Raw genomic sequence first — 144,179 nt, forward strand, 5'->3', positions numbered from 1 at the left:
TTCCTTCCTTTCTGCTCCCTATTATGACCTCGGTCCCCCTGCGGAGTCAGATTTTCCTGAGTTTATGTACCTTTTTCAGGTCTTTCTCAGATGTTTGGTTGATTGATATCTCTCACCCTTATACCGGTCTTAGATATTCATTCTTCCTGAGTTTGTTGCCCTTATACCGGTAACACCTCATTCTTTGGTGCTTCCTCAGTGGAATTTTCTTTTGCTTCTTCCCAGGAGTCAGCTTTTGTCTCTCCAATGGATTTATTCTCCTTTGGAATTTTCTTTTCCCCAGTGTGAGTCCTTCACTCCCCAGTGAGGCCTCCAGTATGATTTCTGTTTCCCTAATCAGAGTCGTGTCTTGTTCACGCTGTGTCAGTTTTGTTTTCCCCAACTTGAAGTCGTGTCTTGCTCACGCATTCTTTTTTCTTTTACTATCCCCAACAAGAGTCTTGTTAGAGTCTCTGTTCCTGGTGAGTGTATTACTCCGACGGATCGTCTTTTCTTCTGTGTGAACCATATTCCCCACAGAATTTGTGTCTTTGGCATGCATACATTCGCATCATGAGGTCTCTTAGGGACCAAAATTTGTCTCATTACTGTTATTTAAGCCCATTCTACCGCGTCGAGACGAAGATTTCTAAACTTCACTTCTCCGGCTAGAATGACCTTAAATAGGGGCATCTGTAAGACCCCAATTTTGGCCCTAAGATCCCTCATGGCCTATATCATATCATATCATTGCCTCAAGGATCATTGCATACCTTTCTTTCCCTCCTAGTGGGTGGGTTATCTTGTGAGTGTGGTTCTTGATCACCAAGCATGTATTGCATTTGTATATCATTGCTTTTTCATTTGTTTATCAACCAAAAGTACAAAAATATTGTCATCTAACCATGTTACTTGCAGATGAAGCCAATTAGGTCAAATCAGTCAAGGTCAGTCATTGAGATAGATGGTGGCCATTCTTGCAGAATTTGGGCACCATGATCATTCATCAAGAGTTCATATAAGTTGTGACATCATTTTGGATCAAGATATCAAGTGGTAGGGGCTTGGAATTCATCAGAACATGGTTCAGTCAAGCAAAACCCTAGCAAAGTCAACTGAAGTCAACCTTGGTCAACTGTGCATTTAATCAGTGATTTGATGGTGGGAATTGGTCTGGGAGGTCTCATTCATGTCCATATAAGCTTCATATAACATGTCAAGCATCCACAGTGAAGAAAATAAAGTCAGACAAGAAATTTCCAAAAATAGAAAGTTGACCTGTAATTGGATTTTGCCAAAAATGGAAACTTCTTCTCCTCAACATTACTTCATCATACAAGCTTCAAATGAATTTTTTCCCAACATGAAAGTTGAAGATCTTGTTCTCTCATTTCCAAAAAGTCCAAGAACACTCATTTCTCATGTATGGTTGGCAAGTTATGATCAAATCATTCTCAAGAATTTTTGAACTTCAAAGTGGCATATCTTCCAAACCATTTGGCCAAATTGAGTGAGGTTTTTGCTACAAGTCATATTTGATGTGCTCTATCCAAATCTTTCATCGCAATTCACCAAAACTCAACCAATCAAAATGGCATTTTTTAGTTGACTTGAATTAAAAAGGAAGGGTAAAAAAGTTGACTTTCAAAATAGCTATTTGCTACACATTCTACCACTTACCAAAGTTCAGAAATGATATTTAGAGGTTGTTCAAGGCCCATTTCGTGCGTTACCATGCACCCCCATGCAACTTGAATGGATTTTAGCAAATTGGTCAAAACACACTTCATTAAGCAAATTCTGATTACCATTCAATTAACCAAGCTAATGCAACACTAAACAGACTACATATACCACATTTCCATTCTGAAAAACCCTAGCCACTTTCACTAAACAGATCAAAAACTCTCTTGCTCTCAAAACATTCATTTTCTCCATCTTGAATTTTTGTTGAAAACTCCAAAAGAGCTCGAACTTGTGTTTGTTGCTTCATCATTCACCACCACTTTGGAAGCATTTGTGAGCATCAAACCACAACTGTAGCACCATTATACAGCACTGTTTCATCAACCTTCATCCATGGCAGATTTTGATTGGAGCTTCTTCCAAGGTTGTTGAGCTAAAACCCTTCATTCATTCATCATTTGGAACTTGAAGAAGCATCTATTTCAGCCTTTTGCAACCAGAAAACCACAAATCATCATTGTTCTTCAAATCTGGTAAGGTTTTCGACTCTCTCATTTTTTAAAATCATGCTATGCCTTATGAAGATCTTACCATGCTGATCACCATGAAACTTAAATCATGAAAAACCATTGATTATTGAGTGAGCAACATGGATTCAAAGTTTCACATGTGAATATGTTTGTGCTTGGTTCTGCTTTGTTAGCTCGAGTCATTGAAAATGAATGTTGGAATGATGATGTGCATTGTGTGCTGGTTCGAATGCTATGTTTGTTTGCCAATTCTGGAAAAAAAATTCATCACGATTGTTGGGGATGGTGAACAGTGCACCGAACCCTAATTTAAAACCCAGAAAAACGTGTTTTGGTCGTTGGTTCTTTTGCTTTGCATGCGAATCACTGTTTGATCGCCATGAGCCACTTGCTGCGTGCCACCTCACTAAGTGAAACGCAGCGTTTCACTTAGTGAGTCCAGATATTACCGTTTTGCCATTGTCCGCTTATTAATTATTTAAATCATTTCTTTTTTTCAAATATTTATTTCATTTGATCTCCAATCTTCCAAAAATCATAAGTGCTTTAATTTTAATCCAATTTTGGTGGGATTTTTTGCAAAATGCTCCTCATGACCTCTAGTTTTTTATCATGATTTTTCCAGATTTTTTGCATGTGTGGATTTTAAAATGTGCTAGGGTTTGTCATATGTGTCCATTTTATGTATGTCTTGCCAAATTGATTGTGAAATGATGATACATTATCCAATGCCTCTCAAATTTTTTGTGCTTACACTAGACATGTTCATGGTGATTTTGGTGTAGAGATTGTGAATTTATCGTTCCTGGTTATTGAGATATGATTTTTTGAATAGGGGTGTGACAATTTGTGTCACACCATTCATGTCTAATTTCATGATTTTAATTACCATGCTTCTTGAACTCAAATTGGTCTGGATTTTTGCATAAACATACTTGTGGGTGTCTAGTTTACATGTGTTATTTTCTGGAATTATTGATGACATTTCCTATTTGTTTGGGATTTTCTCCCCTGTTTGGTCATATGTTGACTTTTTGTGACACATGTTCTCATATGATTTGTGAAATTCTCATGCATTATTGGATGAACTTGAAATTTGACATGTGGATTGTAGACATCTTAAGCTTTGTCACGGTTTTAGTCCCATTCATTTATCATATGATGTCACTGTTTTATGAATTATTGAAGTTGGTGCATGTTTGGTTGACTTCTTTGAGCATGCTTGAACTTGCCTTGCCTTTCTGATTTTCATTGACCTACTTCCCTTGATCCAAATGAGATGAAATTTGATATGCTTATCATGTTATGGATGATGTTTGATCATGAATTATTTGATAATTTATTGAAATGTTTGAGATTGGTTTTGAGCTAAATCATTCTGTTGACTTCTTTGAACTTCTATATGCCATGCTTTGACCTAATTTGCTTATGAAATGATGATGATGAATGATATGAATGTGCAACCACTTGGGTTTTCTTCTTGGTTGTTTGAACTTGATTTTGGACACTTGTCACTTGCTGTTTTGATTTTCTTATCTCATTTTGACCCTAGGCTTGTCCTAGTGGTCATGTTGCTCATGTTTAAGTTTGTTGTTTCAGGTTAAGCAACAAATGTTTCAAAGAGATCATTACAAATTGAATGAGCTTGATTGATTATCATGAACTAACTTGTTTGTTTTGTAGGTTGCTTGACTCACATGCTTTGAGCTTTGTGCATTGCACATTTAACTGATTGTGTTGACTGTTGATCTCTATCTCATTTTGATTTAACTTTGAATTGTATACTAATGTTGTCTGACTGGTTTCAGGTACCTTTAGTTGCTTATAGTTCTTTAAGAACTTGCTTTGCTTTGCTTAATAGCAATTTGCATTGAGGTATAACTTCTTATCTTCATGTAGTCTGGAAGACCTGGCCTGTTACTTGGCCAGGCAACTGTCTGAAGTCCTCCTTAAGAGGCAATGCTTGTGTGTGTTTACATTTGTCCCAAGCAGGAAAAGTCCTTTAAATAAGGAAATTGGTAGAACCCAAGAGATATGCAACCTATCTCCTACTATTCTGTGAGTCACTCACCTTGCTCACACTACTTGTGTTGATGCATAGTGAGTAAAAACCCAAGATCTATCGAGTCTAATCTGTGGAGAGAGTTCCTACTTTCTGAACTCCCACACCTTCTGATATTCAGATGCTCTCCCTGGCCAGGGATAAGAGCAATGAGGCACACCCCTCATATCTTTTCATCTGCTTCACCTTAGCCCCTCAATGGCAAGGTTAAGAGCGCCATTAACCCTATTCCAGTTGGCTTCAATGCCTAACCCTTTGTGTGAGCCTGATTGTTTGGTTATAGTGTGTGCTGAATGACTTTAATTGATTGATTGCTTACCTCATATACACATGTCTGCTTGCATTGCTTTATGCATTTATCATCATCAATTACTCATTAGTGCATGATCATTTCATTTGTCTCTGTGACATATCTTTGTTGTTTGCCCATTGAGGACGATTGTAAGACCATCCATTGGCCATTGTTCCTATGATATGGAAGTGAGTATAAGACCATCTCATTGGCCACTCATCTTCTCTTTGCTTGATGCATTTGCATTTGTTGTATGTGAGGATGCAATTGTAAGTCCCTGCAAGTTGGCCTTTGCTTTCCTATGATCATATGTTGGATATTGGTATAAGCCCAGACAGATTGGCATCTGGTATCCAAGTTTCGTTTTGTTTTAGGAGATTGGAATAAGTCCATCTATTGGCTTCCGACATCCTTGTTACTTTGTTTTAGGAGATTGGAATAAGTCCATCTATTGGCTTCCGACATCCTTGTTTCTTTGTTTAGAAGATTGGTGTAAATCCATCTATTGGTATCCGGTATCCGCTTTTGTTTGTGAGATTGGAGTAAGGCCATTGAGTGGCATCCGGTATCATTTGTTTGCTTATTTTGCTATTGCTCATTGCCTATTCCAAAGGACACACTTGAATCATCTTCTATATGATTTCAAGAAGTGAACCTCCTAGGAAGTTTTACAATCCATCCTCATCCATTCATCCCTCTTTGTCCTAAACCTTTTCACACCTTACTTTCAAACTTGAGATAAATATTGTGCAAACATCCTCATATTTTCAAATTAAAAACCTGGACCCCAAGTCCTTGACCTTTTTTTCAAACTCCATTTCATAATACTTCTTTTGAATCAATCTTAATCATACTTTGACCCTACTTTCATAATCACAATCAATTAACTTCATCCATCCAATTGTTTTGGCTTTGTCCATTGTTAATCTTTTCACACATTAGCCATAGGTTTCAATTATCATTGTGGTTGATGTAAACCTCGCCTTATCCTTAGTGAGTCGACTATAAGACGTCCGTACTGAAAACAGGGTTAACCCCTCTAGTACGTCGAAGCTATCCTCGCATGGTGGATGTTGGTCTTGGTCGAGTTTTCTCCCATTGATAATGAAGAGCCTCAGTGCTATTGTTTAAAATTGAACTCACTAACTTTTGGAAATCTTTTAGCCGAACTACGGCGTTTTGATCCTTACCTTTGATGGAAGGTACGTAGGCAACGGGTTCATCCGTTCGAACACAAAAATAATTAACTTGTACATTCTTTTCTCATCATCCCAATCATGTTTGCACAATAAATATTTCATAAAAAATAACAATTTTATACAACAAGTGTGAAAAGGGCTCCCTAGGAGTACCTAGGACGTAGTGGGTGCCTAACACCTTCCCATTGCGAAATTTACCCCTTACCCAGACTCTCTGATCTTTTCATTAGTTTTCTACGTGTAAAACTTCTTAGGCTTTTGTTCGCTTTTTAGCCAGTCCTTTGGATAAATAAAAGTGCGGTGGCGACTCGAATTCATTGTATGCTTTGCTTATGGTTTAATCGATAAATCATATAGCGACGAATACACCGCTACAGCCTGCTTTTGTGAAGAACAAACAATGTCTACGGTGGTCTCAAAGACTTATGTCTCTTACTAATGATGATATAGTTTGGTATGACCCATCCTTAAGAAGCTTGGAGATTATTGATAGTTGTGGTGAATTGTCTAATGCACCTCTCATTGGTACACAAGGAGGAATTAGCTACAACCCTGCTTTGGCTCGTCGTCAACTTGGGTTCCCCTTGAGAGACAAACCTAATAACATGTTGTTAGAAGGTCTTTTCTATCAAGAGGGTAAAGATCCCCAACATTTGAAGCAGAAGATTGTGCATGCTTGGCATAATGTGCATATGAAAGGAAGATCAGAGCTTGGTCCGTGCAATTGTGTAGGTTTGGAAGCTTACACTCTTTGAGTGAAGAAGAGAGCTATAGAGTTGAAGATGCCTTATCCTTGTGAAAGACCTATGTCTATGGTTGTGGTTGAGCCATTAACTCTACCTAACAAAGATGTAGAGGAGTTGGAAGATGCGCTCATCAAGATGAAGCAAGAAAGGGATATGTGGGAAGAGCGTTTCCGTGCTTTGAGCAAGAAGCATGAAGAGTTGCAGTTGGAGTCTAAGGAAAAATATGCATTGAATGAGCTACTTGAAGACCGAGTGACAAAGAGACAAAGATAGCCAGAGGTTTCATCTTCTAGCATGCCTCAACCTTCCGTTGCTTGGAAGAAGATTATTGACCAGCTTGTCCTCGAGAAGACTCAGATGAAGGCTTTTTTTAGACTGAGATCCGTTGCATTCGGGGGAAGTATGCGCCTTCATCCAGATCTTCTGACATTGTTGTTAAGGATCCTTAGGATGACTAGTCTCCTTTTCTCTTGTATCTTTTATTTTGGTTTCTTAAATTGTACTCAGTGTAATCCTTCCAGTTAATATAAATAAAAATAAATTTTTGGTCATATCAAATTGTTGCAATTTCCATTTAATATATATATATATATATATATATATATATATATATATATATATATATATATATATATATATATATATATATATATATATATATATATATATATATATATATATATATATATATATTTGCAAATGATATAGTAAGTTCCTTGGAAATAAAAAATAATCAAGCATTGCATTTCATGCATCATTTGCATAAGCAGGTTTTTTCCAGGTGTCTGATTGATGTTCTTATGTGCTTTAGCCAAGCTGACTCACCGGTACAACACCAGAGCCAATCATCTGAAAATCATGGAACACCTTGAGCAAGAGAACAGAGAGCTGAAGGACGAGATCGCCCGACTGACTGCCATGATGGAGTCAGGTCTTGCTGCTCAAAGCCAAGCTTCTCCAACACCTGCAACTCCTCCCGCGAGGACTGTTACTACAGAAGTGGTTACCTCTACTGTGCCTGTTGTCACCGCCCACTTCGCACCGAACCTGCCTGCCGGATTCTCGTAGGGATTGCCGCCCAACTTTGTGCCAGAAGGCTTTGCGCGTACCTTTGTTTCCATGTCGGCATCTAGCTCGGTCATGTTCGTGCCACCTCCAGTTGTGCACACTTTGCCTCACGTAGAGGATACCATCTATCATTCTGAGCCGTCTGAGGGTCCGGATGTTTATGAGAAGATGGACGAAATGAAAGACCAATTTCTTGAGCTGCGCAAGGAATTGAAAATGCTGAGAGGTAAAGATCTGTTTGGGAAGAGTGCTGCTGAATTGTGCTTGGTACCCAATGTTAAAATCCTGGTGAAGTTCAAAGTGCCTGACTTTGAAAAATATAAGGGGAACTCTTGTCCGCTCATTCATCTTGTGATGTATGCCTGCAAGATATTAACTCAGACAGATAACGACCAATTGCTTATTCATTACTTCCAGGATAGCTTCACTGGTGCTGCACTCCGTTGGTATATGGGGTTGGATAGTGCAAGCATCCGCACTTTCAACGACTTAGGAGAGGCTTTTGTGAAGCAATACAAGTACAATGTGGATATGGTGCCGGATAGAGACCAACTAAGGTCTATGTCTCAGAAAGACAAAGAGACATTCAAAGAGTATGCGCACATATGGAGGGAGTTGGCTGCCCATATCACTCCTCCTTTGGAGGAGAAAGAGATGACAAAGATCTTCTTGAAAACCCTGAGTTCATTTTATTATGAGCGAATGATTTCCAGTGCCCCCAGCGATTTTACCGAAATGGTAAATATGGGGATGAGACTCGAAGAAGGGGTCCGTGAAGGACGTTTGTCAAAAGATGAGGCGTCAACGAGTAAGAAGTATGGCAGTAGTTTAAGCAAAAAGAAGGATAGTGAGACTAATGCAATTTCCAGTGGGAGGCAGAGGAGGCCTCAAATCAGAAGAAATCCACCACCCCGTCAACAACATCATCATCAAGTGTCATTAGTGATTCCAGTATTTTCTAATCAACAAGCAACACCAATTCATCAACAACAACAAAATCAACGTCAACAACAACAACTGCAACAAAGAACAAACACCTACAACAACAACAATACCAACAACAATCATCATCAGCAGAATTTCAAGAGGAAGAAGGTATCTTTTGACCCGATTCCTATGTCATATGCAGAGTTATATCCCTCGTTAGTTCTCAAGAACTTGATTCAACTGAGGAACCCATTGCAGATCCCAGAACCACTTCCTTGGTGATATAAACCTGAGCTTCGCTGTGCTTTTCATCAGGGTGCACCTGGGCATGATATTGAAAACTGTTATCCGTTGAAGTATGAAGTTCAAAAGCTTATGAAGAGTGGTATGGTGTCTTTTAAAGACCGCGTGCCAAATGTGAAAGCTAACCCTTTGCCCGCTCATGGGAACTCTTCAGTGAATATGGTGGACGGTTGTCCCGGTGAATTCAAGGTTTTTGATGTCCGGTTTATCCGAAGATCTTTGGTGCAGATGCATAAAGATATCTATTTGGTGAGTGACTGTGAACATGACCATGATGGTTGTGTTGTTTGTAGTGTGAACCCAAGAGGGTGTGATGTGGTGAAAAGGGACATCCAGCATCTGATGGATGAAGGCATGATTCAGATTGTTCAATCTCGTCATGTAGATGATGACGTCAATGTCATAGTGCCCATTTTCAAACAGCAAGAGAGGTTAGTAATTCAGTATGATAGCAACAACAACAAGAATGTCAGTCAAAGATCAGTATCGTCGTTGGTAATACAGTTAGCGGGCCCAATCCTGTATTCATCTGATAAGGTTGTACCGTACCAGTATAATGCTACAATGATAGAGAATAGTCAAGAGGTCCCGTTACCTACGACTAGTTCAGTAGTGAGCATTGTTGATGTTATGAAGGTGACCCGTAGTGGTCGAGTATTTGGACCGGTGTTCCCGGAAAATAAATAAGAAACAATTGTTGGTAAGAAGGCGGAGGTGCCTAATGTAGATCCGATTGGTTGTTCAAAGGAGTAAATTTAATGTGGTTGAGCAGCTGCTCCAGACTCCCTCAAAAATCTCGGTGTTGTCTCTGCTTTTGAATTCTGAAGCGCACAGAGAAGCACTGCAGAGAGTTCTTGAACAGGCATATGTGGAGCAGGATATTACTATGGATCAATTTGATCATATTGTGGCTAACATCACTTCATGCAATAATTTGAGCTTTTGTGACGAAGAACTCCCTGAGGAGGGAAGAAATCATAATCTATCTTTGCATATTTCAGTGAACTACAAGGAAGATGCTTTGTCAAATGTGCTTGTTGACACCGGTTCGTCACTCAATATGCTTCTGAAGTCAACTTTGTCAAAGTTATCTTACCAAGGAGGGCCCATGAGGTATAGTGGGGTAATTTTCAAAGCCTTTGATGGCTCGCGCAAGACGGTAATTGGTGAAGTGGACCTTCCAGTTAAGATAGGTCCGAGTGATTTTCAAATTACTTTCCAAGTAATGGATATCCACCCGGCCTACAGTTGCTTGTTGGAAAGGCCATGGATTCATGAGGCAGGGGTTGCTACCTCCACTCTACACCAGAAGCTCAAATTTGTCAAGAATGGCAAGCTTGTGATTGTTGGAGGAGAGAAGGCGTTGTTTGTTAGCCATCTGTCATCTTTCTCGTATGTGGAAGCTGAGGATGAGGTTGGGACTCCGTTCCAAGCCTTATCTATTGCTGCTGAGAAGAGAGTTGGGGCACCTATGTCCTCACTGAAAGATGCTCAGAAGATTGTTGAAGAAGGTGTTGTTGATCAATGGGGGCGCATGGTAGAGGTCTCAGACAACAAAGGAAGAACTGGTTTGGGGTTCCAGAAAGGCTCCTCAACTGTTAGATCTGAAGAGATGCAACTCAACTTCCATAGCGGAGGGTTCATTCAGGGCGATGAACAATACTTAGCTGTTGTGCTAGAGGATAGCGAAGAGGAAGACTGCACCAACTTTGTGACGCATGGAAAAACATGTAACAATTGGACTGTTGTTGATATTCCTGTTATTTTGCATTGATCTAAGTAATTACTTTTATATTTTAAAGTCCTTCTCCTATGCCTAAGGGAGAAGTCAACATTGTTTGGGAATTTTAAATTGATCATTAATAAAATTAATTCTATTCATCCACATCTTTGATGTTTATTTTTACTTTTTGCTTTATTCTGAAAATGGTAATCACAAAAAACATAAATAAACAATATAATTGTTCATTTGCATAATATTTGGTCACAAATTCACTTCTCTAAAATCAAAATATCAAATCATTGTGCAGGTTGGTTCCTAACCCCATTTAATACAATGATCCTTCTCCTTCTCCAATTTTTGAATTCCCTGTGTTTGAAGCCAAGGAGGAAAGTGATGTAGAAGTGAGTGATGAATTATCTCATCTTCTTGAGCAAGATGAAAAGATTATTCAGCCGTTTGAAGAGCAGATTGAGCTAGTCAACTTGGGTTCCGAAGATGATGTGAAGGAAGTCAAGATTGGGTCTCGACTGTGTTCAAATGCTAAGAAGGGGTTGGTTGATCTTCTTCGAGAGTATTCAGATGTCTTTGCTTGGTCCTATCAAGACATGCCTGGTTGGATTTTGAGATTGTGGAGCATAGATTGCCGTTGAAGCCAGAATGCCCGCCAGTTAAGCAGAAGTTGAGAAGAACGCATCCAAATATGGCTGTGAAGATCAAAGAGGAAGTGCAGAAGCAGATTGATGTTGGTTTCCTTGTGACCGCTGAGTATCCGCAATGGGTAGCCAATATTGTGCGTGTGCCAAAGTAAGATGGAAAAGTCCGCATGTGTGTTGACTATAGAGATTTGAATAAAGTCAATCCGAAAGATGATTTCCCTCTACCACATATTGACATGTTGATAGTGTAGCGGGGTATTCGTTACCTTTAGATTTATTGACTAAATCAAAAGTAAATCATACAACTCGAGTTGCCACCACACTTCTATTTATCTAAAGGAAAGGTTAGAAAGCGAACAAAAACCGAGAAGTTTTATCAAATCAAAAACTAATAAAAATGTCAGAGATCTGGGTAAGGGGGTTAGTTATGCAATGGGAAGATTTTAATCACCCAAAACATCCTTAGTATATACACAATTAAGTCCTTTTGTCCATTTGCATTTGGTTTACAACAATCAAAACAAAACACAAGCACAATAGTATATACACAATTATGTACTCAAATGAGCAAAAGACAAATTGCATTAACATAAACATGTGCTCAAGTGAGCAAAAGGGCAAAAGCAAATGAATAATGTACAAGAATATTAAATTGCATTAATGTAAAGTGCAAGAATTAAAAGTTAGTGGTCAATAGTTAGAATTAGTGTGCCATAAGGCAATTTCGCGCTATGTTAAGCAATCGTAAGTGGACTAATGTAGTACTCACACCTATCTGAGGCCGGTCAATAAAAATGTAGGCAACAAACGCAAGTTAGAGACCTTGACTAGTAAGCCAAGCTCCTACAACTTCCATGCCAAAAGAAAATGAGAATGATCTTGTATTGATTTAGGTTTTTTTGCTTGATCAAGAAGCAACCTATCCTTAATGAAAAGCCATTCACTTGATCTTTGATCAAGATGAATTAGATTTGAATCAAGGAAGGTTAAACCTCCCATACATCAAGGCTAACCAACAATATTTAACTCATTGATCAAAAAAAAGAAAAAGATGAAGAAGAAGATGAATAAGAATGTACATTAATGGAATTCAAATGAAATAAGCAAAACACATTGACCAAAGATAGATGGAATCAAGGTCAAACAATAGTAAACAGAAGCAAAATGAAAGTTAGAAGTCAAGAAACAAATAAAATATTTTTGGTATTTTTTCAAAATTAAAATAATACTTGAATTAAAATAAACAATTAAAGGTCAAACTTCAAATCCATTTCAAATCAACTTTGAAAAGTCCAAATGGATCATCCTAAGTTCAACAAGGTCAAACAAAGTTTGACAAAAAATTTCAGCATTTTTAGAAACCATAAACTATTTTTAATCAATTAAAAATGAATAAAAAATAACCTAATTGAACTAAAATCTCAAATAAATCTCAAATCAATTAATAAATTGATGAGAATATTTTTCATAGATCCATCATCATTCAAAAAGGTTAAGAAAATATTTTAGTATTTTTTGAATATCAGAAACTATTAAAAATGAATTAAAAATAACCAGAAAAGAGAAAATTCATAAAAAATATCAAATGAAAAAATAAAAAATATTAAAAATCATTTTCAGAAACTAGAATTAAAAAGGGAAATAATGCAATTGGTCCCATCTTTTTTGGAATTAAAATGAATGAGTTATGATTTTTTGAAATAAAATGGAATTAAGAAAATAAAATAAATTAATTCAGAAAATAGAAAAAAGCTGGTGCGTTGGATCCAGTCTCATTAATTGAGCTGGCACATCCAAAGGCTATGGTATGCGCGCGCACCAAAGGCACTGGTCAACTGAGCCACACAAAGATTTAATAAAAGTCATAATAAGGAAGGGTGAAGATTAGATCTGGAGAACGCCTCCAATGGCTCAGATTTGATCTGGCAAAGAGATGGTGGTGTACAACACCGTCTTCTCCGGCGAGCTTGCATTTTCCGGTGAGAGTTGCAGACATGGAAACTTAACCAAATGAAGCGATCCTCATATCATTGGAAAGCTGGGGTGATGTGCATCACCCATGTACCATTGGCTTTCCTTCTAGATCCCCATAGGAAGAGAAATCAGAAGAGGAAAATAATGGAGTTCAAACTGAACTTAATGATTTTGCAAAATTAAGAACACAATTGAAATGCCTTTGATGAGAGGACTTCAGCAAAGCCAATAAACACAAGAAACAAGCAATAATCAGTGAGTTTCGAAGAAGAAAAGTTTGTGCATCAACCTTGGAAATGTAGACCTGTGAAGCACGATTCCTCACAATTCTAGATTGTAGTTTACTCTTGAGGTGAGGATGAAGCAAGGCCGAGGAATTTTAAGTCCAATGATCAACCAATGAAGTTGAAAATTGGATTTGAAATTTTGAAATGAAAGAGAGAAATTCCTTTAAAGTGAGGTTTGGATGGAGTCTTGCAGCATATCAGGCGCCTTAAGGTTGGTTTATGATGATGGTATGCACCTCTATTTATAGCAAATGCAAGCAGCAAGCATGAGAATTTTGTGTGCATGAATGATAAGGGCCTCCATGCATGGGCCTGTACAGGCGCATGGAGGGCCCAAATCCAATGGGAATTGCAAGCTTAAGTCATTTTGATCTGAAATGGACGTGCAGATGTGAGGTAATTGGAGTGTGCATGAAGTTTGAACAAAGATTCCATAATTGCACCAAAATATTCTCCTCTTCGAAACTACCCCTTACCAAAATGAAACATGGCCTTGTGGGTAATGGTTGGAAAGATCCTGACATGAGGATAAATTGTTATGTTGAACAAAATTTCATTTGGAATTGGGAAATTAGTGAAAATTGGTCATAAAGTTCAAGGTGCAAAACATGTGCATTTGAAATTTTCCAAAATGGACCAACTTCAAGCCCTTATGTTTCAATGGTGCAAGCTCCAAATGACAAACGCTTCAACATCAGAGTTGTAGGTCGCTTCAAGAAAATCAATTTGGACTCAAATTTTGCATCATTTGGATTTTTGATGAGGAAGTTATGGGCAATTGAAGTTGGACTTTTTCACATTTCAATACTTTTGGTCCAAAGTGACCTATAATGTTTTGCATTATCACATGTATTTATTTTAGGATTATGAAACTGTGTTCAACATAACAAATTAAGTAGACATCTTAAACTTTCCAATGCATTCGATATCACCTCAAAATCATGAAAAATGAGTGAGTTATGTCGTTGGGAAGTTGACCGAAAATTAGGGTTTCAGTCAAAATGACCTATAATGTTTTGAAATGGATGATCACCTTCCAAGCTTCAAATCAATTTTTGATGAACATGAAAGTTGTTTATATGGTTCTTAATAACATTGTTTCTCTTGGGGTCATCTCAATTTGACAAACACATTAAAAGTTAGGTCTCAGTGGATTTCAAAATAGTCAAATGAATTGACTAATCAACTTCTCAAGTCCACACTTCAAATCTTGATGAATTGATGCTTGAGGACACTAAAATAAGCTCAAATATGCATGAAATGATGAGTGAAAGAACTTACCTTGATGGTATTTGATCATGGGTTGAGGTTGCTTCATGAGCAAGGCATAGTTGATGCACAAATGAATTAGGGTTTCCTTGGGAAACAATCCTCAAGCCCTTTGGTTTGATTTGACCAAATTGACAAATTGAGATACTTGGGAGGCATATATGATGATTGAGAGCTTTGGGAACCATTGTCATGCTTGCTTTCACCTTCACCTGGCCATATTAATGAGCATAGGGTCTCCTAGGAGCCTTGGATCTTATGATTGCTCAAGCTACAAAACAAAAGATGTTAGTGACATATTTTTGTGCTTTTGGTTAGTAAACAAAATAAGAAAAGAAATAATATACAATTCAAGCATGCTTGGTGGTCTCAAACCAACTCACAAGTCCCACCCAAAGGTTAAGGAGCCAAGATGCTATGATCCTTGAGGCAAGTGCAATGTGCAATGATATGATGCCATGAGGGATCTTAGGGTCAAAATTAGGGTCTTACAGATGCCCCTATTTAAGGTCATTCTAGCGGGAGAAGTGAAGGTTAAAATCTTCGTCTCGACGAGGTAGAATGGGCTTAAATAATAACAAAGAGACGACTTTTGGTCCCTAAGAGACCTCATGATGCAAATTTATGTATGCAAAAGGTAATACTCTGTGGGGATATATGTCCACAAAGAATAAAAGAAATCAGAAGACTGAAAAATCCATATGGGTAATACACTCATAAATGGAGCAGAGACTCTAGGGGACTTTACCGGGAGTAAAGGGGATAAAATGCGTGAGCAGGTCATGACTTAAAACTTGCTGAGAGACACGAAGGAATTCCATGAAAATAAATCAATGGAAAGACTCGAGTTGACGCAAAGATGCATGTATTGGGGAATATGCCAATACAGCGAACATCCACAAAGGATACCACGGATAAAAATCCGGACTCAGGTGGGGAAAAATCCACCAAAGGGACTCAGGCTGGGAACGTTCACAAAGGACTCAGCTGAGGAAACAACAAATGAGGTATTTCCGGTTACTGGGTAATAAGCTCAAAGAGACATGTAATCAAACACCGGTATAAGGGTGAGAGAATAACACGCTCGGGGAGAATGAATATCTAAGACCGGTATAAGGGTGAGAGATATCAATCAACCAAAACATCTGAGGAAAACCTAAAAAGGTGTATTTCAACTCAGGGAAATCTGACTCCACAGGGGACAAAAAGTCATAATAGGGAGCAGAAAGGAAGGAACGCCAGGGATACCGGTTACTGGGCATATAATAGGTGACCAACCAAGGCGTGAATTGGAGAATATTTCCAAGACACTCATCATCCGAAAGGAGGGCCAAAAAGCAAACTCGATTACAGGATGGACATTCGATTCCATAAGGAAAAACGAATCTTACTCGACTGTGGAGGAAAAATGACTTCGACTGAAGAGCGCATGAGATATATTATCTATTACCGTCAGAACGTAGAGAACATACTCGCATGGAAGATTATCCACAACCGGTTACTGGGTTAATAAAGGATAAATCGACCGTAAAGAAAGGACATTGGGATACCGACTACTCGGTATAAAATGATGACCAATCAAAGGGGAGAAACAATCATTACCGATCAAGGGTAAATGAAAGATGACTCGCTGGGAATAAATTGTTTTATCAGAGCAATTATCCAAGAGATATATCACCGGTTACTGGGAGATATACTCAAAAGGTGAAGGAATATCAATACCGAATATTGGATAAAGATAACCGTCAAAGAGGGGATTACATCTACTGGTTACTAGATAGAAAACCAAAGAAGAGAGTAACCGCCATCGGTTAGGATGAATAAAATCAAGGTTAACTCTGCAAGGGTATAAAATGGGGTTTACAACTACCGGTATGAGGGTAGAAAACCCCAAAGATAGGACTTACGACTACCGGTTACTGGGTAGAAGGCCACAGATTCCGCTGGGGAAAAGATGGACAATTACTGGTTATTGAGCAATCATTCATCTAAACTTACGGGGAAGTGCAAGGGAAATATCAAGAGGAGTCAATCTAGGAACGAACTAGAGAGACACAATGAAACAAGACTTAACCCTATGAGGATATAACTCAGGGGAGAAATTCCATCCCAATACATGTTTTAGGAGGAAACTGAAATAACAATCGTTCACGAGGATAAAACTCAGTGGGGAATATGGAAGAAAGGGTAGACACTTTCTGCCTATGGGGCTGACTCTATATGGAGAGATCAAACACCATCATCTGCTTGGGGAAACATATATCACCAAATAGCAGGAGACAACAAACAAAGATATATAGTAAGGAATGCAACATGAATATCTGGATGTTATAATTATGCATGTACATGCATGGTTTATATATGATTAATGCTGACTAACAGACATATCTAACATAACCAGGTCCAAGAATCAATGGAAAAACATCTGATACTACATATCAAAAGAGAAAGCCAGGCCCTCTGGGAAGACTCTCAATCTGATGGGGGCAACAGATACCAGGAAACACCAATCTCTGCAGGGGAACAAAGACTACTGCTACAGGATCACCGAGGATCAGAGAATGCTATTGGGAACAAGCAAGGGATCACAATCACCAACATTGGGGATCTTCCAACAGTACATAGAGATATGGATAAGATCAGTCAGAGAAGCAACTACTGGAGATCTTATCAGGGAATGATGTAGAATTATGTGGGGGGAACAACCATCAAATAGAAGCACATCCAACAATATTCACTTTTGGACACAGAAGGAAAATTTTTTGCTAAGGAGAAGGAGAACCAGTCACTCCGCTGGGGAAGGAACCAACACATCTTCCTCAGAAGTCCCAACGCCAAACTGAAATCAGGCAAAGTCTTGGCTGGGGAACTAAGCACGGATACGATCCTTCGTAGAAGTAACTCTACTGGGGAAATTATCCAGGGGAAGGATGAAACTCTATGGGGAATAACCACCGATCAAAAGTTCCAAGACCCATATATTTCCTCATATTGCTGGAGAAATCATCTCTACCGAGATGAAGAGAAACACTTCTCCGTTGGGGATAGAAAAATAAACATTTTCAATCACCCGCTCTGCTCAGGAGGAATCAACAAACATGCTCTGATTAGACAAATCCACTGGGGAAACACTGCTGACGACTGAACCGGGAATAACCTATAGGCAATCAGCTGGAGATAACCTGCTGGTGACCGTAATGGGGAGTAAAAATGGGGTCAACCCTGCTAAGGATCAATGTAGGAGAATCCACAGGGGATAAGCTACAAACAAACTTGTTGAGAAATCCACTTATGCTGGGGATTTCCTGCTCACTCTACGGGAGAATTTCAATCTGAATGAGGGAATATCAACTTCCTCGAAAAGGTAGCATGTCAATTTATCAATCTATAAGGGATTTTAGGTCAATCCACACAAGGGATGACAACCATATAATTGATAACACAAATGCTAGATCCAGCCTCAATTGGGGAGTTAGAAGATTAAGAACAAACTCCAAATTCTTTGGGGAACTTGGTGATGCTTAATCTTCTTCTGCACTCGCGAAGGAGACAACCTGAAAGATAATGAAGAGAATACAAGTATGCTAGGAATATGAACAAATATCTTACCCTTTTGGAGATCATACTATCCTTGGGAGAGCACTGAAGATGTCCCAATTATCCTTTTTCGTCATTGTGAATGTTCACTTTTGTTTAAAAACATTTTACGAAAATTTTATTTATTTAAAACAATGATACTTATCAATTAAAACATGCAAATATTTGTTGAACAGAAACAAATAAGAGTGCCAAGAATTGGATAAAGGCTTAAATTTATTTGGTGGAATGGTAGTCTGCAAATGGCAAGACTCCATGGATCTTTACAAATTTGAAATTGGTGATATATATTGGAAAGGGCTACATTGAACATAATGATTGTTTCTCCACCAACTCTGAATCCGATGTATTTGAAGCTTCAGTTGACGGTGACTGAGCGAAATTCTTTGACAGATGACGGTTGGAAAAACAAAGTCTTGTCAGGATGCAGTTACTTGCTAAATCCCTAATTTTTGCCTATATTGCCCCAAGGTGAGGTACTCAATCTAGCGGGATATATATTCATTTTTTATGTCTCTAACTTTTGCCTAGATCGCCCTTTCGGGTTTTCAATCCACAGAGACGCTCATTTTTGCCTGAGCCGCCCTTTCGGGTTTTCAACTTAGCGAGCTATTCTGTTTTTATTTTAGGCGAAGTATTTCTTGACTGCATCTGAATTCACAGGACGAGTGAAATACTCCACATGTACACTTGTTAGGATTCAGACGAAGCTTATACTTCCTCAACCGTTGAAAAAGCTTCAACAAGTGCTCAACATGTTCAACTTCCGTTCTCGACTTTGCAATCATATCATCAACATATACCTCAATCTCCTTGTGCATCATATCATGAAACAAGGTAGTCATGGCCCGTTGATACGTGGCTCCGGCGTTCTTCAAACTGAAGGGCATCACTCGATAACAAAATGTTCCCCAAGGTGTGATGAATGTTGTCTTCTCCATATCCTCGGATGCCATTTTAATCTGATTATATCCGGAAAATTCGTCCATAAATGAGAAGAATTTAGTCGTATTATCTACCAACATATCAATATGTGGTAGAGGAAAATCATCTTTCAGACTAACTTTATTCAAGTCTCGATAGTCCACACACATTCGTACTTTTCCATCTTTCTTAGGCACGGGCACAATATTGGCCACCCATTGAGGTTATGTAGAAGTCACCAGAAACCCCGCATCAATTTGCTTCTGAACTTCTTCCTTAATCTTCACTGCCATATCAGGATGAGTTCTTCTGAGCTTCTGTTTCACTGACACACACTCGGGCTTCAAAGGCAGGAAATGTTGCACGATATCAGTATCCAGACCAGGCATGTCTTCATATGACCAGGAAAAGACATCAACGTATTCTCGTAGCAACTCGATCAACCCCTTCTTCACAGACTCTTCCAGGAGTGGCCCAATCTTCACTTCTCGCGCACAATCTTCAGACCCCAAGTTGACTGTTTCCAGATTCTCAAGATGCGGCTGAATGATCTTTTCTTCGTGCTCAAGTAGACGGGTGACCTCATCAGGAATCTCTTCAAGATCATCTTCCTCGGCTTCAAATACAGGGAACTCAAAGTTGGGAGATGGTGTTGGATCATTATGTTTAATGGGTTTGATCAACCTGCATAATGATTTTGGATATAAAAGAGATTTTAGAATTCAAACAAGACAAATCATTATGCAAATGAAAAGATTGATTCTATATTTTTTTAAGGTTTTATATGATCACCAATTTCATGCAAAAAGCAAAAAGCGAAAATAAATTGGAAAAACAAACATTTAACATGAATTATTGAATGAAATATCATTGTATTTATGGGGCAACAATGTCATCACTTCTCCTTTTGGCATGGGAGAAGGGTTTTTAAACAAAAAGTGAACATTACGTTGACTTATGGACAACTGTTGGAACATCAACAGCGACCCAGTTATTGCAGACCCCTCCAGGGATGACAAAGTTGCCAAAATCTTCCTCTGCATCATCTTCCACAATAACAGCAGCTGCCTCGTCTTCGGCGGTGTGGATGAAACCACCACTCTGAAACAGCCTATGCTTGTTGAAAGTGCCTGAAGAGTACCCTATGCCAGCCCGAGATTTATTGTCTTCCAGCTTAATCATTTGTCCTAAACCAGTAGTTGTGCCATGCTCAATGGCCAACTTCGCATCATTGTAGGACGTAAATGAAGAAGTTCCTTTCTTAGAAGGCTCAGCAATAGACAAAGCTTGGAACGGCGTCCCAACTTCGTCCTCAACATCTATATAAGAAAAGGAAGACAGATGGCTAACCATGAGAGCCTTCTCTCCCCCTACCACCACCAACTTTTTGTTCTTAACAAACTTCAACTTTTGTGGTAGGGTGGATGTCACGGCGCCTGCCTCGTGAATCCATGGTGTGCCCAACAAACAACTATATGATGGGTGGATATCCATGACCTGAAAAGTGATCTGGAAATCACTTGGTCCAATCTTGACTGGGAGCTCAACCTCGCCAATCACAGTCTTGCGGGATCCATCAAAAGCTTTTACGACCACTCCACTCTGCCTCATGGGAGGCCCCTGATATGAAAGTCTGGCGAGAGTGGATTTTGGAAACACATTCAGTGATGATCCAGTGTCTACCAGCATATTAGAGATGGCATCATCTTTACAATTCATTGAAATGTGAAGTGCCAAATTGTGGTTTCTTCCCTCCTCGGGGAGATCAGTATCACAGAAACTCAGATTGTTACAAGCAGTAATGTTTGCAACAATACTATCGAATTATTCTATTGTGATGTCATGATCTACATATGCCACATCCAACACCTTTTGCAGAGCTTCACGATGTGGTTCTGAGTTCATTAACAAAGATAACACATATATCTTTGAAGGCGTTTGTAGAAGCTGATCTATAACGTTGTATTCACTCCTCTTGATAAGCCTCAACATCTCATCACAGTCCTCTTTCATCATGCCATTCTGGCCAGTAGGGACAAGAGTTTTTACAACAGCGGCAAGTCTATTAACAACAAGTGCCGGATTCGAAGAAACCGAAAAAATCCCAACCGGAAGAACGATACTATCAGCAGTATCAACCCTTCTGGTGTCAGCTTGGGGTTTCGGCGGCGCCGAGAAAACACAACCGCTACGGGTCAGACCGCTGACATCAACAATGTTAACAACAAAGGTAGAGGGTAGAGGCACCTCCTTCAGATCTTCCAATGCCACGACATTGTAACGATAGGGAATAGCTTTGTCAGAAGAATATGGCACAGGGCCGGCTGGCTTGATTATGAGAGTAGGAGAAGCCTTTTGCTTGCTATCATCGTATCGAATGACAACAGGCTCGGGTATCCTGAATACTGGTGATATCACATTAACTTCGTCATCCTCGTCGCGATTCTGAAGTATTTCAATTACACCTTCATCCAGCATTTCTTGGATGTCTTTTCTAACTTTACGACATCCCCTCTCATTGACAGTGCAAACACAACATCTGTCATGGTCATGCTCATAATGACTGTATTCACACAACAGTCTGTGCATCTCGACCAAAGATTGTCGGATATGGCTGACATATCGGACCTTATATTTTCCAGGGCAACCCTGGACCATGTTGACAGTAGACTTCCCATGCTCGGGCAATGGGTTCTTCTTGACATTAGGACCTACGTCCTCGAAAAATAGAATACTGCTCCTCACAAGGTCTTGAACCTTGGTCTTCAACGGGTAGCATTTCTCCACATCATGTCCGGGAGCACCGGAATGATAAACACAATGAAGCTCGGGCTTATACCACCACTGAGGGTTGGTAGGTATAGCAGGTGGGTCACGTGGAGTGATCGGTTTCCTTTCTATCAAAGAAGAATATAGCTCTGCATAGGTCATGGGAATAGGATCAAAAGTGACCCTCTTCCTATCATAGCTTGTACTGGTCTGATTGTTGTTTCGAGGCTGGTAGGCCTGTTGTTGAGGACGATGTTGTTGTTGTTGACACTGTTGATGTTGTTTGCTGGTTCTGGTGCTGATATTGCTGATTTTCTCTGAAAACATGTGCTATATGAGCCACCTGATGCTGATTGCCGGTGGGACGCACGGTTTTCCTCTTCACAAAGGGTCTTCTGGATTTGATATGGGAGGTCACAACATGCGCCTCACCATCTTTCTTCTTCCCAAACGCCCTATAACGTTTGGCAGAAGAGCCTTCTTCTCTAGTCAGGTGCCCTTCCCTGACTCCTTCTTCCAGACGCATCCCCATATTCACCATCTCGGTGAAGTCAGAAGGAGCACTGGAAATCATCCGCTCATAATAAAATGAGCTCAAGGTCTTCAGAAAGATCTTGGTCATTTCTTTCTCTTCCAGCGGAGGCACAATCTGTGCAGCTAACTCTCGCCACCTTTGGGCGTACTCCTTGAAAGTTTCCTTGTCCTTCTGAGACATGACCCTCAATTGATCTCTATCGGGAGCTATATCCACGTTATATTTGTATTGCTTGACGAAAGCTTCGCCAAGGTCATTGAAGGATCGGATGTTCGCGCTGTCCAAACCCATGTACCATCTCAAGGCAGCACCGGACAGGCTGTCCTGGAAATAATGAATGAGGAGCTGATCATTGTCGGTCTAAGTCGACATTTTGTGTGCATACATAACCAAATGGATGAGATAGCAAACGTTGGGGCAAGACCCTCAGGAACAAAGTTCGTGGGCATCCCCCATGGAAACCCGGCTGGCATAGCAGTAGGCGCGAAATTGGCACTGGCAGCAGGCACTGTTGGAGAGGTAATCTTAGAAATGACTATCCTTTGGGGAGGAGTTGAAGGTGTTGGAGACGATTGACTTTGGGCGGCCATGAAAGACTCCATCAGGGCAGTCAATCTGGCCACTTCCTCCTTCAGCTCTCTATTCTTTTGTTCTAGGTGATCCATCAGTCTTGAAGAGTTGGCTCTGGTGTAGTACCGGTGAGTCAGTTTGTCTTCAAAATAAATGAAGAACACAGAGTTAAACCATTGAACAAGAAGCCCTAGAACAAAAACCTGCTTATGCACATGATGCATGTAATGCTTGTGCATATGATTTATTTTTTAATCAGAGGAACTTTAGAGTCCTATTTGCAAATATTTGAAAATATTAATCATTTAGACACACATGGAAATATCATATCAATAATATCTGGAAAATATTTTTTACACCAAAGAAGTACAGTCTTGGTACCAAATACAATACAAGAGAGAAGGAAAATGAACATCCTATGGAACCCTAGAAACAATCGTCTAAAGCTCTCAAGACCGGAAGATAAGCTGGACGAAGCCTCTTCACCTCTCTCTCATAGGCTGTCTCCATATCTGCCTTCTCTTTGGCGAGTCGATCGTACTTCCTCTTCCAAAACTTGGAAGACTGAGGAAGAAGAGAAGTCACCACATCATCAGGCTCGTCGATAACCTGATGCTCAAGAAACTCTATCAATGCATCCTTATCTCTAAGCTGTTGAAGTAGCTCTTTTCGCTCACGGATCCAAGCACGTGAACGGTCTTCATCTCTCAACTCCTCGGCTCCTTGGTCAGGGAGGGTTGAAGGCCCAGCCACAACCAAAGGTGTAGGTATCAGATACTCATAAGGCATAAGGTACTCAGAAGCTCTCCTCCTAACCCACGAGGTATAAGGTTCCAAAGCAATACAGTTCTTTGGACCAAGCTTTTTCCTTCCCTTCCTATGGATCTTGCGCCAAGCGCGGACCATCCTGCCCTTCAAGCCTTGGGGATCTTTACCCTCTTGAAAGAACACACCTTCTAACAGAATGTTATTGGGTTTATCCTTTAAGGGGAACCCAAGATGACAACGTGCTAAAACAGGGTTATAGTTAATCCCACCACATGTACCAAGAAGAGGCACATTGGAGAATTCACCACAAGAGTCGATAATCTGCACACCATCATATACACGGTTGTACCAAAAGATATTATCATTAGTGAGAGACATAAGCCTCGTGGACCACCGTAGACATCCTTTGTTCTCCTTGAAGGCGATCGTCTGTGGCAAGTGCGAAATAAACCACTTGTACAACAGAGGCAAACAACACACAATGGTACCACCACCCTTTGCATTCCTCATATGAAAAGAGAAATAAGTGTCACCCAACAGAGTCGGAATGGGATTAAGAGTAGAGATAATCCTAATAGCGTTCACATCCACAAACTTGTCGATGTTGGGGAATAATATTAGCCCATAGATGAGAAGTATAAATATGGCCTCAAAGGCGTCCTCACTCATGGCCTTCCCATAAAAAGTAGCATGAGCAACGAGGAACTCGGAAGGGAGACCTTGAATTCCACCTTTGGCAGTCATATGAGCACCAACCAGAGATTCATCTATATGCAACAGATCAACAATCTCTTGAGAAGTAGGCACCCTCTCCAAGCCACTAAACGACAACTGATCTAGAACAGGTATACCCACAAGATATGCATACTCCTCAGGCGTAGGCAAAAGCTGGAAATTCGGAAATGTGAAGCAACGGTACGAGGGATCATAGAACTGCACCAATACACTCATCAGACCTTCATCCACTTGAGTAGCAAGAATAGATAGAAGCTTCCCATGACGAGCCTTGAACTCCAAGGGATCTAATACATAGGATGTCAAACTCCGTAACTCTTTCAAGTCGGGTTGTCTGTAAAGGAGAAGGGCGATCTAAAACGCAGCGGAATTTAAAATTTCTCCTTTAATGATCCTTACGAATGGGCATGATCAGTGATAGAATCGTTACCTCTTGTGGCGATTGTAACCTTTGATGCAGATCTATCGAGCGATCACGAACATTGAACAATGACAATGCCTCTACTCAATCCACATGAACGGATTCCTTCAATCTCAGTGCTAGCTGCTACAAATGAAGGCTTTGAGTGAGAGAGAGAGAGAGAGAGAGAGAGAGAGAGAGAGAGAGAAACGAAATTGCAACTGCAACAATGCTTCTACACAAGGGTTCTATTTATAGAACCACTTGTGTGAGCTGCAAGCTAAAAAGCCCACTCAAGTGTATATGGCCCATATCTTATAATATGTCCAAATCACTTAAGCGCGTGGTACCTTACCATATTTCGTATTCTACTTAAGTACACCGTACCTTACGATGTTCTATAATTCACTTAAGGGCACCGTACATTACGATATTCCTTAATTACTCTATCTCTCATCAATCCGTCCTTTGTTTGTGACCCTATAGGTTTTCGCGGCATTGGCAATTATATTAAATCACGTATTTAACATAATAAACAGTGAGCGGTATCTAGCAACACATCACTGCTACCCAAGACACGAAAATGTCACGTGATCTGACAAATCCTTCTGTGATAATAATTATGTGTATAATTACCCTTTTGCCCTTATATCTATATTGAACACAAGGCATAGACCGTGTCATCCTTGTCCAGTTCAATATTGGGCCTATAGACATTTATCCTGTTACGCAGGATGGGCAAATTCCATCTAGGTCACTCATGTCCCTTAGCATGCTTCGTGGAGTACCCATCAACTGTCTTTATGGTCATCCAGTTACGGACAACGTTTGATCAATAATAAGGCACTCGACTCTACATCTAGGGTCCACAGTGGTTTCAGGTCGAAGGGTGATATACACCATTATCACCATGAGGATAACTTATGACACTTTGCATAACATTCTATATAGTATTCTCATAGCGGGTCAATCCAGTATAAATATTACTCTTAATATTCATACCTATGTTTAAGACTTGATAACTCCTTATCCATGATCCATGAGATGTGATCATCAGTCTATAAACATAATAGTCTTCATGCTTTAATGTTATCCCACTTCACAATAAAGCTCGACTACGGATACTTTAAGAATAGTGTCCGTATGTTTAATGTGATCTCATGATTAAGTCATACTTGATACATTAAACGGACTATCTATTCTAGGGACTTTATTAAACAAACATAATAAAGAAAAAGCCGTTTATTATTAATAAATAATTCGATACAAGTACCAAAAGTATTGGCCTCTAGGGCTTACACCAACAGTCTGAAACTGTACTTCTTTGTATTTCTTCTTTGTCTATCCATGTCTGAAAATTTGCAAATAGACCTCTTAAGTTCCTTGAAAATTTTCTCATTGTTGATGATATGGATGTGTATGAATGCACGAATGCATGGATGCAACAATCACACTCAAGGATCAAGCAAAGCACACCGCACAAAGGTAATGGGATAGATCAAGTCATCCTTAATATCAATCATCCATTTTGGTGGATTATGGTTTACACCTTATCAACACCCAAGTTCCATTGATATTAAGGATACACAAGAACGGATCAACCATGAATCAAGGATTTGTTGCAAGTCACGAGCATGGAGTCTTGGTTAAGAACCACCCAAAGGTATTGTACTAGGGTTTAAACCTGCCAATCATGTTCTACAAGAGGTTCCCATAGTCATCATCCCATCTTTCGGATATTATCGGATAAACGACTACTCGTATTCCAAAAATATTCTCAAGAGAGACTCTTATGAGTGTAGTATCGCGTAACAATCGTATCAAATCTTACACTTGAACAACCTTCGCACTACATCCTAAAAATAGGCCAAGATGGGCTTGGTAAACTAAGGTCCTTGGCTTCTAGGGTCTATATTGGAAAGAGTAATGCCTAACCACGACTACTCGTGTGACATTATTGATCCCAACATGACCTCCACCAAGTGAATGAGCTTGTAAGTCAACTTGCTAAGGAATAACTCCACACAAGTTGACAAGACTATGCCATTCTCATCTCAGAAAGATCACCAAGCATACAAGCAATTAATATATCAAGCAATTATACATTACAATCAATAAAGTAATCCCAAATTACACAAAAATATGTCACGAAGTAATATACACAAAACAATACAACAAATGTGAAAAGTAGGCAAAACCCACTAGGCAAACAGTTCTCCCCAGCAGAGTCGCCACTTTTCTGTAGCGGGGTATTCGCTACCTTTAGATTTATTGACTAAATCAAAAGTAAATCATACAATTCGAGTCGCCACCGCACTTCTATTTATCCAAAGGAAAGGTTAGAAAGCGAACAAAAACCGAGAAGTTTTATCAAATCAAAAACTAATAAAAATGTCAGAGATCTGGGTAAGGGGGTTGGTTATGCAATGGGAAGGTTTTAAGCACCCAAAACATCCTTAGTACTCTAAGGGAGCCCTTTTCACAATTGTTGTAGGGTAGGTTGGTATTTGAAAAATTATTTGTGCAAACATGATTGGGGGTATGAGAGAAGAATATACAAATTTATTTACAATTTCGTGTTTGAATGGATAAACCCACTGCCTACGTACCATCTTAAAAAAGATTAGGATCAAAACCTCGTAGTTTTGGGTAAAAATCTCAAAACAAGTTGGTGAATTGATTGGTCCAAAAGCCTTAAGGTCTTTTGTTGTCCAAGGGAGAAAACTCAACCTAAAACCACAAATCCACCACGTGAGGATAACTTCAACATGCTAGTGAGGGGTTAACCCTATAATAAGCATGGAAGACTCATTGTCCATCACTAAGGATATAGGTGAGTATTATATCAACCTCAAGGATAACTCAAACCTAATAGCTAAGGTTTATGAAAAGCTTTGGCAAGAAGTGGCCATTGAAACCACAAAAACATTTGAATGAGTTATATTTACGAATGGAAAGTATTTACAAAATATGGTCAAAGTTGACTTAGGATTCAATTCAAAATAAGTGTTATGAAAAGAAAGTTTGAAAATCAAAAGCATAATGCTTAGGTTTCTAATGTTTGGAAACATATGTTAATGTTTTCACAAAAGTTTTGGCTTGGGTTAGAGTGGAGGGAAGAAGAAGAAAGGCTAAGTCCTAAACATACAAGAGGTGAAGGAAAAGAAATAAAACCACAAATGGAGTTCCCTTCTTGAGATCATAGTGATGATCCAAGTAGCTCCCATCATTTGGAATAAGCAAGCAAATAAGCAAATACTCAAGCAATCAAGCACACAATCAAACAAAGCTCCTAGGAATCTTCCAATGACTTTTGTATTTCTCACTTTGGATGCTCATGACAATGGTTCTTAATTAGGCTCAAGTTGGAATCCCTAGCACCAGAACACACACATCAAAAAGTTCCACAATGCAAACAAAGAATGGACAAGAGTGAGTTTAGAGATTAGGTCTTTTCAATTCATATTCAACATTAAGCATTCTAAAGGCATGAGGCCTAGTTTCTCTTTGACTCCATTTTGCATAGGAAATGTCCTAAAGTCTAAGTCCTTTTGTCCATTTGCATTTGGTTTACAACAATCAAAACAAAACACAAGCACAATAGTATATACACAATTATGTGCTCAAATGAGCAAAAGGCAAATTGCATTAACATAAACATGTGCTCAAGTGAGCAAAAGGGCAAAAGCAAATGAATAATGTACAAGAATATTAAATTGCATTAATGTAAAGTGCAAGAATTAAAAGTTAATGGTCAATAGTTAGAATTAGTGTGCCATAAGGCAATTTAGCGCTATGTTAAGCAATCGTAAGTGGACTAATGTAGTAGTCACACTTATCTAAGGCCGGTCAATAAAAATGTAGGCAACAAACACAAGTTAGAGACCTTGACTAGTAAGCCAAGCTCCTACAACTTGTCATGCCAAAAGAAAATGAGAATGATCTTGTATTGATTTAGGTTTTTTTGCTTGATCAAGAAGCAACCTATCCTTAATGCAAAGCCATTCACTTGATCTTTGATCAAGATGAATTAGATTTGAATTAAGGAAGGTTAAACCTCCCATACATCAAGGCTAACCACCAATCTTTAACTCATTGATAAAAAAAAGAAAACGACGAAGAAGAAGATGAATAAGAATGTACATTAATGGAATTCAAATGAAATAAGCAAAACACATTGACCAAAGATAGATGGAATCAGGGTCAAACAATAGTAAACAGAAGCAAAATGAAACTTAGAAGTCAAGAGACAAATAAAATATTTTTGGTATTTTTTCAAAATTAAAATAATACTTGAATTAAAATAAACAATTAAAGATCAAACTTCAAATCCATTTCAAATCAACTTTGGAAAGTCCAAATGGATCATCCTAAGTTCAACAAGGTCAAACAAAGTTTGACAAAAAATTTCAGCATTTTTAGAAACCAGAAACTATTTTTAATCAATTAAAAATGAATAAAAAATAACCTAATTGAAATAAAATCTCAAATAAATCTCAAATTAATTAATAAATTGATGAGAATATTTTTCATAGATCCATCATCATTCAAAGAGGTTATGAAAATATTTTTGTATTTTTTGAATATCAGAAACTATTAAAAATGAATGAAAAATAACCAGAAAAGAGAAAATTCATAAAAAATATCAAATGAAAAAATAAAAAATATTAAAAATCATTTTCAGAAACTATAATTAAAAAGGGAAATAATGCAATTGGTCCCATCTTTTTTGAAATTAAAATGAATGAGTTATGATTTTTTGAAAAAAAAATGGAATTAAGAAAATAAAATGAATTAATTCAGAAAATAGAAAAAAGCTGGTGCGTTGGATCCAATCTCATTAATTGAGCTGGAACATCCAAAGGCTATGGTATGCGTGCGCACCAAAGGCACTGGTCAACTGAGCCACACAAAGATTTAATAAAAGTCATAATAAGGAAGGGTGGAGATTAGATCTGGAGAACGCATCCAATGGGTCAGATTTGATCTGGCAAAGAGACGGTGGTGTACACCACCGTCTTCTCCGGCAAGCTTGCATTTTCCGGTGAGAGTTGCAGACATGGAAACTTAACCAAATGAAGTGATCCTCATATCATTGGAAAGCTGGGGTGATGTACATCACCCCTGTACCATTGGTTTTCCTTCTAGATCCCCATAGGAAGAGAAATCAGAAGAGGAAAATAATGGAGTTCAAACTGAACTTGATGATTTTGCAAAATTAAGAACACAATTCAAATGCCTCTGATGAGAGGACTTCAGCCAAGCCAATAAACACAAGAAACAAGCATTAATCAGTGAGTTTCGAAGAAGAAAAGTTTGTGCATCAACCTTGGAAATGTAGAGCTGTGAAGCACGATTCCTCACAATTCTTGATTGCAGTTTACTCTTGAGGTGAAGATGAAGCAAGGCCAAGGAATTTTAAGTCCAATGATCAACCAATGAAGTTGAAAATTGGATCTGAAATTTTGAAATGAAAGAGAGAAATTCCTTTAAAATTAGGTTTGGATGGATTTTTGCATCATATCAGGCGCCTTAAGATTGGTTTATGATAATGGTATGCACCTCTATTTATAGCAAATGCAAGCTGCAAGCATGATAATTTTGTGTGCATGAATGATAAGGGCCTCCATGCATGGGCCTGTACAGGCGCATGGAGGGCCCAAATCCAATTGGAATTGCAAGCTTAAGTCATTTTGATCTGAAATGGACGTGCAAATGTGAGGTAGTTGGAGTGTGCATGAAGTTTGAACAAAGTTTCCATAATTGCACCAAAATATTCTCCTCTTCGAAACTACCCCTTGCCAAAATGAAACATGGCCTTGTGGGTAATGGTTGGAAAGGTCTTGACATGAGGATCAATTGTTATGTTTAACAAAATTTCATTTGTAATTGGGAAATTAGTGAAAATTGGTCATAAAGTTCAAGGTGCAAAACATGTGCATGTGAAAATTTCCAAAATGGACCAACTTCAAGCCCTTCTATTGCAATGGTGTAAGCTCCAAATGACAAAACCTTAAACGTAAAAGTTGTATATCTTTTCAAGACAATCAAGTTGGACTCATATTTTGCATAATTTGGATTTTTGATGAGGAAGTTATGGACCCTTGAAGGTTGACTTTTTCACATTTCCATGCTTTTGGTCCAAAGTGACCTATAATGTTTTGCATTACCACATGTATTTATTTTAGGATTATAAAATTTTATTCAACATAAAAAATTAAGTATACATCTTAAACTTTCCAATCCATTTAATCACACCTCAAAATCATCAAAAATGAGTGAGTTATGTCCTTGGGAAGTTGACCCAAAATTAGGGTTTCAGTCAAAATGACCTATAATGTTTTGAAATGGATGATGAACTTCCAAGATTCAAATAAATTTTTGATGAACATGAAAGTTTTTTATATGGTTCTTAAGAACATTGTTTCTCTTGGGGTCATCTCCATTTTACAAACACATTAAAAGTTAGGTGCCAGTGGATTTCAAAATAGTCAGATGAATTGACTGATCAACTTCTCAAGTCCACACTTCAAATATTGATGAATTGATGATTGATGACACTAAAATAAGCTCAAGTATGCATTAAATGATGAATGAAAGAACTTCCCTTGATAGTATTTGATCATGGGTTGAGATTGCTTCATGAGCAAGGCACAGTTGATGCACAGAAGAATTAGGGTTTCCTTGGGAAACAATCCTCAAGCCCTTTGGTTTGCTTTGACCAAATTGACAAATTGAGATACTTGGGAGGCATATATGATGATTGAGAGCTTTGGAAACCATTGTCATGCTTGCTTTCACCTTCACCTGGCCATATCAATGAGCATAGGGTCTCCTAGGAGCCTTGGATCTTATGATTGCTCAAGCTACAAAACAAAAGATGTTAGTGACATATTTTTGTGCTTTTCGTTAGTAAACAAAATAAGAAAAGCAATAATATACAATTCAATCATGCTTGGTGGTCTCTAACCAACTCACAAGTCCCACCCAAAGGTTAAGGCGCCAAGATGATATGATCCTTGAGGCAAGTGCAATGTGCAATGATATGATGCCATGAGGGATCTTAGGGTCAAAATTAGGGTCTTACAGGTAGACAACACTACTAAATTCAAAGTCTTTTCGTTTATGGGTGGATTTTCTGGATATAATCAGATCAATATGGCACCCGAAGATATGGAGAAGACCACATTCATTACACCCTGGGGAACATTCTGTTATAGAGTGATGCCTTTCGGTCTAAAGAATGCTGGTGCAACTTACCAGAGAGCAATGACCATTCTTTTTCATGATATTATGCATAAAGAGATTGAAGTTTATGTCGATGACATGATTGCTAAATCAATTGATGAAGAGGAACATGTTGAGCATTTGTTGAAGTTATTCCAGCGTTTGAGGAAGTATAAACTCCGCTTGAATCCCAATAAGTGTACTTTTGGTGTTCGTTCTGGTAAGTTGTTGGGCTTTATTATCAATGAGAAGAGTATTGAAGTTGATCCTGCCAAGGTCAAAGCAATACAAGAGATGTTTACGCCCAAAACTGAGAAGCAAGTCAAAGGTTTTCTCGGCCGCTTGAATTATATTTCCAGATTCATTTCCCACATGACTGCCACATGTGCGCCTATATTCAAGCTTCTTCGGAAAGATCAATCTTGTGATTAGACTGAAGACTGCCAGAAAGCATTTTATAGTATCAAAGAATATTTGCTTGAGCCCCCGATTTTGTCTCTACCTGTCGAAGGAAGACCGTTGATCATGTATTTGAGTGTGCTCGAAGAAAGTATGGGTTGTGTTCTTGGTCAGCAAGATGAGACTGGAAAGTAAGAATTTGCAATATACTACCTCATTAAGAAGTTCACCGATTGTGAGACTCGGTATTCTATGCTTGAGAAGACTTTTTGCGCGTTGGCTTGGGCTGCTAAGCGTCTGCGTCAGTATATGTTGAATCATACCACTTGGTTGATATCCAAAATGGATCCAATCAAGTATATTTTCAAGAAGCCTGCTTTAACTGGGAGAATTTCCCGTTGGAAGATGTTGTTATCAGAGTATGATATTAAATACCGATCTCAGAAAGCGATCAAAGGTAGTATCTTGGCTGGCCATTTGGCTCACCAACCAATTGAAGATTATCAGTCAGTGCAGTATGATTTTCCAGATGAAGAGATTTTGTACTAGAAAATGAAAGATTGTGATGAACCATTGATTGAAGAAGGGCCAGAACCTGGTTCCCGTTGGGGCATGGTATTTGATGGAGTTGTTAATGAATATGGAAATGGAATTGGGGCAGTGATTATTACTCCTCAAAGCACGCATCTACCATTTACAGCTAGATTGACTTTCAAATGTACAAACAACATGGCAAAATATGAAGCTTGCATTATCGGTCTTGAAGTGGCCATGAATCTCAGAATCAAGTATTTGGATGTCTTCAGTGATTCGGCTTTGGTTCTGAATCAAATCGAAGAAGAACAGGAGATGAATCAACCCGGTTTAATACCATATAAATATTATGCGAGAAGGATTTCAACTTTCTTTACAAAGGTTGAATTTCATCATATTCCTCGAGATGAAAACCGGATGGCAGATGCTCTTGCAACGTTGGCATCAATGATTGTAGTAAAGTATTGGAATGAAGTTCCCAATTTATCTGTGATGCGTCTTGATAGGCCAACTCATGTGTTTGTTGTTGAAGAGATCAAAGATGAGAAGCCGTGGTATTACGACATCAAATGTTTCCTCCAAAGTCAGATTTACCCGTCTGGGGCATCTTTGAAAGATAAGAAGACTTTGAGAAGATTAGCCGGTAATTTCTACTTGAATGGTGATATACTGTACAAGAGAAACTCCGACATGGTTTTGCTCAGATGTGTGGATAGACACGAAGCAGACTTGTTGATGACCGAAGTGCATGAAGGTTCCTTTGTTACTCATTCCAATGGACATGCAATGGCGAAGAAAATGTTGCGAGCAGCTTACCATTGGCTGACAATGGAATCTGACTGTTGCAAATTTGTGAAGAAATGCCACAAGTGTCAAATTTATGCTGATAAGATTCATGTTCCCCGACACTATTGAATGTTATCTCTTCCTCATGCCTCTTCTCCATGTAGGGAATTGATATGATTGGGATGATTGAGCTCAAAGCTTCAAATGGACATCGTTTCATTTTGGTGGAGTTTGACTACTTCATAAAATGGGTTGAAGCGACATCGTATGCAAACGTGACCAAGCAAGTTATTGTAAGGTTTATCAAGAATCAAATCATATGCCGTTATGGTGTGCCAAGTAAGATCATTACTGATAATGGATCAAACTTGAATAACAATATGGTGGAAGCTCTTTGCAAAGACTTCAAGATTGTACATCATAATTCTTCTCCCTACAGACCCAAGATGAATGGGGTTGTTGAAGCTGCGAATAAGGACATCAAGAAGATTATTCAGAAGATGGTTGTGACGTATAAGGATTGGCATGAGATGCTCCCATTTTCTTTTCATGGGTATCGTACATTCGTCCACACTTCAACAGGGGCAACCCCTTTCTCTCTTGTTTATGGTATGGAAGCAGTACTCCCTATAGAGGTTGAGATTCCTTCGTTGTGTGTGCTCATGGAAGCCAAGTTGACTGAAGCTGAATGGTGTCAGACCAGGTTTGATCAGCTAAATTTAATTGAAGAGAAAAGATTGATTGCCATGTGTCATGGTCAATTATATCAGTAGAGGAAGAAAGCTTTTGATAAGAAGGTCAAACCTCGACTGTTCAGATAAGGTGACCTTGTGCTCAAGAAGATTTTATCATTCAAGCCAGATTTTGGAGGAAAATGTACTCCCAATTATGAAGGCCCATATGTTGTTAAGAGAGCCTTTTCAAGTGGTGCATTGATTCTTACAACTATGGATGGTGAAGAGTTCACTCGTCCTGTGAACGCAGATGCAGTCAAGAAATACTTTGCCTAAAAAAAGAAAAGAACAGCTCGCTAAGTTGAAAACCCAAAAGGGCAACTTAGGCAAAAATGAGCGTCTCGGTGGATTGAAAACCCGAAAGGGCGATCTAGGAAAAAATTAGAGACATAAAACAGAAAAAATTTCCCGATAAGTTAAGTACCCCACCTTAGGGAAACTTATGCAAAAATTAGGGATTATGGCAAGTAACTACATTCTGCTGATCTTCAGTGATTTTGAAGACCTGATTGAGCACAAGGGTTGACATTAGTTCATCTCCAGCAGCAGTTAAGAGCACAGTGGATATCAAGATTTGGTAGAGGGATTAATGATCATTTGTATTCAATGTAACCCTTTTCCATGTAAATTACCATTTTCAGCTTTGTAAAATCTATGGAGTCTTGTCATTTATAGACAACCATTCTATTAAATAAAATTGAGATTTTATCCAATTGTTTCTAATCTTATTTTACTTCAGCCAATAGTTTTAAATTTTATTATGATCATTTTAAAATTAACTTTTAAATCAAAATCAAGTTTTCTTTAAAATATAAAAGTAAGAATTTTTCCAAAGCAAGTAAAAGGAATATCAACAACATTTCAATAAAAGACAAGTTCTTAAGTGTGAAGCATCTATGGTCCCCCAAGCAGTTAACTCTTCAGGTATCCCTAGATGTTTGTGTTGATTCAGTTCCTCGGAGGAGTGTTTGATGCCTAGTGGAGCTTATTTCTTTATCCCCAACTGAGTTGGTTGCGGCGTGTCCTTGTCCCCAATAGATTTTCGGCCTCCCCCAGTGGAGTTTTTATTTCCTCAGCAGGTGGATCTTCATCAGAGATGTTTGATCTTTCCACAGTAGATCGCTTTGGTGTCCCCACCAATCGCCATCTATCTTCATTCCCAGTCAGAGTTTCCTCCTGGTTTCTGAGCAGCTTTTTGTGGATTTGTAGGGTTGTCTCCCATTTTTATGGTTTTGACCTAAAATTCCCCACATATTGGATGTTTTATCCTCAATAGATCTCCTTAATTCCTCAGCTGGGGTTGAGCCCTTGGGATGTTGATCTCCCTGTTCTCCGACTGTTGTCTCCATATTTTGTGGATTGACTGGTTCAATTTCTTTGCGACACCTCTGTATCCCTTGTGATCATTTTGTCAGCATAATCATCATATATACATATACATATACATTCATATAATTTCATGATTTTGCGTATCCTGCATATTTGATTTGTTTGAGATTCTCATTCTCTGTTATGGCGGTACTTTATCCTCATACCAAATCTGGGGTCTGTCCTCTTTCAATTGTAGAGTGTCAGCCCCTTAAGCAGAAAGACTTTAACCTTTCTCTGTTTCCCCACTGAGTTTGTATCCTCGTGGATGGTTGTTATTTCAGTGTCCTCATTGGGTTGAGTCTTAATTGATTGTTTCTTTCTAGCTCTTACCTAGATAGATGCTTTGGTCCCCTAAGAGTCTATTACCCAGTAACTGGTAATATTCTTCTTAGTTTGCAGTTTATTACTTCTTGCCCAATACCCGACAAAAGTACCCTTTTTCACCCCTCAGTAGAATCCCCAGTGGATCTATTCCCCGGAAAGTATATCCTTGATATGTTCATCTTAACCGGTGAGAAATATCTTTTCTTCCCCCGCAAGAGTCTATCCCTTGATATGTTCATTTTAACCAGTGACGGATATTCTCTTTGATTGGTATTCTACCCAGTAAAAAGGTAGTTGTAATCCCTATTTTTATTCCTCAAAGAGTTAATCCTTGATATGTTCATCTTAGCCGATGACGGGTTTTCTTCTCCTTGTGGGTTTTCTACCCAGTAACCATTAGTCGTAAATCCTACTTTTTCTCCTGTGCAGAGTCTATCCTTGATATGTTCACCTTAACCAGTGACGGATATTCTCTCCTTTGGTATTCTATCCAGTAACTGATAGATGTAATCCCTATTTTTGCTCCCCTTTTCATAGTCTATCCTTGATATCTTCACTTTAATCGGTGACGGATTGTCTCTTTGATTGGTCTTCTACCCAGTACCCGGTAGTCGTAAATCCTACTTTGTCCCCTCGCAGAGTCTATCTTTGATATGTTCATCCTAACCGGTGAAGGATTTTCTCTCTGACGGTTTTCTATCCAGTTTTCGATAGATGTAATTCCCCCTTTTGATTAGTTGGTATATCCTTGATATGTTCATCCTAACCGATGTCGGGTATCCTCCTTGACATTTCTAGGCAAGTCTATCCTTGATATGTTCATCCTAACCAATGACGGATTTTCTTCCCTGATGAGTTTATCCTTGATATGTTCATCTTAACTGATGACGGATACTCTCACCCTTGGTATTCTGCCCAGTAACTGGTAGTTGTAAATCCTATCTTCTGCAGTTTTCCCCAGCGAGGATATTCTTACCCAGTAACCGGTAATGAATACTCCCTCTTGGCTTGTCCTCAGCGAGTCATCCTTGATATGTTCATCTTAACCAATGACGGATGTTCTCTCTGTCAGATCTTTATTATCTCCTTACCTAGTAGCAGGTAGTAGATAATAGATTTATGCTCCTCCTGTGTTAAAGTTTATCTTCCCCAGTTGAGTTGAGTGCGCATTTCCTCAGTGAAATCGTTGTTCCCCTGCATGATTCGAGTGCCTCAGTTTTATCCTGACTTATTCGTATCCCCTGCAGATGCTTGTTTCCCCGGCTGAGTCTTTCCATTTTGTATGGATTTCCTCGAGTCCCCCAGTAGTTTTAAGTTGTAGCCTGGCCTACGTATAACTCCTTTTTATCCCTCAGAGTCTCGGTCTCCCCAGTGAGTTTTCCTTACGGAATGCATTATACTCCTGTGGACTTTCGGTCTCTCTGATTTCTTTTCCTTTGTGGAAATATTTCCGCACAAAGATTTGCTTTTGAATTCACATCATATGCATCATGAGGTCTCTTAGGGACCAAAATTTGTTTCTCTATGTTGTTATTTAAACCCATTCTACTGAGTCGAGCCGAAGATTTTAACCTTCACCTCCTCAGTTAGAATGTCCTTAAATAGGGGCATCTGTAAGACCCCAATTTTGACCCTAAGATCCCTCATGTAATTCCATCATAAGCATAAGCATTGGGATCATACCTTGGCATCCTCCTTACCCCTCTTTCATTAGGTTTGTTTTAGGAGATATCACCAAGCACTTTGTGATTATATCATACTTGTATTTTATCATTTCACTAACCAAAATACCAAAAATATGTCTTTGCATTTGCCTAACTCTTTTGTAGATAGGGCATGATCTCATTGATTCATCACGTTCACATCTAGGGTTTGAGACCCTCGTGAACAAAGAGCACAACCAAGAATTGATTCAAGAATGGTTATGAGCATCATATATGAGTCCCAACTATTACTACTTGTTATATTGATCAAGTTTTCTTCAAGAGTTTGAGGGTGATTTGCCTTGGAAACCCTAGTTTGACTGGGTATCTTGAGTAACTTCTCCAACAAGCTATCTCACCAATTGATCAAATTTCTCAAGGGAAACTTCAAAATTCATCATCTTATGCATATATGATCCTCCATGAGTCCTAAAAGTCAAGAAATTAGCAAGCTAGCAAGTTGGTTCATGGTGGTTGGCCAGATGAATTCATCCGATCAAAATTGGGTCTCCCTAGACCCTATCTCCTACCATTTTCACCATATGAAAATGATTCCAAGATAAAACATACTATAAATGACATTACAAGCAACTTTCATGTTGAGACCTAGAGCTATTTTTGCTAGGAAAATCATTTTCTATGTTGAAACATTATAGGTCGTTTTGTCTAAACCCAAATTTGAAAGTCAACTTCCCAAGGTGTAGCACCTCAAATTTGCACCTCCCATTTGTATATACATTTCATTGATTAGGTAATTAACATTGCATTCATATTGCATAGGCCATCACATCTCATCAGGCAAGACTGGTCAGGAGATTCAACTGTGCAAGGCAACAAAAGCATTTTCCATGAGATCAAAACCCTAGGGTGATTCCAATGAGTTCACATGACCCAAGGATCATTTTGAAATGGTTTGGCCAAGTGTTGAAGGCTCAGAACTCATCAGCCCATGTGCAAATCATTTGAGGCCCACAAAAGTCAACAGAAGTCAACTGCACTGTCAATTGTGAATTTGAAGGTGGGAAGTGGTTAGAGAGGCTTCATTCATGTTCAAACAAGTCTCATTTGACATTTCAAACATCAACATTGAAGAATTTGAGGTCAGATCAAGACTTTCCAAAAATAGCAGGTGACCTGTAATTTGAACTTTCCCAAAATGGAAAGATTTTGGACCAACTTCAGCTCAAGATTACGTCATCAATAAAGCTTCAAATGAAATTTTTTCCAACATGAAAGTTGAAGATCTTTCTCTCCCATTTCCGAAAAGTCCAAGATCATGGATTTCTCATGTGTGGTTAAGGAGATATGGTTCAATCATGGCAAAGTGTGTTCAAAAGTTCAAATGGGCATAACTTTCAAACCAAAACTCCAAAATGAGTGATTCTTTTTGAATTTTGATCCTTATAACATGTATTTTCCAAGCATATCATTACTTGACATGAAATCTCATTGCATGATCATTGGTTCATTCATGAAATTTTTGGAAGGAAATTGCATAAAATCATTTTTGTGGAACATATGCATACTAAACCAATTCTAATATGTGCATGGACTCATTTTAAGGCATTTTGGGCTTTGAACATGTACTGTTCATGTGAATGGGGGTGCATGAAGTGAGAAAATCATTTTTGCACAAACACCACAAAATGGATTAATCACAATTGCATTTGGCCTAAGCATGATTAAAACAGGATTAGTATGGAGTATATATACTTAATCATAACTGTTTTTAATCAGAAGTTACATTTCAGATCTAGAATCACAAAAATCTCAAAAAATTTCTCTCAAACTTTTTCCAAATTTCTTCAAGCATAAGCAATTTCTATTGATCCATTCATCATCCTGAGGCACTGTTGAGAGGATTTGGATGTGGAAGCAGAGGAAATCGTGGCATATTGAGCTATGTGCAAAGATTGAAGCATCCATGGCAGTTGAAGATTGAACTGAATTCGTGTGCATTTGAGCTTTTAATTCACCACCAATCACATCCACAAGCATGATAGAAGATTCCTGGACCTTCACAAGCATTGAAACGAGCCAATTCCAGTTCTGCTCATCAAGAAGGTGAGTTTTCAATCTCTTTTATTTTGCAAATGGTTGTGATATTCTTGTAGCTCATTGATTGGTGATAATGCTGATGAAAATTTGGAGTGATTTGGTGCTGTTTTGAGTTAGTTATGTGCAATTGAAATTTTGATGTCAAATCTTCTTCTCTTCGATTCGTGCTTGTGTTGTTGATTTTGCATGAATCATTGGTTGATCCTTGATGTACATAGCATGATGAGTTGAATGGCGTAGGTCTCATTAATTTCTGGGTGTTTTTGATTTTTCTAGAAATTTCCAGATGAAGATCTTCATGATCTTCATCGTGCTTGCATGAACACCATACATCTCCATATTTTCTAGGGTTTGGCTTCCATTTAGCTACGAAATTGGCATGTGCAAATTTGAAATTAGCTACGAAATGCAATAGCGCGCCAGGCTAGGGCTTTGTGTGTCAAAACGTCAGCGTTTTGATTTGCGTGCGCTAAGGGATTCAAAATCGTCCCTGGTTCGATACCGGGCGAAGTCACTTTCCAATTGCCTTGCATTTTTCTACCTTTCCTTCACATTTTCATGCCATGCTTCATGTTTTCATTTCAAATTTTTCTCAAACTTCAAAAAATCATATAAAATTGAAAATTAATCCAAATGATCTCCAATTTTTTGCATTATGATCCTTATCATGTCTACTTTTTTATGGTCATTAAATTGTAAATTGTGCTTGGCTGGAAAATTGATTTGTCCTAGGGAGATTGAACATGTATACATGATTGACTTTGCCTTGTTCCATGCATCATAAAATGCTCAAAAATGATCCAATGATTCTGAAATTTTGTGTGTGATTTCTAGACATGTTGAGTGATATTTTGGCTTTGGTTTGAGATTTTTCCCATGATCCATCTCTGTTTTATGATTATGCCAATTTGGTGTGACAATTTGTGTCACACATTTGGTTGTCTGTTTTATGCTATGTGATTGCCATGCCTAATAATGTCCAATGCGTCTAATTTTTTGTGTGATGATCATGTTATATGTCCTGTTTACTCATGAATTTTGTCAAGATTATTTGAGTCATTTTTGATTTGATGTGCATTTGTTTCTTCTGATGTCTCAATGTGATCACCATTTGCATGCCTTGCCATGTTTTATTCATGAAATGAATTTGGTTAATGATTTTGATATGGGACTTTTTGAGATGTATTCTTGATTGAATGAGGATGATTCATGTTAAATTTCATGTTCTGTTTTGGATTTTTGATTCATCTTTGACCCTAGGCTTTGACCTAGTGGTTTGAGGCTTATATGGGGGCTTTGATTTCAGGTTTAAACTTCCAAGTCCATAGTTGATGATGCTTCCACATTTGAGCATTGATCTTTGCTCTTGATTACTAACATTTGTGTGTTTTGTAGGTTGATGTTAGCTCATTTGAGTTTGCCTTGTGGCTTGCACATTGTGAACATTGTCTGTCTGTTTGTTGTTGCTTGTTGTCTGTTTGTCTGTACAGTTGAACTGATTAGTTTAGATTTTTCACAAGTACCTAAGTTGCTTTGAGTTCTTTTGAACTTGCTTTTGCTTTGCTTGGTTGCTTAACCACTGAGGTATAATTTCTCTGACTTCATGTAGTCTGGAAGACCTGTCCTGTTATGGGGGCAGGCACCTGTCTGAAGTCCTCCTTAAGAGGCAATGCTTGTGAATGTTTAATTTTGTGCCAAGCAGGTAAAGACCTCTTAGGAGGCAATTGGCAGATAAAAGGGATGTGCAATCCATCCCCTGCTATTCAGTTGTGTCATTCACCTTGCTCACACCATTGTGTTGATGCATTGTGGATAATAACCCAAGATCTTTGTTGTATCAGTCATGTGGAGAAGAGTTCCTACATTCTGAACTCCCACACTTTCTATTTGAGTCAAGCTCTCCCAGGCCAGGGATAAGAGTTGTGAGGTCTTACCCTCACTTCCTATTTCATCTGCTTCACCCTAACTCTTAATGTTAGGGTTAAGAGCTAACTACACCCGATTCCAGTAGGCTTGTGTCTCACAGCCTAACCTTGTGTGAGCCCAATTGTTTGCATACAGTGTGTGTGCTTGCTTTTTGTGCTTGTATGTGTTTGCCTGTGTTGTTTAGGATAGCTTGCTCCCTGTGCAAGTTAGATAGAAACCTTAACATAGGGATCGTATGCATGATAACTTCTAGGCTCGAGTCGTAGTCTCCCTAGTAGTTTGTGTCTCCCTTTGTTTCTGGTTAGGACAGAAGTTCTTTCCCTGCGTAGGGGAACTACGTCGCCCTGATCCTCATACCAGATGAGGTACGTAGGTAGGAGATGAGTTGATCTCTCCGGGCGCCCTTTTTCTTTTTCAACCCCTTTGTGTGTGTTTGGAGCCTGACGTAAGTCCAGCGATTGGCAGTTGGTTTCCTGTGTCTTGTTTGATTGTTGGAGTCTGACGTAAGTCCAGCGATTGACAGTTGGTTTCCTATGTGTGTTTGTTGGTTCGGAGTCTGATGTAAGTCCAGCGATTGACATTCGGTTTCCATGTTTGCCCGTTTGTGTAGGAGTCTGACATAAGTCCAGCGATTGGCAGTCGGTTTCCTGTTTGTGTTTTCTTTGGCGTGTGTTAGCCGAGCTACGAGTGCTCTGATTCTTCTCTGGTTAGAGAAGATACGTATGCATAGGATGCGACATCCTAGCGAGCACGTTTCCCCTGTCCCGAACTACGTCGACTCTTATGTCTGTGTCTGACAGACTACGTAGGCCCAGGATGCGATATCCTGCCGAGTCCCGTTTCTCTTGTCTTTCTTTTTTCCATCCAGCCTTGTGCAGTGTGTGAGCAGTTTCTAGCAACCTTTCTTCTTTTCTTTTGTGCGTGGATCCCGTCGAGTACGACGGATGCGTAGGGGTGCTAATACCTTCCCTTCGCATAACCGACTCCCGATCCCATCTTTCTCTGGTCGCGAGACCATGTTTTTCCCAGGTTTACTTCGAGCGTTTCCTTTCCCTCTTTTGGGGTAAATAACGCACGGTGGCGGCTCCGTTGTTTCGTTTTCCGCCGATATTTTCGCGTAATGCGACAGCTGGCGACTCTGCTGGGGATACAGAGAAGTCGACCTCTTGCTGGTCCATCTTCCCTAAGCGAGTCTCTCCTAGCGCTCTCTAGAATAGGGTTTGGTTGCTTTTGCTGTTTCATTTATTGAATTCATTCGTTTATTGTTTGCATTTATGTTTGCATTCATCATATTTTCATCGGTGCTGGCTGGTTGTCTGTTTCTCTGTTGGGGTGGGAGTTACATGAGGTAAAAGGCCCAATACCCAGGCTATGAGTGAACTCTAGGACACCTAGGAATAGAGTGATTCTTGGGAAGTGGGTGGTATTGCGCCACTTAGCGGAACTTGATATCACGAGCAGTTCAGATCCTGATGGGATATTGTCGGTGCATACTTCGGGTGTGTCCATGATGATATTCTATGAAAGGGTTGTTTATCCTGCGTTTCTCTCGACCTAACCCTGGCCTAGATTACACCCGTGAGTGGGGAGGGAATGATCATTATTACAGGTACCGTTGGTGACTTGTTGGTGACTTGTTGGTGACTTGGTTCTACAGATTGGGTCTCAGATGATTTTGGGTCTCAGATGATTTTGTGGTTCCGAATTCAAGCCGAAGCTTTGAACTTGTGCTCCGAGATACACAACCAGCCAGTCGTGTCTGCATCATTTGCATCATAGCATGTTTATTTTCAAAAAATTAATGCAATGAAAAAAAAAGAAAAAATGAAAAAGAAAAAGAAAAAGAAAAGAAAAAAGCTAATCTCTTCATGCATATCACTTCTCAGGTTCATTCAGGGGTCTGTTCATTATAAGAGATGGCATCCGTTCCCGAGTTGAAGCGGAAGACTTGCACCTACAGTTTTCGCCGTGAGCCTTTGACGTCTCTGATTGAGTTGAGCAACTGTGTGACCGGCGGTAATCAGAAGGTGTTTGTTGATCAGTATGGGGATTTGTTAACACTGTTGAGGATGGTGGTAGATCCAGTGCCGTTGCAGACTCTTCTACAATTCTATGACCCCGAGCTCCGATGCTTCACTTTCCAGGATTATCAGTTGGCGCCCACTCTTGAAGAGTACTCCATTATGCTGAATGTCCCAATCCGGTACCAGGTTCCTTTCTTGGATGTGCCGAAGGAGGTTGATTTCAGGGTTGTTGCCAAAGCTCTTCATCTGAGTATCAAAGAAGTGAGTGACAATTGGAAGTCGAGTGGTGATATGGTGGGGTTGCCTTTGAAGTACTTGTTGAGGATGGCTAGAGAAGAAGCAAAGAAGGGAAATTGGGAAGCTTTTCATGCTGAGTTGGCTATCATGATCTATGGGATTGTCTTGTTCCCGAGTATGCCCAATTTTGTGGACTTTACTGCAGTCATTATTTTCCTTGGAGGAAACCCGGTTCCTACTTTGTTAGCTGACACTTACTATGCTATTCACAGCAGGCATGGTAAAGGTGGAGCTATCAGATGTTGTCTCCCATTGTGGCTCAGATGGTTCTTGTCTCTTCTGCCAGTCAGTGGACCTTTTGTAGATGCTCAGAGCACTCATAAGTGGACTCAGAGGATTATGTCTCTTACCTCTTATGTTATCAGGTGGCCATCTTACCGGATGGATGTGCGTAATGTCATCATGAGTTGTGGAGAGTTTCATAATGTGCCACTTGTAGGGACTAAGTGTTGCATCAATTACAACCCGGTTCTTTCTCTTCGCCAGTTGGGGTTTGTGATGAATGGAAGACCACTTGATGCTGAGGTAGCTGAGAGTGTGTATTTTGAGAAGCGGAGTGACCCTGCTAGATTGGAGCAAGTAGGAAGAGCTTGGAAGACCATTGGTGTCAAGGATGGAGCTGTTTTGGGGAAAAGGTTTGCAGTAGCTATGCTTGATTACCTTAATTGGGTCAAGAAGAGAGTTGAGACTTTGTTGTTGCCCTATGATAGGATGGAGTCATTGCAAGAGCAACCACCTTTGATCCTTGCTGAGAGTGTACCTGCTGAGCAGTATAAGCAAGCCCTGATGGAGAATCGTCGGTTGAAAGAGAATGAACAAGATACCCAGATGGAGCTTTACAAAGCCAAAGCTGATAAGTTGAACTTGGCTCATCAACTCAAAGGCATGCAGGGTGAAGATGTTGCTAGATTGAAGAGCAAGAAGAGGTCCTATGAGGAGATGAAGATGCTGTTGAATGCAGAACACCGGGAGTGCTTGAGGTTACAGAGAGTTAAGGCTAGTTATCAGAAGAAGATAAGAGACCTGGAGAAGCAACTCAGAGACAAAGATGTCCAGCTGAAGAAGGAAGTTGACTTGCGACGTGCATCAGAGAGCGAGCTTGGAGGAGAAGTTGTGGAGCTCAGAAGACAACTGAAGGAGAAGATCACTCCTCTGCCAGAATGTTCAGAATGTGACCTGTTGATAGACCAGTGTCAATACCTGAAGACTCTCATTCCTGGAGGTCATTTGTCTTAGCTTGTATCTCTGTTGTTTATGTTGAGAATCACCTCCAGGCTTGTTGGATGGGATTCATTGTTGTACTCTGATCATTTGGATCTTTGCTTTGTTGTATGATACTTGTTGCTCATATCTATAGATGAGGTTGTTGATGTGTCACTTCGTGCTCATTTATCCTGTGTAGGTTTGCTTCTGTGTTGTTCATTGTTGCAGGTTGCCATTTCTTGAAAAATGAATTAGGCTCTTGAATGCCTGAGAAATGAACATATCATGTGCATCATACGCATCATTAGCATCATACACATATCATTTTACATTACAGGTGTTCTTGATCGAGACTTCTCACTCTGGTTCCTGTGTCAGGCAGGATAGCTGATCAACGTCCGCACCGCTACGCAACCAGACTGAATCAACAGAGGAACATGGACCAAGTGCAAGCTGAGTTGGCCGAGATGAGGGCTAACATGGCCCAATTCATGACAATGATGCAAGGGGTTGTTCAAGGGCAAGAGGAGCTGCGTGCCTTAGCCCAGAGACAGGAAGCCATTCTACCACCCAGTCGTGCTTCACCAGTGGGTGCACCTGTGACCGATAATGCTGCTGTTGTTGCTCCCGTCAATGATTATGCCGTGGGAGATGATTTGAGGGGTATTCGGATTAATGGACAGCCTCTTGCTGCAGAGACTGTTAATGCCAGAGCTACCCGGGCTCCCGTTCGACATCCTGCTCCGTTGGTCGACAGGCAGGAGGACATGTTCACACTACTTAGTGAAGATGATGATGTTGGGAGAGTTGAAGAGAGGGATCGAAAGGTTGATGCCCTTGCTGAGAAGATCAGAGCCATGGAGTGTCAGAACTCTTTGGGTTTCGATGTTACTAACATGGGTCTGGTGGAAGGGTTGAGGATTCCCTATAAGTTCAAAGCGCCTTCATTTGACAAATACAACGGTACTTCTTGTCCTCGCACCCATGTGCAGGCTTATTACAGGAAGATCTCTGCTTACACAGACGATGATAAAATGTGGGTGTACTTCTTCCAGGATAGCTTGTCTAGAGCTTCCTTGGATTGGTACATGGAGCTGAAGAGAGAATCCATTCGTAGTTGGAGAGATCTGGGTGAGGCCTTCTTGAGGCAATACAAACATAATATGGACATGGCACCGAGCCGGACTCAGTTGCAGAGTCTATGTCAGAAATCTGGTGAAAGTTTCAAAGAGTACGCCCAGAGATGGCGTGAGTTGGCCGCAAGAGTACAACCCCCTATGTTGGAAAGGGAATTGACCGATATGTTTATCGGAACATTGCAGGGTGTATTCATGGACCGGATGGGAAGCTGCCCATTCGGTAGTTATTCTGATGTGGTGATTTATGGGGAGAGGACAGAGAGTCTGATCAAAGCTGGGAAGATTCAGGATGCTGGTCCCTCATCTTCAAAGAAACCATTTGCTGGGGCACCTCATAGGAGAGAGGGTGAAACCAATGCTGTGCAACACCGAAGAAATGTAAACAGAGGTCAGTATCGCCAGGTTGCTGCTGTAACCATTCCAGCACCTCGGCCACCTCGACAACAGCAACAACAGAGGGTTCAACAACCACCACAACAACAATAACAATAACAACAACAGCAACGTCCGTTTCAGCAGAGACAGAGGATGTCGGATCGATGTTTCGACCCGTTGCCGATGACATACGCTGAATTGTTACCCGAATTGCTCAGATTGGGGTTCGTTGAGTTGAGAACTATGGCTCCGTTGACAAAGATACCACCTGGGTATGATGCCAATGTTCGTTGTGATTTCCACTCTGGTGCACTAGGGCACCATATTGAGAACTGCCGGGCTTTTCATCATAAGGTCCAGGACTTAATTGACGCCAAAACTATCAATTTTGCTCTTGTGCCGAATGTTGTGAACAATCCTATGCCTCAGCACGGTGCGCATAGGGTGAACAATGTGGAAGGCGGGGAAGCCGGAGATTGGGTGGTTAATGTTGATGAGATTCAGACTCCGTTGATGGTTGTGAAGGATCGTCTGTTGAATGGGGAAGTATTTCCGGGCTATGATCAGGGCTGTTCAGAATGTGAAGGTTCAGCGAATGGTTGTGTACTGTTGAGGGCTGGTATCCAGAGATTAATTGATGAGGGCTGTTTGCAGTTTAGTCGGGCCGTGAAAGATCGTGGGGTGGTGTCAACTGTCACCATTTATTTCAAACCGTCCGAGGGACGTGGCCAGAGAACTGTCAGTGCTCCTACAACAATTGGTACTCCTGTTACCATTTCTGCGCCAGTAACCGTCAGTGCTCCCACTACTAGCGGTGCTTCAGGAAGAAGGGATGTTGAGAATAATAGGGTTGTACTGTGGAAGTATGACAATGCTTATCCCAGCAACAGAAGGGATGAAAGTCAGATCAGGCTGGTTAGTCAGTCTCAAGTGATGATTGGGTTTCCGAGTAGAGCTCCTGTGATTGCGAGTCCAGTTGTGGATAATGTTGGGGGACCAGGAGGTTTTACAAGGAGTGGTCGTCTGTTTGCACCACAACCATTGAGGGATAACAATGCTGAGGCTCTCGCCAAGGCAAAGGGTAAGCAAGTTGTGGTTGATGAAGAACCTGTTCAGAAAGAAGCGCCTGAGGGGTCGTTTGAGAAGGACGTGGAGGAGTTCATGAAGATTATAAAGAAGAGTGACTACAAGATTGTAGATCAGCTGAATCAGACTCCATCCAAGATTTCTATACTCTCATTGCTTCTGTGCTCTGAGGCACACCGTAATGCCTTGTTGAAAATGCTGAATCTGGCTTACGTGCCTCAAGAGATCTCTGTCAACCAGTTAGAAGGCGTGATTGCTAATGTGAGCACCAGGCACGGTTTGGGGTTTACAGATTTGGATATAACGCCTGAAGGTCGCAATCATAACAAGGCCCTGCATATTACTATGGAGTGCAAAGGCGCAGTATTATCACATGTGTTGGTGGATACTGGCTCATCTTTGAACGTACTGCCCAAGAAGACTTTGCGCAAGATAGATGTTGAAGGGGTTGTCCTCACTCCAAGTGATCTTATCGTTCGTGCTTTTGATGGATCCAAACGGTCTGTTTTTGGTGAAGTCACATTGCCAGTGAAGATTGGCCCGGAGGTGTTCAGTATTATCTTCTATGTGATGGATATTCAGCCAGCATATAGTTGCTTATTGGGGCGTCCCTGGATACATGGGGCTGGGGCAGTTTCGTCAACTCTCCATCAGAAGCTGAAGTATGTCTGGAACGGTCAGATTGTGACTGTGTGTGGTGAAGAAGACATTCTGGTGAGTCACCTATCCTCTTTTAAGTATGTAGAGGTGGATGGCGAGATCCATGAAACTTTATGCCAGGCATTCGAGACTGTTGCTCTTGAGAGGGTGGCTTTTGCTGAGCAGAAGAAGCCAAGTAGGCTATGGAGGTTGTCAACTCTAGTAAGTCAGAAGGCTGGGGCAATCTGGTGGACCTGCCCGTCAAAGAAGACAAGTTCGGTATTGGTTATCAACCTCTGCAGGCAGAGCAGGGAGAGCAGAAAGGGCCGAGTACCTTCACCAGCGCTGGGCTGATGAATCATGGCGACGTCTTTGCAACCGGTAGTGAAGACTGCGACATTGATTGTGATCTAGACAACTGGGTTCGCCCGTGTGCACCAGGGGAGTCGATCAACAATTGGACAGCAGAAGAAGTGGTCCAAGTTACTCTTCAAACAGAGTAATTTTCTTTTGTTTTTCATTTTGCACAAAAACCTACGTTCTGCCCAAGGCGTAATGGTTCATTGTAGGGCCTCATCATGTTTTTTCAATGATATCATTAATAAAGGACGTTTTGCAAACAATTTTGTGATCCCTGTCTTTCTGTTTTTGTTTTTCATTTTCAAAAATAAAATGGCAATGTTTTTGTTTTTTGTGACTTTCTTGAACTCTTTTTCTAAAATAAAGCATTAAACATGCAGAAGTGATCTTACGGACTCCATTATGAACAGTTCTGTTATGGCTCAATATGATTTCAATAATCCCATCTACCAAGCTGAAGAGGAGAGTGAGGAAGAATGTGAACTCCCTAAAGAATTGGTCAGATTGTTGAAGCAGGAGGAAAGGGTCATCCAACCTCATCAGGAGGAGTTGGAAATCATTAACCTGGGCACTGAGGACGCCAAAAAAGAGATCAAGATTGGGGCTGCTTTGAAAGAAGATGTCAAGAGAAGGTTGATAGAGATGCTGAGAGAATATGTGGAGATATTCGCCTGGTCGTATCAAGATATGCCTGGGTTGGATACTGATATTGTGGTGCATAGGCTACCTCTCAGAGAAGATTGTCCTTCGGGCAAGCAGAAGCTTCGGAGAACGAGTCCCGATATGGCGGTTAAGATCAAGGAAGAAGTTCAGAAGCAGCTTGATGCGGGTTTCTTGTCAGTGACTACTTATCCCCCGTGGGTGGCCAACATCGTTCCCGTGCCTAAGAAGGATGGTAAAGTTAGAATGTGTGTCGATTACCGGGATTTGAACAGAGCGAGTCCGAAATATGATTTCCCATTACCTCACATTGATGTATTGGTTGATAATACGGCTCAATCCTCGGTTTTCTCTTTCATGGACGGTTTCTCTGGTTATAATCAGATTAAGATGGTGCCAGAGGACATGGAAAAGACGACATTCATTACACCTTGGGGCACGTTCTGCTATAAGGTGATGCCATTTGGGCTGAAGAATGCCGGTGCTACCTATCAGAGGGCTATGACGACTCTCTTTCAGGACATGATGCACAAAGAGATTGAAGTGTACATGGATCATATGATTGCGAAGTCGCAAACAGAAGAGGAGCACCTGGTGAACTTGCAGAAGTTGTTTAAAAGGCTGGAAAAGTTCAAACTGAGGCTGAATCCGAACAAGTGTACGTTTGGTGTGAGATCCGGGAAGCTGTTAGGCTTCATTGTCAGTGAGAAAGGGATTGAGGTTGATCCAGGGAAAGTAAAAACTATTCAAGAGATGCCTGAACTGAAAACAGAAAAGCAGGTTCGTGGGTTTTTAGGGAGATTGAACTACATTGCAAGGTTTGCATCTCACCTAACTGCCACGTGTGAACCGATATTCAAATTGCTAAGAAAGAATCAAGCAATCAGGTGGAATGATGACTGTCAGAAAGCTTTTGACAAGATAAAAGAGTATTTACATAAACCTCCAATCCTTATACCCCCAGTTCCTGGGAGGCCTCTGATAATGTACCTGTCAGTGACCGAGAATTCGATGGGGTGTGTATTGGGACAGCATGACGAGTCTGGTCGAAAAGAGCATGCCATGTACTACCTTAGCAAAAAGTTTACCGACTGTGAAATCAAATATTCGCAGCTTGAGAAAACTTGTTGTGCTTTGGCCTGGGCTGCTCGCCGACTGAGGCAGTATATGTTGAATCATACTACCTTATTGATTTCTAAGATGGATCCAGTGAAGTACATCTTTGAGAAGCCGGCTCTCACCGGACGTGTTGCCCGTTGCCAGATGATTCTAACAGAATATGATATCCAATATACATCGCAGAAGGCCATCAAAGGTAGTATTCTGTCAGACTACCTTGCCGAGCAACCGATTGATGATTATCAGCCGATGATGTTTGAATTCCTTGATGAAGACATCATGTATCTGAAGATGAAAGATTGTGAAGAGCCTCTTATCGAGGAAGGACCGGATCCTGATGACAAGTGGACCTTGATGTTTGATGGGGCTGTGAATGTGAATGGCAACGGTGTTGGGGCAGTGCTTATCAATCCAAAAGGCGCTCATATACCTTTTTCTGCCAGATTGACTTTTGATGTAACTAACAACGAAGCTGAGTATGAGGCTTGTATCATGGGGATAGAAGAAGCCATCGATCTGAGGATCAAAACTCTGGACATTTATGGAGATTCCGCTCTAGTGATTAATCAGGTCAATGGAGATTGGAATACCAATCAGCCGCATTTGATTCCTTACAGAGATTACACCAGAAGAATCCTGACGTTCTTCAAGAAGGTGAAGTTGTATCATGTCCCCCGGGATGAGAATCAAATGGCTGATGCCTTGGCTACCTTGTCTTCTATGATCAAAGTTCATTGGTGGAATCATGTGCCACATGTTGCGGTGAATCGACTCGAGAGGCCTGCGTACGTGTTTGCAGCCGAGTCTGTTGTTGATGAGAAGCCGTGGCATTATGATATAAAGAACTTCCTCAAGAGCCAGGAGTATCCTGAAGGTGCGTCGAAGAATGACAAGAAAACCCTGAGAAGGCTAGCTGGAAGCTTTTATTTGAATCAGGATGATGTGCTGTACAAGAGGAACTTCAACATGGTTCTGCTCAGATGCGTGGATAAACACGAAGCAGACATGTTGATGCAAGAAGTGCATGAAGGATCTTTTGGTACCCATGCTGGTGGTCATGCAATGTCCAAGAAGTTGTTGAGAGCCGGTTATTACTGGATGACTATGGAATCCGATTGTTTCAAATACGCTCGGAAGTTCCATAAATGCCAGATTTACGCCGATAAGGTGCATGTACCACCAAGCCCTCTGAATGTCATGAATTCGCCTTGGCCGTTTTCCATGTGGGGCATTGATATGATTGGGAAGATTGAGCCTACTGCTTCCAATGGGCATCGCTTCATCCTGGTTGCGATTAACTATTTCACCAAGTGGGTGGAAGCAGCTTCCTATGCTAATGTTACCAAACAAGTGGTTGCCCGGTTCATTAAAAAGGAAATCATTTGTCGTTATGGAGTTCCTGAGAGAATCATCACTGACAATGGTTCGAATCTCAATAACAAGATGATGAAAGAACTTTGTAAAGATTTCAAGATTGAACATCACAATTCTTCTCCTTACAGACCAAAGATGAATGGTGCTGTAGAGGCGGCGAACAAGAATATTAAGAAGATTGTGTAGAAGATGGTCGTGACGTACAAGGATTGGCATGAGATGCTTCCTTTCGCTTTGCATGGGTACCGTACATCAGTACGTATGTCGACTGGGGCAACCCCTTACTCCCTTGTGTATGGTATGGAAGCAGTCCTGCCTGTTGAAGTGGAGATTCCTTCTCTGAGGGTCTTGTTGGATGTCAAACTAGACGAAGCTGAATGGATTCGAACAAGGTTTAATGAGTTGAGCCTTATCGAAGAGAGGCGGTTAGCAGATGTGTGCCATGGGCAGTTGTATCAGAGAAGGATGAAGAGAGCCTTTGATCAGAAAGTGCGTCCTCGAAGCTATCAGATCGGTGATCTAGTTTTGAAGAGGATCCTTCCTCCCGGTACAGATAACAGGGGAAATGGACTCCTAATTATGAAGGTCCATATGTTGTTAAAAAGGTTTTCTCCGGTGGAGCCTTTATGCTTACAACTATGGATGGTGAAGATTTTCCGTCCCCTGTTAACTCAGATGTAGTCAAAAAATACTTCGCATAAATTGACCCGCTGGACAAAAAGAATAAAATAGTCCAGGCAAAAAAGGGCATCCCGGTGAACCAAAAAAAAAAAAAAAAAAGGTTCGGGCAAAAGTTAGGGATAAAAAATGAAAAGAATTTGTACACCCGGTAAGTCGAAAACCCGCAAGGGAGGCTTAGGCAAAAATGGGTATCCCGGTGGATTGAAAACCCGAAAAGGCGATCCAGGCAAAAGAGGGATTAGAGCGAAGATTGCAGTCTGAGTTGTCTGTACTTCATCGTGCTTTATCGTCTACAATCTCGAAGGGTATGATCGGTCCAATCGTTCTTCTCAGAAAGCAAGGATTGGGAGAAAATTGATGATCTGTGAGTCATAACAGAATTGGGAAATAGTGGATGCCGTATTCACATTGCCATTAAGATAGATTTTTCCTTTTGTGCGCAATTACCTCTTTCTAGGAATTGCTTCCCGATGTATTCGCCTTTTCAGGCCCATTTTCAATCAATAAAAGTCGTTATTCAGATAAATTGCTCTCTTGTTTTTATTTTTACTATTTTGTTTGCAAAAACGTCCGAATTTTTTATAAACATTGCATATAAAAACGTGAAGGCTAGACAATAACGTGCAGAAAGATAAAACATTTGAAAATCATTTTGAATGTTGAGTACACTTGGGTGTATCTTGTCCACGCGATCCCCTGGGGCATGTTTATCGTGCTTGTTTTGCAGGTTTTCACCTTTGATTCCTGGCTGAAGCAGATAAGCCGCGGTTTGTTCAGGGATGTGTCAATATTGTCCAGTGGTGTGAGAGGGATGTTTCCCCCAGCAGCTGAGGTAAGCTCAGGACTTGTCTTCCCTAGTGTATTCAAGATCAGGAATTCCTCAGCAGGATTGAGGATGTTTCCCCAAGCAAGTCTGAAAGCTATCAGAACTATTTTCCCCTGCAGAGGAGTCTGTGAGTCGTGTGTCCCTCAGTAGCAAGATCAAAGGTTGTTCTATCCCTGGCAGGTCTAAAGTTTTTAACTCCCCAGCAGGCCTGGAAGTGGTTTATCCCCGGCTAGTCTGAAAGCTGCCAAGTTCCCCACTGAGTCTGAAGATTTTTTAATCCCCACCGAGTTGGAAGGATGTTGTATCCCCAGCGGAGGTGTCAGTGAGTAGTTTTATTCCCCAGCAGTCTGGTTTGAAATACTGCTATCCCCAGCGTGGTCGTGAACGCTTTTCCCTGGCAGGTTCGTGGATGTCTACCCCAACATGGTCTGGTATGTTACTTCCCCAACAGAGTTAGGCCTTTTCCCATCAGGGTGTGGAATGTTTTCCCCTAGCGGATCTCCCTAGCAGAGGGTTGTGTTGATGGTTTTCCCCAGCAAGTTCCCCGAGTGGATCAGGTCCGGCAAAAATTATCTCCAGCCGAGTTTATCCTACCTGTGGGTTGGCCGTCCCCAGTAAGTCGCCATTGGCTGTTTCCCTAGCAAAGTCCCCGAGTGGATTATACTCGGTGAAGGTTGTCCCCGTTGGGATCCTTTCTCCAGCAGCAATGCTATTCTCCACCATGAGTGAGAAGTCGGTGCTACTCCCCGCAGAGTATTTCTCAGACAGAGTATCCCCACAGAGTTGGAGAATCTAACCCGTTTGCTCCCCAACAGGAGTTTTTCATCATTTTTGCATCTTGCATGTAGTGATCATTGCATCCTCAAAAAGCGTAGCATTTCCATTCAATATGGAGCATTACGCCATAGAAAAATTCAAACATATGCATTCATATGTCAAACCTAATTGGACCATATCCCCAGCAGAAGCGGATCATTGTTCAACATCTGTACGGCACATTTGCTACAGTTGCTCCTGGCAGCATTCAGGATTGATAACTCCCCAGTGAGATCCCCAGCAAGTGTTTAGCCTTGCCTTGACGTATTGATGATGTCATTCTTGTGATACCGGTAAGTGTCATGTCTGCACCCGTGTGTGTTCTTTCCTTGGTGTCGGTAAACACCATTGTTTCGGTGTCGGTAAACATCGAGTCTCACCCCAGTCATCGGTAAATGTCTGGTTATCTTTGTTTGATGTCGGTAAACATCATCTTTCGATGTTCGTAACATCTGTTCTTTCCTTCCCCGGTGAAGTGTTCACCTCTCCGTTGGTTTCGATAAACGTTGAATTTTTCCTATCCGTCAGTTGACGTATAGTTGTATCCCTTTCCCATTCATCTATTGATGTCTGGTCACTCTCCGTTGGTGTCGATAAACGTTGAGTTTTTCCCAATCGTCCGTTGGCGTTTGGTTGTATTAGCTTTTTCCCCAGTAAAGTCACCTCTCCGTTGGTTTCGATAAACGTTGAGTTTTTCCCATTCGTCCGTTGACGTCTGGTTGTATATCTTGTTTCCCAGTCATCGGTAAATGTCTGGTCGTCTTTTTTTTTTGATGTCGGTAAACATCATCTTTCGATGTCGGTAAACATCGAGTCTCATCCCTTTCATCGGTAAATGTCTGGTTGTTCCCCAGTCAGAGATCCCCAGTAGAGTCGTCGGTAAACGTCCTGTCTGGTTTCCAGTTGCAAATACCTTTTTTCCTTCCCCAGTGAAGTGTTCACCTCTCCGTTGGTGTCGATAAACGTTGAGTTTTTCCCATTCATCCGTTGACGTTTGGTTGTATCGCTTCCTTTCCCATTCATCCGTGGATGTCTGGTCACCTTTCCGTTGGTGTCGATAAACGTCGAGCTTCTCCCGTTCGTCCGTTGACGTCTGGTCGAGTCTTCCCATTCATCCGTTGATGTCTGGTCACCTCTCCGTTGGTGTCGATAAACGTTGAGCTTCTCCCGTTCGTCCGTTGACGTCTGGTCGAGTCTTCCCAGTCATCCGTTGATGTCTGGTCACCTCTCCGTTGGTGTCGATAAACGTCGAGCTTCTCCCGTTCGTCCGTTGACGTCTGGTCGAGTCTTCCCATTCATTCGTTGATGTCTGGTCACCTCTCCGTTGGTGTCGATAAACGTCGAGCTTCTCCTGTTCGTCCGTTGACGTCTAGTCGAGTTTTCCCATTCATCCGTTGATGTCTGGTCACCTCTCTGTTGGTGTCGATAAACGTCGAGCTTCTCCCGTTCGTCCGTTGACGTCTGGTCGAGTCTTCCTAGTCATCCGTTGATGTCTGGTCACCTCTCCGTTGGTGTCGATAAACGTTGAGTTTTTCCCATTCGTCCGTTGACGTCTGGCTGTATCTTTCCTTTGATAAAAATCAAACTCCCCAGTAGAGTCGTCGGTAAACGTCTTGTCTGGTTACTGTTGCAGATATCCTGTTCATTTCCCGCAGAGTGCAAATTTCTACGGTTCTTGGTATTCAATCCCTGTTTACCTTGAAGGTCTGATAGCCGTTGCTCTCATCCGTTCAGGTTCCCAATTGATTGAATAGGGGCAGCTGTAGCACCTCAAATTTTCACCTCCCATTTGTATATACATTTCATTGATCAGGTCATTAACATTGCATTCATATTGCATAGGCGATCACATCTCATCAGGCAAGACTGGTCAGGAGATTCAACTGTGCAAGGCAACAAGAGCATTTTCCATGAGATCAAAACCCTAGGGTGATTCCAATGAGTTCACATGACCCAAGGATCATTTTGAAATGGTTTGGCCAAGTGTTGAAGGCTCAGAACTCATCAGCCCATGTGCAAATCATCTAAGGCCCACAAAAGTCACCAGAAGTCAATTGCACAGTCAATTGTGAATTTGAAGGTGGGAAGTGGTTAGAGAGGCTTCATTCATGTTCAAACAAGTCTCATTTGACATTTCAAACATCAACATTGAAGAATTTGAGGTCAGATCAAGACTTTCCAAAAATAGTAGGTGACCTGTAATTTGAACTTTCCAAAAATGGAAAGATTTTGGACCAACTTCAACTCAAGATTACATCATCAATAAAGCTTCAAATGAAATTTTGTCCAACATGAAAGTTGAAGATCTTTCTCTCCCATTTCCAAAAAGTCCAAGATCATGGATTTCTCATGTGTGGTTAAGGAGATATGGTTCAATCATGGAAAAGTGTGTTCAAAAGTTCAAATGGGCATAACTTTCAAACCAAAACTCCAAAATGAGTGATTCTTTTTGCATTTTGATCCTTATAACATGTATTTTCCAAGCATATCATTACTTGACATGAAATCTCATTGCATGATCATTGGTTCATTCATGAAATTTTTGGAAGGAAATTGCATAAAATCATTTTTGTGGAACATATGCATACTAAACCAATTCTAATATGTGCATGGACTCATTTTAAGGCATTTTGGGCTTTGAACATGTAATGTTCATGTGAATGGGGGTGCATGAAGTGAGAAAATCATTTTTTCACAAACACCACAAAATGGATTAATCACAATTGCATTTGGCCTAAGCATGATTAAAACAGGATTAGTATGGAGTATATATACTTAATCATAACTGTTTTTAATCAGAAGTTACATTTCAGATCTAGAATCACAAAAATCTCAAAAAAATTCTCTCAAACTTTTTTCAAATTTCTTCAAGCATAAGCAATTTCTATTGATCCATTCATCATCCTGAGGCACTGTTGAGAGGATTTGGATGTGGAAGCAGAGGAAATCGTGGCATATTGAGCTATGTGCAAAGATTGAAGCATCCATGGCAGTTGAAGATTGAACTGAATTCGTGTGCATTTGAGCTTTTAATTCACCACCAATCACATCCACAAGCATCATAGAAGATTCCTGGACCTTCACAAGTGTAACACCCTTCTAAAATACCCCAATAATTAATTAATTCAACAAAATATAAATCAGAGTAGATATGCAATTTAAGGGTGTCACACTTGACACTTCACACCATTCACCATAATAACTTGTCATGCTCAATTATTAATCAAAATAAAACATTGCATAATTCGCAGCGTATAGAGATCTAATCAATCATGCAAACCATGTAACACATTACATGTAAAGTTGTTCAACAACCAAAATGAAACAAAGTAAAACATCCCGTCCCGATGTTACATCTACCAGAGCATGACCCACTAATGAACTACACTAGACTCCAAGCACTAGCTTCTACTCAATCACTGCTCGTTACCTGAAACATAGTTGTAAGGGTGAGTTCCTCAATCGATATAATAGGCATTATAAAATATCATGTAATGCTAAGTAAATTAACACATTTCATCACCCAAATCAGATCACACATTCAGCAACGGCAACATCAACTCAAAATCATAATCATACTCAACCCAACACAAAACACACGTATAATATCGGAATACATCCATTCATATTATACGCCATACATACATTATGCAATGAGACTCCATGCATGCGGTACCGACTATTCGTGAACATATAGTTCAACCTCACCGATCAAACCCAGATACGGCTACCAAGCTCACTAGTCCCACTCATTTGAGACCTAGTGACTCACTCACTAATTCCTCACCATGGGAATTAGCTACCACCCCAAGGGCTATGCTATGCACGCTAAATCACCTAGCATGCAAACATCAACAACAATCCACAATAACTCACTCACTAATTCCTCACCATGGGAATTAGCTACCACCATAAAGGCCATACTATGCACGCTAAATCACCTAGCATGCAACATCAACAACAATCCACAATGGACATATGCTCACACTCTAAGTCATAAACAGTCCATCCACAATTGCATACATAATAGATATATTCACAGCATTATGCATACCATCATACATCATCAGCATATTTATCACAGAATCATATTCATATCATGCCAAATAATAAATCACAGTATTAGCACACTCTACTAATACCTATACTGCTCAAAACAACAGGAAATAATCCCTACTATATCATACACCAATATAGGCCAATCATCAAATATGACCACAATATTTGAATATCAAATTTCCACTTTTCCAACAGTGTTAACCGGTTAACTCCCTGGGTTAACCGGTTAACGCAAAACAGAACACGCTTCCTGGCACATTTTAACAGTGTTAACCGGTTAACACCCTGGGTTAACCGGTTAACGCAGAACAGAAATTAATTCTTTTAATTATCATAACAGTGTTAACCGGTTAACACCCTGGGTTAACCGGTTAACGCAAGACAGAAAGTTGTTCCTGCGCTAACACGAACAGAATGCAGAATTACCCGCATTTTCCGCCGTCGGAGGACTTCCGGACCTCCGATTTCGATTCCGTAAACGGCTACACGTCCAGAAAATCACAACTCATCCAAATATAGATTCATTCACGGTTTTTAACGTAATTCGTTCATCACAATTCAAGGCATTTCTCAAAACCTAATTAGAGTCAATCAATGGCTTATTACTACCCATCACATGTTAACCCATAATACCCATTAAACGACGATAAACCCCCCTTACCTGAGTTAATCCAGCAAATCCTTTAGCTTCAAGCTTTTCCCTTCTTCAACCCTCGTTCTCTTGCTCTTCCTCCTTGCCCTTTTCTCACTTTCTGTCGCTTCTCTGGTTTTCACGTGAAAAAACCCTTTTTACCAAATGGAACTCTTTATATATATTCCAACTTTATTATTCCAATAATAATAATTCCAAATAATATTCCAATTATTTAATTAAATTAATAAATATACTATTAACTTAATTTAAATAATTATCATATTTTATCGGGGTGTTACAACTCTCCCCCACTAAAAGAGTTTTCGTCCTCGAAAACATACTGTCGCATCGCGCGAAAAAACCGGCGGGAAAAGAAAGAACAACAGAGCCGCCACCGTGCGTTATTTATCCCAAAAGAGGGAAAGGAAACGCTCAGAGTAAACCTGGGAAAGACATGGTCTCGCGACCAAAGAGTATGGGTTCGGGAGTCGGTTATGCGAAGGGAAGGTATTAGCACCCCTACGCATCCGTAGTACTCTACGGGATCCACGCACAAAAGGAAAGAAAATGGTTGCTAAACACTGCTCAAATACTCACACACACACACTGGCTGAAAGAAACAAAAGAGACTGACTGAAACTGAACTCGGCAGGATGTCGCATCCTGGGCCTACTTAGTCTATCAGGCATAGACATCAGAGTCCAAGTAGTTCGGACTGGGGAAACAACACATGCTCGCTAGGATATCGCATCCTATGCATACGTATCTTCTCGGACGAGAGAAGAATCAGAGCATTCGTAGCTCGGCTGACACGCACACAAACAAACACAAATAGGCAAACGTGGAGCCCGACTGCCAATCACTGGACTTATGTCAGCATCCGAACCTAAACACACACAAGAAGGCAAACATGAAGCCCAAATGCCAATCACTGGACTTACATTGACATCCGAACCTAAACGCACACAACAGGTAAATAGGGAGTCGGGGACTCAGCCTATAACTGTCAAACACACACAAACAGACAGCAAATGCTAAGGAGTACGGGGACTCGAGCCTAGCAAAGGTCAAACAACACACACAAAAAGAAAAAAGGGCGCCCGGAGAGATCAGCTCAATCTCCTGCCTACATACTTCATCTGGTATGAAGATCAGGGCGATGTAGTTCCCCTACGCAGGGACAAAGGACTAGCCTAACCAGATAACAGAGGGAGACACAACTAGGGAGACTACGACTCGAGCCTAGATGTTATCATGCAAATCATCCCTAAGTTAAGGTTTCTAGCTGAATGGCACGAGGGCCAACCTATCCTAAGCATGGCTTACACAGGAAGCAAGCCACACACTTAACTTGCACAGGAAGCAAGTCTAAACCAATCCTAACTTGCACAGGAAGCAAGTCAAACAATCCTATCTTGCACAGGAAGCAAGTCAAACTATCCTAACTTGCACAGGAAGCAAGTCAAACAATCCTACAAGCACAGATAGCACACGCTATACACAAACAAGTGGCTCAAACAAGGGTTAGGTTTTAGTCAAGGGGTCATATCAACCTCAACAAACAAACCTCTGGAACTGGGTGAATGTGCTCTTAACCTTGCCATTGAGAGACTAAGGTGAAGCAGATGAAAGGATGAAGTGAGGATGAGACCTCACAGCTCTTATCCCTGGCCTGGGAGAGCTCAAGACAAGAATGTGTGGGTTCAGAAAGTGGGAACCCTTCTACACATTTAAAACTGACTCAACTGTACAGTTTGTACAAGATCTTGGTTTTGTATCTGCAATGCATCAACACAGTGGTGTGAGCAAGGCAGAGGACACACTGAATAGTGGGGGATAGATTGCGTATCCCTACCTTCCACCAATTGCCTCTTCACTTAGGAGGACTTTGACTCTATGCAGGGACAAAAGTAAACATCCACAAACATTGCCTCTTAAGGAGGACTTCAGACAGTTGCCTGGCCAAGTAACAAGCCAGGTCTTCCAGACTACATGAAGTAAAAGAGACATACCTCAATGCAAATTGCTTATACAAGCAAAGCAAAGCAAAAAGTTCACAAGGAACTAAGCAACTAAAGCACCTGGAACAGTCAAGCAAATGTTAGTATGCAACTTCAAACAAAACAAACAGAAACAGACAACAACTGTCCATTAGAGGCACATGGATGTGCAATGCACAAGGCTTAGGGCATGTGAGCCAAGCCACCTACAAAACAAAGATGTTAGACAACAATATTTAACCAAGCCCAGTCAAAAGGATTGGTCTCAATGGCCATTTGATGGTCAACCTGAAAACACAAACTCAAAGGTGAGTAGCAGGACCACTAGGGCAAGCCTAGGGTCAAAAGTGAAAGAAAAAGTCAAGGCAGCAAGGAAAAGTAAACTCAAAGTCAAAGTCAACCAATTAGAAAGCAATTACAATTGGACCCACATTTATATCTTGCATCATGGTCATTTCTTAAGCCAAAGAAGTCAAAATATGGCAAAGAAAGCATACAAAAAGTCAACAGCAAGACTTCATTCAAAAGTCAACTCAAGCAATCTCAAAAATCATGAAATAAATCACACTCAATCCTAACATCTAACATGGTAGACATGTAAAATTTCATGGCATTTGGATGAGAGGAAGGCAGTCAACTAAAATCATGAAGTCAAACCAAATTTGAGTAAGCACAATGAAAGTCAACAAGCATGGGTCAACTTCAAAAAATCATATCAAATTGAAAACAGAAGAGAAATGAATGAGATTAACACCAATGCAAAGCTTGAGATGTCTAGTTATCACATATGAAATTTCATGGACATACAATAAGATTTGAGAATTTCACAAAAGATATGGCAATGTGTATTACAAAAAGTCAACAAATGGCTAAGCATGGAAGAAAATTCACAATCAAATGGAAAACAGCATGATTAATTCCAAGAAAATTCATACACAAACTAGACATGTGATGGATCATTCATGCAAAATTTGGGGTCAATTGGATAAGAGGAAGCATGTGAACAAAAATTGGGAAAATACATGATCATGGTATAGCACCAAATGTAACACATAACTTCAGAAAATCAAAGCTCACAAACCACAAATGGGAAATGCACAAAGTCTATATGGAAACAAAGGTCAATGTGTCTAGTTTCACCACAAAAAATTTCAAGCTCATTGGATGCAGCATGGATATTTCACAATTGAAATGGCAAAGGGTATCATTTATGCACACATGTTGGGAAATCATTTATCAATTAAAATCCAGCCAACCAAAAATTAATTAAAAATCATGATTAAATAATAGACATCTTTGTGATCATCATGCAAAAAAAATCATAATTTTTGGAGTTGAAATGGATGAGGAATTAATTGTTGAAGTTGATGCACAAATTGATGAAACATGAAGAACATAGCATAGCAAGATGGTCAAGGCAATGGTCAACGATGGCAGACTTGTAATTCTGGGTTCACTAATTGAAGCTGCGCGTTTTGGCAAGGCAAAACGAAATGTTTTGATTGGCTCTCAGCCAATAAAACAGTAATGAGCCAACCAACTTAAATTTTTGAGTTTCTAAAACCCTAGGGGTTTCTAACAGCAAAGGCATCATGTTCAATGTCCATCATCATCATAAAACAAAACAACCAACAGCATGGCACTCATCATTTTGATCACAACAGCAACAGACTAAAACAAATCATGAAAAAATTCTGCACACTCATCATAACAGCATCATTCATCACTCAAACAAAATTCAAACCAAACATCATTCACAAACAAGGTATGGAGATGTTCATGCTGCAACCCAAACAACAGCCAACAACACAATTCAATATGGTTTTTTTGGAAATTTTCGAGGGTTTCAAACAGCAGAGTAAATAGCAATTGCAGTGGAAATGGTTCAGGTGATCACAAACAACAACAACAGCCAACACAACATGGATGGGAGTTATGGAAAAACCACAGGGTTTATCATGGCAGGGTTTAGCAGCATGGTAATTGGTGTCATCAAGCAAGTATCAACAACATCAGGCAACATAATCCGACCAAGCATACAACAGCACATAAACAGCATGGATTTTCTAGGCATGTTCATGTAGTTCGAAACAGCAGGGCATGCACATTTTCATTGAAAACTCATCATTAATTGAAAAAAAATAAACAGCAAGGCATATAGCAGGACATGATCAAACAACAAAACAGCATCAATGATCCATCATGATAAGGTAACATCATCATTAGGCAATGTCAACCAACAAACAGAATATGAAACAAGGTGAATTTCTGGACATGGTTATGTTCATGCAAAACAACAGTAGGGCATACATGTGTAGTTACCAACATCCACACCAAAACTTGGTCAGCAATTACAACAGCATATAAACAGCATGGTGGAAAATCCTCATGATTCAAACATCAGCATAGCATTATCAATCAAGATGAGCACTAACTCAAAACACCAATCATCAAAACATCATTAGCCAACAACAAACATAAGCATAATCATGGGAGAATTATGGTAGGCTTAGCAACAGCAGCATGTATGCTCATCACCATGTAATCATCATAACAAACTCAAACAATCAACCTGGCAGTAGTAAAATTATCAACATTCTTCATGACATAACAACAAAGCAACATGAGCATGAAGATTTCTAGAAGTGAGCCTTAGGTTTTTCAAAACAAGCAGCAAAGTTTATGTTCCAACTTCATGGTTCATCAACCAATTGGAATCAAACAAATGGCAATGATACAATAATGATCATGCAACAACAGTCAAACAAATACCCTAAACACAATCCATGTAAATATGCTGGAAAAACAAATAGGTTTCATAACAGCAGCAGGGCATATGCAGCATGGTAATCAACAAGCAGTCAACAGCAACATCCATCATTATGAACTCATTTAAAAATAAGCATCAAGCAAGCAGCATGGTATCATGTATTCATCATCAATTTGCATTCAAAAACCAATCATGAGCAACAGCATACATCATATTCATGAGATTTCTTGGCAGGTTTTAGGGTTAGAACAGCAGTAAGCAACATCATCATGGAATTTCAACAAAACCCAGAAAGTTTAAACAAGCATATCATCAGTATCATCAAGCATCAAACAACAAGAATATCATGTCTAAATTCATTAAATCAACTCCAGCAATGCAAATCGACCAAAAGTTCATTTGTAACAAGAAAAAGAAAAGCAGATTTCTCCATCAAGAGAACACCATTTCAAGCGAGGCATAGCATTTTAGAAACAGCATTCAGGGACCTTTCATACACAAGGCATAGCAAGGCAAACAAAGGAGGTTGATTACTTACTTGGTTTTGAAGCAAACTGATGTGCAGTGGTTATTTTGAGGATATAGCCCAACTCTTGATTTGCCATGGAAGTGGTCTTGAAGAAATAAAGCTCAAGCTGATTTGAAGAAATTGATGATACAGTGTTGTTTTGGTGTTGCAGTCTGAAACAGCCCTTCCTGATGCTTTGGAATGATGAGAACTTGAAGTAGGTAAGCTCAGCTATGTTTGGTCTTGTGTGTTTAGATTCTTAGCCAAGCCTATGAGATGATTCTTGAGGGAGTAATTGTTGGTCTGCTCCTGGTTTTGTTATGGCAGGAAAAAGGGATGCAATGCAAGGCTAGGGAAGTTAACAAATTTTTGAGGAATGGCCAAGGCAAGGTAAATGGTTCTGCTATGTGATGTTTGCAAACATTGTGTTTTGGTCATGGGAGATCAAATGCAAAATGGCAGGGTTGCTGTTGAATGGATCATGCCAAAGTGAGTGAATTTTGTGAATGAGGTTTTTTGGTTAAGTTAGGTCATGTTGGTTATTTTGCAAGGCAGGATTACAAGGCTTGTGTTTGTTGGTTAAGTTGACTGCAGCATGGTGGTTTGTGAGATGCAAAGCAAATATCAAAGGTGAGGCCTGAAAATGCTGTATGCAGATGGATGTGTTGGCCAGGCTTTGGTTGGAAAATGCAAGTGAGGTTTTGGTTGCCAAGCAAGGTTGAATGGATGTTTGTTCTACTGTGTTGATGACAGAAAAATACCAAAGGCCAGGTGAGTTGGAGTGAGTGTGGTTTGCTGTAGCAGTTTTTTTGGTTTGAGCAATTCCCAAAGTCCTCTCCCTGCTGCAGTATTGTGACAGACCCTTTTTTAGAGGAAGGGCCAAAGGTTTTGTGGTTGGAAAAATATGAGTCAAGTTGTGGTTTTTGCTCCTTGCTTCACAATGATCAATATGGATGTGTCATCAAAAAATGCCATGCTTTGTCTGCTGCAGTACATTGCTCATGACAGGAAAAGAGAGAAGGCAAGCCATGCTGTTACTGTTTGGTTTTGACAGAAAATCATGGGCAAAAATCTGCAATGTAATGTGGTACAAGCAAGGTTGCAAGAGGCATGGTTGTCCTTTTTTGAAATGCAAGGCAAGTGAGTTTTTAGAATAATAATGCAATGATCAATTTGCCTTGGCCAAAAATTGTTTCTTTTGTCATGCTGCCTCTGCTGCTACTGTCATGACAGAAAGAATGGTCTGAATTCTGCTGCATTAAAACATGGCATAGTATGGTTTTAGCATTTGCCAAGGGTTTTCTCTTTTGCTGTAGTGAATTGGTTTCTATTGCTGTGTTGGCTGCAGCATTTGTGTCCAAAAGGACAGAAAATCCTGCATAAGCTTTGCTTGGATAGTACAAGGTATTGTTGGAAGCATGGAGTGGAAGTGTCCTTTCCAAAATTTAAGCAAGCAAGGAATGGCTTCTTGTACAATTGGTTTTGGCTGCAGAATGTATTCATAATTGACAGTAAAATGGCCTTCTAATCTTCTGTTTTGAGAGTACAAACCATGGTATGGTGGATGCATAAACAAGTATGGTGCAAGTATGGTCAAAGGGTACTTTTCTTGTAATTCAAGCAACCAAACAAGATTCACATGTTCTGCATAATTTGGCTTTGCAAACACACTTAAAATGATATTTATGAGCTGTTCCAATTGGCCAAATGTTGAAAAAATGCTTGAGTCAAAAAGTCAACTCTTGGTCAAACTTTGAATTTAAATGAAAAAGGTCCAAAAATGCCATTTTGATTGGTAAGGTTTTGGCTCATGAAATTTATATTTTTGGAAAGAGGGGATCAAATGTGACTTGTAGGAAAAAACCCCACCAAAATTGGCCAAACGGTTTGGGAGATATGGCCCTCTGAAGTTCAAGATTTTCTGAAATCGATTCGATCATAACTTGCCAACCACACATGGGAATTGAGAGTTCTAGGACTTTTTGGAAATGGGAGAACAAGATCTTCAACTTTCATGTTGGGCAAAAATTCATTTGAGGCTTGTATCATGATGTAAGTTTGAGGATCAAAACTTTCCATTTATGGCAGTTTTCAATTACAGGCCCAGTTTCCATTTTGGGAAATTTTTGATCTGGCTTCAAATTCTTCCATGATGGTGTTTGGCATGATGTATGATGACTAATTGGACATGAATGAGCTCTCACAAACCAAATCCAATCATCAAATCACTGATTAAATGGACAGTTGACCAACAGTTGACTTTTAGGGTTTCTGCTTGATTGTGCATTGACTGATGACTTCCAAACCCTAATTCCTTGAGGACTTGACTTCAAATGATGTCCCAAGTTGTATGAACTCTTGATTATTGGCCATGGTGCCCAAATTCCACAAGAATGACCACCATCCACTGCTTTGACTGACAGTTGACTTTCTTTAGGGTTTTGACTGTCTGTGTATGAACTGCTGACCTCTGAGCCCTCAACCCTTGACCAAAATACTTCAAAAAGACCTCCAAGTCATGTGAACTTGTTGGACAAACCCCAAGGCCTTGGTTCAATGAGAAATTCCTTTGCTTGCTTGGTTGACTGATCAGGAGATTAGTTTGACCTAATTCTTGATTGCTTGCTCTTGAGGCAACTGGGGACAATGCAAATGATATGCAATGGATCATGATATGCTATGACCTAATATGTATGCATAATGATAAGTGCAAATTTGAGGTGCTACAGCTGCCCCTATTCAATCAGCTGGGAACCCGAATGGATGAGAGCAATGGCTGTCAGACTTTCAGGGTAAACAGGGATTGAATACCAAGAACCGTAGAATTTGCACAACACAGGGATCCACCAACGGGAACGTCCACTGGGATCTGATTTATTGCTGGGTATATATTTGTTTTTTTTTTTTTTTGGTTTTGTTTTCAAAGGGTACAGCCACATCCAGACATCGCAACGACGATGAATGGGGGGAAGAAATCACAACTAGATGCCAACGGACAACTAGGAAAAACTCGACGTTTACCAAGACCAACGGAGAGGTAACCAACTGGGGACGACCAGGAAAAACTCGACGTTTATCGAAACCAACGGAGAGGTAACCAGACATTAATGAATGACTGGGGAGACTCGACCAGACATCAACGGATGAATGGGAGAAAACTCGACGTTTACAGACATCGGAAGATGATGTTTACAGACACCAAAAGGATCGACCAGACATTTACAGATGAATGGGAGAAAACTCGACGTTTACAGACATCGAAAGATGATGTTTACAGACACCAAAAAGATCGACCAGACATTTACTGATGAATGGGAAGACTCGACGTTTACAGACATCGAAAGATGATGTTTACAGACACCAAAAAGATCGACCAGACATTTACAGATGAATGGGAATGAGAGAGACACAACCAGACGTCAACGGACGACTGGGAAAAACTCGTCGTTTATCGAAACCAACGGAGAGGTAACTCTGCATGGAGAGGGGTACAACTAGACATCATCGGATAACTAGGAAAAACTCGACGTTTATCGAAACCAACGGAGAGGTAACTCTGCATGGAGAGGGGTACAACTAGACATCATCGGATAACTAGGAAAAACTCGACGTTTATCGAAACCAACGGAGAGGTAACTCTGCATGGAGAGGGGTACAACTAGACATCATCGGATAACTAGGAAAAACTCGACGTTTATCGAAACCAACGGAGAGGTAACTCTGCATGGAGAGGGGTACAACTAGACATCATCGGATAACTAGGAAAAACTCGACGTTTATCGAAACCAACGGAGAGGTAACTCTGCATGGAGAGGGGTACAACTAGACATCATCGGATAACTAGGAAAAACTCGACGTTTATCGAAACCAACGGAGAGGTAACTCTGCATGGAGAGGGGTACAACTAGACATCATCGGATAACTAGGAAAAACTCGACGTTTATCGAAACCAACGGAGAGGAGTAATGGAGATAATGAACACAACCAAATCATCAACGGATGATCGGGAAAAACTCAACGTTTATCGACACCAACGGAGAGGAGTAATCTCCACTAGGGAAGGAATAACGATGTTACGAACATCGAAAGATGATTTTTACAGACATCAAAGAAAAACCAGACACGGGTGCTGACAGGGTATACTGACATTCTCAAGATGACAGGGCTAGGCTGAACACTTGCAGGGGGTCTCACTGGGGAGAAACAAACTTTCTGTCACCAACAGGTGAGGAAATAAACCTCTGTGGGGATTATAAACACCAAATGTTGACTGGAGTAACTGTAGCCAATGCGTTGTACAGGTTGAACAAAAATCCGTCTCTGCAGGGAATACGGTTTGATGGGGTTTCGAACACATGAATGTATATGTTTGAATTTTTCTATGGCGTAATGCTCCATTTAGGAATGGAAATGCTACGCGATTTTTGAAGATGCAATGATTACTACATGCAAAATGCGAATGAACCCTGGCTAGGGAGCCAAAATGACCAGATACTCTGACTCCGTGGGGAGACTCCTCTTGGGGAAATATTCTGCGGAGAACTCTGCTTGGGGAATGGTACAATGACTTCACTGGGAGAAAGACTCAACCAACCTTCAGATAGGATAAACCCGGCTTGGGAGAATGTCTGTTACTCCGCTAGGGATAACCTACGCGACCCATAGGTAGAATCAACTCAGCTGGGGATGCAGATATCAGTCTACTACAGAAACTCGTCCGATCCACTGGTAGGATGAACTCTGCTGGAGAAATAAATGCTACTCCACTAGGGACGACCCAACCAATCCATATGTAGGAGAATCACTGCTTGGAGATGTATTTCATGAGACCCGCTCCACTCGGGGAACTTGCTGAGGAAAACCACACCATTCTGCTGAGGAGAACAATCTTAGTGGAGAGAACAACCATAGTGGCGAGAGTAACAACTCTGTCGAGGGTGGTAGCACGTCATATCATACTGGAGATGAATTCCCACAAGTGTCCATCATCCACCCATGGTGTTGACCTTTCCACTTCTAAGAACTCCCAGACCCTTCTGGACTTTTCTGCTCCATCATCTTGTATTCCAAATCTCGTCCGTACTCCACGGAGGTTGAACTCTTGGGATTCATACATACTTTCCAATCATCAGACTTTGAAGAGTCTTCTTGATTAACTTTCCAGGACCGTTGTCGTAATCCTTCACCGTCTTTTCACGGTTCATCTATCCCTTGCCCCTGGTTGGACTCTGAGGGGATCTCTTTGTCAAAAGGGTTCATGTTACAACTGGCAAGTGAATGAAGATGTCTAACATCACCTGCACAAGAGATCGTCAGATAAAAAACGTGCCCCAGGTATGCCCCAGGCGTCTTGATATTTCAACACTTAGGTCAATCAGTCTTCCAAGTAAGATTTCCAGATTTCAATCTCATAAGCATGCATCAGAAGGGACCTCTATGTTTCAAAAGGCAAATATTCTTATCAAAATGAACAGATGTTTTCGTAATCAAAACAGTAATGACACAAAAACAAAACTTATTTGACCGAACACACGCTTTATCTGATTGGAATAAAAGATGGCTCACAATTGAGCAACACACGGGAAGCAAACCCTGGAAAGAGGTGATTGCACATAAAAGAAAAAATCTATCCTAATGGCAACGTGAAACTGTGATCTCATCGGGTTCCAACTCAGTTACACCTCATATGTCCTCAGGACTTTCCGCACCTTCTGTCTCCTGAACAAGACGCTTCCGATCGGTCTTTGTCGGAGATTATCCAAGTCATCATGTGCACAAATGATCATGCTAGACGCAGTTGTTCGTTTCATTCCCTCTTTTGCCTGGACCGCCCTTTCGGGTTTCAGTCCACCGGGATACCCTTTTTTGCCCAAGTCGCCCTTGCGGGTTTTCAACTTGCCGGGTGTACAGTTCTTTTCTTTTATATCCCTAATTTTTGCCCGAACCTTTCTCTTTTTCTTGGTTCGCCGGGATGCCCATTTTTTGCCTGGACTCTTTATTCTCTTTTTTTGTCCAGCGGGTTTCTTTCACGAAGTATTTTCTAACTGCGTCCGCATTCACAGGGGATGAAAATCGTCGTCATCCGTGATCGTAAACAACAAGGTTCTGTCAGAGAGGACCCTCTTGACCACGAACAGACATTCATAGCTGTTTGTCCATTTGCCCCATAATCGTCTTGAGGAGGAAGGATCCTTTTCAACCAACTCTTCCACGTGGTACACGCGAGGTCACACTTCTCGGTTAACAACACGCTTCGTTCACTGGGTACAACTGCCCCATGCCAAGTAATTGTCAACCCTTTCCCTCAGTTGGACTCAACGTGTCATTCTGAGTCTTTATCCATTTAGTCTTCTCTGATTTCTCACACATCTGTGAGGGAGACACTGCCCCAGGTAGATGCACATCCCTAGGTTCAATATCCCGGATACAGACTTTATGTTCAGCCACCATTGTTGGTGCAACCAACTGTGATCCGGGAAGCACTAACTTATTCACCTCATCTCCTCTCCCTCAGACATCGGAATCCGTTCGGATTCGGGGTCAGGCCCCTCCTCCGGGATCAGTCACTCTCAATCTTTCGATTTGAGTACCTCGATGTCCTCATCAGGGACCTCAAACTTCCTTGGTTGATAACCTTTCCATGGGTTGTTACTAGCTTCTCAAACACATATGTGATCAGATCCATTTTGGACATCCACAAAATGGCATGAATTAGCATACACTGTCTCAGTCGGCGAGCAGCCTATGCCAAAGTACATCAAGTTTTTTCGAACAGTGAGTGTATTGTTTCACAGTCGATAAACTTTTTGCTTAGGTAAATTGCATACTCTTTTCGACAAGACTAGTCATGCTGACTCAATACGCACCTCGTAGACCCCTCGAGGGTTATCAAGTACCGGATTAACAGTTATCTCTTTTACTGAGGTATCAGAATCAGAGGTTCCTGCAATTTATCTCTTTTTTTTTTTTTTTTTTTTTTTTTTTTTTTTTTTTAGCAGGATTGACCTCGATTCCTCTGATTCGCTCACAACAAGCCTCGGTAGCTTGACGGACAACACTCCATAAGTGCACTGCTTCAGACTCAACAGTATGAGTTGTCTCAAACGGTCAAACAACTTGCCCCAAGTCTACTGGATGCCCCTGTTCTGCTTGGGACTTTGCCATCATGTCATCAACATGGCTTTTGCTTTCACGATGAATCATATCACGAAACAAAGTCACCGTAGACCTCTGATACGTGGCACCGGCCTCATGTGATGGAATGACATCAACTTAGAACAAGAAGGTGCCTCTTGTGTGATGGACCTGGTTTACTCCATATCATCTGGCAACAATTCAATCTGGTCTTGGCCAAGAAGCCATCCATGAAGATAAACACTGAGACCTGAGCCATATAATCAACCAGTACCTCATTGTGATGTACCGGGAATCCATCTTTCTGATTAGCTCTGCTCGCATCTTGATAGTCTATTCACACCTTCTCTCTTTCTCATCCTTTGTCGGCCTCAGCTTCTGCTTTCTAACCTCGGCGGAGCTTGGAGTAACAATCTTGAATCGCTCCTCGTGCGGTTGAATCACCTTCTCCTCTTGTTTCAACAACCTGGCTAATTCCAGCTGATCACAATCTTCTGCGCCTTCTTCTCTGTCATGATAGATCGAATTGTCGAAGTCATACAGAGGTGTAACCAAATCGTTATCGGTGAGATCAGGAGAGTAATCACTTTGGAACGAGACAAAATCAAAAGGAAAGAGAATGAAAAAACGTTGCCATTTTTATTTGTTTTTTTTACTTTTTTAAATTGCAAAATCAAATGAAAAACAGGGAACACCGCTTTTAACTACAAAAACATCCATTCATTACTGATGCAAAATGTTGCATAATGAAACACATGAGATGGCCCTTACAATGGACCATTACGTTTCGGGCAAAACGTATGGCTTTCATGCAAACAAAAATTGAAAAACAGAAATACTACTCTTCAGAACGAGTGACAGTGATGCTTTTGGAGGCCTTCCAGTTGCCTGGTACGCATGACTTTATCCACGCCTCAAGCTCGCGGTCGCTGTCAACATCTTCACCCACTGAACGGGCATGACCAGGATCCAACATTCCTGCCCTGACGAAGGCGTACAGTGGACGACATCCTCTGTCTGGTCTAGACGACTCTAAATCCGGATGATAACCGATTCCGAACATGTCTGCTTTTGCCACGATGTCAATGATCCTTCCCCAGCCTTGGGCCTCTTGGTTCTTTACCACCTCCAGAGCTTGTTTATAAGAAGAAATGGACAGCTTCTTCTTTTTCTCAGCAGCAAGGGCATTCTCTACCTGGATGGTTTCAACTGTCAGACTGGGTGCTTTGCGTCTTACATTATCCACTTCTACCTTCTTCATCCTCTGGGTCGGGTCCTTTATCAACATACACTCCTCTGTAGTGACAGTTGCACTAGTATTATCAGCAGCAGGTAAGGCTCCATCCTGTAGCAGAAGTTTTGGAAACATAGCCTTTGGACCTTTTAGCTGACCCTCTTCAATCATTTCTACTCCTTTCTTGGCCTTCTTCACCATCTTGACTTTTACTGGTCTCTGCCTGAGTGCGGGGTCGACATCCTCATTCATTATTTGGGCCAAGCTAATAGCCTTGGAGTCCACCAGATCTTGGACGATATGCTTAAAAGCTCTGCAACCTTCAATGCTGTGTCCGGGTGCCCCAGAGTGAAACTCGCACTTGGCACTCTCATCATAGTTGGCAGGCCTCCGCTGCTGTTCTATAGGAATCAAAATCCTCGGCCGAACTAATCCCAGATCCCTCAACCTTTGGAAAAGAAAGGCATAAGTCACCGGTGGTTCCTCAAACTGACGATCCTCATTCTTCTTCTTCCCCTGGCTCTTGGCTCCTGGTGTCTTCTGTTGAGGTGGCGGTTGTTGCTGTTGAGCAGGGGGATTGCTGACAGGAGTGGCAGCATAAGGATGATAACGATCTTTGCTATGTTCTTTCTTTGCAGGCACACCAACTGGCTCAACTTTCTTCTTGAATGGACCACTGTCGGAGGGTTTCTCTGCTACAGTACCAGAAGGTTTGTTCACTTCGGAGGACGGAGCCTTCCCCTGGACTTTCTCCACTATCAGCCATTTCTCAATCCTTTCCAGTCTTTCGGACATGGCTTTCTGCCCCGAGGCAAGCCCTTGCACAACGCTGAACAACTCCCTCATCATCCCTTTCAGCTCAAGGACGTCGGCGTTGGGAAGATCCATCAGCTTGGATTTGTTGACCCCCAGCAGGTTATCTGAACAGACGAGCTATGCGCGCCGGTTGAATACTGAAACCTACAAAACAGCAAATGGGTTAGTATGACTCACACATGCAATGTTTGTCCGTACCAGGAATATTCAGTCCTCTTTTTTCTGGTTTCATCGAGACAGATAAAATTTCATCAACAACATTTTGACATCTGGATGTCTCTCAACCGGGGTTTTTAATTTAAAAATAATGGACCCTGAGTACGGACAGACATGAGTTGAATGCAGATGAATGCGAGATGATATGATGCAAATGCATGAATGCAGGCCTTTATGCCACCAAGTTAACTGTAGACCCTCTGCTTTTCTGAATCAGTCAATCTGTGGGATCAAGTCATCATAAATCCAACTTGGGGGGGTTCCGAAATAAACGGAACCGGAGATTATATCACTTATCTTTACAGGAACACTCACTAAACGGGTGACAAACGGATCCTCTGAACAAGTACTCTCAACTCAGCCCGGGGATCCGAAATAAACGGAACCCGCTGATAAACCATGGACAGAACTCTGGCGTCCCAGAAATAAATGCCCATAACTTACAGTCACCACCAGTATCAAGAGTCACCAACAAGTCACCAACAATCAGCAACTGTACCTGTAATGATCAAACCCTCCCCACTCACGGGTGTCATCTAGGCCAGGGTAAGGTCGAGAGAAACGCAGCATAAATAACCTTTCGCAGAACATCATCATATACACACCCGAAGTATGTAACGATAACATCCCACCAGGGTCTGAACTGCTCGTGATATCAATGTTCCGCTAAGTGGCGCCATACCACCCGCTTCCCATGAATCACTCTATTCCTAATCATCCTAGATTTTCACTCATGGTCTGGGTATTGGACCTTTTACCTCAACTGACTCCCCCCCACACAGAGAAAAACAGACAGCCAGCCAGTAATGAATAATGAATATGAATGCAAACATCAATGCAAGTAATAAATGCAAACAGTAAGTGCACATATATACAATGAATGCAATAAATACAACAGCAAACAGCAACCAAAATCCTAACCTAGAGAGCGCTAGGAGAGACTCGCTCAGGGAAGATGGACCAGCATAGGTCAACTTCTGTTTGTCCCCAGCAGAGTCGCCAGCTGTCGCATCGCGCGAAAAAACCGGCGGGAAAAGAAAGAACAACAGAGCCGCCACCGTGCGTTATTTATCCCAAAAGAGGGAAAGGAAACGCTCAGAGTAAACCTGGGAAAGACATGGTCTCGCGACCAAAGAGTATGGGTTCGGGAGTCGGTTATGCGAAGGGAAGGTATTAGCACCCCTACGCATCTGTAGTACTCTACGGGATCCACGCACAAAAGGAAAGAAAATGGTTGCTAAACACTGCTCAAATACTCACACACACACACTGGCTGAAAGAAACAAAAGAGACTGACTGAAACTGAACTCGGCAGGATGTCGCATCCTGGGCCTACTTAGTCTATCAGGCATAGACATCAGAGTCCAAGTAGTTCGGACTGGGGAAACAACACATGCTCGCTAGGATATCGCATCCTATGCATACGTATCTTCTCGGACGAGAGAAGAATCAGAGCATTCGTAGCTCGGCTGACACGCACACAAACAAACACAAATAGGCAAACGTGGAGCCCGACTGCCAATCACTGGACTTATGTCAGCATCCGAACCTAAACACACACAAGAAGGCAAACATGAAGCCCAAATGCCAATCACTGGACTTACATTGACATCCGAACCTAAACGCACACAACAGGTAAATAGGGAGTCGGGGACTCAGCCTATAACTGTCAAACACACACAAACAGACAGCAAATGCTAAGGAGTACGGGGACTCGAGCCTAGCAAAGGTCAAACAACACACACAAAAAGAAAAAAGGGCGCCCGGAGAGATCAGCTCAATCTCCTGCCTACATACTTCATCTGGTATGAAGATCAGGGCGATGTAGTTCCCCTACGCAGGGACAAAGGACTAGCCTAACCAGATAACAGAGGGAGACACAACTAGGGAGACTACGACTCGAGCCTAGATGTTATCATGCAAATCATCCCTAAGTTAAGGTTTCTAGCTGAATGGCACGAGGGCCAACCTATCCTAAGCATGGCTTACACAGGAAGCAAGCCACACACTTAACTTGCACAGGAAGCAAGTCTAAACCAATCCTAACTTGCACAGGAAGCAAGTCAAACAATCCTATCTTGCACAGGAAGCAAGTCAAACTATCCTAACTTGCACAGGAAGCAAGTCAAACAATCCTACAAGCACAGATAGCACACGCTATACACAAACAAGTGGCTCAAACAAGGGTTAGGTTTTAGTCAAGGGGTCATATCAACCTCAACAAACAAACCTCTGGAACTGGGTGAATGTGCTCTTAACCTTGCCATTGAGAGACTAAGGTGAAGCAGATGAAAGGATGAAGTGAGGATGAGACCTCACAGCTCTTATCCCTGGCCTGGGAGAGCTCAAGACAAGAATGTGTGGGTTCAGAAAGTGGGAACCCTTCTACACATTTAAAACTGACTCAACTGTACAGTTTGTACAAGATCTTGGTTTTGTATCTGCAATGCATCAACACAGTGGTGTGAGCAAGGCAGAGGACACACTGAATAGTGGGGGATAGATTGCGTATCCCTACCTTCCACCAATTGCCTCTTCACTTAGGAGGACTTTGACTCTATGCAGGGACAAAAGTAAACATCCACAAACATTGCCTCTTAAGGAGGACTTCAGACAGTTGCCTGGCCAAGTAACAAGCCAGGTCTTCCAGACTACATGAAGTAAAAGAGACATACCTCAATGCAAATTGCTTATACAAGCAAAGCAAAGCAAAAAGTTCACAAGGAACTAAGCAACTAAAGCACCTGGAACAGTCAAGCAAATGTTAGTATGCAACTTCAAACAAAACAAACAGAAACAGACAACAACTGTCCATTAGAGGCACATGGATGTGCAATGCACAAGGCTTAGGGCATGTGAGCCAAGCCACCTACAAAACAAAGATGTTAGACAACAATATTTAACCAAGCCCAGTCAAAAGGATTGGTCTCAATGGCCATTTGATGGTCAACCTGAAAACACAAACTCAAAGGTGAGTAGCAGGACCACTAGGGCAAGCCTAGGGTCAAAAGTGAAAGAAAAAGTCAAGGCAGCAAGGAAAAGTAAACTCAAAGTCAAAGTCAACCAATTAGAAAGCAATTACAATTGGACCCACATTTATATCATGCATCATGGTCATTTCATAAGCCAAAGAAGTCAAAATATGGCAAAGAAAGCATACAAAAAGTCAACAGCAAGACTTCATTCAAAAGTCAACTCAAGCAATCTCAAAAATCATGAAATAAATCACACTCAATCCTAACATCTAACATGGTAGACATGTAAAATTTCATGGCATTTGGATGAGAGGAAGGCAGTCAACTAAAATCATGAAGTCAAACCAAATTTGAGTAAGCACAATGAAAGTCAACAAGCATGGGTCAACTTCAAAAAATCATATCAAATTGAAAACAGAAGAGAAATGAATGAGATTAACACCAATGCAAAGCTTGAGATGTCTAGTTATCACATATGAAATTTCATGGACATACAATAAGATTTGAGAATTTCACAAAAGATATGGCAATGTGTATTACAAAAAGTCAACAAATGGCTAAGCATGGAAGAAAATTCACAATCAAATGGAAAACAGCATGATTAATTCCAAGAAAATTCATACACAAACTAGACATGTGATGGATCATTCATGCAAAATTTGGGGTCAATTGGATAAGAGGAAGCATGTGAACAAAAATTGGGAAAATACATGATCATGGTATAGCACCAAATGTAACACATAACTTCAGAAAATCAAAGCTCACAAACCACAAATGGGAAATGCACAAAGTCTATATGGAAACAAAGGTCAATGTGTCTAGTTTCACCACAAAAAATTTCAAGCTCATTGGATGCAGCATGGATATTTCACAATTGAAATGGCAAAGGGTATCATTTATATCAATTAAAATCCAGCCAACCAAAAATTAATTAAAAATCATGATTAAATAATAGACATCTTTGTGATCATCATGCAAAAAAAATCATAATTTTTGGAGTTGAAATGGATGAGGAATTAATTGTTGAAGTTGATGCACAAATTGATGAAACATGAAGAACATAGCATAGCAAGATGGTCAAGGCAATGGTCAACGATGGCAGACTTGTAATTCTGGGTTCACTAATTGAAGCTGCGCGTTTTGGCAAGGCAAAACGAAATGTTTTGATTGGCTCTCAGCCAATAAAACAGTAATGAGCCAACCAACTTAAATTTTTGAGTTTCTAAAACCCTAGGGGTTTCTAACAGCAAAGGCATCATGTTCAATGTCCATCATCATCATAAAACAAAACAACCAACAGCATGGCACTCATCATTTTGATCACAACAGCAACAGACTAAAACAAATCATGAAAAAATTCTGCACACTCATCATAACAGCATCATTCATCACTCAAACAAAATTCAAACCAAACATCATTCACAAACAAGGTATGGAGATGTTCATGCTGCAACCCAAACAACAGCCAACAACACAATTCAATATGGTTTTTTTGGAAATTTTCGAGGGTTTCAAACAGCAGAGTAAATAGCAATTGCAGTGGAAATGGTTCAGGTGATCACAAACAACAACAACAACCAACACAACATGGATGGGAGTTATGGAAAAACCACAGGGTTTATCATGGCAGGGTTTAGCAGCATGGTAATTGGTGTCATCAAGCAAGTATCAACAACATCAGGCAACATAATCCGACCAAGCATACAACAGCACATAAACAGCATGGATTTTCTAGGCATGTTCATGTAGTTCGAAACAGCAGGGCATGCACATTTTCATTGAAAACTCATCATTAATTGAAAAAAAATAAACAGCAAGGCATATAGCAGGACATGATCAAACAACAAAACAGCATCAATGATCCATCATGATAAGGTAACATCATCATTAGGCAATGTCAACCAACAAACAGAATATGAAACAAGGTGAATTTCTGGACATGGTTATGTTCATGCAAAACAACAGTAGGGCATACATGTGTAGTTACCAACATCCACACCAAAACTTGGTCAACAATTACAACAGCATATAAACAGCATGGTGGAAAATCCTCATGATTCAAACATCAGCATAGCATTATCAATCAAGATGAGCACTAACTCAAAACACCAATCATCAAAACATCATTAGCCAACAACAAACATAAGCATAATCATGGGAGAATTATGGTAGGCTTAGCAACAGCAGCATGTATGCTCATCACCATGTAATCATCATAAACAAACTCAAACAATCAACCTGGCAGTAGTAAAATTATCAACATTCTTCATGACATAACAACAAAGCAACATGAGCATGAAGATTTCTAGAAGTGAGCCTTAGGTTTTTCAAAACAAGCAGCAAAGTTCATGTTCCAACTTCATGGTTCATCAACCAATTGGAATCAAACAAATGGCAATGATACAATAATGATCATGCAACAACAGTCAAACAAATACCCTAAACACAATCCATGTAAATATGCTGGAAAAACAAATAGGTTTCATAACAGCAGCAGGGCATATGCAGCATGGTAATCAACAAGCAGTCAACAGCAACATCCATCATTATGAACTCATTTAAAAATAAGCATCAAGCAAGCAGCATGGTATCATGTATTCATCATCAATTTGCATTCAAAAACCAATCATGAGCAACAGCATACATCATATTCATGAGATTTCTTGGCAGGTTTTAGGGTTAGAACAGCAGTAAGCAACATCATCATGGAATTTCAACAAAACCCAGAAAGTTTAAACAAGCATATCATCAGTATCATCAAGCATCAAACAACAAGAATATCATGTCTAAATTCATTAAATCAACTCCAGCAATGCAAATCGACCAAAAGTTCATTTGTAACAAGAAAAAGAAAAGCAGATTTCTCCATCAAGAGAACACCATTTCAAGCGAGGCATAGCATTTTAGAAACAGCATTCAGGGACCTTTCATACACAAGGCATAGCAAGGCAAACAAAGGAGGTTGATTACTTACTTGGTTTTGAAGCAAACTGATGTGCAGTGGTTATTTTGAGGATATAGCCCAACTCTTGATTTGCCATGGAAGTGGTCTTGAAGAAATAAAGCTCAAGCTGATTTGAAGAAATTGATGATACAGTGTTGTTTTGGTGTTGCAGTCTGAAACAGCCCTTCCTGATGCTTTGGAATGATGAGAACTTGAAGTAGGTAAGCTCAGCTATGTTTGGTCTTGTGTGTTTAGATTCTTAGCCAAGCCTATGAGATGATTCTTGAGGGAGTAATTGTTGGTCTGCTCCTGGTTTTGTTATGGCAGGAAAAAGGGATGCAATGCAAGGCTAGGGAAGTTAACAAATTTTTGAGGAATGGCCAAGGCAAGGTAAATGGTTCTGCTATGTGATGTTTGCAAACATTGTGTTTTGGTCATGGGAGATCAAATGCAAAATGGCAGGGTTGCTGTTGAATGGATCATGCCAAAGTGAGTGAATTTTGTGAATGAGGTTTTTTGGTTAAGTTAGGTCATGTTGGTTATTTTGCAAGGCAGGATTACAAGGCTTGTGTTTGTTGGTTAAGTTGACTGCAGCATGGTGGTTTGTGAGATGCAAAGCAAATATCAAAGGTGAGGCCTGAAAATGCTGTATGCAGATGGATGTGTTGGCCAGGCTTTGGTTGGAAAATGCAAGTGAGGTTTTGGTTGCCAAGCAAGGTTGAATGGATGTTTGTTCTACTGTGTTGATGACAGAAAAATACCAAAGGCCAGGTGAGTTGGAGTGAGTGTGGTTTGCTGTAGCAGTTTTTTTGGTTTGAGCAATTCCCAAAGTCCTCTCCCTGCTGCAGTATTGTGACAGACCCTTTTTTAGAGGAAGGGCCAAAGGTTTTGTGGTTGGAAAAATATGAGTCAAGTTGTGGTTTTTGCTCCTTGCTTCACAATGATCAATATGGATGTGTCATCAAAAAATGCCATGCTTTGTCTGCTGCAGTACATTGCTCATGACAGGAAAAGAGAGAAGGCAAGCCATGCTGTTACTGTTTGGTTTTGACAGAAAATCATGGGCAAAAATCTGCAATGTAATGTGGTACAAGCAAGGTTGCAAGAGGCATGGTTGTCCTAAATGCAAGGCAAGTGAGTTTTTAGAATAATAATGCAATGATCAATTTGCCTTGGCCAAAAATTGTTTCTTTTGTCATGCTGCCTCTGCTGCTACTGTCATGACAGAAAGAATGGTCTGAATTCTGCTGCATTAAAACATGGCATAGTATGGTTTTAGCATTTGCCAAGGGTTTTCTCTTTTGCTGTAGTGAATTGGTTTCTATTGCTGTGTTGGCTGCAGCATTTGTGTCCAAAAGGACAGAAAATCCTGCATAAGCTTTGCTTGGATAGTACAAGGTATTGTTGGAAGCATGGAGTGGAAGTGTCCTTTCCAAAATTTAAGCAAGCAAGGAATGGCTTCTTGTACAATTGGTTTTGGCTGCAGAATGTATTCATAATTGACAGTAAAATGGCCTTCTAATCTTCTGTTTTGAGAGTACAAACCATGGTATGGTGGATGCATAAACAAGTATGGTGCAAGTATGGTCAAAGGGTACTTTTCTTGTAATTCAAGCAACCAAACAAGATTCACATGTTCTGCATAATTTGGCTTTGCAAACACACTTAAAATGATATTTATGAGCTGTTCCAATTGGCCAAATGTTGAAAAAATGCTTGAGTCAAAAAGTCAACTCTTGGTCAAACTTTGAATTTAAATGAAAAAGGTCCAAAAATGCCATTTTGATTGGTAAGGTTTTGGCTCATGAAATTTATATTTTTGGAAAGAGGGGATCAAATGTGACTTGTAGGAAAAAACCCCACCAAAATTGGCCAAACGGTTTGGGAGATATGGCCCTCTGAAGTTCAAGATTTTCTGAAATCGATTCGATCATAACTTGCCAACCACACATGGGAATTGAGAGTTCTAGGACTTTTTGGAAATGGGAGAACAAGATCTTCAACTTTCATGTTGGGCAAAAATTCATTTGAGGCTTGTATCATGATGTAAGTTTGAGGATCAAAACTTTCCATTTATGGCAGTTTTCAGTTACAGGCCCAGTTTCCATTTTGGGAAATTTTTGATCTGGCTTCAAATTCTTCCATGATGGTGTTTGGCATGATGTATGATGACTAATTGGACATGAATGAGCTCTCACAAACCAAATCCAATCATCAAATCACTGATTAAATGGACAGTTGACCAACAGTTGACTTTTAGGGTTTCTGCTTGATTGTGCATTGACTGATGACTTCCAAACCCTAATTCCTTGAGGACTTGACTTCAAATGATGTCCCAAGTTGTATGAACTCTTGATTATTGGCCATGGTGCCCAAATTCCACAAGAATGACCACCATCCACTGCTTTGACTGACAGTTGACTTTCTTTAGGGTTTTGACTGTCTGTGTATGAACTGCTGACCTCTGAGCCCTCAACCCTTGACCAAAATACTTCAAAAAGACCTCCAAGTCATGTGAACTTGTTGGACAAACCCCAAGGCCTTGGTTCAATGAGAAATTCCTTTGCTTGCTTGGTTGACTGATCAGGAGATTAGTTTGACCTAATTCTTGATTGCTTGCTCTTGAGGCAACTGGGGACAATGCAAATGATATGCAATGGATCATGATATGCTATGACCTAATATGTATGCATAATGATAAGTGCAAATTTGAGGTGCTACACATACCTCAAGCGAATAACTCCGGATAAGACTCCTTCATCTGACTCTCAAGTTCCCAAGTCACATTGCCACCTGCTGGTCCTCCCCAAGCCACCTTTACCAAACCAATCTCTTTACCCCGCAACTGCTTCAACTCTCGATCCTCGATCCTCATAGGTGATGTTTCAACAGTCAGGTTATCTCTCACCTGTACATCATCTACTTGGACCACATGCGACGGATCAGGAATGTACCTCCTCAACTGAGACACATGAAAAACCTCATGCAAATTCGCAAGTGACGGCGGTAAAGCGACACGATAGGCTACCTCCCCTATCCTCTCCAAAATCTGATAAGGACCAATAAATCGAGGTGTCAACTTCTTCGACTTCAAAGCTCGACCAACCCCAGTTATCGGAGTAACACGAAGAAACACATGATCTCCCTCTTGAAACTCAAGTGACTTCCTCCTCTTGTCGTGATAACTCTTCTGACGACTCTGAGCAATCTTCATCTTCTCCTGAATCATCTTAATCTTTTCCGTAGTTTTGTTGAACAATCTCCGGTCCAACCACAGCACTCTCACCGGACTCATACCAACATAAAGGTGTCCGACATCTCCTACCATACAAAGCTTCAAATGGTGCCATACCAATGCTCGAATGAAAACTATTGTTGTAGGTAAACTCAATCAAAGGTAGATAACAATCCCAAGCATCTCCCTTTTCCAAAACACAAGCCCTCAAAAGATCCTCTAGTGACTGAATTGTCGTTCTCAGTCTGACCATCAGTCTGCGGGTGATATGCAGAACTCAATCTCAGCTTAGTTCCCAAAGCCCTCTGCAAACCTTCCCAGAACTTCGATGTAAATCTAGGATCTCTGTCCGAAATAATACTCGACGGAATACCATGCAAACTTACAATTTTCTCAATATACAACTCAGCTAATCTCTCTAACGGATAATCCATTCTGATCGGAATGAAATGAGCCGATTTTGTCAATCTGTCAACAATCACCCAAATAGCTTCAAAATTCTTAATTGTCCTCCGTAAACCAGAAACAAAATCCATACTGATACTATCCCACTTCCACTCTGGAATAGCCAACGGTTGCATTAGCCCAGACGGCTTCTGATGCTCAATCTTTGACTTCTGACAAGTCAAACAAGAATAAACAAAACTCGCAATTTCTCTTTTCATTCCCGGCCACCAAAATAACTTTTTCAAATCATGATACATCTTCGTAGCCCCAGGATGAATACTCAGGCCACTACGATGTCCTTCCTCAAGAATACTCTTCTTAAGTTCGGTAACATCCGGAATACACACCCGATTACCAAATTTCAAAACACCATTCTCATCAACTCTGAATTCACCACCTTGACCTTGATTCACTAGAATCAACTTATCAACCAAAAGCACATCGGATTTCTGACCCTCTCTAATCTCATCCAGAATACCACTCGTTAACTTCAACATTCCCAATTTAACACTATTGTGAGTACTCTCACACACCAAACTCAAGTCTCTAAACTGCTCAATTAAATCCAATTCCTTAACCATTAACATAGACATATGCAATGATTTCCGACTCAATGCATCAGCCACTACGTTTGCTTTACCCGGATGGTAATTCAAACCAAAGTCATAATCCTTTAGAAACTCTAACCATCTCCTCTGTCTCATATTCAGCTCTTTCTGATCAAACAAATACTTTAAGCTTTTATGGTCACTGAAAACCTCAAATCTTGACCCGTACAAGTAATGCCTCCATAACTTCAGAACAAATACCACAGCTGCCAACTCTAAATCGTGTGTCGGATAGTTCCTCTCATGAACCTTCAGTTGTCTCGAAGCATAAGCTACAACCTGCTTATTCTGCATCAAAACACCACCCAAACCCAACAATGAAGCATCACAGTAAACCTCAAATGGTTCCGATGGACTTGGTAATATCAGAATAGGAGCAGTAGTTAACCTTCTCTTTAACTCTTGGAAACCTTCTTCACATTTAGAGTCCCAAACAAACGCTTGCCCCTTTCTAGTCAACATCGTCAACGGTAACGCCAACTTAGAAAATCCTTCAATGAATTTTCTATAATAACCTGCAAGTCCAAGAAAACTCCTTATCTCAAAAACTGACTTCGGAGCTTCCCACTTAGATACCGCTTCTATCTTAGAAGGATCAACAGCAACACCACCTCTTGAACTCACATGACCAAGAAAACTAACCTCTTCTAACCAAAATTCACACTTGGACAGTTTAGCAAATAACTTCTTTTCTCGTAGAACTCCTAAAACCACTCTCAAATGTTCAGCATGCTCTTCTTCAGATTTCGAATACACCAAAATATCGTCAATAAACACCACAACAAACTTGTCTAGGTACGGATGGAAAATCCTATTCATATACTCCATAAATACCCCAGGCGCATTAGTCACACCAAAAGGCATTACAGAATACTCATAATGTCCATACCTTGTTCTGAAAGCAGTCTTCTGAATATCCTCAGTTTTCACACGTATCTGATGATACCCCGATCTCAAATCTATTTTGCTGAACACACTTGCACCAACCAACTGATCCATCAAATCATCAATCCTCGGCAAAGGATACCGATTCTTGATCGTCACTTTATTCAGTTGCCTGTAGTCCACACACAACCTCATAGTACCTTCTTTCTTCTTAACCAATAACACTGGTGCGCCCCACGGTGACACACTCGGACGAATAAATTTCTTATCCAACAGATCTTCCAACTGACTCTTCAATTCAGTTAACTCAACAGCAGACATACGGTACGGAGCCATCGATATCGGCCTAGTACCAGGTACCAAATCAATCGAGAACTCAACTTCACGCTCTGGCGGTAATTCATTCACTTCTTCAGGAAACACATCAGGAAAATCACACACCACGGCTAGATCGCAAATCACCAGTTTATCTTTAGCCTCCAAAGTCGCTAACAGCATAAACAACTCTGCCCCATCTGCTACTGCCTCATCATAGGGAGTGTAATACTTCGACAACTCTGTGAACTTAGCAGCATACTCAGTAACAGACCGGTTGCCCTGCTTCAATTCTAAGAACACTATCTCTTTATTTCCTCTGACATCCTCTGGAAAGTACTTCCTCAGGAATCTCTCTCTGAACACCGCCCAAGTGATCTCAGCACTTCCAGCAGCTTCCAACTCAGTGCGGGCAACAACCCACCAATCATCTGCTTCCTCTGACAGCATATGCGTACCGAACCTGACCTTCTGGTTATCGGCACACTCAGTCACTCGGAAGATCCTCTCGATCTCCTTCAACCACTTCTGAGCACCATCTGGATCGTATGCTCCCTTGAACATTGGAGGATTGTTCTTCTAGAACTCACTCAGTTGACGAGCAGCTCCCAATCCCACAACATTCGGATTCCCTCCAAGTACTCCAGCTAGCATACCCAGAGCCTCAGCAATCGCAGCATCGTCTCTACCTCTTCCAGCCATCTCTATTCTGAAAACCCAACAAGCTAAAACAATAAGTACTGATAGGGTTACACAACACCTATCACGTACAGGGAAACAGAATAATTACGACTCGACTCGACCGACTATGCTCTGATACCACTAATGTAACACCCTTCTAAAATACCCCAATAATTAATTAATTCAACAAAATATAAATCAGAGTAGATATGCAATTTAAGGGTGTCACACTTGACACTTCACACCATTCACCATAATAACTTGTCATGCTCAATTATTAATCAAAATAAAACATTGCATAATTCGCAGCGGATAGAGATCTAATCAATCATGCAAACCATGTAACACATTACATGTAAAGTTGTTCAACAACCAAAATGAAACAAAGTAAAACATCCCGTCCCGATGTTACATCTACCAGAGCATGACCCACTAATGAACTACACTAGACTCCAAGCACTAGCTTCTACTCAATCACTGCTCGTTACCTGAAACATAGTTGTAAGGGTGAGTTCCTCAATCGATATAATAGGCATTATAAAATATCATGTAATGCTAAGTAAATTAACACATTTCATCACCCAAATCAGATCACACATTCAGCAACGGCAACATCAACTCAAAATCATAATCATACTCAACCCAACACAAAACACACGTATAATATCAGAATACATCCATTCATATTATACGCCATACATACATTATGCAATGAGACTCCATGCATGCGGTACCGACTATTCGTGAACATATAGTTCAACCTCACCGATCAAACCCAGATACGGCTACCAAGCTCACTAGTCCCACTCATTTGAGACCTAGTGACTCACTCACTAATTCCTCACCATGGGAATTAGCTACCACCCCAAGGGCTATGCTATGCACGCTAAATCACCTAGCATGCAAACATCAAAAACAATCCACAATAACTCACTCACTAATTCCTCACCATGGGAATTAGCTACCACCATAAAGGCCATACTATGCACGCTAAATCACCTAGCATGCAACATCAACAAAAATCCACAATGGACATATGCTCACACTCTAAGTCATAAACAGTCCATCCACAATTGCATACATAATAGATATATTCACAGCATTATGCATACCAACATACATCATCAGCATATTTATCACAGAATCATATTCATATCATGCCAAATAATAAATCACAGTATTAGCACACTCTACTAATACCTATACTGCTCAAAACAACGGGAAATAATCCCTACTATATCATACACCAATATAGGCCAATCATCAAATATGACCACAATATTTGAATATCAAATTTCCACTTTTCCAACAGTGTTAACCGGTTAACGCAAAACAGAACACGCTTCCTGGCACATTTTAACAGTGTTAACCGGTTAACACCCTGGGTTAACCGGTTAACGCAGAACAGAAATTAATTCTTTTAATTATCATAACAGTGTTAACCGGTTAACACCCTGGGTTAACCGGTTAACGCAAGACAGAAAGCTGTTCCTACGCTAACACGAACAGAATGCAGAATTACCCGCATTTTCCGCCGTCGGAGGACTTCCGGACCTCCGATTTCGATTCCGTAAACGGCTACACGTCCAGAAAATCACAACTCATCCAAATATAGATTCATTCACGGTTTTTAACGTAATTCGTTCATCACAATTCAAGGCATTTCTCAAAACCTAATTAGAGTCAATCAATGGCTTATTACTACCCATCACATGTTAACCCATAATACCCATTAAACGACGATAAACCCCCCTTACCTGAGTTAATCCGGCAAATCCTTTAGCTTCAAGCTTTTCCCTTCTTCAACCCTCGTTCTCTTGCTCTTCCTCCTTGCCCTTTTCTCACTTTCTGTCGCTTCTCTGGTTTTCACGTGAAAAAACCCTTTTTACCAAATGGAACTCTTTATATATATTCCAACTTTATTATTCCAATAATAATAATTCCAAATAATATTCCAATTATTTAATTAAATTAATAAATATACTATTAACTTAATTTAAATAATTATCATATTTTATCGGGGTGTTACAACAAGCATTGAAACGAGCCAATTCCAGTTCTGCTCATCAAGAAGGTGAGTTTTCGATCTCTTTTATTTTGCAAATGGTTGTGATATTCTTGTAGCTCATTGATTGGTGATAATGTTGATGAAAATTTGGAGTGATTTGGTGCTGTTTTGAGTTAGTTATGTGCAATTGAAATTTTGATGTCAAATCTTCTTCTCTTCGATCCATGCTTGTGTTGTTGTTTTTGCATGAATCATTGGTTGATCCTTGATGTACATAGCATGATGAGTTGAATAGCGTAGGTCTCATTAATTTCTGGGCGTTTTTGATTTTTCTGGAAATATCCAAATGAAGATCTTCATGATCTTCATCGTGCTTGCATGAACACCATACATCTCCAGATTTGCTAGGGTTTCGCTTCCATTTAGCTACGAAATTGGCATGTGCAAATTTGAAATTAGCTACGAAATGCAATAGCGCGCCAGGCTAGGGCTTTGTGTGTCAAAACGTCAGCGTTTTGATTTGCGCGTGCTAGGGGATTCAAAATCGTCCCTGGTTCGATACCGGGCGAAGTCACTTTCCAATTGCCTTGCATTTTTCTACCTTTCCTTCACATTTTCATGCCATGCTTCATGTTTTCATTTCAAATTTTTCTCAAATTCAAAAAATCATATAAAATTGAAAATTAATCCAAATGATCTCCAATTTTTCGCATTATGATCCTTATCATGTCTACTTTTTTATGGTCATTAAATTGCAAATTGTGCTTGGAAGGAAATGCATAACTCTATTATTACAACCACAAATTAGTCGAATTCAATCGTTAATGGATGACTTGAATGGCCTACAAGTCTTACGACTAAACAGACACAAACCCTAGCTCTCTCTATGTATTTCGCTCAGTATTGGTTGTGTGTTCAAACAGGTTTTCTAAGTCCCTTTTTATAGATGCATCCAGCTGGGCTTGGACATCTTGAAAATCCTAAATCTATTTTCCAATCAAATCTTTTTATAACAGCTGTTTAGATCTCCATGGAAAATAAGTAAATCTGGTTGTAATCCATGATTGAATGCGCCAGCTAGCCATATCTTCAATCATCCAAAGATTGCCATTAATTGTGCAATCACAAAACACCAGACATTCATACTGAATGTTCTGTGTACAGGATGTCATGACATCGGGTCTGACATCCTGGAAAAATCCTGCATAATCCAATAATTCCTTTTATAACTTCCAGCAGGTACAGCCATATCAGATGTCATAACATTGTGTATGTCATCTGAAACAATCCTGCATGAACATGTCTTTCATTTAAGCTCCAGCAGGTACATTCAATATCAGAAGCCTTGTCATTGTATGTGGCATTCTGAAACAATCCTGCATGCACATGTTCTTGAACTCCAGCAGGTACATAGGATATCTTGTGTTAAGACATCACACATGACATCTTGTGAACACTCTTTGTTTTACCAAAATTGCTGCCAACACTTAGGATCAACAAACTCCCCCTTTGGCAAATTTTGGCTAAAACATATATTTGTCCTTTTTGTTCACAAGGTAAACTATCAGCAGTTAAACAACTTAACAGTAGTTTAATCAGCAGTAGAAGCAAAAACAATTACTAGCTATGGCTACTAGTAATACACACATGCACAAGGGTACTTCTCCTCCCCCTAAATCTGTGCAACAAACATAATTACTAGTTATGGATGCAACTAGTAAGACACACAAATGCACAATGCACAAGGGTACTCCTTCTCCCCCTAGGGTACTCCTTCTCCCCCTAAATCTGTGCATACGACAAACATAACAGCTACTGATCTCAAGTACCTGTACCAGCCAGAATGTCATACTGACATCTGCTTCAACATCAACACCTGTGCACCATATCAGACATCCTTTTTGACATTTGTAACAAACAGAATTACATTCTGTTTTAGCACCTGTGCACTCCTTTCAATAATAGTTGTCCTTCTGTCCAGCCACATACAACTTCCACAACAACTTCCATATTAAGCACTTCTACCCTTTTTTAGTCAAAATTTACCAAAGGTGACCAATTAGACAAAATAAATGTCTATTAGCCTAGCAGAGAATGTTAGATCAGATGTTATAACATTAAGCATGTTAAAACAAAATATTCAGGAAGTACACATCATCATTATACACAGCTGAAAGTTGAGATAATGAACAAATTCAAGGAACTCATTAAGAGCCCTAAATATTACATAACAGACATCAATAAGGACTGCCACAAAATACATAATCAAAAAACAATCAAGACAACAGCCTTCCAAACGGCAACCCAGCTTCCACCACACCTCCCAGTCTTTAATTCAGGCAGGAACCATTAATCAGAAGAAGTATCACCTTCACCTTCATCTTCATCTTCAGAACACTCAGAGCTTCCAGAGCTGCCACTGGATTGTGCTTTTCCATCTGAATCCTTACCAACCTTCTCTAACTCCTCCTTTTACAGGCTACAAATAAGAGCTTCCAACGCTTCTTTTCTTGCCTTGGCCACCATCACACCCTTCTCCAATTCCTTGCAGGTATCCTTCAATTGATCAATTAGGCTTCCTTGAGATGCAGGCTCTCTTCTGTCAGATGTCATAACAACATCATTTATATGACTTCCCTCAAACAGCTTATAATGAATGGATAGAGGGGTTTTTCTTCTGCTTGGTATGTCATTTGTATTGAGTATGCCTGGTTGTTGACTTAAGATAATACCACAAATAATGGATGGGAAGGCAATGGGTAACTTCACATCATTTGTGGAGGCATGTTTGATGGTTTGGTCAAATAAAAACTTTCCAAAATCATAGTTTATCTTGGTTCCAATTGCATGAATAATTCTTCCAAGAACAATGGAGATGGTAGAGACATGATTAGTAGGAACCCAATTTGCTGAACCAATCTTGTGCAGAATGGCATATTTAACAGTGAGTTTACTAGCTGATAGATGTTTCCTACTAGGCCATTCCTTAACTTGGCCAGCTGCAATAATTCTACAGACCTCATTGTCTGTGGTCTCTAGATCTACTCCTCCATCAGTTCCTCCCCCTAGGAACTTGTTGATGATGGTAGGTGAAAGTTTCACACACTTACCCCATACAAAAACTTTGCAGACCTCCCTACTATTTTTTCCATAAATCTCCTCAGGGATGTTAACAATGAATTCTTTGACCAAGCCCTCATAGCACTGGGGCAGAGCAGTCACAGTTTTCATAAGACCAGCAGCTTTAATTAACTCCATGACTTCCTTTACTTCACTTGCCTCTTTTCCCAATTCTCTTTCAACTGCTACCATTCTTTGAGTCACAAACTTCCATTTGGCAGCACCATCTTCTACGTGAAAAGAGATATTGTCAAGATGAACAGCAGCCACTTTGCTTAGAGACTTCTTTACAGACTTCCTTTTAACAGCGGGGTGTCTAAGACGTCGTATTCGACATCCTCATAAGATTCAGAACTCTCACTTTCTTTCTTCTTCCTGACCTCTACTTTACTCCAAGATTTGGAGGGACCTATACCAGCAACCCTTTTCTCTTTCCTACCTGTCCTTATCTCAGCCACACTCTTCCATTTTCTCAGTCTATTAGCTACACTTGTTTTCACAAGATTGACCAACGTGTCATCTTCTTCCTCAGACCTGTCTTCCTCAATGTCCTGAGTAGTATCAGGGGACATACTAGGTAAGTTTTTTCCAAGAGAACATAATCCCTCAGCAGCTACTTCCTTTTCTAATTTAGATGAGTCATCATCTTTCTCAGCTTGGGTTTCCACCTCAAGAGAGGGGTCCCTTCTGGACAGAGGGGTATAAATGTCCTTGACTCCATGCTCTTCATTCAGTATCCTAGTAACTAGGTTTCTTATTATGCGATCAGTAGACTCCATGTCCTCTTTATCAGGCGATTTTTCAGGAGTGTTACCTTGCTTAACTCCAGCCATGGAAGGGGAGCCTGGAATGTCACCTGGTATCATACGCAGAGGAGTTACGTCCATCAAATCTTCATCTAAAAATTCCATGGAGGAAGTTCTAGTATGAAAGGGTTTTGAGCTAGATGTTGATGGATGTTGAGACATGTTGTTGAAATTTTGAGAAAACTTTCTTTGCCCTAGCAGAGGTTCTCTGAGTAGTTTGATGAAGATGGAAAGAATTATGTTCGGGCAGAGTGTGCAAATGAAATAGATATTATTTCCAATAATAGGAGATGGTTCATTATTAATGTGGCTTTTTCTTTTCATTGGGCAGACAATATTTTTGTTACCTTTTCCACTCCATATTAATTTCCATATTTTCTCAAGAAACCAAGCCCCTAATTTTCCCTTCTCATATTTCAGTTGGACATCATACAAATCCCTTGTAGTCCTGTTGGTTAGTTGCATTTCATGTTGTAGAACTATGAGTTTGTTTTCCACATATTTTCTACATGAGTGATGAAAGCAAATAATGTACTTGGTCCAGCTGTGCTGAATATGGTCTTTGGACATAGGTGTACCAAACAGGTTGTCATAATACAATGTCATAGCATCGAGTGTGACATTATATATAATTATCAGTAATTTCATCCAACCTGGTTGAGCATTATCTGATATCTTTTCTATCTCAATTTTCTTTGCACACATAGTCCCTTGTGTCTCAGTTCCAGCAAAGCTCTCACTACCTTCAGACTTCATACCACCAGTCATATGTTCAGGTGTTTGGGCCATCATGACCTTCTCTTCCTTGAGGTTAGGTCTTAGCTTTTGGTGTAACATCCTTGTCTGACATTTTTCCTTTCCCTTGAAGGTTCTTCTTGCAACTGTACTCATCTTAGAGGGGTCATCCATTTGAGAGATCCACATGTAGCAGTTGTTTTTGATCCTGATTCCTTTCATAATTACTTCACTGTCTTTGTTAACAATCATACATTCAGTTTTAGTGAAGATGATATTCAGACCTTGATCCCCTAGCTGACTGATGCTTATTAGATTTGAAGTCAAGCCATTGACCAGTAGAATATTGTCAAGTTTAGGAGCTCTAGGACACTCAAGCTTGTCTATCCCCTTTATTTCACCTATTGCTCCATCACCAAAGGTTACATAGCTTAAGTCATGAGGGTGAAGATCGATTATCAAGTCTGAGTTTCCAGTCATGTGTCTAGAGCATCCACTATCAAAATACCACTCTTCTTTGTGAGCTGTTAGACTTGTAACATTAGTCTTAGGAACCCATTGCTTCTTGTTGATAGGCCTGTGTTGTTTGGGTCTGGGTTGATAGTGAGTCTGTTGATGAACAGGGGTAGGGTAACCATGCAGCTTATAGCAGAAGGGCCTTGAGTGTCCAAATTTCCCACAGTAATGACATCTCCATCTTTGACGTTTGCCTTTCTGCTGTTTTCTCTTCTGTTGGTGTGACATATGATGTGACATCTTAGGACTGCTCTTACTCTTTCTGTATTTAGGTTTAGCTTGAGGTTTGCAACCAGTGTAACTACTTTCAGCCTTAGATTTATGGTATCCTATTCCAGATTTGGCTCTTGTGATTAGCCCAGATTGGAGAATCTTGTCTAAGGAGTCAGATCCATTGTTTAGCATCCTTACATACTTGGTTGCCTCTTCTAGTTTTGAGTTTAAGAGCATGACATCAGTTTTTAGCTTGAAGATGGTTTCCACCTGTTCTGCCTTTTCATTCTCCAGTTGTACTATCTTCTGGCTCTCAACTTGTTGACTTTCATCTAGCTTGTCCTTCAGACCCACAACTTCTGTTTTCAATTTGGAGATGGTTTCCAAGTATTCTACCTTCTCATTTTCAAGTTGAGTTATTTCTTTCTTCTGGTTTAAAACCTGCTTGCTCATATCTACACTTTTATGACACAGCTCTCTGTAGGTAGAGGCCAATTCCTCAAAGGTAACTTCACCATCACTTGAGTCTTCATCAGATCCCCATCTTCCTGTCAAAGCAATCCCAAGATTTGTACCCTCCTCTATATCACTTTCATCTGACCAGGTGGCAGCAAGACTCATCTTCTGCTTCTTGAGGTAGGTTCCACATTCTGTTCTAATGTGTCCATACCCATCACATTCATAGCACTTTACTTCTTTTCCTTCTTTAGGCTTCTCCTCTGGCCTTACTCTTCTTCCATTGTTGATGTCAGATGAGATGTTCTTGACATTTGTCTTGGATATTACATCCATTTTCTTTAACAATCTGTTAAACTGTCTCCCCAGCATTGCAACTTCATTGGCCCATTCTTTATTCATATCTTGATTGTTTTCCTCTTCTGTGTTGGATATGAAGGCAATGCTCTTGGTTTTCTTTTCAGTTCCATCATTCAATCCCATCTCAAAGGTTTGGAGGGATCCAATTAGCTCATCTACCCTCATGTTGGAGATGTCTTGAGACTCTTCTATGGCAGCCACCTTCATTGCAAATCTCTTAGGGAGTGGCCTAAGTATTTTTCTTACCAGTTTTTCATCTGTCATCTTCTCTCCCAGAGCTCCTGAAGCATTAGCAATCTCAAGGATACTCATGTGAAATTCATGAATGTTTTCATCTTCTTTCATCCTTAAGTTTTCAAACTTGGAGGTGAGCAGCTGAAGTCTAGACATCTTTACCCTAGAGGTGCCTTCATGAGTGGTCTTGAGAATGTCCCAAGCATCTTTGGCCACTTCACAGTTATTTACCAGCCTGAAAATATTCTTGTCTACCCCATTGAATATTGCATTCAAGGCTTTAGGGTTTCCAAGAGCAAGATCATCCTCCTCTTTGGACCATTGTTCTTCAGGCTTCTTCTCAGTGGTGGCTTCTCCTTCCTTAGTAATGACAGGATGCACCCATCCTGTTAGCACAGCTTTCCAAGCCATGTTATCAAGGGATTTTAGAAACGCTACCATTCGAGGTTTCCAATAGTCATAGTTAGAACCATCCAAAATTGGTGGCCTATGAACAGATCCTCCATCTCTCTCCATTGTACCAGAAAGTATTGCCCCTAGATCTCACCCAGAACCAGAGCAGGATGCCTGGTCTGATACCAATTGAAATTCTGGTATCAGATATAAGATGTCGAAGGTAATGTTACGACACTGATATCTGCTAACACACAATGGATAAATAAACAGAATGAAAAATCAAATCACACAAACAATTATTAACCCAGTTCGGTGCAACTCACCTACATCTGGGGGCTACCAAGCCAGGAAGGAAATTCATTAAAATAGTCTTTCTCCGTACACTTCAACAAGTTACAGTCTTTCTCACCTAATCTCTACCCGTGCAATTTCTACCTAAGCACTCTTAGATATGAGAACCCACTCACTTCCCTTACAATCACACACCAGTGATTTTAAACAACAATCCCGTGTGAAAAGAAAATACTTTTCAATTACACACTCTTGATTTTACTTCACAGTTTCAATCAAGAAGACACACTCTTGATCTTGCTTCAAAGCTTTGATCAAGAAGACACACACTCTTGCTTAACAGCTTTAGAGTGACAAATTACAACCACAAATCAGTCCAATTGAATCATTAATGGATGACTTGAATGACCTACAAGTCTTACGACTAAACAGACACAAACCCTAGCTCTCTCTATGTATTTCGCTCAGTATTGGTTGTGTGTTCAAACAGGTTTTCTAAGTCCCTTTTTATAGAAGCATCCAGCTGGGCTTGGACATCTTGAAAACCCTAAATTTATTTTCCAATCAAATCTTTTTATAACAGCTGTTTAGATCTCCTTGGAAAATAAGTAAATCTGGTTGTAATCCATGATTGAATGCGCCAGCTAGCCATATCTTCAATCATCCAAAGATTGCCATTAATTGTGCAATCACAAAACACCAGACATTCATACTGAATATTCTGTGTACAGGATGTCATGACATCGGGTCTGACATCCTCGAAAAATCCTGCATAATCCAATAATTCCTTTTATAACTTCCAGCAGGTACAGCCATATCAGATGTCATGACATTGTGTATGCATCTGAAACAATCCTGCATGAACATGTCTTTCATTTAAGCTCCAGCAGGTACATTCAATATCAGAAGCCTTGTCATTGTATGTGGCTTTCTGAAACAATCCTGCATGCACATGTTCTTGAACTCCAGCAGGTACATAGGATATCTTATGTTAAGACATCACACATGACATCTTGTGAACACTCTTTGTTTTACCAAAATTGCTGCCAACACTTAGAATCAACAATAAGTTTGGATGAGGCCATCTTTATTTGATGCCTTGCTCTTCAAGATAATATAATTGTGCATTTGTGTGTTGTTTGATTCTAAAAGTCCAAGGGAATTCTGGCTTTCTATTGACATACTTGTCTATTGGATTGTTATCCATTTGGTTAGATCTTCTCAACTCTAAACTTTTAATTTTGTGCATAGGATAGTCTCTTCATCTTCTCCCCATTTCTTTAATTTCAAAATCTCTCCCTCCATTTTCAAGAACTTCTTTGTGTGAACTACTTTTGTTCTAAACTTTGACCACTTTTGCAAAAAAAGGTAGAAAATTTGGTCTTATGTGATTGCATTTTCAAACTTCTTTATCTTAAATCAAAGTTGTAAATAAACTTAACTATACTTGACTTAAACTTTCAAAAAATCCAAAAAGAACTAACTCATTCAAATCATTTTGGGCCTTTGTGCCTTTCAAACTTAAATTTTGTTAAAATGAACACACTCATTATGAAATTTGTAGCATGAACTACGAGGTTTTGATCCCTCATTTTTATGTTGGTACGTAGGCACAAGACCGAAGGTCTTGTCAAACACAAAAATATAATTAATGAATTATTTCCTCATCCCCCCATTCTATTTGTTTGTACACATCACTTTGTACAAAATACATATGCACACGAAAAGGGCTCCCTAGGAGTACCTAGGACACTTTGGGTGCTAACACCTTCCCCCTGTGTAACCAACCCCCTTACCTATGATCTCTGATTTTTATTAGTTTTTATTTGAAAACTTCTTACTTTTTGGGTTTTGTTCGTAATTTTTCCCTTCTCCCTTGGAAACAATAAAAGCGCGGTGGCGACTCTTGTTAATTGATCTCTAGCTTGTCAATAGCTTGATGATCATGAATTTCTCGCTATAACTCCCACCATATTTCTTGCTCGTAGACACCTCTTCTTTAGACAAACAACCCTCTCGAAATTCTTATTCTAACCGCATCCCCATGTTCACCATTTCAGTGAAGTCATTGGGAGCACTGGCATACATTCATAATAAAATGAACTCGGGATCTTCAAAAAGATCTTCTCATCTCCTTTTCCTCCAATGGGGGACTGATTTGAGCAGCGAGCTCTCTCCACCTCTAGGAATACTCCTTGAATGTCTCCTTATCCTTCTAAGACATGGACCTTAACTGATCACGATCGGGATCCATATCAATGTTATACTTGTACTGTTTGACGAAGGCATCGCCCAAGTCATTGAAAGTACGTATACTAGCACTTTCTAAACCCATATACCATCATAGCGTTGCACCGATTAGACTGTCTTGAAAGTAGTGGATAAGCAGTTGATCATTATCTGTTTGGGTGGACATCTTGCATGCGTACATCACAAGATGACTCAAAGGACAAGTATTCCCTTTATACTTCTTAAAGTCTGAGAGCTTGAATTTGGCAGGGATTTTCACGTTCGGCACAAGGCAAGGTTCAACAACACTTTTCCCAAACAGGTCTTTACCTCTAAGGGTCTTCAGTTCTTTTCTCAGCTCTTGAAATTGGTCTTTCATCGCATCCATTTTCTCATACACATCAGGGCCCTCAGACGGCTCAGAATGATAAATGGTTTCATCAACACATGGCATAACATGTACCACAAGAGGAGGAACAAACATGATCGGGCTAGATGTCGGTATTGGACCAAAAGTCGGAGCATAACCTTTCAGGCATAAAATTTGGAGGCATTCATCACAGGAATCCGGCTGGCATTGCTTGTGCAGGCTGGCTGGCAGGAACAACATACACTAGTGTTGCAATTATCTTAGAAATGATAGTCCTTTGAGGAGGAGTTGCAGGAGTTTAAGATGGTTGATTCTAAGCATCAATGAGAAACTTCATTAGAGCGGTGAGTATGGCAAATTATTCCTTGAGCTCTAGGTTCGCTTGTTCCAAATTATCCATTCTTCTTTTACGATTAGCGTGAGTATTGTAGTGATGAGTCAGCTTGTCTGATACAAAGACAAAGAACAATAAGACATCTGGATGAAGAAACCTGTTATGCAAATGATGCATGAAATGCAATGTTTTTATTTTTATTTTTCAAGGAACATATAAAGCCTTACTTGCAAATATTTTAATTACAATTTCAGAAACAAAAGAAAATACAAATACAAGAGAAAAAGAGATTATCATCCTAAGGATCCCTAGAAACTAAATTAGCTGAACTGGCCAATGGAGTATACTTCCTTTGGATGCGTCTGATCTCTGACTCATAAGAGGTCTTCATCTGAGCTTTCTCAATGATGAGTTAATCGATGATCTTCTTCCAAGCACCAGAAGGCTGAGGAATACTAGAGGAAAATAAATCCTCCGGCTCTCTCTGTCTCTTCATTGCACGCTCCTCAATAATCTCAATGAATGCATATTTTTCCTTAAACTCAAGCTGCAACTCTGCCTGCTTTCGGTTAAAAGCATGGAATTGCTCTTCCCACAGGTCTTTCTCTTGCTTCACCATGGAGAGTCCGTATTTCGACTCCTCTATATCTTGGTTAAGGAGAGTTGATGGCTCAGTCATAACCATATACATAGGTCTTTCGTAGACATACGACATCTTAAGCTCCAAAGCTCTCTTCTTCACCCAGCCAGTGTAAGCTTCCAAAGCTACACGATTGCATGGACCAAGCTTAACTCTTCCCTTTCTATGAACATTATGCCAAGAATTCACCATCCTACACTTCAATTTTTTTGGATCTTTACCCTCTTAATAGAACAAACCCTCTAACTGAACATTATTAGGTTTATCCTTCAAGGGGAACTCAAGCTGACGACGAGCCAAAGCAGAATTGTAATTGATTCCTCCTTGTGTACCAATAAGAGGCACATTAGAGAACTCACCATAACTGTCAATAATCTCCAAGCCGTCCAATGCAGAATCATACCAAACAATATCATCATCACCATAGACATTGCTTGTTCTCCAAGAAGACTGGTGTTTGCGGCAAGTGCAAAATAAACCACTTGCACAAAAGAGGAATGCAGCACACAACGGTTCCACCACCCTTAGAATTCCTTAAATGCAAAGAGAAATACGTGTCACCCAACAAAGTTGGAACAAGATTCCCAAACAAGAAGATCCTAATGGCGTTAACATCAACAAAGTTGTCAATGTTAGGGAACAAATCTAAACCATAGATAAGCAAGACAAAGATGGCTTCAAAAAGCATCCATACTACCAACTTAAGCAAAAGAAGCAACTCTCCCAATTAGAAATTCAGAAATAAGACCTAGGATCCCTCCTTTCTTTTTCATATTAGCATCGATCTCATACTTCTTCAAATGAAGAGCATCAGCTATGATTTGAGATTTCGGAATCTCCTGTAATCCACTGAAAGGAACCTTGTTAGATACGGGTATACCCAAGAGATAAGCATACTCTTCCAACATAGGCATAAGCTGATAATCAGGAAAAGTGAAGCATCGATGGAGAGGATCATAGAATTGGACCAATACACTCAAGAGTCTGTAAGACCCCAATTTTGACCCTAAGATCCCTCATGTTATTCTCATCAAATGCATTAGCATTGGGATCACACCTTGGCATCCTCCTTACCCCTCATTCATTGGGTTTGAATTGGGAGAGATCACCAAGCACATTTTGTTGTATCATACTTCATTTATCTTTATTTTACTAACACAAATACCAAAAATATGTCATTGTATAGTTTAACTCTTTTGTAGGTAGTGCACATGCTCTATCAAGCTCACATCTAGGGTTTAAGACCCTCATTGCAAGGAGATCAATCAATAAGTGGTTTACTATGGCTCTAAGTAAAATATATGAACCCCCATGACCTTCACATGTTATTTTGATCAAGTAATCATCAAGAGCTTGGAGTTGGTTTGCCTTGGAAACCCTAATTCATCTGGGTATCTTATTTAACTTCTTCAACAAGCTTATTCACAAATTGATCAAATATTTAAAGGGATACTTCAAATTCCATCATATTATGTATATATAATCCTCCATGAGTCCCAAAAGTCAAGAAATTAGCAAGCTAGCAAGTTGGTTCATGGTGGTTGACCAGAGGAATTCAACTGATCAAAACTGGGGTACCCTAGACCCTATCTCCTACACTTTTTGTCATATGAAAATGATTCCAAAATCAAAGTTACTCTAAATGACATTCCAAAAAACGTTAATGTTGAAGTCTAGAGCTAGTTGTTCTTGGAAAGTCATTTTTATGGTAAAAGATTATAGGTCATTTTGTCTAAACCCTAATTTGGAGGTCAACTTCCCAAGACTATAACTTGCTCAATTTTTATGATATGAAAGTTATTCAAGTTGCATGATCAAATTCAAGATGTATACTTCAACTTTTATGTTTGGAGGAAGAGAAGATTCAACTTTTAAATGCATGTGATATGAGGAGACATTATAGGTCATTTTGGACCAATGCCATTGAACAAGTGATTTTCCTCAACTTCTACAATGCATAACTCCTTCATGATAAATCTAAATAAGGTCAAATTTGTGACCAAATTGAATTACTTCGAGAGAGCTATAACTTTTATGAAGGAACGTTTCTCATTTGAAGCCCATAAAAAAAGTTACTCAAGGTGGAAGAAGTGAAAAGTGTCCAACACGAAAGTTGTTCCCCTTGATCTAACCTTTCCAAAAACTCCAAATTCATCCCATTTGGAAAAAGTATGAGTGACTTGCGCATGGCTTAAAGTTGAATGACCATTTGGCATATTTGAACTTCCACTTTCCACACATGAATGCATGGCTTGTTAACATGACTTCAGCATTGCTTGCACATGATTTTAGACTTGAATACATCATTACATGGGCCTATCACACGCCCATGCATCCATGCAAGGCATTTTTCTATTTTTGAAAGTTTAAAAGAAGTGTGCAAATATCAAAGGCTTTGGTTATAAATAGAAGTGTCTATGCTCAGAATTAAGGACCCTTGCGCGCCAGCTTTGAAGCTACAACCCTAAACCTCCATATTCAAAGGATAACCTTAAGGATTTTCATTGAAAATCGAGTTTGAATCTCCCACTATTTTGAGATTCAAATCTCCAAGAGCTCTGCTTCTTTCTTGATCCGTTTCCACTCCATCAAGCATCCAGAGCAAGGCCAAGCACAATTGAGAGCAAGATCGTGTCCATCTGAACCTGCAGTGAAGGTGAATTTTTGAATTTTTCATCTCTTTGATTCTCACTCAGTTATCGACTATTCATGATAACTTTTAGTGGTCTGAAGTCCTACCAATGTAGGCAACAAGATTAAGATACTTTGAGGTCAAATCGAAGCAACTCAGATTATGATCCTCAAAATTCAATTACCTGTATCTTTCAATATACTTGAAGTTAGGTGAAAATGAGGCCAGATTCGAGCTCCTGAGCATTTTTACTTTAAATTCATGTCCTCCTTTTTCATTTTGATGATGGTTGAAGGTGGACCAGTCCAGTGAGGTCCACCAGAGAAGAAGATCGAAGCTCTCGCTCCGGCGATGCATTGGCATGTCTCTAGACCACATGATCCTTCTATTTTGTTTTAATCTTGAGCGTCCAAATTGATTACCACGCGTGTGGCACATTGACTAAGGAACATCATGGAACGTGCGCTCTGATCGACTTGATCTTCCACCTCAATTAATGAGGGAGATCAAGTGGTCCATGTATTTTTGTATTTTTTTTATTTTCATTTTATTTGACTTATTTTCATTAGTTCATATTAATTTTAATATTGATCCAAAAAATATGGGACTTTCACCAAAAATTCTCAAATATTTTTCTCTTTCATTTTCTGAATTAATTTTTTTTTTGATCAATACTAATATTTTTCATGATTTAATTGTTTTTGTGGATGCTATTAATTGTTTAAAAATACTTTTAAGTTTCCAAAAAGAATGAAATTTTTTCTCCAAGATCCTTTGGCCTTGTTTGACCTATAATAAATCTCTTGGCCATTTATTTGGTGTTTTGAACAGGTTATAGGATTTTGACCAACCATAATTTAATTTAATGTATTTTTAGTTGATTTTTATTTGTCTAATTGTAAATAAATCATGTTGAGCTACTTTTATTGACTTGTTGGGTTTGACTCTTGTTGTTGGGCCTTGGTCAAGGTTGATTTGACTTTGTTAGATTAAAATCATTGGATTTAGGGGATTGATGAAATATACATTTCATCATCCAAAATGAATGAATGATTTAATTTGATAAAGGTCCTCCTTTGACCAATTTATGTTGATCTCATTCCCCCTCCCTCTTCATCTTAATCCCATTTTATCCCTATCCATTTCTTTAACCTATGATATCTCTATATCCTAAGGCTAGTTGATTGCAAAATCAACATAAGTTTGGATGAGATTAGGTTCACCCTTTTTGCCATTTTCTTTTAAGTGTGGTATGTCTTAGGAGTATGGTTCATCACACCATATCTCTAACATGCATTAACACTAAAAAAAATCTATGGCCCGACCTCAAATAGTTGTGACTTATACATAAGTCCGACTATGATTGCTTAACATAGCGCTAAATTTTGACCCAAAAGGCATAGCATTCTAGTAAGTGAGATTGTAAGTCTCCCACCTTTCATGGTATTGTATGGAAACTTGGCCTTTTTCCTTCCTTTGGAAGATGTCTTGGTTCAAGGATCCATGCTTGTGAATAGAGGGTTGAGTGTTCTCCAAAGAATGACTTAAACAATTGGAAAGCAAAAGCAATACTAACTTCTAATCAACTAACATTTGACTAACTTTTAATTTCAAGTCATTTACCTTTTGCACTTTAAATTCAAATCTTTATTCATTTGCCATTATCCATACCATTTCACTTGTTTACTTTAATGCCATTTTCACTTTGCTAATTTGAGTCATATCTTGTGATTATATTGTGATTGTATATACTTGTTTGTGTTTGTGGTCTTTTGATCTTAATGTACATAATAACAACAAAAACTCTAAAAAAGGATTTATGTGGACTGTTGAATTTGATCTGAGACATTGGACTTAGAATTATGCAACATTCCCTATGCAAAAGGACTTGGCCAATGCCAACTTTTCTGAAACCAAGTGATTGTGAAGAAAACTTTCATCTGAAGCAAGTATTGAGATCCCTTTTGAGTTCATCTGCTACATGGTCTTGATGAAGTTGTTACTTTGAACCTGTGTCTAATGTCTATCTCTGAGTCATTCAAGGAGTATGTCATCTGATACATGGGAGATTTTGAAGAAGATCATGGATTTGCTAAGCTTGGATGTGACTATCTTTATTTGATGCCTTGCTCTTCACCTTGATATTGTGTGAATTGATATTGCTTGATTCTAAAGTCCAAGGGAAATTGGGTTTCTATATGACATTCTTGTCTATTGGATTGCATCCCATTTGTAGCACCTCAAATTTGCACCTCCCATTTGTACATTCATTTCATTTTTTAGGTCATTAATCTCACATTAACATTGCATTATCATTTGCATGGTCCATCATGTCATCAGTCAGGCTGGTCAGGAGATTCAACTGTACAAGGCCACAAGAGCATTCTCCATGCGATCAAAGCCCTAGGGTTGGTACAAGGAGTTCATGTGACCCAAGGATCATTTTGAAGTGGTTTGGCCAAGTATTGAAAGCTCAAGACTCATCAGTCCATGTGCAATTCATCTGAAACCCTAAAAAGTCAACAGAGGTCAACTGTCAATTCAACTATGGATTTGGAGGTGGGAGATGGTTAGAGATGCCTCATTCATGTGTAAACAAGTCTCATTTGACATCTCAAACACTCACATTGAAGAATTTGAAGTCAGGTCAAAACTTTCCCAAAATAGCAAGTGACCTGTAATTTGAACTTTCCAAAAATGGAAAGGTTTTTGACCAACTTCAACTCCAGATTACATCATCAAGAAAGCTTCAAATGAAATTTTGTCCAACATGAAAGTTGCAGATCTTTCTCTCCCATTTCCAAAAAGTCCAAGATCATGGATTTCTCATGTGTGGTTGAGGAGATATGGTTCAATCATGGCAAAGTGTGGTTTAGACTTCAAATGAGCATAACTTTCAAACCAAAGCTCCAAATTGGATGGCTCTTTTTGCATTGCTCTTATTGTGACCTCTAGTTTCCAAATCTTGAATTACATGGCATGCATTATCATCGTATAAACATTTGCCATTTCACTTGATTTTTGGAGGGAAAATTTGAAGTTTAAATTCGGCCAATCATTAGAACATTGTGCCATTGCCTTTAGCTCCAAAATAGAATTTGGTGTGAAATTAAGTCAATTTTCGTGCACTATTCACCATGCATTTCATGCATAGGGTGAAAATCCCAATTTGCACTTACACCACATTTTGTTAATTCCACTTAACCATTGGCCTAAACATGCTTAAGGAGTGATTAGTAGGAGGTATAAAACAAAAACCCTAATTGTTTCAGCAAAAAACAATCACAATTTCAGATCTAGATCAAAACACCAAAAAATTTCTCACTTTTTTCTTGCAATTTCTTCACATTCAATCCATTCTTCTTGCTTGATCCTTGTTTCTAAGTTGTTCTTGAGTAGGTTTACACGTGGAGTTGAAGAAAACAGTGCAAGGTTGAAGCATTCTTGAAGCTTGAAGCAACAATGGTGAATCCAAATTCTGGCAAAATCGTGCACAATTGAGCTGCAATTTCTCTTCCCATCACTTGTACAAGCATCATAGAAGAACTGTTGAGCCATTACAAAGCCTGAATCAAGCGAATTCCATTTCTGCACTCCAAGAGGTTACAGAATCGATATCTTTATTTCTTAAAATTCTTATGCTATTGCTGTAGATCTAAGTTTGTTGAGCATTTTGAGCTTTGAACCATTGAATTTCTTGCATTATTGGCTGAGTAATGTTGATTTAAAGATCCATGCATGAAACTTGATTTGCTCGATTTGATCTTAACATGATGAATTATGCTTAGTTGTTAGTTGATTCGTGACCTAGGATGAAAGATCTACGTGTTAGTATGTTCAATTTTGAATTCTGGAGAAATTGTTCTTACTGCATCTGCACTGTTCATGATCCACGATGAAGAAGATGAGTTCCAGCTTTGGCCACGGTTTCTGATCTCTTTTGCCACGAAAAAGCGTTGCCTGTGTGTTTGTCTAGGGTTGCAACGTGATTGGCGCATGAGAATGCCATGCAGCGTTCTGATTGGTCCGCTCGGTTGATTGCGCTGTTGACCATGCCAGCGCATAAATGAAACGGCAGCGTTTCATGCTGCTGGCGCCATTATTTTAAATTTAAATAATCATTTCATTTTAAATCCATTTCAATGTCACATTTTATTTCATTTTGTTTCCAATCTTTAAAAATTCATAACAAATTGAAAACTTATCCAAATTGACTCCAATTTTTTGCATTGTGATCCTTGGTTTGTCTACTTTTTTATCATCATAATTTTAAAAATTGTGTTAGGCTGGATTATCTTTGGTGCTAAGATGATTGAACATGTATGCTATCTTGACCTTGCCTTGCTATATCATTTGTGAAATGCTGGTTGTTAATCCAATAAATCTGAAAATTTGCATGATGAAACAAGACACTTTGCTTGACATTTTGATGTTGATTTGGTATTTTTATCATTTATCATTTCTGTTTTATGATCATGTTAAGTTGGTGTGACAATTTGTGTCACACCTTTGCTTGTTCATTTATGTGATGTGTTTGCCTTGCCTATTGATCTCCAATTGTCCGGATTTTTTGTGTGATGCATATTATGGATGTTGTGAACGAGCATGAATTTTCTTGGAATTATTTGATTGATTTCTGATTTAATTGAGATTTTTCATTCTGGTTGGTCACATTTGGGATTTAAAATTGTCTTGAACTTCAATTGATCATGAAATGCTTTTGGTATATGATATTGATGTGAGACCTTTTGGATTGTTTTAAGATGTGTGTGAAGTTGATTCATGTTAATTTTCAGCTTCTGTTTTGAATTTTTTCTCCATCTTTGACCCTAGGCTTTGACCTAGTGGTTTGTGACTCACAGTTGAGCTTTGATTTCAAGTTTACACATCCAAGTCCATAGTTGATGATGCTTCCTCACTTGAGCATTGATGTTTGATCTAGATGTTGGCTAACCTTGAGTTGTTTTGTAGGTTGATGCCAAGTCATTTGTGATGTGCCTATTGGCTTATGCCTTGCACATTGCTTGCTTAGCTGTGTGATTGTGTGATTGACTGTTGTCTGTCTGATTGTTTGACATGTAAACTGATTGGTTTAGATTTTTTCAGGTACCTAAGTTGCTTTGAGTTCTTTTGAACTTGCTTTTGCTTTGCTTGGTTGCTTAACCATTGAGGTATAACTCTCTGACTTCATGTAGTCTAGAAGACCTGTCCTGTTATGTGGGGCAGGCACCTGTCTGAAGCCCTCCTTAAGAGGCAATGCTTGTGTTTGTTTATCTTTGTGCCAAGCAGGAAAAGTCCTCTTATGAGGCAATTGGCAGATAAAAGAGATGTGCAATCCATCTCCTGCTATTCAGTGTGTCATTCACTTTGCTCACACACCTTGTGTTGATGCATTGTGGATATTAACCCAAGATCTTTGTTGTGTCAGTCATATGTGGAGAAGAGTTCCTACTTTCTGAACTCCCACACTTTCATTTGTCTGAAGCTCTCCCAGGCCAGGGATAAGAGCTGTGAGGTCTTACCCTCACTTCCCATTTCATCTGCTTCAACCTAACTCTCAATGTTAGGGTTAAGAGCTAACTACACCCGATTCCAGTTGGCTTGTGTTTCACAGCCTAACCTTGTATGAGCCCAATTGTGTGCATATAGTGTGTGTGCTTGCTTTTTGAGCTTGTATGTATTTGCTTGTGCTGTTTAGGATAGCTTGCTCCATGTGCAAGTTAGATAGAAACCTTAACATAGGGATGGTATGCATGATACTTCTAGGCTCGAGTCGTAGTCTCCCTAGTAGTTTGTGTCTCCCTTTGTCTCTGGTTAGGATAGAAGTTCTTTCCCTGCGTAGGGGAACTACGTTGCCCTGATCCTCATACCAGATGAGGTACGTAGGCAGGAGATGAGCTGATCTCTCCGGGCGCCCTTTTTCTTTTTCACCCCTTTGTGTGTGTTTGGAGTCTGACATAAGTCCAGCGATTGGCAGTTGGTTTCCTGTGTGTGTTTGTTTGTCTGGAGTCTAACGTAAGTCCAGCGATTGGCAGTTGGTTTCCTGTGTGTGTGTTTGTTGGTTCGGAGTCTGATGTAAGTCCAACGATTGGCATTCGGTTTCCATGTTTGCCTGTTTGTGTGGAGTCTGACGTAAGTCCAGCGATTGGCAATCGGTTTCCTGTGTGGTCTTGTTTGGCGTGCGTTAGCCGAGCTACGAGTACTTTGATTCTTCTCTAATTAGAGAAGATACGTATGCATAGGATGTGACATCCTAGCGAGCACGTTTCCCCCTGTCCCGAACTACGTCGACTCTGATGACTGTACCTGACAGACTACGTAGGCCCAGGATGTGATATCCTGCCGAGTTAGTTTCTCTTGTTTTCTTGCGTTTCCTTCCAGCCTTGTGTGATGTTTGAGCAGTTTCTAGCAACCTTATCCTTTCTCTTGAGCGTGGATCCCGTCGAGTACGACGGATGCGTAGGGGTGTTAATACCTTCCCTTCGCATAACCGACTCCCGATCCCATCTTTCTCTGGTCGCGAGACCATGTCTTTTCCAGGTTTACTTCGAGCGTTTCCTTTCCCTCTTTTGGGATAAATAACGCACGGTGGCGGCTCTGTTGTTTCGTTTTCCCGCCGGTTTTTCGCGTAATGCGACAGCTGGCGACTCTGTTGGGGACAGGAGAAGTTGACCTCTTGCTGGTCCATCTTCCCTAAGCGAGTCTCTCCTAGCATTCTCTAGGTTAGGGTTTGGTTGCTTTTGCTGTTTCATTTATTGCATTCATTTATTTATGGTTTGCATTTATTGTTTGCATTTATGTTTGCATTCATCATAAATTCATCTGGCTGTGTTGTGTTTGTCTCTCTGTTGGGGTGGGAGTTACATGAGGTAAAAGGCCCAATACCCAGGCTATGAGTGAAATCTATGACACCTAGGAATAGAGTGATTCATGGGAAGCGGGTGGTATTGCGCCACTTAGCGGAACTTGATATCATGAGCAGTTCAGACTCTGATGGGGTATTATTGTTACATACTTCGGGTGTGTACATGATGATATTCTATGAAAGGGTTATTTATGCTGCGTTTCTCTCGACCTTACCCTGGCCTAGATGACACCCGTGAGTGGGGAGGGAATGAATCATTTGCAGGTACTGATGGTGACTATGGTTCAGTTGGACTTATGGATATCTATCTCTGACACGCCGGAATTCTGTCTGTGATATCTATCAGCGGGTTCCGTTTATTTCGGATCCCCGGGTTGAATTTGAGGATACTTGTTCAAAGGATCTGGTTGTCATCCGTTCAGTGGATTTCCTATGATGGTAGTGATATATCCCCCGGTTCCGTTTATTTCGGAATTCCCCAAGTTGGATTTATGGTTAATCGGGCCCTCAGATGATTGTAATCAGTTCAGAGACCGGTTCAGTACAGTTGATCCTCAGATGACTTGGAAGATGACACAATGACCTGCCTGCATGCATTTGCATCATTCCCATTTCGCATTCATCTACATTTAACCCATGTCTATCCGTACTCAGGGTCCATTTTTGATTGGGATTCTAGTCGAGAGACATCCAGATGTCAATGTTATTGTTGAAATGTTATCCGTCTCAATGAAGCTAGAATCAAAGGACAGAATATTCCTAGTACGGATAGACATTGCATTTGTGAATCATATTAACCTGTTTTCTGTTTTGTAGGTGTCAGTATCTAACCGGTGCACATAGCTCTTCCGTTCAGACATCCAGCCAGACTCAACAAACTCAGACTGATGGATCCACCCAACGCCGACATTCTCAAATTGAAAGAGATGATGGGGGAGTTGTTCAAAGTCGTGCAAGGACTCGCCTTGGGGCAGAAAGCAATGGCTGAGAGGTTGGAGAGGATTAAGAAATGGCTGATAACGGAGAAAGTTCAGGGAAAGGTTCCGTCATCCGTAGTAAAGAAGCCCTCTGGCAATGGTCAGCCCAAGAAGGAGGTTGAATCAGGTGGTGTGGAGGCCAAAAATGAGCGCGGTAAGGATCGTTACCACCCTTATGCTGCCATTGTAACCACTCCTGTTGGTAATCCACCTATACCACAGCAACAACCGCCACCTCAACAGAAAGCACAGAAAGCTACAGGCCATGTGAAGAAGGGGACGGATCGTCGGTTTGATAAGCCACCCGTGACTTATGCTCTTCTGTTCAAGAGGTTGAGGGATCTTGGGTTAGTTCGGCCAAGGATATTGGTTCTTGTAGAACTGCGTCAGAGGCCTGCAAACTATGATGAGAATGCCAGGTGCGAGTTCCATTCTGGGGCACCCGGACACAACATTGAGGGTTGCAGAGCTTTTAAGCATGTCGTCCAAGATATGGTGGACTCTAAGGCTATCAGTTTGGCACAGATACTGAATGATAATGTTAACCCCGTGCTGATGCCAGGCCCCGTGGGGATGAAGGTGATGTCAAAGGACAAGAGAGGAATAGAGGTGCCTGAGGGGGATCAGTTAAAAACTTCAGTGTCTGTGGTCCCAAAACATCTGATGAAGAGAGGAGCTTTCCCTAGGGTTGATAACTGTTGTACGGCCGTCGCCACAAAGGGGTGTGTAGTGATGGGGGAAACGATTCAGAGGCTGATGGAAGTAGAAATGGACGAAGAAAAATTTGAAACACCAAGTCAGGCAGTTGAAACCGTCAAAGTAGAAGATGCCATTCTAGCTGAGAAAGAGAAGAAGCTGTCAATTTCTTCTTACAAACAGGCCATGGAAGTGGTGAAGAACGGAGAAGCTCTAGGCTGGGGAAAGATCATAGACATTGTGGTGAAGGAAGATATGTTCGGGATTGGCTATCATCCAGACCAAGAGTCGTCTAGACAAAATAGAGGACGTCGTCAACCGTTCACATTCATCAGTGCCGGAATGCTGGATCCAGGTCACGCCTGTACAGCGGGTGAAGAGATTAACTGTGACCGCGAGCTTGAGTCGTGGATAAAATCGTGCGTACCAGGGAACTGGAAGGCCTCCAAGATCATCACTATCACTCATCATGAAGAGTAGTATTTCTGTTTTTCAATTTTGTTTGCATGAAAGCCATACGTTTTGCTCGAAACGTAATGGTCTATTGTAAGGGCCATCTCATGTGTTTCATTGTGCAACATTTTGCATCATTAATAAATGGATGGTTTTGTGATTAAAAACGGTGTTCCCTGTCCTTCATTTATTTTTCCAGTAAAAAAAATAATAATAATAAAAATGGCAATGTTTATTTTCATTCTTCTTTCCTTTTGATTCGTCTTGTTCCGACCTTAAAAGTGACTATCCTCCTGGTCTCATTGATAACAATTCGGTTACACCTCTGTATGACATCGACAATCCGATCTATCATGCTGAAGAAGAAGGCGAAGAAGATTGTGATCTGCTGGAAGATTAGCCAGGTTGTTAAGACAAGAGGAGAAGGTGATTCAACCGCACGAGGAGAGATTCAATCCAGGCACCGCCGAGGTCAGAAAGGGAGTGAAAGTTGGGGCCACTTCAGAGGCGAGTCGAGAGCAAAATGGTAGCCCTGTTGAAAGAGCATGTGGATACCTTCGTCTGGTTGTATCAGGATATGCCAGAGTCGGATACTGATGTCGTTGTGCATAAGCTACCATTTAGAGAAGACTGTCCTCTAGTGAAGCAGAACGCCCGTGCCATGTATCAAAGAGCCATGGTGACTTTGTTTCACGATATGATTCATCGTGGAATCAAATGCCATATTGATGACATGATAGCAAAGTCTCAAGCAGAAGAAGGGCATCCGGTAGACCGGGGCAAGTTGTTTGACCGGTTGAGACAACTCAGACTGAGGTTGAGTCCGAATCAGTGCACTTGTGGAGTGTTGTCCGGTAAAATGCCGAGGTTTATTATGAGCGAATAAGAGGAATCGAGGTCGATCCTGCAAAAAAAAACAACAAAAAACAAAAGAAAACAAAAAACAAAGAAAGAAAGAAAAGAAAAGAAAAGGAAAAAACAATGCAAGAAATGCCTGAACCGAAAACAAGGAAAAAGAGATCAAACGGTCAGGTGGATAATGATTGCCAAGGGGCATTGAAAGATAAAAGAATAAGTTGCAGGAACCTCTGATTCTGATGTCTCCCGTGGAAGGAACAACTGTTAATCTGGTACTTGACGGCCCTCGAGGGGTCTATGAGGTGCGTATTGTGTCAGCATGACGAGTCCGGTCGAAAAGAGCATGCAATTTACCTTAGCAAAAAGTTTATCAACTGTGAAATAATACATTCACTGCTCGAGAAAACTTGCTGTACTTTGGCATAGGCTGCTCGCCGACTGAGACAGTATATGCTGGTTCATACCACTTTGTGGATTTCCAAGATGGATCCGATCAAGTATGCGTTTGAGAAGTCAGCATTGATCGGACGGGTGGCGAGAGGGCAAATGATGTTGACTGAGTACGATATTCAGTATATCTCTCAGAAAGCAATCGAGGGGAGTGTATTGCCCGATTACATCGCCCCGCAACCCATTGAGGATTATCGACCAAGGAAGTTTGAGTTCCCTGATGAGGACATCTCGAGGTGCTCAAATCGAAAGATTGTGAGGAACCGATCCTAGAGGAGGGGCCTGACCCTGAATCCGAACGGATTCTGATGTCTGATGGGGGGAGGTTAATGTGGATGAGTTAGTGCCGTTTTGGTCACGCCGAAAAGGTCTCACATTCCTTTTGTTGCCCTGATAACATTTGAATGCACCAACAATGGTGGCTGAGTACGAAGCTTGTATCCTGGGTATCGATCTTCGGGGCGTACGTCTACTGGGGCAACGCCGCACTCGCTCGTGTATGGGATAAAAGTGGTATTACTTACTGAAGTCTAGATCCCATTGTGGAGAGTCCTGATGGATGAGAAATTAGAGAAGGCTGAGTGGATAAGGACTCGGTATGAAAGGAGCCTGATGGAGGAAAAGAGGCTGGCAGTTACTTGTCATGGGGCACTTGTACCCAGTGAATGAAGCGTGTTGTTGACCGAAAAGTGCGACCTCGTGCGTACCACGTGGGAGAGCTGGTACTGAAAAGGATCCTTCCTCCTCAACGATCGTAGGGGCAAGTGGATACACAATTATGGATCCCATTCGTGGTCAAGAAGGCGTTCTCTGGTAGAGCCTTGTTGTTGGCGACCATGGATGGTGAAGATTTTCCATCCCCTGTGAATGCGGACGCAGTTAAAAAATACTTCGTAAAGAGAGACCCGCTGGACAAAAAGAATAAAATAGTCCAGGCAAAAAAGAGCATCCCGGCGAACCAAGGAAAAAGGAAAAGGTTCGGGCAAAAACTAGGGATAAAAGAAAAAACTGTACACCCGGCAAGTCGAAAACCCCACAACGGCGACTTGGGCAAAAAAGGGTATCCCGGTGGACTGAAAACCCGAAAGGGCGGTCCAGGCAAAAGAGGGATTGAAACGAACAACTGTGTCCAGCATAGTCGTTGATATTTTGGTTAACACATCATGGATAATCTCCGACAGAGATCGATCATGGATAATCCCAGACAGAGATCAATCGGAAGCGTCTTGTTCAGAAGACAGAAAGTGCGGAAAGTCTTGAGGACATATGGGGTGTAACCGAGTTGGAACCCGATGAGATCACGGTTTCACATTGCCATTAGGATAGATTTTTCCTTTTGTGCATAATCACCTCTTTTCAGGGATTGCTTCCTGTGTGTTACTCGGTTTTGAGCCACTTTTTTTTTCAGTCAATAAAATGCGTGTTCAGTCAAATAATTTTGTTTTTGTCTTCATTACCGCTTTGATTGCAAAAACATCAGTTTATTTTTGATAAGAATCTTTGCATTTTGAAACATAGAGGTCCGTTCCGATGCATGCTTATAAGATTGAGAACGTAAAATCTTATTCGGAAAGTTTGAGTGACCTAAGTGTTGGAACTATGGCACGCCTGGGGCACGCTTTTATCTAACGATCTCTTGTGCAGGTGCTGTTAGATGTCTTCATTCACTTGCAGTTTGTGATGGATAACCTTTTGACAAAAGATCCCTGCAGAGTCCAATCAGGGGCAAGGGATAGAAGAACGGTGAAGAGACGGCGAAAGAAGGACGACGATCCTAGAGGGTAATCAAGAAGACTCTTCAAAATCTGAGGACTGGAAAGTTTGTATGAATCCCAGGAGTTCGATCTCCATGGAGTACGGAGAAGTCGGGAATACAAGGTGATGAATCAGAAAAGTCCAGACAAGTCTGGGAGTTCTCAAAAGTGGAAAGTTGACACTGTGTTTGGATGACAAATGTCGGCGTTCGACGAATCGACGGCTGTTCCGTGCCAAATAGGCCGTATCTCCCCAGTGAGTTTGAGTTTGTTATCTCCCTATCAAATTCGAGATTGGTGTGTGCTCAGCAAGCTTGAAGGTTGCCCTATCCCCAGTGGAGGTGTTAGTGGAGTAGTTTATTCCTCAATAGTCGGTTTTGAAGTACTGCTATCCCCATCAGTCGGGTTTGGAGTACTATAATCCTCGTCAGGGTTGTGTATGCCTGTACCCAGCATGGTCTGGTCTATTATGTCCCCAACAGAGTTATGCCTTTCCCCAACAGGGTTGTGGATGTGTTTCTCCATCAGGGTTGTGAATGTTTTCCCCTAGCAAATCTCCCTGGCAGAGAGTTGTGTTGATGATTTTCTCCAGCAAGTCCCTGAATGGATCAGGTTCGGTGGAAATTATCCCCAGTAGAGTTTATCCTGCTCATGGGTTGGCAGTTATCCCCAGTAGAGGTGAGCATTGGGAGGTTTCCCCTAGTGGAGTCCCCAAGTGGATTGGATTCGGTGAAGGTTGTCCCCGGTGGGATCCTTTCTCCCGCCCAAGCCAGAGACTCCCCAATTGAGTTGGTTTCTCTGCCGTCCCCAGAGTATCAGATCAGTAGGGCACCCCCGACAGTGCGTCTCCCCACAAAATTGGAGAATTTAATCAGATTTGTGTGCTCAACAGAGCAATTCATTTGCTCCCCAGCAGGAGTTTTTCATCATTTTGCATCTTGCATGTAGTAATCATTGCATCCTCAAAACGCGTAGCATTTCCATTCAATATGGAGCATTACGCCATAGAAAAATTCAAACATATGCATTCATGTGTTAAACCTAATCAGACCATATCCCCGGCAGAGGCAGATCGTTGTTCAACATCTGTATGGCACATTGGCTACAGTTGCTCCTGACAGCATTTAGGATTGATAATCCCCTCAGAGAGGTTTATTTCCTCACCCGCAGCGAAAGGAAAGCTTGATTCTCCCCAGTGAGATCCCCAGCAAGTGTCTGGCCTTGCCTTGGCATATGTATATGTCATCCCTGGGATACCGGTAAGTGTCATGTCAACACCTGTGTGTGTTCTTTCTTTGGTGTCGGTACGCACCATCGTTTCGATGTCGGTAAACATCGAGTCTCTGTCCAGTCATCGGTAAATGTCTGATCTTTTTTTAGTGTCGGTAAACACCATTGTTTTGGTGTCGGTAAACATCAAGTCTTTCTTCCCAGTTCATCTATTGATGTCTGGTCACCTCTCCGTTGGTTTCGATAAACGTTGAGTTTTTCCCATTCGTCCGTTGACGTATGGTTGTATCTCTTTCTCCCAGTTCATCCGTTGATGTTTGGTCACCTCTCCGTTGGTGTCGATAAACGTCGAGCTTTTCCCGTTCGTCTGTTGACGTCTGGTCGAGTCTTCCCATTCATCCGTTGATGTCTGGTCACCTCTCCGTTGGTGTCGATAAACGTCGAGCTTCTCCCGTTCGTCCGTTGACGTCTGGTCAAGTCTTCCCAGTTCATCCGTTGATGTCTGGTCACCTCTCCGTTGGTGTCGATAAACGTCGAGCTTCTCCCGTTCGTCCGTTGACGTCTGGTCGAGTCTTTCCCAGTTCATCCGTTGATGTCTGCTCACCTCTCCATTGGTATCGATAAACGTTGAGTTTTTCCCATTCGTCCGTTGACGTATGGTTGTATCTCTTTCTCCCAGTTCATTCGTTGATGTCTGGTCACCTTCTCCGTTGGTGTCGATAAACGTCGAGCTTCTCCCGTTCGTCCGTTGACGTCTGGTCGAGTCTTTCCCAGTTCATCCGTTGATGTCTGGTCACCTCTGCGTTGGTTTCGATAAACGTTGAGTTTTTCCTATTCGTCCGTTGACGTATAGTTGCATCGCTTCCTCCCAGTTCATCCGTTGATGTCTGGTTACCTCTCCATTGGTTTCGATAAACGTTGAGTTTTTCCCATTCGCCCGTTGACGTCTGGTTGTTTTCCTTTCTTTCCATTCATCCGTTGATGACTGGCCACCTCTCCGTTGATTTCGATAAACGTTGAGTTTTTCCTAGTCGTCCGTTGGCGTCTAGTTGTGATTTCTATTTCTATTCATCGTCCTTCGATGTTTGGATGTGGTTCCTTTTTTTTGAAAAAAAGTCAAAATTCCCAGTGGAGTCGTTGGTAGATATCTTGTCTGGTTCAATGATAAATATCATATCCCAGTGGAAGTTGCCGTTGGTGAACTTTCTTTTCTTGGATCCCCGCAGAGTGCAAATTTCTACGGTTCTTTGGTATTCAATCCCTGTGTACCTTGAAGGTCTGACAGCCGTTGCTCTCATCCGTTCAGGTTCCCAGTTGATTGAATAGGGGCAGCTATAGCACCTCAAATTTGCACCTCCCATTTGTACATTCATTTCATTTTTTAGGTCATTAATCTCACATTAACATTGCATTATCATTTGCATGGTCCATCATGTCATCAGTCAGGCTGGTCAGGAGATTCAACTGTACAAGGCCACAAGAGCATTCTCCATGAGATCAAAGCCCTAGGGTTGGTACAAGGAGTTCATGTGACCCAAGGATCATTTTGAAGTGGTTTGGCCAAGTATTGAAAGCTCAAGGCTCATCAGTCCATGTGCAATTCATTTGAAACCCTAAAAAGTCAATAGAGGTCAACTGTCAATTCAACTATGGATTTGGAGGTGGGAGATGGTTAGAGATGCCTCATTCATGTGTAAACAAGTCTCATTTGACATCTCAAACACTCACATTGAAGAATTTGAAGTCAGGTCAAAACTTTCCCAAAATAGCAAGTGACCTGTAATTTGAACTTTCCAAAAATGGAAAGGTTTTTAACCAACTTCAACTCCAGATTACATCATCAAGAAAGCTTCAACTGAAATTTTGTCCAACATGAAAGTTGAAGATCTTTCTCTCCCATTTCCAAAAAGTCCAAGATCATGGATTTCTTATGTGTGGTTGAGGAGATATGGTTCAATCATGGCAAAGTGTGGTTTAGACTTCAAATGAGCATAACTTTCAAACCAAAGCTCCAAATTGGATGGCTCTTTTTGCATTGCTCTTATTGTGACCTCTAGTTTCCAAATCTTGCATTACATGGCATGCATTATCATCGTATAAACATTTGCCATTTCACTTGATTTTTGGAGGGAAAAATTGAAGTTTAAATTTGGTCAATTATTTGAACATTGTGCCATTGCCTTTAGCTCCAAAATAGAATTTGGTGTGAAATTAAGTCAATTTTCGTGCACCATTCACCATGCATTTCATGCATAGGGTGAAAATCCCAATTTGCACTTACACCACATTTTGTTAATTCCACTTAACCATTGGCCTAAACATGATTAAGGAGTGATTAGTAGGAGGTATAAAACAAAAACCCTAACTGTTTCAGCAAAAAACAATCACAATTTCAGATCTAGATCAAAACACCAAAAAATTTCTCTCACTTTTTTCTTGCAATTTCTTCACATTCAATCCATTCTTCTTGCTTGATCCTTGTTTCTAAGTTGTTCTTGAGTAGGTTTACACGTGGAGTTGAAGAAAACAGTGCAAGGTTGAAGCATTCTTGAAGCTTGAAGCAACAATGGTGAATCCAAATTCTGGCAAAATCGTGCACAATTGAGCTGCAATTTCTCTTCCCATCACTTGTACAAGCATCATAGAAGAACTGTTGAGCCATTACAAAGCCTGAATCAAGCGAATTCCATTTCTGCACTCCAAGAGGTTACAGAATCGATATCTTTATTTCTTAAAATTCTTATGCTATTGCTGTAGATCTAAGTTTGTTGAGCATTTTGAGCTTTGAACCATTGAATTTCTTGCATTATTGGCTGAGTAATGTTGATTTAAAGATCCATGCATGAAACTTGATTTGCTCGATTTGATCTTAACATGATGAATTATGCTTAGTTGTTAGTTGATTCGTGACCTAGGATGAAAGATCTACGTGTTAGTATGTTCAATTTTGAATTCTGGAGAAATTGTTCTTGCTGCATCTGCACTGTTCATGATCCACGATGAAGAAGATGAGTTCCAGCTTTGGCCACAGTTTCTGATCTCTTTTGCCACGAAAAAGCGTTGCCTGTGTGTTTGTCTAGGGTTGCAACGTGATTGGCGCATGAGAATGCCATGCAGCGTTCTGATTGGTCCGCTCGGTTGATTGCGCTGTTGACCATGCCAGCGCATAAATGAAACGGCAGCGTTTCATGCTGTTGGCGCCATTATTTTAAATTTAAATAATCATTTCATTTTAAATCCATTTCAATGTCACATTTTATTTCATTTTGTTTCCAATCTTTAAAAATTCATAACAAAATGAAAACTTATCCAAATTGACTCTAATATTTTGCATTGTGATCCATTGTTTGTCTACTTTTTTATCATCATAATTTTAAAAATTGTGCTTGGCTGGATTATTTTTGGTGCTAAGATGATTGAACATGTATGCTATCTTGACCTTGCCTTGCTATATCATTTGTGAAATGTTGGTTGTTAATCCAATAAATCTGAAAATTTGCATGATGAAACTAGACACTTTGCTTGACATTTTGATGTTAATTTGGTATTTTTATCATATATCATTTCTGTTTTATGATCATGTTAAGTTGGTGTGACAATTTGTGTCACACAGTTGCTTGTTCAACTTATGTGATGTGTTTGCCTTGCCTATTGATCTCCAATTGTCCTGATTTTTTGTGTGATGCATATTATGGATGTTATGGATGAGCATGAATATTCTTGGAATTATTTGATTGATTTCTGATTTAATTGAGATTTTTCATTCTGGTTGGTCACATTTGGGCTTTAAAATTGTCTTGAACTTCAATTGATCATGAAATGCTTTTGGTATATGATATTGATGTGAGACCTTTTGGATTGTTTTAAGATGTGTTTGAAGTTGATTCATGTTAATTTTCAGCTTCTGTTTTGAATTTTTTCTCCATCTTTGACCCTAGGCTTTGACCTAGTGGTTTGTGACTCACAGTTGAGCTTTGATTTCAGGTTTACACATCCAAGTCCATAGTTAATGATGCTTCCTCACTTGAGCATTGATGTTTGCTCTAGATGTTGGATAACCTTGAGTTTTTGTGTAGGTTGATGCCAAGTCATTTGTGATGTGCCTATTGGCTTATGCCTTGCACATTGCTTGCTTAGCTGTGTGATTGTGTGATTGACTGTTGTCTGTCTGATTGTTTGACTTGTAAACTGATTGGTTTAAATTTTTTCAGGTACCTAAGTTGCTTTGAGTTCTTTTGAACTTGCTTTTGCTTTGCTTGGTTGCTTAACCATTGAGGTATAACTCTCTAACTTCATGTAGTCCGGAAGACCTGTCCTGTTATGTGGGGCAGGCACCTGTCTGAAGCCCTCCTTAAGAGGTAATGCTTGTGTTTGTTTATCTTTGTGCCAAGCAGGAAAAGTCCTCTTATGAGGCAATTGGCAGATAAAAGAGATGTGCAATCCATCTCCTTCTATTCAGTGTGTCATTCACTTTGCTCACACACCTTGTGTTGATGCATTGTGGATATTAACCCAAGATCTTTGTTGTGTCAGTCATATGTGGAGAAGAGTTCCTACTTTCTGAACTCCCACACTTTCATTTGTCTGAAGCTCTCCTAGGCCAGGGATAAGAGCTGTGAGGTCTTACCCTCACTTCCCATTTCATCTGCTTCACCCTAACTCTCAATGTTAGGGTTAAGAGCTAACTACACCCGATTCCAGTTGGCTTGTGTTTCACAGCCTAACCTTGTATGAGCCCAATTGTGTGCATATAGTGTGTGTGCTTGCTTTTTGTGCTTGTATGTATTTGCTTGTGCTGTTTAGGATAGCTTGCTCCCTGTGCAAGTTAGATAGAAACCTTAACATAGGGATGGTATGCATGATAACTTCTCGGCTCGAGTCGTAGTCTCCCTAGTAGTTTGCGTCTCCCTTTGTCTCTGGTTAGGATAGAAGTTCTTTCCCTGCGTAGGGGAACTACGTTGCCCTGATCCTCATACCAGATGAGGTACGTAGGCAGAAGATGAGTTGATCTCTCCGGGCGCCCTTTTTCTTTTTCACCCCTTTGTGTGTGTTTGGAGTCTGACATAAGTCCAGCGATTGGCAGTTGGTTTCCTGTGTGTGTTTGTTTGTCTGGAGTCTGACGTAAGTCCAGCAATTGGCAGTTGGTTTCCTGTGTGTGTGTTTGTTGGTTCGGAGTCTGATGTAAGTCCAGCGATTGGCATTCGGTTTCCATGTTTGCCTGTTTATGTGGAGTCTGACGTAAGTCCAACGATTGGCAGTCGGTTTCCTGTGTGGTCTTGTTTGGCGTGCGTTAGCCGAGCTACGAGTGCTCTGATTCTTCTCTAATTAGAGAAGATACGTATGCATAGGATGCAACATCCTAGCGAGCACGTTTCCCCCTGTCCCGAACTACGTCGACTCTGATGTCTGTACCTGACAGACTACGTAGGCCCAGGATGTGATATCCTGCCGAGTTAGTTTCTCTTGTTTTCTTGCGTTTCCTTCCAGCCTTGTGTGATGTTTGAGCAGTTTCTAGCAACCTTATCCTTTCTCTTGAGCGTGGATCCCGTCGAGTACGACGGATGCGTAGGGGTGCTAATACCTTCCCTTCGCATAACCGACTCCCGATCCCATCTTTCTCTGGTCGCGAGACCATGTCTTTTCCAGGTTTACTTCGAGCGTTTCCTTTCCCCGGTGGCGGCTCTGTTGTTTCGTTTTCCCGCCGGTTTTTCGCGTAATGCGACACCATTGGTTAGACCTTTTCAACTCTTAACTTTTAATTTTTGCTTAGGATTAGTCTTTTCATCTCCTCCAACCTTCTTTAATTTCAAATCTCTCCCTCCTTTTAAAATCTTCTTTGCTTGTGTTTTTCTAAACTTTGACCCTTATTGCAAATTAGAAACTTTGGCCTTATGCCATTGTATTTTCAAACTCTTTTCTTAATCAAATTTGTAAATGAACTTAACCATACTTGACTAAAAATTTCAAAAGACAAAAAAAAACTAACACTCATTCAAACCTTTTTAGGCCGTTTGTGCCTTTGTTAAACTTAAACTTTTATTAAAAGCAACTCCTTCACTTTGAAATTGTTACCACGAACTATGAGGTTTTGATCCCTCATTTTATGTTGGTACGTAGGCAGAAGTCCGAAGGTCTTGTCAAACACAAAAATATAATTAATGAATTCGTTTCTTATCCCCACACTCTATTTATCACAAACAACATTTTATACCAAAACACATGTACACACAAAAAAGGGCTCCCTAGGAGTACCTAGGACACTTTGGGTGCTAACACCTTCCCTCTGTGTAACCAACCCCCTTACTTGTAATATCTGGCATTTTATTAGTTTTCATTTGAAAACTTCTTATCTTTGGGTTTTGTTCATACTTTTCCCTTTTCCTTTGGAAACAATAAAAGCATGACTGCTACTCTGGTTTAATTGACGTTAAGTTTATCCATAGCTTAATGGTCATGAATTTACCGCTACAAAGAAATTAAGTGGTGACTCTGTTGTGGAGTAGTCTCCAGTGGGTTTAGCCTACTTTTTTATCTGTATATAATTGTATATTTGATGTATGTATATTTGTTTGTATGATATAATCTGCTTGTTGTGCTTGGTGATCTCTGAGTGGTGAGATAAGTTCTAACCCGAACTTGAGTGCAATTAAGATAGGAGGATGGTATAGTCATGTTCGACATGTGTGGAGTAGTCCTTAACAAGTTGGCTTGAGACCCATCTACTCAGTGGAGACCCTTTTGGAGATATTGATGTGACACAAGTTATTTGTGGTTAGGCATTACTTTCTCTGATTTGGGGTCCGAGAAGCTGAGGACCGTAGAACGTTTAACCCATCTTGGCCTATTTAGGACGTAGTGCGGAGACTGTTCAAGTGTAGACTTAATAACAGTTGTTACGCGATACTCTACTCAGACGGGTTTCTCTTGAGAATATTATGGGTTGATGAGTCAGTTATCCTAACCTGTAATATCCGATAGATGGAATTAAGACTTTGGAAACTTTTTTAGAACATGATCTACAACTTTTATCCTTAGTACACTCATTCAGGATGGTTCTTAACCTGACTCCATGCTCGTGACTCACAACAAACCCTTGATTCTTGGTTGATCCAATCAAGTCTTGTCAATATCAATGGAACTTAGGTGTTGATAAGGTGAAAACCATAACCCACCAAAATGGATGATTGATCTTGATAATGACTTGATTCATCCCTTGACCTTTGTTTTCCTTGTGTGTGATCCCCTACTTGTGATTGTTGCATTCATGCATTCATGTGCATCATAACATTCATCACATGAAAAAATAACTTCAAGGAACTGAGGTTTTATTTGCAAATATTTTCAGACCATGGATTATGGACGAAGGAACACTAAGAAGTACAGTTTCAGATGTCCCGACTTGAAAGAGCTAAGGAAGCTATCATCCTTTGTATTAGATCCCTTAGATTTCAAATAACATCATGGGAAGCTTCTATTTGTGTTATCTGCTGATGTGGTTGAAGGACTCTTGAGCGTGTTGGTTTAGTTCTACGACCCTCTCTACCGTTGCTTCACTTTTCCTGATTACTAGCTTATGCTTATGTTGGAGGAGTATGCCCATCTCTTGGGAATACCTGTTTCTCAAAAAGTGCCCTTTAATGGATTGGAAGAGATTCCCATATCTCATATCATAGCTGAAGCTCTTCACTTGAAGAAGTCTGAGATTGGGGCTCATTGGATGAAGAAAGGAGGAATGTTTGGGTTGACTTCTGAGTTCCTCATCAAGGAAGCTACTGTCTTTGCTCAAGCCGGTAGTGTCGATGCTTTTGAAGCTATATTTGTGATTCTCATCTATGGGTTGGCTTTGTTCCCTAACATTGATGGTTTCGTTGATGTTAACGTGATTAGAATCTTCTTGATTAGAAATCATGTGCCTACTTTGTTGGGTGATATGTATTTCTCTTTTCATCTAAGGAATTCTAAAGGCGGTAGAACTATTGTATGTTGTGTTCGTCTTCTGTACAAGTGGTTTATTTTTCACTTACCTCCGACGCCTGCTTTTGTGGAGAACAAACAATGTCTAAGGTGGTCTAAGAGACTTATGTCTCTCACTAATGATGATATACTTTGGTATGATTCTTCATTGAGTATCTTGGATATTATTGATTGTTATGGTGAATTCTCTAATGTGCGTCTCATTGGTACACAAGGAGGAATCAACTACAACCCTGCTTTGGCTCGTTGACAACTTGGGTTTCCCTTGAGAGTCAAACCTAATAACACTCAGTTAGAAGGTCTTTTTTTATCAAGAGGGTAAATATCCCCAACATTTGAAGCAGAAGATGGTGCATGCTTGGCATAACGTGCATAAGAAAGGTAAATCCGAGCTTGGTCCGTGCAACTGTGTAGCTTTGGAAGCCTACACTCTTTGGGTGAAGAAGAGAGCTTTGGAGTTGAAGATGTCTTATGCTTGTGAGAGACCTATGTCTATGGTTGTGGTTGAGTCGTTAACTCTCCCTAACCAAGATGTAGAGGAGTTGGAAGACGCACTCGCCAAGATGAAGCAAGAGAAGGATATGTGGGAAGAGCAGTTCCATGCTTTGAGCAGAAAGCATGAGGAGTTGCAGCTTGAGTCTAAGGACAAAGATGCACTTATCGAACTTCTGGAAGGCCGAGTAGTGAAGAGACAAAGAGAGCTATAGGTTTCATCTTCCTCTAGTATACCTCATCCTTTCGGTGCTTGGAAGAAGATTGTAGATCAGCTTGTCCTCGAGAAGGCTCGGATGAAGACATCTTTTGAGTCCGAGATTAAACACATTCGAAGGAAGTACGCGCCTGCAGCCAAATTATATGATATTTTTGTTAGGGGATGCTTAGGATGACTAGTTTCCTTTTCTCTTGTATTTGTATTTTGGTTTCTGAAATTGTACTCAGTGTAATCCTTCCAAATTATATAAATAAAAGAGATGTTTTATAGTCAATCAAATTGTTACAATTGTTATTATTATATATTTGAAAATAAAATAGTATGTTCCTTCAAAATAAAAACAATCAAAGCCTTGCATTTCATGCATCATTTTCATAATAGGTTTTTCTTCCGCAAGATGTCTTATTGGTTATTCTTCTGTGCTTCAGCCAAGCTGGCTCATCAATACGATACATGCGCCAATCATCTGAGAATCATGGAACACTTGGAACAAGAGAACCGAGAATTGAAGGATGAGATCGCCCGCCTGACTGCCATGATGGAGTCAGTTCTAGATGCTCAAAGTCAATCTTCTCCAACGCCTACAACTCCTCTTCCTTAGAGGACTGTCATATCAGAGGTTGCTACTTCAATCGTTCCTGCCACTCAACTTGCGCCTGTCATGCCTATCGGATTCCCATGGGGAATGTCGCCCAACTTTGTGCCAGAAGGGTTTGCACCCACTTTTTCTTCCATGCTGGCATCTATCCCGGTCATGTCTGTTTCGCCTCCAGTTGTTCACACTCTGCCTCGTGTTAAGGACATCATCTACCATTCCAAGCCATCTGAGGGTCCAGATGTTTATGAGAAGATGGACGAGATGAAAGACCAATTCCTTGAGCTGTGAAAGGAGTTGAAGACCTTGAGGGGAAAATATTTGTTCGGTAAAAGCGTTGCGGAACTGTGTTTTAATGTTAAAATCCCGATGAAGTTCAAAGTCCCTGACTTTGAAAAGTATAAGGGGAATACTTGCCCGCTCAGCCATCTCGTCATGTATGCTAGAAAGATGTCGACGCAAACTGATAATGATTAGTTACTGATTCATTATTTCTAGGACAGTCTGACTGGTGCCACTCTAAGGTGGTACATGGGTTCGGATAGTGCGAGTGTCCGCACGTTCAACAATTTGGGTGAAGCATTTGTGAAACAATACAAGTATAATGTGGATATGGCGCCTGATAGGGACCAGCTTTGGTCAATGTCTCAGAAGTACAAGGAGACGTTCAAAGAGTATGCACAGAGATGGAGAGAGCTAGTTGCTCAAATTACCCCTCCTTTGGAAGAAAAGGAGATGACCAAGATCATTCTCAAAACCCTGAGCTCATTTTACTATGAGCGAATGATTGCTAGTGCCCCCAGTGACTTTACTAAAATGGTAAGCATGGGGATGAGGTTAGAAGAAGGTGTCTGTGAGGGACGGTTGTCTAAAGAAGGGTATCTTCAAGCAAGAGGTATGGTATCAGTTTCGCTAAGAAGAAGGAAGCTAAAGCCAATGCAATATCAATTGGGAGGCAGAGAAGGCCTCACGTTAGAAGAAGTCCGCAACCCCGTCAACACCATCATCAAGTATCATATGTTATTCCAGTGTTTTCCAACAATCAATCTATGCAAGTTCAATAACCACATCAACAACAACCGCAACAAAGAACAAACGACTACAACAACAACACCAACAATAATCATCAACAACAACAGAACATTGAGAGGAAGAAGGTCTCTTTCGACCCGATTCCTATGACTTATGTTGAATTGTACCCATCTCTGGTTCTCAATAACCTTCTCCAACCAAAAAATCCTCCACAAATTCCAGAACGACTTCCATGGTGGTATAAGTTAGAGCTCCACTGTGCCTTTCATCAAGGGGCCCCTGGCCATGATATCGAGAATTGCTACCCACTGAAGTATGAAGTCCAAAAGCTAGTAAAGAGTGGGATGGTGTCCTTTTAGGACCGTACGCCTAATGTGAAAGCAAACCAATTGCCTGCTCATGGTAATTCCTCTGTCAACATGCTAGATGCTTGTCCAAGGAGTTTCCGGGTATTTGATGTGCGACGAATTCTTCGATCGTTGGTTGAGATGCATAAAACCATGTGTACTATTAATGATTGTGAACATGATCACGCCAGTTGTGCAGTCTGCAGTGTGAGCCCCCGTGGGTGTTAAGTTGTCAAGAGAGATATCCAGAGGTTGATGGATGAGAATGTAATCCAGATTCAACAGTCTAGGGATATAAATGACGTCAACATAATAGTGTCAGTGTTCAAGACACCAAAGAGGGTGGTAATCCAATTTGATAGCAGTAGTAACAGTGTCAGCAATAGATCGGTATCGCCATTGGTAATACCGTTAGCGGGTCCAGTCCCGTACGCATCTGATAGAGATGTTCCATATTAGTATAATGCTACTATGTTAGAGAATGGTTAAGAGGTTATGTGGCCTACGACCAGTTCTATTGTGAGCATTGTTGATGTGACGAAGGTGACCCGTAGTGGTCGTGTTTTTGGGCCAGTGCTCCTGAAGAATGTAGAAGATGTATCTGTCAGTAAGAAGGTTGATGTTCCTGTAGTAGATCTGGTTAGCGCTCCAAGATGTCAGACTGGTGAATCCAGCAGTTTGAATCCTAATGATGATGATGAGGTACTCCGTTTAATCAAGAAGAGCGAGTTTAATATGGTGGAGCAGCTGCTCCAAACTCCTTCTAAGATTTCAGTGTTGTCTCTGCTCATGAACTCTAAAGCGCACAGAGAAGCATTGAAAAAGGTATTGGAAGAAGCTTATGTAGAGCATGATGTGACACTAGATCAGTTTGATCAAATTGTGGCTAACATCACTTCCTGCAACAACTTGATCTTTTGTGATGAAGAACTTCCCGAGGAAGGTAGAAATCAAAACTTAGCACTGCATATATCAACGAACTGCAAGGAGGACACATTGTCAAATGTATTGGTTGATACCGGCTCTCTTTGAATGTACTCCCCAAGTCAACTCTTTCCAAATTGTTGTATCAAGGAGCTCTGATGAGATACAGTGGCGTGATCGTCAAAGCTTTTGATGGTTCTCGCAATACTGTTATAGGAGAGGTGGACCATCCGATGAAGATAGGTCCGAGTGATTTCCAAATTACTTTTCAAGTAATGGACATCCACCTGGCCTATAGCTGCTTATTAGGAAGGCAATGGATACACGAAGCTGGAGCTGTTACGTCAACTCTGCATCAGAAGTTGAAGTTTGTAAAGAATGGTAAGATTGTTATCGTCAGTGGAGAGAAGGCTTTGTTGGTGAGTCACCTGTCGTCTTTTCCGTATGTTGAAGCTGAGGATAAGATTGGAACCACATTCCAAGCTCTATCTATTGCTGAGGAAAAGAGAATTGGGGCACCTATGTCCTCTTTCAAAGACGCGCATAAAGTTATTGAAGATAAAAATTCTGATCAGTGGGGTCGGATGGTAGAGGTCGCTGAGAACAAGAGCAGGGCTGGTTTGGGATTCCAACAAGGGACGTCTGTGATTAAGGCTAAAGTCGTGTAACCCAATTTCCATAGCGGAGGGTTCATTCATGGTAATGAAAAACACTTAGCTGCCATGATCAAGGGGGATGAAGATGAAGACTGCACCAATTTTGTGACGCATGGAAAAGCTTGCAACAATTGGACCGTTGTCGATGTTCCTGTTATTATGCATCGCTCTAAGTAATTTCTTTTATTTTTTTTGAAAATCCTTCTCATATGCCTAAGGGGGAAGTGAAGATTGTTTGGCATCTTTCAATTTGATCATTAATAAAATGCAATTCTATTCATCCACATCTATGATGTTTTATTTTTACTCTTTTGCTTTTCTAAAAATAGTAATCACAAAAAACATAAGTAAATAATAATAATTGTCCATATGCATAATATTTGGTCACCATTCACTTCTCTAAAATCAAAATTCAAATCATTATGCAGGTTGATTTCTAAACCCATAGAATACAATGATCCTACTCCTTCTCCAAACTTTGAATTCCCTGTGTTTGAGGCAGAGGAAGAAAGTGATGAAGAAGTGTCTGATGAATTGTCTCGTCTACTTGAGCACGAGGAAAAAAGTCATTTAGTCATTTGAAGAACTAATTTAGTTAGTCAACTTGGGTTCCCAAGATGATGTGAAGGAAGTCAAGATTGGGTCTCAACTATGTCCAGAGGTTAAGAAGGGGTTGATTGATCTTCTTTGAGATTATTCAGATGTGTTTGCTTGGTCCTATCAAGATATGACTGGTTTGGATTTTGAGATTGTGGAGCATAGATTGTCGTTGAAGTCAGAATTCCCGCCAGTCAAGCAGAAGTTGAGAAGGACTCATCCTGATATGGCAATAAAGATCAAAGAAGAAGTGCATAAGCAAATTGATGTTGGTTTCCTTGTTACTGCTGAGTATCCGCAGTGGGTGGCCAATATTGTGCCTGTTCCGAAGAAGGATGGAAAAGTATGTATGTGCGTTGATTATAGAGATTTGAACAAAGCTAGTCCGAAAGATGATTTCCTTCTGCCACACATTGATATGTTGGTAGACAATACAACTAAATTCAAAGTCTTTTCGTTTATGGACGGATTTTCCAGATATAATCAGATCAAGATGGCACCCGAAGATATGGAGAAGACCATATTCATTACACCCTGGGGAACATTCTGTTATAGAGTGATGCCCTTCGGTCTAAAGAATGCTGGTGCAACTTACCAGAGAGCAATGACTACCCTTTTTCATGATATGATGCACAAAGATATCGAAGTCTATGTTGATGATATGATTGCCAAATCTAGTAACGAGGAAGAACATGTTATGCATTTGTTGAAGCTATTCCATCGTTTGAGGAAGTATAAACTCCGCTTGAATCCCAATAAGTGTACATTTGGTGTTCGTTCTGGTAAGTTGTTGGGCTTTATTGTCAGCGAGAAGGGTATTGAAGTTGATTTTGCCAAGGTCAAAGCAATATAAGAGATGCCTGCGCCCAAAACTGAGAAGCAAGTCAGAGGTTTTCTCGGCCGCTTGAATTATATCTCAAGATTCATTTCACACATGACTGCCACATGTGCACCTATATTCAAGCTTCTTCAGAAAGATCAGTTTTGTGATTGGACCGAAGACTGCCAGAAAGCTTTTGATAGTATCAAAGAGTATCTGCTTGAGCCTCCGATTCTGTCTCCACCTGTTGAAGGAAGACCTTTGATCATGTATTTGACTATGCTTGAAGAAAGTATGGGTTGTATTCTTGGTTAGCAAGATGAAACTGGAAAGAAAGAATATGCAATTTACTACCTCAATAAGAAATTCACCGATTGTGAGACTCGATATTCTATGCTTGAAAAGACTTCTTGCGCATTGGCTTGGGCTGCTAAGCGTCTGCGTCAGTATATGTTGAATCATACCACTTGGTTGATATCCAAAATGGATCCAATCAAGTATGTTTTTGAGAAGCCTGCTTTAACTGGGAGAATTTCCTGTTGGAAGATGTTATTATCCGAGTATGATATTGAATACCGATCTCAAAAATCAATTAAAGGTAGTGTCGTGGCTGACCATTTGGCTCACTAACCGATTGAAGATTACCAGTCAGTGCAGTATGATTTTCCTGATGAAGAGATCTTATACTTGAAAATGAAGGATTGTGATGAACCATTGCTTGAAGAAGGGCCAAAACCTGGTTCCTGTTGGGGCATGGTATTTGATGGAGCTGTTAATCAATATGGCAATGGCATTGGGGCAGTAATCATTACTCCTCAAGGCACTCATTTTCCGTTTATAGCTAGATTGACTTTCAAGTGTACAAACAATATGGTTGAGTATGAATCTTGCATTATGGGGCTTGAAGAGGCCATTGATCTCAGAATTAAGTATCTTGATGTCTATGGAGATTCACCTTTGGCTGTGAATCAAATCAAAGGTGAATGAGAGACGAATCAACCCGGTTTGTACCATTCATAGATTATGCGAGGAGGATTTCAACTTTCTTTACAAATGTTGAGTTTCACCATATCCCTCAAGATGAAAACCAGATGGCAGATGCTCTTGCAACATTGGCTTCAATGATTATGGTGAAGTATTGGAATGAAGTCCCCAATTTGAATGTGATGTGTCTTGATAGGCCAGCTCATGTGTTTGCTGTTGAAGAAGTCAAAGATGTGAAACCGTGGTATTTTGATATTAAGTGTTTTCTCCAAAGTCAAATTTACCCGTCTGGAGCATCTTTGAAAGATAAGAAGACTTTGAGAAGACTAGCCGACAATTTCTACCTGAATGGTGATGTAGTGTATAAGAAAAACTTCGATATGATTTTACTCAGATGCGTGGATAGAAACGAAGCAGACCTATTGATGACTTAAGTCCATGAAGGTTCCTTTGGCACTCATTCCAATGGACATGATATGGCAAAGAAGATGTTGCGAGCAGGTTACTATTGGCTGACAATGGAATTTGACTGTTGCAAGTTTGTGAAGAAATTCCACAAGTGTCAAATATATGATGATAAGATTCATGTTCCTCCAACACTGTTGAATGTCATTTCCTCTCCATGGCCCTTCTCCATGTGGGGAATTGATATGAATGGCATGATTGAGCCCAAAGCTTCGAACGAGCATCATTTCATTATGGTGGCTATTGACTACTTCACAAAGTGGGTTGAAGCGACATCGTATGCGAATGTAACCAAGCAAGTTATTGTGAAGTTTATCAAGAAACAGATTATATGTCGTTATGGTGTGCCGAGTAAGATCATTACCAATAATGGATCGAACTTGAACAATAATATGGTGGAAGCTCTTTGCAAAGACTTCAAGATTGAACATCATAATTCTTCTCCCTACAGACCTAAGATGAATGGGGTTGTTGAAGATGCAAACAAGAACATCAAGAAGATCATTCAAAAGATGGTTATGACGTACAAGGATTGGCATGAGATGCTCCCATTTGCTTTACATGGGTATCGTACATCCATCCGCACTTCAACAGGGGCAACCTCTTTCTCACTCGTTTATGGAATGGAAGTCATGCTCCCAGTAGAGGTTGAGATCCCATCATTGCGTGTTTTGATGGAAGCCAAGTTGGCTGAGGCTGAATGGTGTCAGACCATATATGACTAGTTGAATTTCATTGAAGAGAAGAGGTTGACTGCCATATGTCATGATCAGTTGTACCAACAGAGAATGAATAAAGCTTTTGACAAGAAGGTCAGACCTCGTGTATTTAGAGAAGGTGACGTTGTGGTCAAGAAGATTCTATCTTTCAAACCAGATTCTAGGGGAAAGTTGACTCCTAATTTTCAAGGCCCATATGTTGTGAAGAGAGCATTTTCAGGCGGTGCTTTGATTCTTACAACTATGGATGGTGAAGAATTCACTAGTCCTGTGAATGCTGATGCAGTCAAGAAATACTTCGCCTAAAAAGAAAAGAATAGCTCGCTAAGTTGAAAACCCGAAAGGGCGACTTAGGAAAAAATGAGTGTCTTGGTGGATTGAAACCCGAAAGGGCGATATAGGAAAAAATTAGAGACATAAAATAGAAAACTATCTCGATAAATTGATTACCCCGTCTTGGGGAAATTTAGGCAAAAATAGGGATCATGGCAAGTAACTACATCCTAGTGAGCTTCAGTCTTGAAGACGTTCTTGAGCACAATGTTTGGTTCTGATTCATCTTTCAACCAAAGCTAATAGCACAGTGGATATTGAAGGCGGTAGAAGGATTAGTGATCAATGTATTTAATGTAGCCCTTTTCCATGTAAATTACCATTTTTCAACTTTAGTAAAGATCTATAGAGTCTTGTCATTTACAGACTATCATTCTATTAAATAAAGCTGAGCTTTTTATCATATTGTTTCCATTCTTACAACTAAGTTTGCATTTGCCTCCCTTTGTCGGTTGGTAGAGAATTATATCGATGATTCAGACCAATGACATTTGTATCCTTTGTGATTGTTTTGTCAGCATAATCATCATATATACATATACATATACATATACATTCATTTAATTATTGCATTACTAATACACTTTTTGATTCATTATTTCTCGGATCCTCTGCTACGGTGGTATACTTTTTTTCCCCACGCAGATTTGGTTTGTCTGTCCTCTTTCAATTGCAGAGTGTCAGCCCCCTAAGCAGAAAGAATTTAACCTTTCTTATTCCCCACTGAGTTACTTCCTCATGGATGATTATTATTTTAGTTTCCTCCCCAGCTGATTATCTGGATGGAACCACTCCTCTAGAGCTATACCCTCATTGGGTTGAGTCTTTGATTGACTGTTTCTTTCTAGATCTTACCTAGATAGATGCTTTTGGTCCCCTTGAGAGTCTATTACCCAGTAACTGGTAGTATTCTACTCAATTTTTGCAGATTTTTACTTTTTGCCTAATACCCGACAAAAGTAACCCTTTTCTCCCCATCGGATTCATTTTTCACGTTTCCCCGAGAAGTTTATCCTTGATATGTTCATCCAAACCGATGACGGATATTTTCTTCCCCTGCTTTGAGTTTATCCTTGATATGTTCATCTTAACCGATGACGGATATTCTCTTTTTGGTATTCTACCGAGTAAAAGTTAGTTATAATCCCTATTTCGTTCCCCGGAGAGTTAATCCTTGATATGTTCATCCTAACCGATGACGGGTTTCCTACTCTTTGCGGTCTTTTACCCAGTAACCGGTAGTTGTAAATCCTGTTTTTCCCTTTGCAGAGTTTATCCTTGATATGTTCACCCTAATCGGTGACGGATATCCTCTTTTCAATATTCTATTCAGTAACTGATAGATGTAATTCCTATTTCTCCCCTCGAAGTATATCCTTATATGTTCATCCTAACCGACGAAGGATATCCTCTTTTTGGTGTTCTATCCAGTATCTAATAGATGTAATTCCTACTTTTTCAGACAGTTTATCCTTGATATGTTCATCTTAACCGGTGACGGGTATCCTTCCTAATGTCCCCAGGTAAGTCTATCCTTGATATGTTCATCCTAACCGATGACGGATATTCTTCCCCTTTGAGTCTATTCTTGATATGTTCACTTTAATCGGTGACGAATATTCTCTTTCTTTGTGGTCTTCTGCCTAGTAACCGATAGCTAGAAATCCTATTTGGCTTTTCTCCAGCAGTTCATTCTTACCCAGTAATTGGTAATGAATGCATCCCCTGGTTGCCCTCAGCGAGTCATCCTTGATATGTTTACCCTAACCGGTAACGAATGCCCTCCTTGTCAAAATTTGTTATACCCTTACCCAGTAACCGGTAATGGATAATATACTTTTGATCGTCCTGTGTTGAAGATCATTTCTTCCACAGTTGAGCTTGAGTGCGTATTTTTCAAGGAATCGCATTTTCCTGCTTAGGTCGAGTATTTCAACTTTGTTCTGATCTACCCGTTTTCGCGGCAGATGTTTTTTCTTTCCCCGGCTGAGTCCTTCCATTGATTTATTTTCATGGAATACCTCGAGTCCCCCCAGCAATTTAAAGTCGTAGCCTCACCTATGCATAACTTGTTTATCCCTAGAGTCTCTGTCTCCCTAGTGAGTTTTCCTTATTGAATGCATTATGCTCCTGCGGACTTTCGGTCTCTTCAGATTCTTTTCCTTTGTGGCAACATTTTCCCCACAAAGATTATTTTAACATTTGTATCATATACATCATGAGGTCCTTTAGGGATCAAAATTTGTTTCTATATTTTGTTATTTAAGTCCATTCTACAGAGTCGATACAAAGATTTTAACCTTCATCTCCTCAGCTAGAACGTTCTTAAATAGGGGCAGCTGTAAGACCCCAATTTTGACCCTAATATCCCTCATGCTATTCTCATCATATGCATTAGCATTGGGATCACACCTTGGCATCCTCCTTACCCCTCATTCATTGGGTTTACATTGGGACAGATCACCAAGCACATTTGATTGTATCATACTTCATTTATCTTTAATTTACTAACCCAAATACCAAAAATATGTCATTGTATAATTTAACTCTTTTGTAGGTAGTGCACATGCTCACCTATGCTCTATCAAGCTCACATCTAGGGTTTAAGACCCTCATTGCAAGGAGCTCAATCAAGAAGTGATTTAATATGTCTCTAAGTATCATATATGAATCCCCATGACCTTCACATGTTATTTTGATTAAGAAATCATCAAGAGTTTGGAGCTAGTTTGCCTTGGAAACCCTAATTCATCTGGGTATCTTGTGTAACTTCTTCAACAAGATTCTTCACTAACTGATCAAATATTTCAAGGGATACTTCAAATTTCATCATCTTATGCATATATGAACCTCCATGAGTCCCAAAAGTCAAGAAATTAGCAAGCTAGCAAGTTGGTTCATGGTGGTTGACCAGAGGAATTCAACTGATCAAAACTGGGGTACCCTAGACCCTATCTCCTACACTTTTTGTCATATGAAAATGATTCCAAAATCAAAGTTAATCTAAATGACATTCCAAACAACTTTCATGTTGAAGTCTAGAGCTAGTTTTTCTTAGAAAGTCATTTTTTATGGTGAAAGATTATAGGTCATTTTGTCTAAACATTAATTTGGAGATCAACTTCCCAAGACCATAACTTGCTCAATTTCTATGAGATGAAAGCTATTCAACTTTCATGATAAAATTCAATATGTCTACTTCAACTTTGATGTTTGTAGGAAGAGCAGATTCAACTTTTAAATGCATGTGATATGAGGAGACATTATAGGTCATTTTGGGTCAATGGCATTGAACAAGTGTTTTTCCTCAAATTCTAAAATGCATAAATCCTTCATGTTAAACCCAAATGAGGTCAAATTTGTGACCAAATTGAAGGTCTTTGAGAGAGATACAACTTTGACGAAGTAACGTTTCTCATTTGAAGCCCATAAAAAAAGTTACTCAAGGTGGAAGAAGTGAACATATGGCTTGGTACTTAGATTTTTTTTTTGATATGTTTGATTTTCCAAACTTCCACGTCAAAATTTATCATGATCCTAGCTTCAAAAGGAAATGTGTCCAACACGAAAGTTGCTCTTGTTGATCTAACCTTTCCAAAAAGTCCAAATTCATCCCATTTGGACAAAGTATGAATGACTTGCACATGGATTAAAGTTGAATGACCATTTGGCATATTTGAACTTCCACTTTCCACACATGAATGCATGACATGTTAACATGACTTCAGCATTGCTTGCACATGATTTTAGACCTGAATACATCATTATGTGGGCCTATCACACGCCCATGCATCCATTCAAGTCATTTTTCTATTTTTGAAAGTTTGAAAGAAGTGTGCAAATATCAAAGGCTTTGGTTATAAATAGAAGTGTATATGCTCAGAATTAAGGACCCTTGCAATCCAGCTTTGAAGCTATAACCCTAAACCTCCATATTCAAAGGATAACCTTAAGGATTTTCATTGAAAATCGAGTTTGAATCTCCCACTATTTTGAGATTAAAAACTCCAATAGTCTTGATTCTTTCTTGATCCATTTCCACTCCATCAAGCATCTAGAGCAAGGCCAAGCACAATTGAGAGCAAGATCGTGTCCATCTAAACCTACAGTAAAGGTGAATTTCTGAATTTTTCATCTCTTCGATTCTCACTCAATTCTCCACTATTCTTGATAATTTTTTGTTGTATGAAGTCCTACCAATATAGGCAACAAGATTGAGTTGCTTTGAGGTCAAACCGAAGCAACTCAAATCATGATCCTCAAAATTCAACTCCCTGTATCTTTCAATATACTTGGAGTTAGGTGAAATTGAGGCCAGATTTGAGCTCCTGAGCATTTTTAATTTAAATTCATGTCCTCCTTTTTCATTTTGGTGATGGTTGAGGATGGACCAGTCCGATGAGGTCTACCGGAGAAGAACACCGGAGCTCTGGCTCCAGCGATGTGTTGGCATGTCTCTAAACCACAGGATCCTTCTATTTTGTTTTAATCTTGAGCGTCCAAATTGATTACCACGCGTGTGGCACATTGACTAAGGAACATCATGGAAAGCGCACTCTGATCCACCTGATATGCCACCTCAATTAATGAGGGAGATCAAGTGGTCCACGTATTTTTGCATATTCTGATTTTCATTTTATTTGACTTATTTTCATTAATTCATATTAATTTTAATATTGATCCAAAAAATATGGGAATTTCACCAAAAATTCTCAAATATTTTTCTCTTTCATTTTCTGAATTAAAATCATTTTTTGGATAAATATTAATATTTTTCCTGATTTAATTATGTTTTTGCATGTTTTTAATTGTTTAAAAATACTTTTAAGTTTCTAAAAATAATGAAATTTTTTCTCCAAGGTCCTTTGACCTTGTTTGACCTATGATAAATCTCTTGGCCATTTATTTGGTGTTTGAAGAGGTTTTAGGATTTTGACCAACCATATTGATTTTTATTTGTTTAATTTTAAATAAATTATGTTGAGCCACTTTTATTGACTTGTTGAGTTTGACTCTTGTTGTTGGGCCTTGGTCAAGCTTGATTTGACATTGTTGAATTAAAATCATTGGATTTAGGGGACTAATGAAATATACATTTCATCTCCCAAAATGAATGAATGATTTTAATTTGATAAAGGTCCTCCTTTGACCAATTTGTGTTGATCTCATTCCCCCGCCCTCTTCATCTTAATCCAGTCCTATCCCTATCCATTTATTTGACCTATGATATCTCTATATCCTAAGGCTAGTTGATTTCAAAATCAACATAAGTATGGATGAGATTAGGTCCACCCCTTTTTGCCATTTTCTTTTAAGTGTGGTATTTTTTAGGAGTATGGTTCATAATACCATATCTCTAACATGCATTAACACTAAAAAACATCTTGGCCCGGCCTCAAATAGTTGTGACTTCTACATAAGTCCAATTATGATCTCTTAACATAGCGCTAAATTTTGACCCAAAAGGCATAACATTCTAGTAAGTGAGATTGTAAGTCTCCCCCCTTTCCTAGTATTGTGTGGGAACTTGACCTTTTTCCTTCCTTTGGAAGATGTCTTGGTTGAAGGATCCATGCTTGTGAATAGAGGGTTGAGTGTTCTCCAAAGAATGACTTAAACAATTGGAAAGCAAAAGCAATACTAACTTCTAATCAACTAACATTTGACTAACTTTTAATTTTAAGTCATTTACCTTTTTCACTTTAAATTCAAGTCCTTATTCATTTTCCGTTATTCATACCATTTAACTTGTTTACTTTAATTTCATTTTATTCATACCATTTGACTATATTGTGATTGTATATACTTGTTTGTGTATTTTGTTTGTGTTTGTGGTCTTATGATCTTAATGTACATGATAACTACAAAAACTCTAAAAAAAAGGATTTATGTGGACTGTTGGAGTTGATCTGAGACATTGGACTTAGAATTATGCAACATTCCCTATGCAAAAGTGTAGCACCTCAAATTTGCACCTATCATTGTACATACATTCTCATATTAGGTCATAGCATAACATGGTCCACTGCATAGCATTGCATTGTCCCTTTTACCCAAGTGCAAGATCACCAGAAGAATTAGGTCAAACTGATCAGGAGATCAGTCAATCAAGCAAGCAAGTGAGTTTTTCATTGAGCCAAGGCCCTAGGGTTGGTCCAACATGTTCACATGACTTGGGGATCCATTTGAAGAGTTTTGGTCAAAGATTGGATGCTCAGAGGTCATCAGTCAATGCACAATCAGTCAGAAACCCTAAAAAGTCAAACTTGGTCAACTGGGTTTGATTTTATGGTTTTGATGGATGGATTTGGTTTGAGAGAGCTTATTCATGTCCAAATAGGCCTCATATATCATGGCAAACATCATTATTGAAGAATTTGAAGCCAAATCAGAAATTTCCAAAAATAGAAACTGGACCTGTAATTTTAACTGCCAAAAATGGAAACTTCTTGAGCCTAAACTTACATCACGATACAAGCTTCAAATGAATTTTTGCCCAACATGAAAGTTGAAGATCTTGTTCTCCCATTTCCAAAAAGTCCAAGAAATCTCAATTCCCATGTATGGTTGGCAAGATATGATCAATTCATTTTCAAAAATTCTTGAACTTCAAAAGGCCATATCTCTCAAACCATTTGGCCAAATTTGGTGAGGTTTTTTCCAACAAGTCACATTTGACCTCCTCTTTCCAAAAATGTAACCCTCATGCACCAAAACCTCATGGATCAAAATGGCCTTTTTTGACTCACTTGAATTATTTTTAAGTGAAGTGAATTTTTGACTTTTTGATATAACCATTTCTAACCAATTTTGCCATTCAAATATGTTCAGATATGTTGTTTATGACTTGTTGGAAGGCCCATTTTCGTGCTCTTGCCATTACACCTCACCATGTGGACAAAAGTGGCCAATTAGCAATTTTGATTTTAAAACAAAATGTGATTAGCACCTTGCTTATGCAACCTTAAACAGAGGATATAAAGATCATTTTCTGCCAGAAGAGAACCCTAGCAGCCTCTGAATTAGACAGAACTCTCTCACTCTCTCAATTTTGACATTTGGCATTTTGAACTTTTCTTTGGAAAATTGCAAAACCCTCGAGCCTGGCCTTGCTTGCTTCATCATTTCTCTCCATCTTGAGCCCATTTCAACCATCACACATCAACTGGAAAGCCATTTGCTCGACTGTTTTCTTCAAACTCCTTTAATGGCAGAAGTTGTTTGCATCCATTCCAAGCTTCTTTGAGCCAAACCCTTTGCATCATTCATCATTTGAAGGACTTTGGAGCAACTGTTTCAGCAAGGCATCATCAAAACACGACTGTTTCATTCATTTCTTCAAAATCAAGTAAGAACTCGAATCTCCAATTTCTCAAAATCATGATATGCAATGTGTAGATCTCAGTACCCTGGTCATTATAAGCTTTGAGTTGATGAAAATGGTTGAGTATTTGTGAAGTTATGTTGTTTTAAAGTTTGATGTTGCATATTGTTTTTGCTCGATTCATGATTTGTAGTGTGTTTTAAGGAAAATGGATGGTGGATTTGTAATGTTGATAGCTTGCTGATCATTTTGGTATACTTAATTTCGATTTCTGGGCACAATTTTTTTGAGTCGATTTGAAGTGGTGAAGATGATGCTACTGTGCTATAAACCCTAATCCTCCTTGAAGTTGCCCAGATTTTTTGTCCTATTCACGTATGCATGTTGCTGTTCACCCATGCTGGCCAATCAAAACATTTCATTGTTCTGCCCGAAACGCCGCGTTTTGTTTAGTTCTCCAAGTATTTTCAAAATTGCCATCGGCCGTGGCATGTGTCCTATTAAACTAATGTCATTTTCAATGTTTATTTCATTTTTGATCTTCATCTTGTAAAAATCATAACTCCTTTGTTTTAAATCCAAAATTGATGGGAATTTTTGCATTGTCTTCATCATGATCTCTATTATTTTGTCATATTTTTTTCCAGAATTTTTGGATGGATGAATTTTATTTGGCATTAGGGTTTGTGACATGTATCAATATTTTGCACATTTTACCAAATCATTTGTGAAATAGTCATGCTTTATCCTTTGACTTTGAAATTTTTTGTGCACAAACTAGACACATCCATGGTGATTTTGGTATAAAGGTCACGAATTTCTCATTTCTGGTCTTTGAGTTGTGATTTTCTGAAGTAGGGTGTGACAATTTGTGTCACACCATTGATGTGCAACTTGTTGATTTTTTATAACCATGCCTATTGACCTCAAAATGGATTGAATTTTTGCATGATTGAGCTTGAGTATGTCTAGTTTATATGTGATTTTTTGTGGATTTGTTTATGGCATTTTCCATTTGATTGAGATTTTTGTCCCCTGTTTGATCATATGTTGACTTTGTGTGACACTTGTGCCCATTTGTTTTGTGAAATGCTCATCCTTTATTAGATGGACATGAAATTTTACATGAGATTACTAGACATCCTAAGCTTTGCCATGGTTTTAGTCCCATTCATTTATCTTATGCCATCTCTGATTTATGAATTTTTCAAGTTGATGCATGTTTGGTTGACTTCTTTGAGCATGTTCAAAATTGCCTTGCCTTTCTGATTTTCATTGACTGCCTTCCTCTTGTCCAAATGAGATGAAATTTGACATGCTTACCATGCTATGTGTTATGATTGATCATGATTTATTTGGTGATTTTTGGAAATGTTTGAGATTGCTTTTGATTCAAGTCTTGCTGTTGACTTCTATGAGCTTTTGTTTGCTATACTTTGACCTAAATTGTTCATGAAATGATGATGATGATTGATATGAATGTGAACCCAATTGGTTTTGTTTCTTAATTGTTTGAACATGATTTTGGATACTTGCCCTTTGCTGTTTTAACTTTTTCATTCTCTTTTGACCCTAGGCTTGCCCTTGTGGTCCTGTTACTCACCTTTGAGCTCATGTTTTCAGGTTGACCAACAAATGACCAATGAGACCAATTCTTTGTGATTGAGCTTGCTTGAATATCATTGATTAACTTGTTTGTTTTGTAGGTGGCTTGGCTCACATGCCTTAAGCCTTGTGCCTTGCACATTCACTTGCTTATGATTAACTGTTGATGTCTGTTTCCTTTTACTTTGTTTTGAAGTTGCATACTAATATCTGCTTGACTATTTCAGGTGCTTTTAGTTGCTCAGTTCCTTGTGAACTTTTGCTTTTCTTTGCTTATTAAGCAATTTGCATTGAGGTATACTTCTGATCTTCATGTAGTCTGGAAGACCTGGCCTGTTACTTGGCCAGGCAACTGTCTGAAGTCCTCCTTAAGAGGCAATGTTTGTGTATGTTTACAATTTGTCCCTGTACATATTCAAAGACCTCCTAAGTGAAGAGGCAATTGGCAGAACCCAAGGGATAAGCAATCTATCCCCTGCTAGTCTGTGTGTCACTCACCTTGCTCACACTACCTGTGTTGATGCATAGTGAGTAAAAACCCAAGATCTATAGAGTCTAACTTGTGGAAAGAGTTCCCCCCTTTCTGAACTCCCACACTTTCTGATATTTAAATGCTCTCCCTGACCAGGGATAAGAGCAATGAGGCACACCCCTCATCTCCTTTCATCTGCTTCACCTTGGCTCTCAATGTCAAGGTTAAGAGCAACATCTACCCAGTTCCAGAGGTTTGTTTGTTGAGGTTGATATGACCCCTCGACTAAAACTTAACCCTTGTGTGAGCCCATTGTGCGTATATAGTGTGTGCTACCTGTGATTGTGTTTGTTTGACTTGCTTCCTGTGCAAGTTAGGTTTAGTTTAGACTTGCTTCCTGTGCAAGTTAGGTTTTGCTTGGCTTGCTTCCTGTGCAAGTTAAGTGCGTGTGTGGCTTGCTTCTTGTGCAAGTCATGATTAGGATAGGTTGGCTCCCTGTGCCAGTTAGCTAGAAACCTTAACTTAGGGATGATTTTGCATGATAACATCTAGGCTCGAGTCGTAGTCTCCCTAGTGTTGTGTCTCCCTCTGTTATCTGGTTAGGCTAGTCCTTTTTCCCTGCGTAGGGGAACTACATCGCCCTGATCTTCATACCAGATGAAGTATGTAGGCAGGACATTGAGCTGATCTCTCCGGGCGCCCTTTTTCTTTTTCAACCCTTTGTGTCTTAACCACCCTTGTGTGTGTTTTGGTTGGAGTCCGACATAAGTCCAGCGATTGGCAGTTGGTTTCCTGTGTGTGTTTGTTGGTTCGGATGCTGATGTAAGCCCAGTGATTGGCATTCAGGCTCCATGTTTGCCTTTGCCTGTGTTTGTTTGTGTGCGTGTCAGCCGAGCTACGAATGCTCTGATTCTCCTTCGTCCAAGGAGATACGTATGCATAGGATGCAATATCCTAGCGAGCATGTGTCGTTTCCCCAGTCCGAATTACTTCGACTCTGATGTCTATGCCTGATAGACTAAGTAGGCCCAGGATACGATATCCTACCGAGTCAGTCTTGTCTGTTTTCTTGTGTCTCTTTCAGCCAGTGTGTGTGTATGAGCAGCGTTTTAGCAACCATTTTCCTTCCTTTTGTGAGTGGATCCCGTCGAGTACGACGGATGCGTAGGGGTGCTAATACCTTCCCTTCGCATAACCGACTCCCGAATCCATTCTCTTTGGTCGCGAGACCACGTCTTTTCCAGGTTTACTCTGAGCGTTTCCTTTCCCTCTTTTGGGATAAATAACGCACGGTGGCGGCTCTGTTGTTCTCGTTTTCCCGCCGGTTTTTCGCATAATGCGACAGCTGGCGACTCTGCTGGGGACAAAGAGAAGTTGACCTGTGCTGGTCCATCTTCCCTAAGCGAGTCTCTCCTAGCGCTCTCTAGGTTAGGGTTTTGGTTGCTTTGTGCTGTGTTTATTTATTGCATTCATTATTTGTTCATTTCATTTATTGTTTGCATTTATTGTGTGCATTAATGTTTGCATTCATATTCATTATTCATCCTGCCTGGCTGGTTGTCTGTTTTTCTTTGTGGGGTGGGAGTCAGTTGAGGTAAAAGGTCCAATACCCAGACCATGAGTGAAATCTAGGATGATTAGGAATAGAGTGATTCATGGGAAGCGGGTGGTATTGCGCCACTTAGCGGAACATTGATATCACGAGCAGTTCAGACCCCGGTGGGGTATCATCGTTACATACTTCGGGTGTGTATATGATGGTATTCTGCGAAAGGTTATTTATGCTGCGTTTCTCTCGACCTTACCCTGGCCTAGACTACACCCGTGAGTGGGGAAGGGTTGATCATTGCAGGTACCTGTTGGTGACTTTTGGTTCTGATGGTGACTTTGAGTTCAGACAACAGTGTGTTCAGTTGACCTTGGGTTTTCGAGTTGGATTTGGGTTCTGAATTTTGACTGAAGCTTCGACCTAGTGATCAGAATTGCACAACCAGCCAGTCCAGTCTGCATCATTTGCATCATAGCATATTTATTTGTCAAAAGAAACGCAAAAAAAAAAAAAAAAAAAAAAAAAAAGAAAAAAAAAAGAAAAGAAAAAAAAACTAATCTCTGCATGCATATCATTTCTCAGGTACATTCCAGAGCTTGTCCACTGATAGAGATGGCAACAGTCTCAGAGCCGAAGCGGAAGACCTGTTCCTACAGCTTTCATCGTGAGCCGTTGACTTCATTGATCGAGTTGGGTAGTCTTGTGACTGATGATCATCTGAAGAGTTTTGTTGGGCAGTTTGGAGATATCCTGACAGTGTTGAAGACAGTAGTTGATCCGGTGCCTCTGCAGACACTTCTTCAGTTCTACGATCCGGAGCTCAGATGTTTCACCTTTCAAGACTATCAGTTGGCGCCTACTCTCGAGGAGTACTCTATCCTGATGAGCATCCCGATTCAGCATCAGATTCCTTTTTTGGACGTCCCAAAAAAGGTTGACTTCAGAATTATTGCCAGAGCTCTCCGGTTGAGTGTCAAGGAAGTTGGTGATAATTGGAAGCCCTGTGGGGAAGTTATGGGTCTGCCGTTGAAGTTACTCCTGAGGATTGCTAGAGATGAAGCAGAAAAGGGGAATTGGGAAGTTTTTCACGCACAGCTAGCTGCCATGATCTATGGGATCATCTTATTCCCAAGTATGCCTAATTTCATTGACCATGCTGCTATCAGTATCTTCATCAAAGGAAATCCGATCCCCACTCTTTTAGCTGACACTTACTATGCCATCCACAGTAGGCATGGTAAGGGTGGAGCCATCAAGTGCTGTCTACCTCTCCTGTTCAGATGGTTTATGTCACTCCTGCCTGTCAGTGGACCCTTTGTGGATACCCAGAGCACTCTTAAGTGGACTCAGAGGGTCATGTCACTCACTTCTTATGACGTCAGATGGCAGTCGTACCGGATGGATGTGAAGAATGTTATCATGAGTTGTGGTGAATTCCGGAATGTGCCACTCGTGGGGACCAAAGGCTGTATCAACTATAATCCAGTTCTTTCTCTTCGCCAGTTAGGGTTTGTTATGAGTAGAAGACCGCTTGAAGCTGAGCTAGTTGAGAGCGTGTATTTTGAGAAGAAAGATGACCCTGCTAGATTGGAGCAGATAGGAAGAGCGTGGAGATCTGTTGGTGTAAAGGATGGATCCGTCTTAGGGAAGAAGTTTGCCATTGCAATGCCCGATTACACCGATTGGGTAAAGAAGAGAGTGGAAACTTTGTTGCTACCCTACGATAGGATGGAGCCGTTGCAGGAGCAACCACCCTTGATTCTTGCTGATAGTGTGCCTGCTGAGCACTATAAGCAAGCTCTGATGGAGAGTCGTCGTTTGAGGGAGAAGGAGCAAGACACTCAGATGGAGTTGTACAAAGCTAAAGTTGATCGGTTGCACTTGGCCCATCAACTCAGGGAAGTGCAAGGAGAGGATGCTAGCAGAGCAAGGAGCAGGAAGAGATCCTATGAGGAGATGGAATCCATGTTGGATGCAGAGCATAGGGAATGTTTGAGACTACAGAGAGCAGAAACCAACTATCAGAAGAAGATCAGAGACCTAGAGAAGCAACTCATAGACAAAGACATTCAATTGAAGAAAGAGGTTGATTTGAGACAGACATCAGAGGACTATCTTGGAGGAGAAGTTTTAGAGCTCAGAAGACAATTGAAGGAGAAGATCACCCCTCTACCAGAATGTTCAGAATGCACACTGTTGATAGACCAGTGCCATTACCTGAAGACTCTCATTCCGGAAGACCGTCTGTCTTAGTTTGTATCTTTGATGTATTTGTTGAGAATCACCTCCAGGACTGTTGGATGGGATTCATTTGCTTGTACTCCGTC

Source organism: Lathyrus oleraceus, chromosome 2, assembly GCF_024323335.1.
Source record: "Lathyrus oleraceus cultivar Zhongwan6 chromosome 2, CAAS_Psat_ZW6_1.0, whole genome shotgun sequence".
Taxonomy (NCBI): Eukaryota; Viridiplantae; Streptophyta; class Magnoliopsida; order Fabales; family Fabaceae; genus Lathyrus; species Lathyrus oleraceus.